This window comes from Euleptes europaea, chromosome 10, assembly GCF_029931775.1.
Source record: "Euleptes europaea isolate rEulEur1 chromosome 10, rEulEur1.hap1, whole genome shotgun sequence".
Classification (NCBI taxonomy): domain Eukaryota; kingdom Metazoa; phylum Chordata; class Lepidosauria; order Squamata; family Sphaerodactylidae; genus Euleptes; species Euleptes europaea.
The window spans coordinates 64,079,067-64,203,647 of NC_079321.1; the positions used below are offsets into that span (position 1 = coordinate 64,079,067).

At 42.2% G+C, this 124,581-nt stretch overlaps 2 protein-coding genes across 2 annotated transcripts; both read right to left on the bottom strand.

Moving 5' to 3' along the window:
* Positions 1 to 8,197: 8,197 nt before the first annotated feature.
* Positions 8,198 to 106,778, bottom strand: SCML4 (Scm polycomb group protein like 4). The gene is made up of 8 exons (XM_056856939.1): positions 106,445 to 106,778; positions 56,104 to 56,315; positions 40,682 to 40,811; positions 36,713 to 36,913; positions 32,318 to 32,509; positions 18,982 to 19,248; positions 12,709 to 12,854; positions 8,198 to 8,356 (listed from the first exon to the last, which is right to left on the bottom strand). The coding sequence occupies exons 2-8, from the start codon at positions 56,302 to 56,304 to the stop codon at positions 8,231 to 8,233; spliced, it is 1,263 nt and encodes a 420-aa protein (XP_056712917.1). The 5' UTR covers positions 56,305 to 56,315; positions 106,445 to 106,778; the 3' UTR covers positions 8,198 to 8,230.
* LOC130483440 (myc proto-oncogene protein-like) lies at positions 98,495 to 98,939 on the bottom strand. The gene is given in 2 exon segments (XM_056856197.1): positions 98,495 to 98,717; positions 98,719 to 98,939. Coding segments are annotated over 2 exon segments (444 nt in total).
* Positions 106,779 to 124,581: the final 17,803 nt, after the last annotated feature.

Here is a 124,581-nt window from a genome sequence, read left to right on the forward strand (position 1 = left end):
GGATTCCATGGCACCATATCTCTGCTGAACCTTCTCTCCCTTCCCCAAACTCTGCCTCCATGCACTGTCCCTAGGCTTACCAGGTCCCTCTTCTTCTTTGGTGGGAGGTTTTTGGAGTGGAGGTTGGGGGGGCATGCACTCCCAGAAGTGCTGCATTGCAAAGGGCCGGTTTCCACTCAAACTCCCAGTTGTAAAACGCACCACAAGGGGCTGTTTTCCACTCAAATGGCTCCTTGTGATGCATTTTACACCCGGAAGTGCCGCAGCACAACAGGCCTTTACCACTCAAACTGGGAGTTTTGAGTGGAAGCCGGCCTTTTGCAATGCAACACTTCCAGATGTGAACCGGAAGTGACCTCTCCCGGCCTGCACAGATTGCCCGCAGACCCTCAGCTGGTCAGCGGGTGGCCAGGTGGATTGGCGGGGGTTTGCCCGCCACCACCTGGCACTTGGCAACCCTAGCTGTCCCCCCAAATCTCCAAGAACTTCCTTAGCCAGAGGTAGGGTTGCCAACACCGCAATCCTACGGTATATAGGGAATATAGACCCAGGACTAAGTTCCTAGAAATCTATGTGTTTAGAATAGGGTTGCCAATCTCCAAGCACAGCCTGGAGACTTCTGGCAATTACAACGTATCTCCAGATTTGGGAGATCAGTTCCCATGAAGACTATAGCTGCTTTGGAGGGTGGGATCTTCGGCATCACATCCCTTCAGAGTTTCCTCACGAAATCCTGCCTTACCCAGGTTCCTTCCCCAAATCTCCAGAAATTTCCCAACCTGGAGTTGGCAACCCTGGTTTAGAAGGTAGTAACTCTGCACAGGACTGCAATGTAAAATATTTAAAGTTTTTAATGGGTTCAAAACTAAATTTTAATATGATTAAAATATAAATGTTAAGTGTCAAAGACCTTACAATCAGTCTGGTGTCTTTTGAAACTAAAAAAAAAAAATGAAAATTGAAATTTCAAGGAAAGACCATGAAGGTTACCTCACTCCCTCTTTTCATGGCTACAGCCAAGCTGATAGAATCTAATATTGGGCAGGCCATATCTACTTAACAGTACACACTTTGTAGTATATGCAGAGCTATATGCCACACTTAGTTGTACCAGCTCATTCACCAACCTGAATCATAGTATTTGTTATCTACCATGGAGGCAAGGACATGCGTAGGTACTCCATTAAGCAACAAGGGCCTGGCCTAATGCTTATTCTGTACCCCAAAGCACCCTCCAGTGAGTAAATGCTTAACTACTGCTTAATCGCATCTTGCTCTGCTGGACAGGGCTACTGCCATTTTACAATGCCCACAACTTCATTTGGGGAGTCATCAAAATATTCAGTCCCATGTGTACTTCCCTGACACCTAGGAAACCAAAACTCTTCCCTTCCCAACATGTCTCATTTATAGTTATTCTGTCAACCTTGAAATATTTGGAGAGAATTCATCAGACAGTCCCAGGAAGGTAAGTAAGAAATCCTCCTCTTCCTGGGCTAACTAAGTGTTCAACATTTAAAATGCTTTGTCCAAATCCCCCTACATTCCCATGAAGGATGGAAACCTCATTTTAGAATAAGCTTCCCCAAGAAACAGTTCAAAAGGGTTCCCTCTTGCCATCTCTAGGATGATAGGGATTGATTTCTGTCTACATCATAATAAGTGGGATATTCTCATTCCACCAACCCTCAAGGTATTTTCCTATTATGGGATTGATCTCTGAAGCCCTGTTGTCTACCTGATGCTTAGCTAAGGCACATATAGATGGGCTGAAGCTGGGAAACCGTAGAAGTCTGCCTGCTTTTGCTGCCTGCTTGACCAAGCTACTTACAAATGGAAAACAGCGAAAATTCATCTCCATCCTACTACAGATAGCACCCTTCTTCCTCAGTGCTGAAGTCTTAAATTCTATAAGAACAGAAATGTTCATAACATTATAAAATTTGCTTCAAGTTACAGCTTTTGATCTACCAGAGCTCTTTCATAAAAGAAAACAGAAACATATAATTGAGTTGGAGGGCACATACCCATTCGGAACAAGTCAAAAACATAACGTGATTGGCTGCAATCTGAAGTGAAAGTGAAGGGATGGCCTAACAAGCAAAGTAATTTGTACAAGCCATGTCTGAAATAACACCTAATTTAGAAATGAATGGCAGGCCTTTTCTGACGCTTCGCCATCCACACAGAAGAAACAGTCTGACACATAGCAGCAATTTAATGCCCCCCTTTGACAAGGCTTGTGAGGGGGGGAATGTATTCTAATTGCAGTATTGTCACGAGAATTTTTGGTTCCTAAATGCCTATCAGTTCAAGACATGTAGCAAGGTTGGTCTTTCTGTACACTAGTCTCACTAGTAAAATCTATTAAAGCTTCTCTGTTTTTCTTATCTTTCCCCCTCCCCCATGACATTCACTACTAAGAAGGCTCCATAGATAAACTCTTGCAAGGTACACATGCTGTATTGTTTTGCCTGCTGAATGTGTAGTTTGGTAATTAAACTGTTGATTTTCCTTCAATTACCGGTGCGCTCATTGCCTCCAAATCTTAAAGAACCCCTGCCTTGGCAGGACACATGTTCTTTAATGAGCAAAGTAGATAGCAAAAGGACAGCAAGAGCAAAACTAAAGAGAAAGGGTATAGGCCACATATTCAAGATAACTTAATATGGATAACTTTTAGGCCAACCTACATCAACTAAGCTTTTATACACAAAGGCCATTTATGCATGGGAAGTTTGTGCTGGGTTTGCTGCTCTGCAGATGCAGTTTTCTGATCCGAATTTTCAAAACTCTATGCATGGCAGCTTTTTGCCTTGAAGAAATTTCAGGAGTACCTTGTGATCAGTTATGCGTCCTCAATGAAAATATGGAGATTCCGAGTCCCTCCCCTTGAAAACACTGCTTTGTAATTAGCTGCAGTGTATTTTTCAGAATACGTCATCAGCCCCTGCCAGCCCCACAGCTGGATTCTTTCATTTTAACTGAACTAAGTGGCCATTTTTAACCCCCCTCCCAACCAGTTTGTTTCTGGCTATCTCACTGCAGGGATCATAAGAAAACTCCCACTATGAAACTGACCGGGGGGGGGGGAGGAATCAGCCCAGCTCTGTTCACTCCATGATGTCTGTAAGCAGGCTGTGAAATTGACCAAGGTCATTTATGCATAGTCGCTTTAACCTCCTTTATTCCCTGTTTCAGTATGCACGCTATCTCATTCCTTGGAAGCTCAACACTGTTTCGATGCAAAATGAACCCGGCTTTTCCCATTCCTCTTCTGGCCTGAGTTAAACTGTTGATCCTGACTCATTCTTTAGTCACAGAGTGTGCATACTGCATTACGGGGAAACATAGAAGATTGGCTTCTCTCACAGCCAATCACGAAGCAGTGTGTAAAGAAGTGGGGATTCAAGTGCTTCCTGCTACCTCAGAGCTCTTTCTGAGCAAAAGAAAGGCTTTTTAAAAATGAGGCTTGGATTTCTCCCCACCCCCTTCTTTCAGATTGCTCCATTTTTTGTTTTTTGTTCTTAAAATGCTTTTTTATGTGGCAGTTGGGTTTGGGGGGAAAGAAATCTTCTCTCACGGCAAGCCAATTACAGAGCAGCATTTAAAGGGGTGGAACTTGATTTGAGCTTGGGAGACTGCTTTTCTGTATTCATGGCTCGATTAGCACACAGTTTCGTCCCTGATCATTCAAGCCAATGCATACAGTTTCCCCCAGCCCGGGTTACTTTAATGAACCCAGGTCCAAGCAGGGAGATCCAGCCCATGCATAAAAGACCCAAGAGGGCGCTTATGAGGGGAAGGTGGGAAATCTTGTCCTGGTCAGCCAGCACCCTCCCCCCCCATTTCTTTTTGTTTTCTACAGCAATTTTAGCTGAAAAAAACACTAAAATTGTAAATATAAATGAAGAGCAGCTGAGGGAAAGAACCTGTATTCCCTCACCCTCCTCCATTCAGGCAACTTGGTGGTAAATTGCCTGAATGGGGGCCATTTTATAGCCAAAGCAGAGAAGGAACACCCCCACCCCTACCACCAATTTGTTTCTGGCTATCTCAAAGCAGGAGTCTTGCACTGGCAAACTAAAAAGAAACTAAAAACTGACCAGAGAGGACACGTATGAGATGGGGGGGACGGGGGACAGCCAGCTCCATTCCCCAAGATCTTACAACACTCTCTGCTGAAGCTCACCAAAATGGCTTCTAGGGGAGGGAAGTGACTTCTAAAGGTTGGGGAAATCACGCATAACAGCAACGAAGCCCCAAAGCGGTCTGGCAGAGAATTCAAGGCAAAGAATCCATGCATAAATGGCCAAAGAATCAGAAGAATGCCAGTTTTCCACCCATTTTCAATGGAACACTGTTTTATACTACTGATGGAATCAAATCAGGAAGTGGCACCCAGTCAGAATTTAAGCAGAAGCATAAAGGTGGGGAGTATTATATGTATATATATGTGTGTGTATAGATATATATATAGCAATAATTACAAATGACTATGCTATGATCCTGTAATATCTGTACAATTAACATATTAGTTTCAAATAAAAGGAGATACTCTATGTGCTACCTTGGAAATTATGAGCTGTAGAATGACCTGAAGTCCCAATGTATTAGTAATGTTTCAGTCATTTTGTATGATGGGAACATTACACATACTTTTTCCAGTTAAATTGACCAGATATTTAAGAATGTAACTAATTAACCATGCACAAAAATAACATTAAATCTGTGTTATGATCCTTACATAATGAAATGTATTCAGCGCACTGAAAGTGGTTTTGGCATGCCAATCCCCCTTTTCCACATACAGAAGGCTGCTATGGGCGCATCAACAGCACCAATGAGGTCTCACTTCATGGATCTATATGCTAATGGGCCTTTGGGAGCCACCTCTGCTGTTGATTCTGCAGCACACACCAGACTTTCCTGTTCTGTTAATCATGGGCTCATCAGGGGAAAGAAGGTAATGAGGGTCTATGGACTGAGGTATAGATGTAAAGCTATCATAATAAAATGGGATCCGAATTAAATATTGAATGTATATGCATTGGAAGGTCATACTACCACCCTACACCAATAATTAATATATTCTTGGAGACATCTGGTATTGTGATAATCTATAAGGAAAGAGCTGAATGGTGTAACCTGACCACTACAATACATGGATTTGTGAGTACATTCTCCAGAGGATGACTGATATACGACATTAAAATGAAATAAACCAAATCAACAGTATTTCATAAAGATAATGACTTGGTTATGTATTTTAAAACAATATACATCTCCCTCTATATATTTCTTAATGACCTGCTCTCTTCCAGCCATGGTTTTATTTTATGTAGAAAACATATTATCGATATGCAGAGTAACAGATATTATGTTTTATTTTTAGTTTTATATGACTCCACTTCTATGGAAAATTAACAAGACTTCCTGCAAGTGCAGCTTCAGTCACAAGGCAAACCTAGTAAAACCTTACATTTCTTCTAGGTTTAATGATGTTGTGAATCTATATATGGCATTTTTTTAAAAAAGTAATCTTCCCTTCCTGGGCCATTTCCACTTTTCCTTTAGTTTTAATTCCATGCATCTACCAAACAGGACCAGTTTAAGAAGGAAAGCAGCTTGTCAAGGAATTGGCTTGCTTTGCATGATCCCTTCCCATCATTCCCAGCAACAGGATTGACCAAACTCTTGCTGTGGCATGAAGCCAGGAATGGTTTCTGGGACTGAAGAGCAGAATGTACCATCTGTGAAGCAAGAAGGCTTGATTTGTGTAGGAGTTGTCATTCTGTATTTGATTGAAGGAGAAATATATCTTGGGGGAAGTTGCTCTTTAGAAAGCAACCACGCTATCACAGACACAGTCTGAAATTTATTAGCACGAGCCTCTCTAGTGGGGGAAAAATAGGGTAGTTGAGCCTGATTCCATTTATTTCCATCAAAGAATTCAAGTTTTCCAAACTCTTTTCCAATTTCTCTGTGAACTTACCAAAAATGTATGGGAAGTGTGTGTGTGTGTGTGGACCTATTTATATCATGCTAAGTTTTGGAACAGGTAGAAACAGCATGAATCTGTGGGTACCACAGAAATTTTTTTCGGGGGGGGGGCTAGTCTGGATCTCTTATATCACCTTGTGTTTGTTCCAAAACTCATCATGCAATTAGATTTCTTCCAAGCACCTTCTAAGTCCTCTGCATGTGACAGGAGTTGTGATGGAACAGAAAGATCAGTGGCAGCCACCAACAGCAGCTGGCAACTGAGCTAAATCAAAATTTGTGGACTTCTGATGATAATAATGTAATACTGGTATTGGTAACACAGCAAGTTCAATGAAGATAGAGGTTCCAGGACAGCCAATACCTTTCCTCTGGATTCAGCTTATGCGATCAAAAGCTGGATTCAGATGCTGGCCAGTTTTGAATTTTTATATGACTTCAAAGGCTTTTGTAGCAGACACTGGAAAGGCTACTTTAACCATGTTTCCTCCCAGAGGAACACTGCAAACCTGTAAAAGCCCACTGAAGCCCACATTCTAGTTCTGGATATATGAGTTTGCCTGTCTAGAAGGCTATGAGTTACCGGAGAACACATGATGATCCTAACTTTGACAGTGATGCTGTGAAGTTTTAAAAAATGGGCTCTTCTGCTTGCAATGCTCATTTTATTATCACTTCATTACCCTTGCCCTAAAATTATTCATCCATTTGTAATTAAAAACTGAGATGTGTTTCAAGTTTATGAGCTGCTTTGCACCTGTGTGGTTGACATTTAGCCAGCGTGGTGTAGTGGTTAAGAATGGGGGTTTGGAGCGGTGGACTCTGATCTGGAGAACCGGGTTTGATTCCCCTCTCCTCCACATGAGTGGTGGAGGATAATCTGGTGAATTGGATTTGTTTCCCCACTCCTACACACGAAGCCAGTTGGGTAACCTTGGGCAAGTCATTCTCAGCCTCACCTACCTCACAGGGTGTCTGTTGTGGGGAGGGGAAGGGAAGGTGATTGTTAGCTGGTTTGATTCTCCCTTAAGTGGCAGAGAAAGTCGGCATATAAAAACCAACTCCAACTCCTCCTCCTCCTCCTCCTCCTCCTCCTTCTTCGTTAAATGGGGATGGAATTTTCCTGACAATACAATATCTGGACTGCTGCCGCCTTTTCCTCCTCTGCCACTAGGGGATCCATGCGGGTAAATATGGACGATATTAAAGCACCAGTCATGAGGAAAGATGTACACAGGAGGAAAAGGAGAATCAAATGACTGCCTAGACAGCCTATTGCCTTTGCCCCACTTGCACTATAGTTCCCAAGCAGTGGTATGAGAACACACAACTCTCCTCCCAAATTAGCTAATTTAGCAGTCTCTTTTAGTGTTCACGGATGCTGCATGTAATTGTTAGCCAATTATGATTTAAGCCATGAGGAATTCGCTCATAATTATTTGACTAGCCAGGAATCATGTGAAGATCAGCACCAGTGCTTGGTGGCTTTCAGGGACATGATGTCAAGCAAACATTCCTTAAATGCATTCTCTGCTCCTTCATGTATAATCCCCATGTGTAAACGGCATTCATATCTTCACATCACCAAGATAGCTTTTAATGATTCCTTACCCCTCCCTCCCTCCTTCCCAGGCTGTTAGGATAAAAGACCTCCTGTGATAGGGAAATGTCAATGATTATGCGACAGAAGTAGTCCATGGTCGGGCCCAAACATGGCCATTTGATCATTCAGCATTAGATGACCCACAGTTATTGGTACATGGAATAGAACTGCATTTGAAACTGTAAGAACATTTGGTCTGTGATGGCTCATTCAGGCTGGAAAATCAGCTCTTCATGCTGCAGTCACCAAGTAATGAACATGCTTGGGCAACGCAGAGAAACTTCCTAAAGCCTCCCAATAAATCCTCCCAGTGTAGCAAATTTCTGCTTGTAACTGATTACAAAAATAGGACTCAACAATAATAATAATATTAACAACAACAACAACAATGATATTAATAATATAAAATAATTATTATCATATACTTTTTGGAAAATTATTTAACACAAACCTGTCAAACAGACTCCCCCTTGGATAAAAAAGGTGAAGATGTACCCTTTTATAAAGACAAAGTTCTCAGTACAAAAAAAGGAGAAAACAGTTTGAAAATGGATCTAGCTCTGTAAGGCAGCTTGTTACCTTTCATCAAATTACATCAGGACTGTTTGGTGGTTTTAGAAAATGTCAGAACTTGGCTTGCTTCAGCTTATCGATGTGATAACAGAGCTTCAGTGCCGGTCCCAGCTTCAGGCCCAGGTATTTCATGATCATGTCACTCTTCAGTAGCAACAAAGCATTGCCATCAATCTCCTGGTTTAAAAAAGAAGGAAGGAAAGAATCAAGCAGAGGGATTGTCCTTTTTGAACTGTGCTTCATAAGAAAGAAGTTGCAGAAAGGACTGCAAAAAAGCACTCCAATAATTTGGACTGGATGAAGGCGGTTGAAGGTTGATTATACAAAGTATCATTGACAAGTTGAGGAAATTAGGCAAATTCAGGGACTTCTACAAATTTATGAACTTTCTGCATATATCTCCAGCTGAACTGATGTAATTTTATGTGGGAATGGGCATTTCTATTCTTCTGATATTATTCCTCCTTTCACCCATTCAAGTCTGAGGAAGATTCACACAGCCTTGAAAGTTTTATAGATGCACAAAGACAATGATACTTGCCTAATTCATATTTTAGAACTTGATCTTCTTTGCCAGTGACACATCCTTACACTTAAGACTCTTTTCTAGCTCCTTCATAGCTGCCCTTCCTAGTCTCAATCTCCTTCTGATTTTTTGGCTGCAGTCTCCCTTTTGGTTGATGGTGGAGCCAAGGAATAGAAAGTCTTCAACAATTTCAATTTCCTCATTGTCAGCTTTAAAGTTGTGTAATTCTCCTGTAGTAATTACTTTTGTTTTCTTGATGTTCAGCTGTAGTCCTGCTTTGGCACTTGATCAGTACATCTAAAATAGTTCCCCCAAATGGAGACCAGGAGAAAAGGTGTCCTGTCCCTTTAATGGAGACTTAATGTGTGGCAGCTGAAGCGCACAGGTAAATAACATCACCTGGTAGATAACTCCACATTAAGTCTCTATAAAAGGGACAGGACAGGTTTTTTTTTTAATCCAGGCTGTTGGCTAAACCCCAATGGCAAGAACTGACCCACCATAGATTCCACTGTCAAAGGCCTGGTTCAATTAAAAATCTCGTCTGTATTAATAATTTCTTTATTGGTGTATAACTGCCAGGGGGATAACCTTTACTAGCATTTCTCATTAGTAAAAAGTATTTAGCAGCTAAAAATATTTCATTTTTTGTTAACACCGAATTCTATGAACACTAATTGCAAAGCCCAATATTTCAAACAACCTTAAACACTATGGCCATTTATGCAGGGTTGATTTTGATGCTTGCTCAAAGCTACTTTTTAAAATCTGCCCTTTAAAATGACTATTCATGGTCCCGATGCAAGAGGAGAAAGTCAAACAAATTCCACCACCACCCCTCGCCTGCTCCTTCGTTCCTTCGTTTGCATAGCTAAACCTCGCCTGTGATTTTTCATGGTTCCTTCAGTAAATGCTTCCATGCGGGGGCAGAGCAAATACAAAAGGTTGCGTTAAAGGGGCTCTTAAGAAATGCAAAGCAGGTATGCCCTGACTTCGCAGTGACGGCTGGAATGACAGTTCAGCATGAAGAAATCAAAAAAATATGTGGGGCACTTTAGCCTGGAACACACTGCTAATCACCAAGCATAAACGGCGTATGAAAAAAACCACTGCATCTACAGTTAATAGGATCAGGTAGTGGTAGGGTTTCCAACTGCCTGGAGAAAATGTGCCCTGTCCATTTAACAGAGGATTAATGGGTTATTATTGACCTGATGATATTATTTACCTCCATGCTATGAAAAATTTCAGCTGCCCATTTCCACATTAAATCTCTATTGAAGAGACATGGCACTTTTGACCCAGGCCTGCTGGCAATCATAGACAGTAGGTGATATGAAAGATCTCTGTCTGAGACCTTGGAGAGTCGCTGCCAGAGGAGAAAACATTAACCTTAACAGACCAATGGCCTGACTTCCTGTGATAATGTGACCAAATCAAAGGTTATCTGGTTTCACTAACTACTTCAGGTATAAAACACTGTACTTGGTAATGAAACAGGAATTAAAAAGATTGCCCTGCCAGCTAGTGTTGTGTTTTTGTGCAGCTCCACCTTTGGAAGAAGATAAAAACACAGGCTTTGCTTGGCAATAAAAGCACTCTGCTCAAGAAATAGTATAGAAGGTGGTAAGCTAATTGGAAGAAGGCTAGAATAATCAATATGGAGATGCTTCAGGTCTAAGACACATGTGCTTTCAGTTATAATATGCATCATTGGGAGAGGCAGGACATAACTCTGAAAGAGCAGATTTAATTATCTTCAACTTAAAAGCTTTATTCTGCCTTCAATATTCATTTTCCAGCTACAGATCAGAATTAAATGAGCAGCATATTGCATCACTTATTTTTATTTTTTTTATTTACAAAATTTATATCCCACCTTTCTGCGTTTATGAGGGCTGCTAAGGCATCTAACAATTTAAAACATACATGAAAAAATTCATTACAAAACCATTAAAATAGCCTCCTCTCAAGCATTCCTCATTCAAACAACTTTTAAAAGATTAAAAAAACACAATCAAAATATATATCAAACAGTTAAAATCTATACAAAACATTAAAAATTGATTGGGATGGAGCAATAATTGAAGGAATGCCAAATGAAACAAAAAACTGTTCACCTACTGGCTGACGATGGCCACAAAAGGGGACAGCGTTCACTTTCACAGCACTCTTTGTGTTCAATTGGCATTCCTTACTGCTTCCCAGCAGAATGTTTAGGTCCAGCTTCCCCTGAAATTGCTGCACCCCTTCCTCAGAAATGTGGACACTGGTTTTATTTTGCAAGAAAAGCATATGTGGGAATTTGGGGAGGTGCAGGTAGGGGTTGCTAACCGACCTGGGGAAAATGTGTCCTGCTGTTTACGTATGTACATAGTGCCATCTAAGTGCAGCTGACACATAGTGACCCCAACAAGGGGCTTTCAAGGCAAGTGATTAAGCAGAGGTGGTTTGTCATTGCCCTCCTCTGCAGATTCTTCCTTGGTGGTCTCCCATCCAAGTACTCACCCCACTTAGCTTCTGAGATTTGATGGGACTGGACTATATTATGCTGCCTTCCCTCTCATCCTGCCCTTTAGTAATGTGTGGAAATGGGCAGCTGAAGCTTTTCATAGCATGGAGATAAATAGCATCACCTGGTAATTAGCATCCCATCAAATCTCTATTAAGGGGACACTACATTTTGTTTCTCCAGACAGTTACCAATCCTAGGTGCGGGTTGTCCTCCTTTGCATCTAGAACACCACTTCCTCCGAAGCACGTCTATGGACAGAAATAGGAGTGTTTGCAGAGAACGCGCTGTTGGTGGCAAGGTGCTTCTTTCTGGTGTGACACATGACATGAGCCCGGTGACATTCAACTAAGAGTCATCACCTGAATTTCCTCCTTGTTCTGTAGTCTTGGCATGTCATGGCCAAATTAGCTGACTGCAAATAGCAACGATTTCAGGTGCTTGTTGGGAATGTCAATGGCATTCAGGGCTGCAAACTAAATTATGCACCTGCTCCTTAGAATGATTTAACTGGAAGGAAGACATGGCTAAGGTTAATGGAGTAATCACTTCTCTCTCACCTCTGGGGTCTTCATGCTAATCTAGTTTAGAGATGAAAGTTGAAAATTGCATGGAAATGAGTAATTCAAAAGCACAGTTGAGCAGAATTAATCAAGCTTCAGATAACTTGCATGTTCCCCTATGAAACTGACAAAATACAAACATTAAATAGGGAATGCTTCCATACTCAAAATGTGAACCATGTAACTCTTAATCCATACCGCCAATATTAATCACTGTGCTAATGTACAGAACATAAAGGTGCTGTGCCTTCCTAGAGACACTACCTGTCAGTTTAACTGCTCTAACACAGGATTAAAATAGGCAGCTCTGCCCCACTTGGTGCAGCAGCCAGGAGAAAAAGATTCTTGATGGAATTCATTTTCCACTTGAGCTAAATTCTGATAGTGACATCTCCTGCAGTGGAAGTCTTGAGAAAGCGTTCCAGATACTTGGATATGCAGAACTTCAGATAAACAGAAGATCTGTTTAGCTAGGTTAATGCTGACACAGGGATGATATAGCTAACAGAAAGAGTGTCGATAGCTCAAATTCTGAAAAATCAGGAAATCCCTTTGGACAGCTGGAATGAGATGGTTGATTTCTAATCACAACTCTTCATATACATGTGAAAAGACGTTCCTTCAGTCAAAGCCTGAAGAATCAATCCTTCTGTGTTCTTAATATTATTAGTAGAAGGGGAACACAAGTGTTGGGGCACCTCGGAGACATAATGGTGGGCATGGGCCTGCACAATTTGTGACCAAGCGAATCAAATACAGGCCATCAGCCAAGGAATGTGGGGGTGCCTAATGTTTCACAGCTGTGCTAGACCTCCATACTGATATTCATGTGCTTCATCAGTTTGATCACATGTTGTGCAGGGCTGGTTTATTAATTTGAGGGTTAGATATGGATAGTTTCAATCCATCATGGACAACTTATACATACATGTTTTCTGAAGAGCTCCACATGGGGTCCTAGAGCATGAGGGTCAGCATCCTTCACAAACCATACCACATCATCAACGGTCCACGTTGAAGGGTTTTTGCTCAAGGGCCGAGCTGCATCTTTTCTTTCTGGTGAAGGACTTGAGGCTAATAGCACAAAAGCATTCAGTAAATTCTGATTAGCTTGCTGTGGTAGCATGTATCTGCCATTGTTTGTCAATCTAATAAAGCTAGGCAAGGTACACAAACAAGCTACATACACATGGTAACATGAAGAAAACAATCAAAGCAGGGGGAAAATAAGGAACAGGGGACTCAATATGAAGAGGAATAATATGTCTTCCCCAAACCTACAGCTACCATTTACCAATAAAAAATGAACTGGAAATCTATTTATCAGTCTCAGAATATGGATCTTTTCCCTAGTTTGGCCCTCAGATGAGTTCTGGGTAGTAAAAAAATGTTACATGTAAGACAGCCCTACCCTAACTCCTTCTGCAGCACAAAGATATTTTCCTCTTCTGTATCCTCCTAATCACTGGCTTTCATGAAGCAGAGCATCCCCAAAGAATGCCTATTTGGAGAGCTGCTAAAATTGCACAAAAATGAACGTTGGGCCTGTGACTTTTTAATGGCATCAAGTCTGAAATGATTTAAGGTCACATCAGCCCCCTTCAGCATTAAATCAAGGCAATAAAGCACACTGGGATGAAAGTGCATTTATGTTTTTATTCTTAGCCTCTGTAGAATTATAAATCTCCGTTGCTATCTCTGTACCTATCCCCTCCTGAACTTTCCCCCATTCATTTGCTTATTTCCACTTTCTAAGTACAATATTAGATTAAATAAAAGCTGCTTGTTTTTTACTTGTCTATCCAGGGCATGTACACATGGGAACATGCAAGCACACAAGAAGGGGAGGTTGGTTAGTTCAGAACACATTTTCAAGTACAACGTCAGTTTTCACTATTTTCATTGCTGTTACATTCTTTTTAAATAGCCGCCACAGCAGCAAAGGCAGTCTGCACAAGAGATTCCCAATTTGGGATTTTGCATACAAGTGGGGATGTAGAAAATGGTATGGGGTGGGGCAGCGTACTAAAGTGGATTTTTTAGTGTGTTTCTGCTGTGCTGACTTCACCATATATGCTAACCCTGCAGTTTCTCCTGCTCCACTCTGTGGACGGTATGGACAGCATAGGACAGTATAGATACATGTGGCTTGGAGGAATCAGGTGCCAATCTCAACTTGAGATCTCCCAAAAAACCTTTAAAGGGAATGTCTTAAATCCACAAGCAGAGGGGGGGGGGGATGCCAGATGTACTACTCACACCATCTTAAGCAGAATTATATCCTTGTAAGCAGAGAATTGTACTACTCTGCCTAAGATACAGCTCCATCATGCATGTAATTGTTGAGATGTTTAAAGTAACAAATGGTTGCATTGCAGCTTTGCATGTATTTCATGTGACTTAGCATGGGATGCACTGTATGGACTTCTTAAATGGGTTTGATCACAATTTGATGTTAAAATGCTACATGGGTAAATTTAAGCATTAGAGATTCTAACAAAGTTTCCCAATTCTACCCAACAAGAATTTTTCAAGAGCTTCTGGATAGAAACACACATGCAATTTGTTCCAGATGTTTATTATAGCACAATAGGGATGTTGGGAGGGAGAAGTTAGAACAATGGGGACTGACAGTCATGTTAACATCTTAAAGTAGAGGGTTTTTTTATGTTTTTCACTGGCAATAATGTAAGTAAGACTCTTATTTTGTCAGCCTTGTGGTGAACTGTTAAACTGGAACTGGGAAGAAAGATAAGATAAATGTAGCTTCCCTATATGGATTCAGACCATTCTAAAACTGAACATTAGTAACCTACATGTGGTCTGTTTGCCCCTGCTTGGCTGCTTTTAGGAAGCACTTCCCTCCCCCCACTTCACCACAACATCATCATGCACCTCCTGGATTTTTCCCATCTTTCCTGTGATCTTTCCTAAACTTGCTTTGTTGCATTGCTTTCAGAATCATAGCAATCATAGCTGGGGTACCATATTCACATGGAAGGAAATGTTTGAATCTTCCTGATCACACAGGCATCAGCATCACAATTTTCTTTCCTCCACTCCCCCCCCCCCGTGGGGGCCATTTCTCTCCCTGCCACCAGTGGGATTTTTGTAAAACCAGCAATCATAGTTTAAGAGCATTTTAACTCTATACCCATGTGTCTACTAGGTTCTTTCAATTCTCTGCTTTCTTTTTGTAAAAAAGGAAATCTCTAGACTCTTTACTTGTAGAGATATATCCTTTCTCATACCTCCACAAGGAAAACGGCTACCTAATAGACACATTGTTGTAACATTAGAACACTGTAACAATATTCAGTGGCCAATCGTAAAGAACCTGAGAAATTCTTTAGGGGTGCAGTGGGGTGTAGGGGTGCCTGCCGCCAAGAGAATGGGAAAGGGAAGATGGGGGAAACCTGTTATGCAGAAACCACAGAAGCCTATCCCCATGAGGAAAACAAGACGGTCTATGGCCTTTTATGCATGGGTTGGATCCCCCCGGTTGGATCTGGGTTCATTGCACATTAATGTAACCCGATTTGGGGGAAACTTGCATTGGCTTGAATGATTAAGGACTAAACAGTTGCTAATCGAGCCATGAATACAGAAAAGCAGTCTCCCAAGCTCAAATCAAGTCCCACCCCTTTAAATGCTGCTCTATAATTGGCTTACTTCACAGTGCTCACTGTGAGAGAAGATTTCCTTCCCCCCAAACCTAACTGCCACATAAAAAAGCATTTTAAGAACAGAAAACAGAGCAATCTGAAAGAAGGAGGGAAGAAATCCAAGCCTCGTTTTTAAAAAGCCTTTCTTTTGCTCAGAAAGAGCTCCGAGGTAGCAGGAAGCACTTGAATTCCCGCCTCTTTACACACTGCTTCATGATTGGCTGTGAGAGAAGCCAATCTTCTGTGTTTCCCCCGTTTAGTCATCTGCATGCTGCTTTGAGCCGGGCTGAGCTCAGGGGAGAGGGAAAAGTCAGATTAACAGAGGAACGGAAAGACTCGGGTTGGTTTTGCGTAGAAAGAGCGTCGAGCTACCAAAGAATGGGATATCGTGCATACTGAAAAGTTAGATCCTGGCTGAAACAGGGAATAAAGGAGGTTACAGCGATCATGCTTAAATGACCTATTTTCACTTTCAGAGCTCAGTTATTTTTCTTAGGGCTAAGCTGTACAATCCAATTTTAATGAGTCAGATCTGGGTTTCACAGCACAGAGGGGGGTTCCCTGACCTGACTCATTTTCTCCACAGCCAGATAGTGGCTGAGGTAAACAGCTCTTTTAATTGGGTGGGGCCAGATATGGCTTGGGCCAATGGCACAGGAGGAGGGGCTTCTCCTTCCACATGTACCATATTCCCAAGACAAAATGACCATGGAGGGAGTTAGTTGCCCCACTTTGGAGTTCAATGTGTATGGATAACCTGAATGCGTTAAAAATCATATTGTGTAGTTTGGCAATTTCACGGCGGTGTCGTTCGCATTGAGGTTGGGTGAATTCGATTGTTCTGGCTCCCAATCGATGGAGGGGCTGTGTCCTTTCAGCCAGTTCGCCCCTAACACTACGGCGTAGCGTATGCCCGGTACTATGGTAAAATGGATTTGTTCCCAGTGATGGCCTATTCCCATGGCCACCCTGTTGGTGCGCCGATCCACTGCCCCCCCCCCCGAATGTCACTGCCATCCACTTGGGCAAATTGGATGGGATGGGGTAGCCGCACTGCTTTTACATTCAGAGCTTTAAAGGTGTCCTCACTGATTAAAGTGCGTGCACACCCAGAGTCTACTAAAGCCTTAACTGGTAGTTGAGGACCTCCTTTATAATGCTGTAAAATTACTTCAATGCCATTACTTCAATGCCATAGAGTCCAATTGCCAAAGCGGCCATTTTCTCCAGGTGAACTGATCTCTATCGGCTGGAGATCAGGTGTAATAGCAAGAGATCTCCAGCTAGTACATGGAGGTTTGCAACCCCTAGTCATGGATGCAACCTCAAGTGTCATGGATGCTATTAGATTATATATCATGCAAAACAGACCTCTAGGCTGCCCCTTCACAGCCAAAGTCGAGCTCATGGGGAGGTGCACTCTGTCAGACACATACCAAAAATATAACTTAAAACTATCATATTGAATGAAGTTCAGAACCTAATCAGTAGTCAGTGAAGCCACTACAAAATTTTCTATTTCCTCAGTTCTTCTGAGATTGTATAAGGAAGAGTCCTATTTGTGTATTAATTCTGCATTTATGAATCTGAAATGATTCACACCAGGGATTAAATACATTAATAATGATCTCATCTCTCACTTGTCTAAGGCATTGTATAATCACAATTAATCAAGTTGATAAAGAATGCTCAACTACAAAGAGAGAGGAGTGTTTGGTACCAATAATTATAGTTAAAGATCATAATTTAGGTAAAATTCAATTTCCTGGCTTTGGCAAGCAGCAAAAAAAGAAAAAGAAACAAAAGAAAATGGGGTGTTAAGAGGCTAAAGAAGCATTTCAGACCAGTGAAACTATTTCTATATTATTTAACAATGAATGTGAATGGTGTAATAGCATCAGGTACTTTTTTTGGATTAGGGCAAAATTCCATCTGTCTACTATTTAAATCAAAGTGCATCTTAAACAGAGCTATACCTTTCTAAGCTGTAGAAACCCTTAACTGGTGCCTGGAGGCAGTTTCGGAGTAGATGCAGGCTAATAAATTGAAGCTTAATCCCAAGACGGAAATGCTACTGGTGGGCAGAAGGTCTGACCTGAGCTTTAAGGTGCTACCCATTCTGGATGGGGTTGTACTCTCCTTGAAGGAACAAGTCCCTAGTCTGGGGATGCTCTTGGGCCCAGGTCTACTTCTGGATAAGCAAGTGGCAGCTGTGGCCAGGAATGCCCTTTACCAGCTTTGACTGGTTAGCCAACTGTCGTCTTTCCTGGGCAGAAAAGATCTGGTCACTGTGATGCATGCCCTGGTTACATCTAGATTAGATTACTGCAGTGCCCTCTACATACAGCTGCCCTTGAGAAGTGTTTAGAAACTTTACCACCATATCCCTCCTCCAGATGGAGGGCTGCAGAGCTATTTGAAAATAAATGAAGCACCTCTCCAGCTGCACCATGCCCAGGTTGACAAGGCAAGGCACTACCATGTTTGAGGTCCTCACTGGGTGAAGCTGGACATCTCTCTGCCAGCGCTTGCCCTTGTTAGTCATACTACCCCAGGTTTAGCAGGGTGAACCAAAGTGCTGTTGTGCCCCTTCCTGCCAGCCCAACCAGTATGCTAAATTATTTTAGATAGTGTATTTGTAATGAATCTCTACAGCAACCATAAACAGTCACTTCTTTCTGTAACTTTCATTACATTGATGCTGAAGGGAAGCCTGAAATCAAGTTTTGATTTACAATCACAACCCTGTGATTACAAAATATTGACACCTTGATGAGACTTTCCAGCAGAGATCTCCCAGATCAGATCAACAGAAAATATGAAAATTAGTCATAGCTGGAATAATACAAGCATGATGGATCTTAGATTCCATCAGGGTTGGCTATTAAGTTAAGACTTTGTCTATTTACCTACAAATGCTTGTGCTTTTAGCACAATTTCAGTTTTCTTTCCTTCCTTGGGATAAGAAATGAGTTTCAAATGTTACCTTCAACATTTATGCCAGGCCTAAATAACTTGTGACCAACCAAACCTAACATGCAGTCCATTAGCCATGGACTATTCCAAAAGATACTTGACAGCTCTTCTATTTTTGCCAACTCATGGCTGATTTTGGCCTGGATTATATAATAGTATCATGACAAAATCAGGCGTTTAAGGAAGAACATCTATGTAAATCTTGGACAGTACAACACCAACTACATCACGTTTGTTGGCTAGGATCCAATGACTTCTTTCCACTAAGTAAAGAGCCTTGTTCAAGAAGAGGAAGACAGAAGTCAAATAGAATTGTGTGTTCATCAAGTGCCATCAAGTCGCTTCCAACTCATGGCGACCCTATGAATGAAAGTCCTCCAAAATGTCCTAACTTTGACAGCTTTGCTCAGATATTAGAATACCAAATCATTTTTTAAAAAGCAGTTCTAAAACCTGATTAAACTTTTACTGCATAAGAAGTATGAGGCTGTATTAGTTGGTAGATATGGATCAACACAATCTTAGCATTATCAAGATAAAAAATGAATATATTATGTTACCACTTCTGTTTCCTTCCAGATAGGTTCCATTTCGGGTTGGGCTTGATGTCTGATGCCTTAAACCAGTAGCTGATGGTCCTCCAGAAGGAATCTGACCAGAACGATGAATACAAGATGACGAGGAACCTCCTCCATGACGCCCGTCTCCAGAGTTCTGTCGCATGGAGTATATGGAGCCCATACAATTGAAGGCAGAATCAGTGGGATCTACACTGTAGTGCTTTGTGGTCACTGGATCAACCAGGTAATCTTCAGGTATGACTGTTTCTGCTCAAAATAAGATAATCAGGATTAAAACTAGTGCAGAGTTGGCATTAAAATTATCTTGCTGTTATCAGTTATTCTTAAATATCAGACAACAAATCATTAATAAACTGCAATATTAACAAAAAGGTAATTGTAAAATGACCTTAATTAATTTCTGGGACAGTATCGCTTTGCTTATGAAATGAATTAATAATACATGTAAGTCAAATTACTTGAGAGTTTACATGACTATAACAGTTTTGCTTTCTGATTTGCTTCAGAAAGATTTTCTATATAATTTGGGAAAGTAACGTATTTTCCCGTGTATAAGACGCCCCCATGTATAAGATGACCCCTGTTTTTTTAACCCAAAATTAAGAAATCAGGGGTCGTCTTATACACGAGGGCATGTATGGAAAAATATGGTGGGGAAGACAGTGGGGACCATGGGAAGGCCGGTTGCCGGCCAGCCAGGGTGACCAGGCTCTTCCCCGCCCGCTATCTTCCTCGCCTGTCAGCTGACGGGCGGGGAAGAGAGCAAGACCTTCTGTGTATAACACGACCCCCAATTTTTTTCTAAATATTTTTAGAAAAAAAGATCATCTTATACACGGAAAAATACGGTATATGGTTAGCCTTGACTCTCAGTAGGCTGACTCATGACACTGATTCTGGTTCCTCCCAGATGGCTCCTTTGCCACCATAACTATTCCTTATGCTCACACTTTGGTTCAAGTAACGCATGGACCTTTCTTACTATTTGTCTCTGCCTTTCCCTTGTGCCCCCAACTGTTCTTGCTTTGGCCCCGTGTCCCTAGCTCTCTTGCTTATTAGTCTCTGCTCATTTAGAGCCCTACTCAAGTGATTCTCCCTCTTCTGCTAGCATCCTACACCCCTCCCTTTCTCCTTTTGCTCCTGGGCTTCATGCCACTTCTTCTGCCCCCAGCCTTATTCAGGAAAGTCTCAAAAACCCATGTGATGCCTTTTTATCTTTACTCTTTCACTAGATTGTTAGTTGGCATTTTGTTATAACAATACTAATAGCTTTTGCATCTGAGAATTGGAAGTATATGTAAATATGTGTACTCTGTATAAACGAACATTTAATTTTATAGCATATAGGCCATGGTGGTTGGTGAGGAAATGTGACCTCCAGTGCGTGGACGTCAGAAGCAGGCACATGGGGTGAAGGGAACAGGGCAGGCTGGCTTGCTTCCAATCTCTACCTCGTTTTTTATCCACATATGCACAGGGCTGTGGCTAATCAAACTGATTACACAATCCGTAGGAATTTTCCACCACCTACATAGTAAAAAAGTCTGTATCTTGTGTTTCCGTTCCACTTAATCTTTATCCCACCATATGCAATATTTCACTATATTGTCTGCCCTAACTTTTTCCATATCAATCTAAATTTCCCCTCCCTCCCTCCCTCCCTCCTTCCTTCCTTCCCCCACTGCTCAAATTATTTGATTCTGAAATTACCCCATGACCCTATCCTTGTACCTTTTTTAATGCTATAATATTTTTCTTTATAATGGGATGACCACTAGTGACCCATTCTCAGCACCATGATCTCATGTCTCACCCGTCATGTCCTCTGTTTTATCTGTGTCATGGTTCACTAATTGTCTGCCGTGTTTCTGAAGCATTGATGATAGGATCCAGCCAAACTTAAAGCCTTATTCCAAAGACTACCTAAATAATTAATATCTGTTTTTATTTTATATGTAATTCTGAGACTGATTTAATGTCTATCTGGTCTGATCTCATCAGAAGATGACCAGGGAGAAACAACTTGTTTCACTCATCCACACCTGTAAACTTCAATCACAACTCATCATTGCTGTTAACAGGACTGGTGCTTTTAAAAAAGAAAAAAGAATCTTCAGTAGTTTTCCGGGAAGCCATTTCCTTTTCCCTAGAACCCCACTGCTGGGGTGGAAAGGCTGGCTCTAGCTATCCTGAGCCTCTTTGCACTATCCACAGTAGCATCAAGATAGGAAGCCACTGTTTTACCTCTGTGCACACAACTTCTGGGTTTCATGAAAATGGGAAGAGCATCCCTTCCCCCGCCTCCCGAAGGAAGACAGGTGAGGAATTCAAACGATTCAGTCAAGTGCAATGTGGATTATTTCAGCATGTGTACCCTCAGATAGAGATTAACCATCCCTCTGATCTTTCATATATTAAAGGTAAAGGTCCCCTGTGCAAGCACCGGGTCATTCCTGACCCATGGGGTGACGTCACATCCTGATGTTTACTAGGCAGACTTTGTTTACGGGGTGGTTTGCCAGTGCCTTCCCCAGTCATCTTTCCTATATATTAGGGTTACAAAATTAAAATGTTTCATCTTCATTTGGAAAATAAAAAAAGAGTAAGAATTCTATTATCGTGTCATTTTATGTTTCTGGCAAACAAAATGCTGCTCTTATTTGGATTGCAAAGTATGTCAAATATCTGTCAGATCTTAAAGAATAGGCAATCAAAAATCAACACCTCTGCACCATTACCGAAGGTTAGAAAATTAGTATAGAAACAGGCTGATAACAATGTGTAATGACAATAGTATATTGAATGTAACAATGTGCTACCAAGCCAATTGCATATATACAACAAAGTATTTCTCAGTCCTGGGTATAAACAACGTGCTAACAAACCAATTGCATATATATAACAAAGTATTTCACAGTCCTGGTACAGTAACAATCAATCCGAGGTTGATGTCTTCAAGTGAGGAAGGGTAGAAAGAGATATGATCGTTTATATATTGATGTCAAAATGTACTCATTTCAATGTAAGTTCTGTAGCTTCCAAAAAAAATTCTTTAGACTTTTAAGCACCACCCCTTTAGGGATAAAGTTGCAACCATGTGTATTTTTTAGCTTATCTATTCCAACATCAGGATATCCATTGAAACAAGGTTGCACAGACAAATTTCAAATGGGAACGTGGAAACTGTAAATTTGTCTGTGCAACTGTTTGCCAGCTGTTATTCAAGCTTTTCTGGTGAAGGCAGCTTTGACCTTTTTATATGGAGTTCCACTGTCCATAGCCAAGGTTAACGAAAAGTTTGATTCATGTTTAAACTCTTTCCTACATTCACTGTCAAATATCCCTATGTGTGTCTCTGGCCCAGCTATCTGACTAGAATTTGCAGAACCATCTCTGGAGGCTAAGGCCTGAATAGAAACCTTCTCCCTTAGATTGAAAATCTGCGGCTCAACGCAAGGTTCCTATCTGTACTATTTCGCCAATGACGGTTTCCAAAGCTCATGGTCGAAAACGGTGGATGACAGACTACTAAAATTTGGCATTCCTCTGGAAACCCTTAATCAAATGGATTTTTGATCTGCACGCAGGCAAATTGAATATAAGGTATTACAGTTCGATAATTGGAACATGTCCTGCAGAGCACGAAGAGTATGTAGACTTCAAGGAAACCCCTTTTCAAGTCGACTCTGCGATTGTAACTTAGGGGACTTAGACACCATTTAGCACTTTTTCATTGACTGCAAGAAATATAACGTGGCCCATGAGAAATTGATCTATAGATATTAGGACTGTCGATTCGGTTCCATCCGAACTGAAAAACAGCCGGATTTCCCCCGATTTGGTGGTTTCTAGTTCGGACAGAACCGAAGTCAAAAAAGTCAAAAATGACGAGCCAAACTTGGTGAGTTCAGGTGGACACTGAATAAATTCATACAAATTCAGCAACCCCGAATCTGCATTCTCCTGTGGCCAATAGGTGGCCAAGCTGGGTCTTCTTCTGGCCAATCAGTCGCGGATGAGTGGGTGAGCCCGGCCCGCTGCGCGGCCCAGGGAGGGAAAGAGAGAGTGTCTCTCTGTGTGTGAGAGAGATCCCCGTGTGGATTTAATATCGATTTGGAAATATGGGAAAACTTATGGAAGAGAGAATTTAAATTTACAGTAACTAATGAAATCAGAGAAAACTTATATAAAATGTTTTATAGATGGTATATAACACCAGTGATGATATCTAAAATGAAAAAAAGGAGATATGGATTTATGTTGGAAATGTGGAAAGGAAAGAGGTACTTTTATGCATGTATGGTGGATATGTAAAAAAATTAAAAGCTTTCGGAAAAAAGTTATTAGGGAAACTAACAATTTGATTAATGGTGGAGTAAAAAGAAAGCCTCCATTTTGTTTATTGGGAATTCCACAAAAAATATGAGTAATAATGACAGAGTTATTTGTCAATATAGTTTTGCTGCTGCAAGAATTGTAATAGCTAAAGTTTGGAAGCAAGTGAGTAAACCTTCAATTTGTGACTGGAGAGAGAAAATATGGATGTATATGAGGATGGCCAAATTAACAGAATTCCTATAGGGAAAAGATACGGAAGAATTTAAAAAAACTTGGGCAAAGGCCATCACATATTGGGATAAACTGGCAAAAATGGATTTTACTACTTTAATTAGTGAATTATAGAAACTAGTTTAAATACTCTTATATTTTACTGTTAATAGATATCTTTAAAACTGTTTAGACACTTCTTCGGAAGTCGGGTGATGGGTCACTTTTTTAAGGAGGGTGGAGGGTCGAAGAGGTATCTGTTTGAAGTTTATAATTTTGTAACCATGAATGTATTAATAAGTATATATAGCTACTCTTTTGTATTTTCTTTTTTAATTTTAATTTTTTAAAATTTACTTTATACTATTATTATTGTATTTGTTTTGTTTTATGTTATAAAATTTAATAAAAATTTATTTAAAAAAAAAGAAAGATCCCCGTGGGGGGGTGTGCGTGTGCATGGTCCCGAGCTGCGCAGCAACCCGGGGGGGAGTGAGAAAGGCCATTTATGCATGGGAGGTTTTGCTTTGGATTTGCCGCTCTTTAGATGCACATTTTCCCCATCCAAATTCTCAAAACTCAACAATAAGCCCCCATGGAGAGTTGCTTCTGCTGGAAGAGAAGACATCCACAGTTTGACCCATTTTGGGGCTTTTCTCTATAACCTTTTTCCTGTGTGTGTGTGGGGGGGGGGAGAAGATTCTGTGTGTGTGTGTGAGGGGGGAAGCCAAAGGGGGGTGGGTTTACCTGTTCTGCTGAGGGGTGGGCTTCATTGCCTCTGTGTGGGACTGTGCTTTCTGCTGTTTTCACTGGTTGCCAACTTCGTGTGGAGTTAACTGTGGGTCAGTGAGTCTCTCTCTGGCTGGCTCCTATTGTTTCCAATGGGCTGTGCAGCCGCTCCTGTTGTTTCTAATGGGCTAGCCTGTCATTCATTTTAGTACATCCCATGTCAGTGAGTCTCTCTCTGGCTGGCCCGTTCTTCTCCTTCGTTTGGAATTTGCGTCTTCTGGTTGGGGGGGAGGGCTGTTCTGCTTGGGGGGCTTGATCTCCTCTTTGAGAGTGTGATTGTTGCTGTGGAAGATTTGAATCCAGCAGCATGAAATCTATCAATCCTGAAGATACGCAATTTGCGCAGGTCGCACTTATGCTAGTAGCCTTATAAGATACACTTTGGCTGTGTTGAAATGAAAAGATACGTTACCCATGCAAGTTACTCTGTTTACTTACACTTTGAGCGGGATGAACTTTCAGCGTAGTTACATCGGCTCTTAGAAGCCATGGACTGGCTTCTACTTTGTGTGTGGGGGGGGGGAGCCAAAGGAAGGGAGGGACCTGTCCTGATGTGGGGGGGCTGATCTTCTCTTTGCGAGTGTGATTGTTGCTGGGGAAGATTTGAATACAGCAGCATGAAATCTATCAATACTGAAGATACACAATTTGCGCAGGTCGCACTTACGCTAGTAGCCTTATAAGATGCACTTTGGCTGTGTTAAATGAAAAGATACGTTACCCATGCTAGTTACACTGTTTACTTACACTTTGAGCGGGATGCACTTTCGGCGTAGTTACATCGGCTCTTAGAAGCCACAGATTGGCTTCTACTATGTGTGTGTGTGTGTGGGGAAGCCAAAGGGGGGGGGGTGATCTGTCCTGGTGGGGGGATGGCTTGATCTCCTCTTTGCGAGTGTGATTGTTGCTGTTTTCACTGGTTGCCACCTTCGCCTAGAGGTCAGTGTGGGTTGATGAGTCTCTCTCTGGCTGCCCCAGAAACAATGGGAGGTTTTGCCTTAGATTTGCCACTCTCTAGATGCACATTGCCCCCATCCAAATTTCCAAATCTCAACAATAAGCCCCCCTGCAGAGTTTTGAGAATTCAGATGGGGGAAATGTGCATCTAGAGAGCGGCAAATCCAAGGCAAAACCTCCCATGAATAAATAGCCAACAAAAAACAATGTGAGGTTTTGCCTTGGATTTGCCGCTCTCTAGATGCACATTAAGGATTGCCGGCTCCTATTCATTCCAATAGGCGGATGGGGGACCCTATCCAGACCCCATAACTTGGGACCCCCTGGCCCAATCTGCACCAAACTTGGGGGTTCTTGCAAGTAGGGTCCCTCAAAGCCACCCTGAATGTTTGGGACCTCTACCTCCAAAAATGCTCCCCCTGGAGCCACGGAAAGCCACAAATGTGCTTTAAATGGCATTATTCGGCCGAATTTATTCAGGGTTACCGAATTTCAAGCTGAATTCCATGAATCCGAATAGGGGGAGTTCGGACTTTGGCATTTCTCGAATAAAAACGGGCAGAATTTTGCCGAATCTGAATTTTACCAAAAAAAAAATTTCAACAGCCCTAATAGATAGATTTAAAAATGGAGCTCTGTTACTAAGCAAGAGTTTGTAGTTAAGCTACTAGCAGATATTGATCCAAACGTGTCCTTGGCGGCTGCGAAAAAAAAATTATATGGTATTTAACGGTATTATCTTTTACAATTTTAATCTGTATCTTTTTTAAAATGAAAAAAACTGAAATGAAAGTTATATATGATGTTAGATATTTTGTTTGCTTTATATGTATTTTATTTTCCTTTTGCTTGTGACCTGTTGCTCTTTGAGCAGTAAATAAATGGAATGGAATATGTCATACAAATTGCTTTCTGGACAAATTTTGACACACAAATCTATCTAATTCTGAAGTGTGCCTCCCGCCGGCGGATAGCTAAATCTGCAGATAGGGGGCACACTCACCCCAAACTGATGTTTCTGCAGACTTGGGGGATACCCCAGCTTTGCAGGAAAATCTGCAAAGTTAAAAAATGGGGGGTTAAAGTCCCCCCGAATAAAAAAGCGTTCTTTGCCTAAGCACAGGAAACACACCTCAGGCTAGTGGCAGCACAACCTGAGAGCCATGCTGGGCCTGGCAGTGGCTCTTACCAAGAGAGAGAGAAAGAGAGAAAGGCAGCTCCCAGCAGTGGCCTCAGCATGCTTGCCCGGAGCAATCTGGGCAAACAGCTGAGGGAGGGAGAGAGAAAAAGGCGGCTCCTGGCAGGGGCCTCAGTGTGCCTGCCTGGAGCAGTCTAGGTGAGCCACTGAGAGAGAGAGACAGAGAGAGGAGAAGGAGGCTCCGCTGAGGCTGCAGCCGGGCTGAAAGGAGAGCGGAGGGGGGGAGATGGGAACCCCATGAGTTTCGCAAGGCGCCACTTGTCTATATACTAATAGTGAAGTTGGCCAAATCTGAGGATACTTAAATTCGGTGACTGGAGCTGTGAAGGGGCAAGCCGGATCTTTCTGTAAACCTGAAAAATGCCTCAGGTTTGCAGAAAAATGGGAAATCTAAAAAAATATATTTGGGAGGGTTTAAAAAACCCAACATGATAGAAGGAACAGCTGTAGCTTTAAGAAATAGATTCCCTCAGTGGCTGTTGCAAGACAACCACAGTTTTTCAAGCTGGGTTTGAGTGAATAAAAAGGCAGAGGGCGAGGGCAGGGTCCTTTGCAGAGCTGTTTTGGCCTTTGAGGGAGGACTTATCAGGGCCAGGCCTTAGGGTTGTCAGCTCCAGATTGCTGGAGATTTGGGGGTGGAGTCTAGGGAGGGACCTTGGTCTGATATAATACCATAGAGTCCATCCTCCAAAGCAGTTATTTTCCCCAGGGGGACAGATCTCTGTCTTCTGGAAATCAGTTGTAATCCCAGGAGATCTCTAGGTTCCATCTGGAGGTTGGCACCCTAGGCCTGGCAGCAACCACTGGGTGATTCAATACAACTTGATTTGCATGACTCAACTAGGCCTACCTGCTTGCTACTGATCAACAGCAGCCACCCTATGAAAGCCAGTGTGGTGTAGCAGTTAAAGCTTTAGAGTAGGGTCTAGGAGACCCAGGTTTGGATTCCTATCTTGCTGTGGAAGCTCACTAGGTGATTTTGGGCCAGTTGCATACTTTCAGCCTGACCTACCTCACAGGGTTGTTGTAGGGATGAAAAGGAGTAGAGGACAATAATGTAAGCTGCTTGGGTCCCCACTATGGAGAAAGGCAAGTTATAAATGAAGTAAATAATAAATATAGCTGAAAATGGGAGGTAGATAAAAGACAGGTTGGTGAATGGCTGAGAAGAAGAGAATGAGGCAGAGAAAGGGTAGAGGATATAGGGGTTGCCAGAAGGAGGGAAGGGGAAAATAACGTGGGGAGGGGGATATAGTAGGGGAAAGTGTTGTGCCCCTCCCACAAATCCTTGAGGGCACCCTATTATGCAAATAGGCTTGGCCCAGTGGCTGGCACCACACAACTGGGCCATAGTTTTCCTTGGCAGAGGCTGCCGGGGGGGGGGGGTGAAAGCTGAAAATGGGGGGGGGAGATAAAGGTAGTTAGGCTGTTGAGTGGGAAGGAATAGGGTTACCAACTTAGGTTAGGATATACCTGGAGATTTGAGCGTGGAGCCTTTGGAGGTGAGGTTTGGGGAGGGAAGTGACTTCAGCAGGGTAATATGCCATAGAGTCCACCCTACAAAGCAGCCATGTTCTTCGGGGGATTTGATCTATGTCATCTGGAGATCAGTTGTAATTCTGGGTTATCTCCAGACCCCACCTGGAGGTTGGCAACCCTAAGGAGAGAAGGAAGCAGGAAAAGAGGAGAGTCTATAGGAGTTTTCAGGAAAGGGAAAGAGGAAATAGTGGGGGAGGGGATGAGATGCCTCCCTCAAGCCCTTGCGGGTTCCTGCTTGTCCTTTAATGTTGTGGAATGTGAGCTGTTTCTGAGCGGTCAATTTCAATATCACCCCAATAACTTTTGTAAAGAGGAACCACTTTAAATTATATAATTTTTTTTCACATGTATGTGAAAAATATGCAAGAGAGGTATGCCAGTATGCAGGATGTGATAACTCTGGGTTGCAAACTTTGTTTATACATTTCCCCATTTAGACATTTTCTTTGCAGTTGCTGCCTCCTTCATATTGTTCCCACACTACTCCCATTGCCATCAAGATCTGCTGTCCTTGGCAACTAAGATGGACCACATGATTTATTTATATATTTATATCCTGACACCCACCCAACTGTGGACACAAAGCAATGTATAACATTCTCCCCTTCTCTATTTTATCATCCCAACAGTCTTGTGATGTAGGTTAGGCTAAGAGAAAGTGAGCAGCCCAAGTTTACCCACTCAGCCTTACAGCAGAGAGGGGATTTAAACCTGGGTCTCCCAGATCGTAGTCCAATACTCTAACCACTATACCACGCTTGACTCCATATGCTACATGTTGACAACACATCTCTTTAAAGGGTTGCATGGAACTAATAAGGTACATTTTCCTCATATATTCACATCCATTCATGTAAAAAAATGAACTGCCCTTTAAATTATATAATTTTTTTTCACATGTATGTGAAAAATATGCAAGAGAGGTATGCCAGTATGCAGGATGTGATAACCCTGGGTTGCAAACTTTGTTTATACATTTCCCCATTTAGACATTTTCTTTGCAGTTGCTGCCTCCTTCATATTGTTCCCACACTACTCCCATTGCCATCAAGATCTGCTGTCCTTGGCAACTAAGATGGACCACATGATTTATTTATATATTTATATCCTGACACCCACCCAACTGTGGACACAAAGCAATGTATAACATTCTCCCCTTCTCTATTTTATCATCCCAACAGTCTTGTGATGTAGGTTAGGCTAAGAGAAAGTGAGCAGCCCAAGTTTACCCACTCAGCCTTACAGCAGAGAGGGGATTTAAACCTGGGTCTCCCAGATCGTAGTCCAATACTCTAACCACTATACCACGCTTGACTCCATATGCTACATGTTGACAACACATCTCTTTAAAGGGTTGCATGGAACTAATAAGGTACATTTTCCTCATATATTCACATCCATTCATGTAAAAAAATGAACTGCCCTTTCAATTATACCATTGAGGAGAGCTGCTTGTACTGCTGAGGTGAGGAGGCCAGCCCTGCATGCAAGCCCAGCAATCTGCACCTTGGACAGACGCAGGATGATAGGCTGCAGCCCCCACGTGCTTCTTAACCCAATATTCTGCATAACTGCATACATTCCATATGAAAACACTTGAAACCAGGAAACAAACCAACACATAACCAGGTGTTAGCCAAGGGCGAAAACGCATGGTTGCTTTAGCCTCCTTTATTCCCTGATTCAGCCAGGATCGAACGCACGTTCAGTAAAACGCATGCGTTCGATCCTGGCTGAATCCTGGCTGAAACAGGGAATAAAGGAGGCTAAAGCAACCGTGCGTTTTCGCCCCAAAAGGCCAGTCCAATTTAAAACCCACTGAGCAATATCCTAGCATAACTCCTTCACAGCGGCATTAGACAGCTGTCAGGAATGGAAAGCAGTACAGTAAATAAATGTCAGTTTCTGCTTTGTGCAAAAGAGATGTTTACAAATGGCATATTATGCTAATATAATGTCCCCTTCCCTGAATCACTGTCAGCAAGTGTCTGAATAGGGGTGTATGGGTGGCAGTGCCATAACCCCACTTCTGACTACAGCTTAGCTGTCAAAAAGAATGAAAAAAAACATGTATACAATCATCACATTCCATCTCATTTCAAACGCTGCAGACAACATAATGACCTCCTCTCCACAAACCTTTTTAGATCAAGCAAATAGTTTTCTATTAAATTTTGTTGTGGTTGAGTAGATTGCACGGATCTCCCATTCCCCTTTTAAATCTGACCTTAATATTTTATTTATTGTTTAAGGGATAATGTTCATGGGAGAGGAATATATGAGGCAATAAATGACTTGTGCAGGTAATTAAATGCTGAACCAAAGCTGAGACTACTGATAACCATAAAAGCCATTTATTTTGACTATACTCCAAAGCCGTGTACTGCTCTTATTTTATGAGAGAAGACAAGAGCAAGCCTGCCTCGGGACTAAATAAGAGAGAAAATGGAATGCCGGATGTTTATTGCATTTGAGTGATTGAACTTGTGTTGCTTTTGTCCATTCAGAAAATTACTTTGAAGCCAGACTACAGACATGCATGACTATTTTGTTGAGCCATTCTACAGGGTTTACAATAAAGTCCTTGAAGGGATGGAGGCAAAGTTGCATCAAAGTAAAAAAATGTACAGAATGTTTCAGAGTTAGGCTGACAAATGATATTGTATTGTATTTTCAACAACTAAATAAAGAATGAGTGAGGGGCAAGCAAATCACAGTGTCCTATTAACCACCTGCCCTTAGCATTCCCAAACCCCCGCTTTGGGCCCCTTTCCCTGGTACCATTCAGCTGACTGGCAGGGATCTTACCAGCGGCGAACTGAGGCCCAGCCCCACGTCATTGGCGACACATCACTATCACTTCCGGCACTGAATGGAAGTGATGTCATCACATTCGCTGACAACATGGGAATGATCTGGTATTTGGGCAAAAACTGTATGGTAAAAATGGCTCCCACCATAGAGTTTTTACCCAAATACCAGAGTGTCCCCGTGTCACCAGTGATGTGATGACATCACTTCCGGCGAATGCGGGAAGTGACATTGACACATCGCTGACAATGTGGGGGCTAGACCTAAGTTCAATGCCCCTCCCCCACCAGTTGCCAGGGGTACCTAGCAACCCTACCTGCCCTAAATAGAGGGAGGAAATACCTCTTTTAGAGCTGGTTCTAAACCTAGCCCTGATAAGAAATTGTAAATATTTAGAAAATCTAAAAATCAGAAACCATAAATAACTTGGAGAAAGTGATTTTGAAGAGAGGAAGAATGGCCTGTATGGGAAAGGAATAGTGCTCCCACCCATCCACCTCACACAAATGTCTGTCCCCAAATAAAAAAATTAATAGAATTGCTGCTACCTGTAGCTTTGAAATTTAAAAAAATCTCAGGAAAACATTCGTGTCACTAAGTATCATGTGCAATTTGACCCTTAGGTCATTCTGGGACTGGCAAAGCAGTCGAAAAGGATACAGCTGATGAGGAGCACACAGATACTGACAGGACAACATATTGCTCCCAAGAATTGTTATACACAAGGTACTGATAAATTTGTGGCCTATATGTAGTACATTGGTTTGTGATATATTTATTAGACGTTTTGAAATCCGGCACCACCCAAGCTGGGTTTAGGACCAGAATTACAGTGAGCCAGTGTGAAGTTGAACCAATGCAATATTTGTGCCCGAGGCCTATTGAAAGCCAGCAAGCTATTTGGTTTTTCACTATCCATTTTATGATAGAAGACAAATAGTATGACAGCTTATTTATTTGGATATTTATAACCATTTTTTTTCTCCCCAGTGTACTGGGGATCCAAATCACCTTAAAATATCATTCTCACTCTCCTCAATTTTATCTTCACAACAAAGCTTTGAAACATGTTAGGCTGAGAGTGTGTTTTTGGCCCAAGGTCATCCAGCCAGCTTTTGTGCAGAATAGGGATTTGAACCTGGATCTCCTAGATCCTAGACTGGCACTCTGTCTGCCTACTTCACAACACTGGCTCTCACCCTCTTAACCACATTGTTTTCTTCAGTCATGCACTTTCCAAGGGTGGTGGTTTACGCATTTTCTACTATGAAATCCTCACTACTGTATACACAGAAAAACAAAAATCCAGTGGTGCCTTAGAAATTTGCAGATTTTATTCCAGCACAAGCTTTTGTAAACTCACTTCATCAGATGCAATTACATGTCACTGTGTTTCATATTGCAAATTTTCATATGAAAAGGAGGTTGATTTTTAGAGATTTCTTCACATGTGTATTCATTGTTAAATCCTACCTGACTCCATTTGTCCATTTTCATATGCTTCTAGGCTTTCGGAAGTGTTGTATTGTGGAAAAGGCTGATTGCTGAAAAGATTGTCACACAATAAGCTACGGCAAAGCTTTTTGAGGAACCGCAAAACGTAGCCAATGCTGTTCACTACTGGCAGGCTCAGGAGGTGTTGTTTCCCATCAAATGAAGCAGAAACTGAGGAAGGAATAGGGAAGAATTAGTCATCCAATATAAGTAAAAGAATGCCATGTATAAAACAGACTAACCCTAACCCAGTGGCGTTGACTCCTAAGGAGGTTTCAGCACCACCGAAACCTCTGCCCGGTGCCAAAAACCCGTGCAACCCTCATAGGGTTGCACGGGAAATATGCCAACAAAAAGCTGGCGTATCTTGAGAAAAACAAAAAGGGGCGTTCCCAAGCCGAAACGGCTTAGGAGGCTGACTAGTGTTGGCCCTGCCCCCCCCCCCCCGGCCAGCGCCGGAACGCCCCAGGAACGCCTCCCGGCTCGCCATCACAGCCTGTGCCGGTGGCCAGAGGCCAGTGGGAGGCTGCGGTGGCGGCCAGGGCCAGTGCTGCTGCTGCTGCGGCGGCCAGGGACCGGCAACCAGGCCTGCACGCCGGTGCTGGGGCAACTCACACCGGCGTGCACCATCTGGGCACTGGCGGTGTGGGCCCCTGCACCAGTGGAGCCCTTTGTCGGCTTCCTAAGGCCTTTCGCTGCGGCCACCAGCGCATTTCAGGAATGCGCTGTAAGACAACTTTTAACAGACCTTTGCCCTTTTGCTGGCCTTGATTTATTCACAACATTTGAGCAAATGATAAGACTCTTGGCCATTCACTAAAATAAGAAATAAAGGATGAAAATGGTACAGAGTACGATTGGTTTTTACTGCTCTAAATATTTCTCTGATAGAGGTGAATCTGAATTTCTCTTCCAGAGCTATAGAGTATCAATAACTTCCACATTCATATAAAAACTTTGCTACTGATTTATCTGTCTGTATCGAGCTAACTCAATCCAATCGAATGAGACATCATCCAGTTAAAACTGATCTCTAGTTTGTCAGACGTGGAATATACTGTAGAACTTTGGGGAGCCTTGGGGGCTTTTTTTCTTTATGGGTGGTGATTTTTTTAAAATTCAGGGTAACCAGATAGCACATGCAAAACGTGATACACTAAATCAGATCTGAGACTCAGCTATAACACCACCAACAAATTCAGCACCACTATTTGCTGTCTGAAGGAGCAAAAAATGGGTTAGAAAAGATGGGTTAGGAAAAGGCCTCAAAAGTGACAATCAGTGCAATACTAAGGAAAGTTACTCCAGTCTAAGTCCATTCAGACAAGAGTAACTCTGCATAGGATTGTGCTGTATGTCAATTGATTTATAGTACACATCACATAAGTTGGACCCAGGTCTGAATGGTAACTAACCTGCACTTTTTCTTCAGTGTAGATGTGGTCTATGTTATCTGCTGTTGTAGATTTCCATCATGTTAGTTTACTATGATGTAAATTAATCATCATGTTAGTTTAGACCTGCTAAGAAGCCCCTTTCCCCCACCTTTCTTGTTAGGTGTGCCAACATCTTCTAGACCAGGATTTCTGCTGGTGGTAAGGTCGCCAACCTCCAGGTACTAGCTGGAGATCTCCTGCTATTACAACTGATCTCCAGCCAATAGAGATCAGTTCACCTGGAGAAAATGCCTGCTTTGGCAATTTGACTCTATGGCACTGAAGTCCCTCCCCTCCCCAAACCCTGCCTTCCTCAGGCTCCACCCCAAAAACCTCCCGCCAATGGCAAAGAGGGACCTGGCAACTCTAGCTGGTGGGTCCTGTGATACGTCTGCTGGTATAGCAAAACAACAACAACAACCCAATAATAAACTCATTTAACTTTCCACTTTGGTGCTTCAGTTTGTGGATCAAATCCATTTGAAGCCTGGATGCACAGGGCAATTATCCAGTTAATGTTAATAGGAATTAAACAGTACTCATGCAAGAACGAAGGAATGAAACTCATAGGCCCCTATTGATCTTCAGGAAAAAGCCAAACTAATTCCATGCATATGTGCAACTGAGATCAGAATGCCTCAGGAGGAAATGAAAGTGGAAATGGGGCATTTAAAAAATGTTGCTCAGCAGGAGAAAGCTCAGGACTGCATAGTTTACAGGGCTCCACTGACACAGATAGAATGTGACAATGGATGCAATCATAGTTGGTCTAGGCCCACCTTCACTGAGTAAAACAGTTCTTGGTCTATATTTATTCTTCCCTTTCTTCTTAGTAAAACGATCCCCCCAATAGGGTTACAAGCTGGCAACCAATGGGAGGTGGGGGGTGATATTGACAAAACTGGCACCACAGCATGGCACATGCTGGGTCACATGATGCTGTAGGAATTTTTTCGATCTCTATTGTAAAGACCATAGATATTGAGTGCATTCCTAAAGCATCATTTTCCATGTCGACATCACTTCCAGGTACACACCACTACCTGTTGAGTGGCACCAATGCCCCCCTCATCCCCCCCTCATTCCAGTGAACACTAGTTGGCAACAGGGGAGCCCTGAGGGGGTTTGTTCACTAATAGTAAGCAGCTGGCGAAACGTCAGGAAAGAAAATACCAAGACCACGGTCACACAGCCCGGATAACCTACAAGAACCGATGAACTCTGGCCGTGAAAGCCTTCGACAAGCAAAATATTAATCAGAATTTTATAAAACCCATCAATTTCTAGGTGTCAAAAGCACTGTAGGAAACTAGGGGAGGGGAGAGAATATCTACTATATAATTCTGCAGTCTCTGGGTCTGTAGGCAGAATATGATCTAAGACACAGAGGTTTAAAGATTCAGTTAATCTTGCATCTTTTCCTTAGAGAGCCATTCAGTGCTCATTAGCAGATTACCAGGACAGACCAGAATATGAGTTTTCTTGTCAATGGACCTTAAATCCAGAAATAGCAATCCCTCTTTTTGATCTCTCAAAGAATCAGGAAGTGCCTTTTTTCCTACCCAAAGCACAAAACATGAAAAATCCGTACATCCATTTCAACTCTTGCCTGAGGCCAAGCAGAGGAAAGCCAAAGGAGCAAGAACTAGGTACATTTTAAGGTCCAATGAGGGAGGTTTTCAAAGCTGTATAAAAAGTCAACACAAAACATTTGGTTACCAAGTCCATGCATTAAGCCACTTCACAGTGGATCCTAAGCAAAGTTACACCCTTCTAAGACCACATAAGTCAATGAGTTTAGAAGGGTATAACTGTTTAGGATTACACTGTCGATCACTTTTGTGGTTTTGGACTACAAGCGGAATAGACATTTTAAAAGCCCACACTGTGCAGACTGAAAAGGAATACACTTCCTTGTCAAATCAAAGAAGTGCAGTGGACGTGAGTGAGTGATAAAGTTTATTGTCTGTGTCCAAAGGCCATCGCAATCCACCATACAAAACATTAAAATAACATAAAAATATAAGCGCATTGGACTTAAGAAAAGCCCAGAAGGAAGACTGTGTTCACCTCACATTTCGAGAACATGCCTCATACTTGGATTTTGCCCCAATTGTCCTAGTCATGTGAATTCAATGCCAGCATCCATTTTCAAAGACAAAAGGAAAATACAAAAAAAGCAACACAATGCCCTTAAAAACTGAGATAGCAGAATAAACATTGATGATATACATGTTCAGGACAGAATTCTGTATTTCAAGGGTGAAGGCCAACTTCCTCCTTAGGGTTGCCACGTTGCCAACTCTGGCTTGGGAAATTCCTGGAGAAGTAGGGGTGGAGTCTGAGGAGGGTGGGTTTGGGGAGGGACCTCAGCAGGCTATAATGCCATAAACTTCACACTACAAAGCTGCCATTTTCTCCAGGGGAACTCATCTCTGTGGTCTGAATTCTGCAATTCTGAGAGACCGCCAGACCCCACCTGGAGGTTAGCAACCCTAGTTCCTGTATCAGTTTTCAAGAAAGATGGGAAACCTGTAAATCACATCATAATGTAATATTTACCCCGAATTGTATTTCAATTCAAGGATGAACCCCAGGATGACCCTGCAGTGTTCTCAAGGGGAAGGCATCAAAATACAGTGCCATGGGATATTTCCTGTGAAGACTGTACCATTGGGAATAAACTTGGTATGCATGCTTAGAAAAAGCACTCTGTGTTTCACATCTGAAGAACATCTTCATCCCTTCACTTGTTTACAAAAGAGAGGAAAATGCAAAAAAGATTATATTACAACAACCGAAGAAAGGCCTCTATAATCCTGCAGCACATTTTAACTGATTTACTAGCTGAAAGGTTAGCTTAAGATCTGGAGGCCTGTGTTAACAGTTGTAAGAGCAGACTGTATTTTAATCACTACATATTTTTTCACTGTCTTACCTGACACCATTTCGCCTCCATAGCCTTGCTTGACGAGTGAGAAGACAGTCTTTTGCTGGTGTGCGCAGTCAATGCATGCTTGTACTGCCTGTTGTAGAACCGTGGAGGGTCGTTCAGGCCCAAAGTGGTCTGGAAGTTGTTGTACTTTTTTCCTCTCAAGATAAGGCCCCACATTAGCTTGCTTGTTGACATAAATGCAAACTGAAGACAAAAAATCCCAGTGTTAGTATCATAAGGTACTTCATCCCTGTTTTCTGTTAATGTGTATTGGAGTGCATCTAGATCAGTGGTTTTTCATGCAACTACTCTTCTTATGCATATAGAATGCTCCATTTCAAAGTTTGTTCTTTATTACATTGAAAAGTTCTCTTACAATCATATAAGCCTTTCCAGGACCTATCTCAAGAGAAGTCACTATAAAACGATGGGACATTTGTACATTATACTTCAAATGCAGCAGAGTCGATGGCAAACATTCATCTGGGAGAAAATAATCAGGGACACTAAAAAGCTGCTCTCTTGCTCTGCTGGTCACCACTGAGAATCAAGTCTGCTTGTATCTACCTAGCATTTCCTAGGTGCTGTTCCTTTATGTATAAAATCTGTAACCAAATGTTAACGATCGTCTTTCACAGAGAGAGGGAGGGAGGAATAATATGTAGGGATACACTGTATCCTGTGGTCATATTGGAACTCCCATTTTTCCATTGGGAAGGACTGCCTTTTAAGGAAATAATGTACATATAAAATCCACAGGAAACTAAATTTTACACGTATGGTCTATTCTAACAAACTGTGAAATCCATATTTCAGACTTTGACCCTGAACCATAATTGCAATTTGAGTTTATAATAAATTTGGGGGGGGGGGGTTGATAGCAACTGCACAATCTGAACAATTGGTTTGCATTCAGAGAGAAGAGTAAAAATAAAATGAATGTCATTTTTAGAGGTCAGATAGAAATGGGTAAGATTTGATTTCACAGCAAATGACTAAATGACCTCAAACTACCTAATGGCAGATCCTAAGGCTGAAGCAAAATTTGTTTTCAGTGTTTATTTTAAAATTAACATCCTTAGAAAAGGAGAACTTTTTATGCGTATAATAGTGGTGGCAGATTCCTCTGAAATCCATAAATGCACTGGGGTGGGGGAGGGAACTTACCTGTGGAAAAAGGAATTGACCTCAGCTATTTCTTGAGGAAAAATAGCAAACCATAAAGAAATCCTTTAAATTCTGAAGGCTGAGTATATCCTATATTTCATCACTAGGCTTCCCATTTTCCTGGTTATGGCGGGAAGTTGCCCACCAATTAACTGGGCTGCCCACCTCCCCTCAGCTGGTTGGTGGGTGGAAGCAGGCCAGCTGAAGGGGGGGAGGCGATCCCCATGCAAACATGATGACATAACTTTTGGGTTTACCCTGGAAGCACCGACGTCGCAACGGGGACTCTCTAGCATCCCCCCAAACTCTGTGGTTTCCATAGAGTTTTTGGAGGACAGTGCTAGAGTGTCCCATGTGATGCTGGCACTTCCAGGATAAACCCGGAAGTGACGTCATTATGCCATGCACCCACTCCGTGTGCAGATCACCACCCCCAGCCCCGCCTCCACAAAGCTCCCATCGGTGGTGTGTGGTCCTGGCCACCCTATTCATCACTGGTATATCCTTTTTCCTGAATATACGATTAGGACGAACACTTGAACTGGTTAAAATTTAATACAAAGGACCTTACATAACACTCTTAACGAGAGGACACTCAGTTTTGCAAAACAGCTTTCTGACAAAACAGAAATCACACCTGCCTTGCTGTTCAACACTGAGACCTCCATCTTCGCTTGTGTTCTCACCTGTTTGAAATATCTACTGTATTCTTCTATCACTCAAACCTCCTCATTTGAATAACTGCAGATGAAGAAATTTGAAATTGCTTTAAATTGTTTAGGGCTAGAGTTATTTTCTTTGCTGCTTCTTGCAGAAATCCTCTAATTAGAAAGCGCAAATGCGCTTTCTTTCTTTCTTTCTTTCTTTCTTTCTTTCTTTCTTTCTTTCTTTCTTTCTTTCTTTCTTTCTTTCTTTCTTTCTTTCGTTTTATGCATTATTACTTAAAACTGAATAAAAATATTATTATTATTTTTTTAAAAAGCGCAAATGTTTCTCTCAAAAAGGGCTCTCTTAACTGGTAGGCTTTGGGTAAACGTATTAGCATATTTCCACGTAAAAAGAACCAAGGATCAAACTGTAGTTTTCAGGTTGAACAGAGAGGGCAGGAGGGTTCCAGAGGTACCCAGAAATGTATTTATGTTTGTGGACTGCAAAGCTGTATTTACAATTTTGTTTAGAAAGTGGACACAATGAAGAGTCTTAACTCTTAAGAGGCCATTAAAATACAGTGCTCAGTTAAGGGAAAATCTATTGGGGGACCTCTGGGTCTTGGCATTAATCCAGTTTTTGGATTACATATACATATTCAGAAACTAAGGAAAATAATTTGTAGGGTTGCCAAACTCCAGGTGGTGGTTGGAGATCTCCTGCTATTACAACTGATCTCTAGCCGATAGAGATAAATTCCCCTGGAGAAAATGGCCGCTTTGGTAACTGGACTCTATGGCATTGAAGTCCCTCCTCTCTCCAAACCCCGCCCTCCTCAGGCTCCACCCCCAGAATCTCCAGGTATTTCCCAACCCAGATCTGGGAACCCTATTTGTCTCCATATATCAAAATGTCTTATATTGGTCATCTACATTGTGCTTAAACCTTCGGCAGAGGATGCTGCTGGGGCTAAAATGACGGCCACAGCCTGAGACAGGCGTAATGAGCTTTTACATATCGTTACATGTATCAATAAAATGGTTTGTAGCGTAATTCGGCCTCAGCTGTAATGGGAAGGTGCCATGTAGACATTTTGCTTACCAACACCTTGTCCTTTAAATGAGATAACAGAGATTCCAGGCTTTCTGGCAAGTGTGTGTGTGTGTGTGTGTGTGTGTGTGTGTGTGTGTGTGTGCTTATTACAGATATAGCATAAGTCTGTCTAAAGTAAGATGCATTATTATTGCTGGCTGCAAACCTGCTAGAGTTGTCATCTTTCAGAACATATAGAATTACACTGCAACAGAAATCAGATAGGTTACAAAAGGAATTATAACAGAGCAAAGGACGTGGATGATGGCTGTGCAATGCTGGAGATAATATACAGTTAGTATCGCCATAATGAAAATCTAGTGCTTGAAGTGTTAACAGCCACTCAGGCTGAACAATAAAAAGAACCAAAGCAATCTATTCTGGGTAAATAGGGCTATAATAGCAATAATACTTAGCATTACATAGCACTTTAGGCCATTAAAAGGCCATACAAACAAAGAGGGGAAACCATTACAAGCACAAACAAGGGACATGAACTATACTACAGCAATCTGAAGACAGATTTATTCATACAAAGGAGAACTGAGGTAACTCTCTCTGTCCATTGTGCTGGGCTTCTCCATTCAACTGGTGTGTCCTTCATGTGTGTACAATTGATTTTCTACTATGTACAGCCTTGATTGCTAAATGAAACTGAGAAAATAAAAAAAAAACCTGCTGAAGAAAAATAATGTCTCCAATTGATAGGGCTACCAGAAAAATCTGATTTTCTCGATCTGATGTCAGTAGTAAAAGTTTAAAAATTAGTTTTATTGACACAAATATCTCTGAACGTGTCACTCAAAGCATACAGATGCTGGATTATTTTTTAAAAAATGATGTGTTTTCTTGTACCCATGAAGTGTATTTTTCCCTTGTTAGTGCAACATTGATTAATGGACAGGTGGGGGCTCCTGTGGTTGCTCTGTAAAAATACAGAGCAGTTGCCAGGATCTATGAAAACTGGCCCCAGGACAGCCATGTAAGAAGCCTCATTTTATATACAGTAAAAAAAAGTGCTGTATCAGCCCACTCTTTTTCAAAAGACTATTTGAGTCCACATACCTGTGAGGGCTTGCGGGGCGGCTGAATTGGGGATTGTGGCTGCATCCTGTGGGATTGAACTAATATCCGGTTCTGGTGTGCTTCTTGGTGGGGAGATTGCTAAAGGAGTCATTAGAACACGAGATTTCAGCTGCAAGACAGAACCAGTTTGGGTAATGAAAACATATACACAGGACTGGTTCCAGTTTACTGCATCTTTGAACTCTTAAAACTCCCATATTTTAGCAAATTACAATAGTATCACATTCTTTCCAGAAACATTAATGCTTCCGAGGAAAATGAAATATGGAAAATGGAAATCGCTTGCAATATGCATTAACGTTTTATGCTGTGAAATCCAAAACATTATGCAATTCACTGTGGAGTTGTTTATCCCTTTGCATAGTCTATCAAACTACAGTGCTGTTTATTAAGAACTGTGTTTGGATGTTTAAAAAAAGGCAATGTGAAATATAATTCTTTAAACTGTATAAAGCTGTCAAACTGTGACCTCTACCAAAGACTGCTTTACTCTGGCTAAGCCTCAACAAAATTATTCTATATTTACATTACTTTCACCACAAGTGGAGTGGACTTCTTGACTAATCCTGTCATTTCACAATAAATAGAAATTTCGATCCAGTCCAACCAAAGTTACCAGCTGCGTCTAAATCCCATTAAACCCTGTGGAACGCATAGTTTCTATGAAGTCTATCTTATCACTTTTAGTGGTCTTAGAATTCTCTTTTACATGGAGTAGCAACATGAATACTAGTTACTAGAATAATACCATTCCAACACTATGGCAGTAAAAGAGAACACTTTTGTAACAGATGTTATTTTATTCCACAATTTGCATGACATATTTTACTTCCTTTCTTCATCACAATAACGTTGATGTTCAAAGCTACATCACAGCATCAATGGAGCCTCCTTTAGCATTCTGAGAACAATTGCATTCTACAAAATCAATACAAAATGTCCAGCTAGTCATTGATTTTTAATTGATTGCTAATGAAATAACTCTCTCACATGCCAACGTGCACACACACACATTTTTGCTTCAAAATAAATTTTACAGTCCACTGTATGGAAACAAGGGAAACCTTTGAACACTATTCAAATGGAGAACAACAAATATCATCATAATCTCAGAAGGTCTGGGGGTTGGTGGGTGCAAATTAGGGGGGCAGGTCACCAGCTGTAGTGGATGACCTCAGAACTTGAACTCCTGTTCCTCACCACCATGCAACAGGATAGTGGGGAAAACTGGGGGAGGGGTTGACACAAAATGCTGAACAGCTTGTTCCTGCTCTGCAAATTCTCCCACCACAAACCTAGTGCAAATACCTTCAGTGGGTTCACAGTGAAACATGGGTGGAAGCACCCAGAGCTAAAGTTTTTAAAATATGAATGCTGAACTCCTCAACTAATGGGGTCTTGCTGCAACTCAGACATTTTGAATATTAATCAAATCCTTAAAATGCACCAAGAAGGATGCAGAAGGACCTTGCCAGAAACAACTAGCTGCTTATTACATCTCATGAGCCATGGAGGTGAATAAATTTCGTAAGAACCAGACTTCACCACATTCCATGCCATTCCTACCTCAACAATGAGTCTTTGATTGAAAATTTGTGCCATTTAAACATATACACAGTGTGATCCCTTTCCCTGTAGGCACCTATACAATAGTTGTACTTCTCTACTCCAAAATATGGTTGCCAGGTTGTAACATGGGGATCTTCAAATTCATTAGTCAGATACCACATCCTACTTCTCCTTCAACTGCGTAATGAGCAGGACTCTGTATGGGCCGCATAGTTCCAAGCGGCCTATTCTTAATGAATCGTTAAACCTTATCTTGGTACTGAATTGTTAGCAGTGCTTTTCTTCTTCGCTCTACCTCATAATCTCCCACAACTAGGGTTGCCAATTTCCAGGTTAGGTTGCCAACCTCCAAGTGGTAGCTGGAGATCTCCAGGGATTACAACTAATCTCCAGGGGACATAAATCAGTTCCCCTGGAGAAAATGGCCACTTTGGAAGGTGGACTCTATAGCATTATACCTAGGGTTGCCAACCTCTAGCTTGTCAATTCCGCAGTCTTTTCCACGTAAGAATATTTCTGATAGAATATTTCTGATAGCAGCCCGACTGGGAGCTCCAAATTTATCCTAGGAACTGTACAATTAAGCCCTTGTGGCTGATGAAGCTACTTCGTGTAGCGAAAGCGCTGGAATACTTCCGGAGCCGCGTTACCACCTATCTCTCCATTGCCTGAAGAACTTGAAATTGACCAGAATGCAACTACATGCTTCACATGAACTTTTGTATATTTATTAGTATTTGCCTATTGTTTTTGCTATCTTCTCTTTGTAACCTTGGTTGCTTAGCCTTGTCTGTTTATTTTGTTGCACCTTTGTAATACAGTGATAGCCTTGTTGTTTACGTTCTTTGCTATCCTTGTCCACTGCTTGTTCATTTTTTTGCCTACTACTGTTTTATTTGACCAACCTCTAGATACTAGCTGGAGATCTCCTGCTATTACAACTGATCTCCACCTGATAGAGATCAGTTCACCTGGAGAAAATGGCAGCATTGGCAATTGGACTCTATGGCATTGAAGTCCCTCCCCTCTCCAAACCCCGCCCTCCTCAGGCTCCACCCCAAAAATCTCCAGGTATTTCCCAAACCAGAGCTGGCAACCCTACTAACCCCCCCCTCCATTTTAGGTGATAGTTATCTTGTAATAGTATTATAAAGATAAAAAATAAAAATATATAAGCCATGATCTCATTTATAAGCCATGGTCTTGGACTTTATGGCATTGCAGTCCCTCCACTCCCCAAACCCTGCCCTCCTAAGGCTTCACCCCAAAAACCTCCCACCAGTGGCAAAGAGGGGCCTAGCAACCCTAATTATACCCCACTGAAGTCCTTCTTCTCTCCAAATCCCACCCTCCCCAGACTTCACCCCCCAAATCTCCCCGAATTTCCCTAATTGGAGTTGACAACCCTATTCCAGTTGGGGCCCAGAAATATCTCAGAATTACAACTCATCTCCATGATACATAGATCAGTTCCCCTGGAGAAAATGGCTGCTTTGGAGGGTAGACTCTATGGTATTTACACTGCTGAGGTCCCCCAAACCCTACCAATCCCAGGCTGCATCCTCAAAATCTCCAGGAATTTCCCAACCCAGAGATGGCAGCTGTATCCACAACTGTCCTTGGTGCCTTTTAGGAATTTTTCAAACTTGCCAATTCATTTCAAATATCTCCATTCTGATTCCACATCGTGAAAAATTGGCATACAATGCCATAAAACAAATAAACAAAACCATCAACAGCAACAAAAAGAGAAAGACCAAAATCAATGACAATGAAAATGTAAGAAATTAAAAGGAAATTGAAATAGTCATATAACTCATCCCTATTCCTAATCTAACAAGGAATCATTCCATTACAAAACTAACTACACTTCCCTTAACACAGACACAGAGTTACTGTTAAATGCCTGCAAAGAAAACTAAATGTTTCATGTTACTTTTTCCTGTCACTGCCTGACAACAAAATTTATGCCATTATTTATTACCTATTAAAAAGTAATATGACAGGTGCAATGAAAACATACATTTTAAAAGTCAATTGTCTGAAATCTACATGCTCAAAGTTGCATTTTTCCTTTTCAAATGTCATTCCTGGCATAGCATGTGAAGACACAATCAGTATATTGTAACATAAGTATTCTATTTAGCTGAAGCTAATGTATTTAAAGTGGGTATAGAAAAGCCATATATCCTTCTGAAATGAAAGTTCCTGTAAATATATTTCCCAAACCTACTTTGCTTTGAAGCTTTGAGAAGATTGCAGCAAAGTCTGCATAGCTACTATGTGGGTGGGAAAGTTTGGATTTTCCCACCCATAGGGCATCCATTTTCCATGCTCCTCTCCCTGCAGGAGACATTTCTTCCCTCCATAATCAGGGGGCGTTTTTTTCTTGCTAAGCATCAACTGAACGCCATTACATCATTATAATGAAATAACAATTTGTGTTTCATTCTAAAAGAGAAGGAAGACTCTAACTAACCCCTTTCCTTGTGAAGATATAAAAGGAAAGGCATACCTCCACAACATAAAGTTCCCTCACCTGTTTTTGGCAGGTATGCTCCTGCTTTCACTATGGCCCTCTTGTTGCTTTCCTCCAAGCGGTGGGAGGGAAATGGGGAGGAATAGCATTGCACGAATGGTGAGGCCATTTTCTGAAGGAAAAAAAACTAGAAGTGATGTCACTGTCACACCACAATGCTCTAGCTCTATAGTCTTTATCATAGAAATTTGAGGGATTCCTAGAGCATCCCAGTGTGGCTACATCACTTCTGGGTTTTTGCCAGAAGTTACATCACAATGCATCTGATGCAGTTTTTCAAGAGTTCTGTCTCTGAAAGCCCCCACTAGTTGCTGGAGCTGGGCTGGCAACTCTACCACAACAAAAGGGTCTTGCTAGAGGCTTACTGAGTGAACACTGGGAATTCAGACAACCTGATACACTCATTATCATATTGTTATAGCAATATAATGATAGTCAAGTGCCAGTTTTTAAAAACGAAATGAAAGGACCTGGTGGCGCAGGGGGTGGGGTGGCCAGGGGACTGGGAAAGGGGAACAACAGCAGCAGCAACAGGAAAGCAACACAAGCTTCTCCCAGAGAGGAAAACACCTGTGAGGTAGGACAAGGAACATGGTATATACATAATATGGTATATACATAAGGTTGCCAGGTCCTACCTGGCCTTTGGTGGGTGCCTCATCCATGTGTCCATGAGCAGCAGCTTCTCCCGCGTGCACGGCACGATTCTCTCATTTCTGGGTTTACCCCAGAAGTGCTGCGTGAGTGCGGGATGCTCTAGCAATTCCCCTCCGAAAACTCTATGGAAACCAAAGCATTTTGGGGAAGACTGCTAGAGCATTGCCCAAAGGAGGTATGGTGCATGTGTGTGGCGCCTGCAGATTGCCACCCCCCCATTCCAGCTGGCCTACTTCTGCCCCCTGGCCAGCAGAGGGGCGGCAGGCAGCCCGGTGAGTTGGCGGGCAATTGCCTGCCCTCACCAGGCAATTAGGAATCCTTAGGGTTGCCAGGTGCTAGGAACCCCTATAATATACATGATATAACATTTATTTTGTACCACTGGTACCTCTGGTCAGTCTAAACTTGTCATGCCTGTTACATCAAATGAAAGTATGTTGACACCACATGGCGCAATCTTTCTTCCAAACTGTCTTTAACCCCCACCCCACAAAAAAACCCTGCCTGATTCCAACATGAAAGTAATATTATTTGCAACCTCATGTCTGGATCAGTAGAGTTGCCAGCTCTAGGTTAGAAAATACCTAGAGATTTTGGGGGTGAGGAGGGTGGGGTTTGGGAGAGGAGGCGCTTCCATTGAGTATAATGCCATAGAGTCCACCTTCCAAAGCAGCCATTTTCTCTAGGTGAACTGATCTTTGTCGCCTGGAGATCAGCTGTAATAGCGGGAGATCTCCAGCCACCACCTGGGGGTTTGCAACCCGATGGATCAGGCCTTTATGGAGAAGCAGATGCTTTTAAAAGAACATGTGTTTCTTTCCAGAGTCCTTCTGTCCAGGCTGCATCTCCCAAAGCAACTTTATGTGCAAATTTATAAAATACATAAAGGTCCAAAGGCCTATACGAAGTCTACTGTAGACCCACCAAAAAGGATCCTGATATAAGGCTGCCAGTGAAGACTTCAGCATCTCCTGAGTTCCAGAATTTTTTTTAGCAGCCTCCGCATTTCTACTTTCAATGTACTATGATAAAAAGTCTTTCCTGTAATAAAGGCATGAGTATACAAAGCTGGGGAAAACCTGTCTGGTGGTAAAGAGACTTTTCAAGAAGACAATAAAAAGCAATGGAGGAGAAAATTGCATGTTACAAGTCCTAATTTGGATCCGACATAGACTTTACAGAACACAATAAATCAATAAGTGAAACTATCCCTTTGTCTGGAGGCCACCAGATATAAATAACTAAACTTGCAGCATACTTCCCATCCTCAATATTTTAAAAACATCGAGCAAGGATATCTTAAGAGCTACTCCAGCCATATTTTGCTTTTTCCCTCTGTTAACTGACATGCAGGAGTCTGCGTGGTCATCAGTCTGGGTAGATTTGTGTGGAAATTTACAGCATGTCAGCCACTTCAGAACTTGCCTTATGCATTCACTGGCACATTTTCGTGCCTCGGGACTCATCAGTTGTAATTGGGACCAATGTCCTCTAAAAGCTTAGAAAGGTACTAAAGAGCATATATGATTATATGTATTTTATTTGACTGTTTCTTTCATCTATAGCCAGTTTTAGTTCCCAGTGCATATGGAATTTAATATGGATTGTGTTGGGAATGCATGAACCTGTATCTTTTAGTACTCTTAAGATTTGCTTATATTCAAAAATTTCATATTCTTCCTTCATGTTTTTTTTTAAAAAACCTGAATGTACCCATTTTGTCAAATTTTAGTCAGCTGCTTTATGCCTTCCTCACACCTGTTTTATGCTTGTCATGTTTGGCACATTTCCAATTGGTTGTAATGTCTCCTGTTGTGTAAATTGCATAAATTCCTGTCTTAAGGGAGCAAGTATGTTATCACAGAAGCTCCTAACAATGAACACATATTGAAGCACTATCAGTTGACATTCTTATTCATCAGCATAACAAAGGAATGGTAAGTCACATCAGCAGTTTAGAAAAAATATATTTTAAATTATCAGACCCTTAACAATAGACATCAATACCAATATGCTCCTCTACAGTTCAAAGAATTCTGAAAAGATAATGAGATAAAATTCCTCATAAACCTAATGGGCTTCTCCTCTGTGGAATAAAAGGTTAAACCCTTTTATAGTTAGAGTACTGGTTAAAAAATAAGAAAGAAGACATAAGGAATTAATGAGAGATGTAGTTTAATAGAGAAAAGTAAATAGGGGGGTTCACATCTTTCTACCTGGAGCAATGCTATTTCATATTTTTGTAAAATCAGGTGAAAAAGTCAGGTGAAACAATGAGGTAACAAAGTTTTCAGATTGCAGCAAATTATATAGGATAATAAAAAAAACCACAAGCTGATTTCTTTTAAATGAATCATTTCTAAATTGTTGAATTTCTTCCCTTCTTGAAACTTCAAGCATTTTCCAATATGACTGTAAAACCTTGAGTGAACACTCAGGGGGTTATCTCTCCTGACAAGTAACACCCATTGAAAAACAGGAGTCATCAACAGAATGCATAGTCAGCAGAACTACAAGTTAGGACAACAATCCCCAACATGGTATCATTTTGTCATGGCACCCATTGACATCTTTCCTGATGCCTGCTAAGTGTCTTTAGAAAGTAGGTGGAGTAAGGTGGAGCTTTTGCCCAGCAAGGTTTCTGATTGGCCATTGGAGGTCTGATTGGTTGTGCAGATTTTTTAAAAGTTGCTTTGGCAGCAGCTGCCACCACCACATAAAGATCTTCAATGCATGCCTGAAGTGTATGCTGTGTCTATGAAAGAAAATAATATATTCATTTTTAAGTGTCCCATTAAAAGAGCTTCTGTCTGAAATGCTGGAGAGTTACTATTAGACTTATGTATGACCTCACTCCCTGACATTTTGTAGTTTCTTACACCTCTTGTGGCAGTAGGGTTGCCAAGTACCAGGTGACAAGACACATCGCAAGGGGCCGTTTACCACTCAGACTCCCAGTTTGAGTGGTAAAGGCCTTGTTGCGATGCAGCACTTCCGGGTGTAAACTGGAAGTGCCGCGATTGCATTGGCGCGGCTGAGCGCGAGCGTGATCTCACCTCCACCCAAAAAACCTCCCACTTGAGCAGAGGACCAACCTGGTAAGCCTATGTGGCAGCCCTTTCGTGACTAGCTCCACTTGCTGTGGCAGCCATTCTGTAGTTGCACCCACCACCACCCAGTGTCAGAATTCCAAAGGAGCCTGCAAGGCTTAAAATGCTTGGGGGCCCTGGGTTAAGAAAAAAGAACTATTTTTAATCCCAAGAATACAAACAGCAGTTATCAATATTGACATCTGTTTTTCTGCTAACCTCTGAGATCCAGGTTATGCCGCTACCATAAAACTGCTCTGTTGTTCCATTTGGCTGCGGAGCAGTGCAAGGGGAAAGCAGGGGCTTCTTCCGGCTGGCTTTCTGTGCCAGTTTTGCCAGCAGAAATGGCCGCATGACTGCTTGCCTTCCTGCCTCCTTGCAGCACTCTGCAGCCCAAGGATAAGCAGCATAGTTCTCCAGTGTCCTGAAGACATGTCACATTTAACATCTAGTTTGGACCTGCGCTGTTTTGTGGCTGGATTTCAGCCGACAACCTCAAAGACCCTTAAAAATCATAGAATCATAGAGTTGGAAGGGACCACCAGAGCCATCAAGTCCAACCCCCTGCACAATGCAGGAATTTCACAACTACCTCCCCCCTCCACACCCCTAGTGACCAGAAGATGGCCAAGATGCCCTCCCTCTCATCATCTGCCTAAGGTCACAGAATCAGCATTGCTGACAGATGGCCATCTAACCTCTTCTTAAAAACCTCCAGGGAAGGAGAGCTTACCACCTCCCGAGGAAGCCTGTTCCACTGAGGAACCGCTCTGTTAGAAAATTCTTCCTAATGTCTAGGCGGAAACTCTTTTGATTTAATTTCAACCCGTTGGTTCTGGTCCGACCTTCTTGAGCAATAGAAAACAACTTGGCACCCTCCTCTATATGACAGCCCTTCAAGTACTTGAACATGGTTATCATATCTCCTCTCAGTCTTCTCCTCTTCAGGCTAAACATACCAAGCTCCTTCAATCTTTCCTCATAGGACTTGGTCTCCAGACCCCTCACCATCTTTGTTGCCCTTCTCTGGACACCTTCCAGCTTGTCTACATCTTTCTTAAATTGTGGTGCCCAAAACTGAACATAGTACTCTAGTTGAGGTCTAACCAGAGCAGAGTAAAGCGATACCATCACTTCGCGTGATCTGGACACTATACTTCTGTTGATGCAGCCCAAGACTGTGTTTGCCTTTTTAGTTACAGCATCACACTGCTGACTCATGTTCAGTGTTTGGTCTACTTAAGACCCCAAGATCCTTTTCACACACACTACTGCTCAAACAAGTCTTCCCCATCCTATAATTATGCATTTGATTTTTCCTACCTAAATGCAGAACTTTACATTTGTCTTTGTTGAAGTGCATTTTATTAGTTCTAGCCCATTTCTCCAGCCTGTCAAGATCATCCTGCATCTTGGCTCTGTCTTCTACCGTATTTGCTACCACTCCCAATTTAGTATCATCTACAAATTTAATAAGCATCCCCTCTATTCCTTCATCCAAATCATTTATAAAGATGTTGAACAACACAGGGCCCAGCACAGATCATCAAAGTCAAAGTCAAACCTATGAAATTCTTCCTTATGTCTAGATTGTGTTGCCCCCATTATGATCCACTAGACCATATAACTGGATGCTGGGTTCTGCTCTTGGTTCCACCCCCACTTGCATAGCAGTGCCCCTATTTTCACCTATAGATACTGGAACGTATGCCTTGCTTAGGCTTCATAGCTGAGTAGACCTTGGAACATTAAATAAATAAGATATTTTGACTTGGCCATTTATAAAATGATGGAAAGATGATGCAAATATATATTCCTTTTATTGCAGATATATTTATTTTGGTAACAGTTCCTATATTCATATGGAATCTTACTTAAACCAAATAGAACTCAACACGGGAAAACATTCTGCTGACACCAATAAAGTCCAATATGGCTACCCTATAATAGAAATGTGGGAACACCATTTGGAGAGTAGTGCTCTAAAAAAACAGTTTTATAAAGATGGCACATCCCTTATAAGAAAATAATCCACAGATGTTATAAATATTAAAGGTATGGTGTTCAGTGTGGTGGTGGAACTGTACCACACTTCCGGTTTGATCAGTCTGTGGAAGGCAGTAAAAGTTGCAGATCTTTCCCACTTTCCTTTCCTTCTCAGCAGTGCCTTCCTACCATGAGAAAGTTGATTCCTGGGGCTGCAGCCCTTGTGTGGAGTAATAGCCATGTGGGTAGGTAAGCTGCACTAAGGAGAAGGAAAAGAGCAACATTTCCCTTTCTGCCTCTTCACTCAACAAAGCTGCACTGGTGGAAGAGAGAGGATATCACCCCCTTTCCATCCTGACTGCAGCCCACTGACCCACACTGCTATCAAATTTCCCAAGGCCAAAGGGACTTGGTGGGGGGAGCAGGGAAGATCTATGATCTTTACACAAGCAGATCACTAGAGCCAACCCCCTAGTTAGCATAACCCAATAATTAATAACCTCAGCAACTACAACAATTAACCCATCATTTGTAACTGTTTTGTGTTTCATCTTTAATACTAATCTGATTTAACTTTTTATATGTTTGCACCATGCAGAGAATGACAGCACAAAAGATAACATATAATCCCAAAGGCATTTGTTCCAGTCAAGTGGAAAAAAACAATGTGGTGGAGGCAAGAAAGTGACACGTAACAAAGCCTATGAATTTCTTCAGCCTAGGTGTTTATAAAAAAAAAAAAAAGATTTAGGCAACTTGGGAAAAGGGAAACCCCTGAAGCTAAACAAAGGCAGATATTTACAGCCATTATCAATTAAGGTATGCAGAGGCAAACATTTCTAGTTATTGGCTTGATGGACTCTCGATAAAAAATCCTCTAAAAAGACCAGTGCCAAAATGAGTAAGTACTGGTGCCTAATATACTGTGGTTGCTAAATAAATTTTATTCTGTAGTAAGCAGCAACAATAACATTAGTGATTTCTGTCTTGCAAAGCAAAATAACTGCTTGATCTTTTTTGTGTGGTGGGTCCTGCTAACCAATGGCATCTTCCCCTGATGCTGCCTTCTAGCATGGTTATTCAAAGGTTTGCTGCTTCTGTATATAGAGATTCCCTTTACTTAAAATAGCTAGCCATCATTGAGGAACTTCTCTTCCATGAATCTGGCTAACCTCATTTTAAAGCCATCCATGCTCGTGGCCATCACTACATTCACTGGCAGTGAATTCCATTGCTATTTCAACATTACTTGTTGAATAAAGAAGTACTTCTTTTTGTCTGTCTGGAACATATTTGTGAATAACTTCATTAGATGCTCGTGAATTCTAACATAATGGGAGAGGGAGAAAAGCTCCATCCACTTTCTCTCTCTGTGTGTGTGAAGTGCTGTCAAGTCGCTTCCGACTCATGGCGACCCTATGAATCAATGTCCTCCAAAACATCCTATCCTTAACAGCCTTGCTCAGGTCTTGCAAATTGAGGACCGTGGCTTCCTTTATAGAGTCAATCCATCTTTTGTTGGGTCTTCCTCTTTTCCTGCTGCCTTCAACTTTTCTGAGCATGATTGTCTTGTCCAGTGACTTTTGTCTTCTCATAATGTGACCAAAGTACAACAGCCTCAGTTTAGTCGTTTTAGCTTCTAGGGTCAGTTTAGGCTTGATTTGATCTATAACCCACAGTATCTGTAACTGTGGTCCCCCGCCCAGGGGGGGATCTCCCACCGGCAGTCCACAGTATCTGTAACACTTTCCTCCAACACCACATTTCAAAGGAATCTGCTTTCTTCCTATCAGCTTTTTTCATTGTCCAGCTTTCACACCTATACATAGTAATAGGGAATATGATGGCATGAATTAACTTGATCTTCTTTGCCAGTGAAACATCCTTACACTTAAGACTCTTTTTTAGCTCCTTCATGGCTGCCCTTTCCAGCCCCAAACTCCTTCTGATTTCTTGGCTGCAGTCTCCCTTTGGGTTGATGATGGAGCCAAGGAATAGAAAGTCTTCAACAATTTTGATTTCCTCGTTGTCAACCTTAAAGTTGAGTAATTCTCCTGTAGTCATTACTTTTGTCTTCTTGATGTTCAGCTGTAGTCCTGCTTTGGCACTTTCTCTGTTAACTTTCAGCAGTAGTCGTTTCAAGTCTTCGCTTTCTCTACCCCATGCATAATTTTATAAACATCTGTCATGTTTCCCCTTAGCAGTCTTTTTTCTAAACTGAAAAGTCCCAGAGTCTCCATCCTTTCCTCATAGGTGAGGCTGGCTCTAAGAAATCAGACAAATTTGATTGCAAACAATTTAAATTGGGTGTCAGTGGGAAAGCTAGACTGATGAAACTTTTTGGTATTAATGCTTTTGTGCTTATTATGCATCCCATAATGCATGTCCAGCTTGTATGTTTTGTAAAGAAGTTACAAAGTCACTGCACATCTCCAATTTTTTTTAATCCAAAGGAAATTGATTCTTTAGTGGCTAATTTATCTTCACAGGCTTCCTTCAAGATCAATTTCCTTATCGATCAGTCTCCATGGAGACTAGTTACTTGACCAACTGGAGAAGGGAAAGCATGAATAAATATCATTCTGTAAGCAGTTATTTCAGAGTACTCCAGTAACGCATATGAAGTTGATTGCAACCTGATACATTGTTAAGACAACGATTCCATTCCTGTAATGGGTTAATAATGGATATACATGGACACCATAAGCCTGAAGTAAGTCTAGATCAATTCAATTATGTCAAACTCTGGTCTGGTGGAACATCATGTTGATTCATACTTTAGGAAGCATCAGTTTCCAGGGTTGCATCCACAGATCATCAGATATAGTGTTATCACTGAGATATAGCAATCACTCATAATGAGATATCCCCACATGGACAAGACAATCCAGACTGTTTCTGCATGATGGTGGGATAAGCTACCCCTGCTGTGGAAGAGTGGTGAACGGGGCTGAGAAAGGTGGGGATGAGTCTGCACACCCTATCCCTGTGGGGCACGCTGCTCTAGGTTAAAGGGAAAGTCCTGTGAACCCCAAGTGGTGTGCTTGGAAAGAGCATGATGTTGCGTGGAATCTTCCCTAAAAAGCAAGGGCATGCTGTTTTCCACCTGGTAAAAAATCCCCATGTGGAAGCAGCTCCAGCTGAAAATGATTGCTGTAGCACAATGATAGCATGATACCCAATGTATTGATGCAGCCAGGCTGTGATCTAAGTGTCCAGATACAGGTGTCCAGAGTGGCTTGTGGACACCAGTAGTCTGAGGAAGCATGGTGAAAAATACAGGAACAATTAGCATTTTACAGCTACATAAAGGCAAACATGAAGGTTTAATGTCAGCTGGGAAAAAGTCAGATGATATACTGCAGGCAATAAAGATGTCTTTGTTCAAATTTCCATCAAAGTAAAATTTAACCTAGATTGTAAATTCATATTTTTGTTACATTCAGACACAATTTTGTCCATCTGTTCTATAATAATCCAGCATCGACTTGCTATAAAGAAGTTGGTTTCCTGCCATTTGAATGTTCAGGAGCTTTAACAATGCACATAAAAGTCTTGCTGTAGCAGGAACCCAGGCCATTTGTAAGCTAATTAAATCATGAGATCTACCTGTCACAAAATGTATTCTCCAACTTCAGCTGCAAGTGGATTTTGATTGAGAGCTGTATGTTTTAACATTAGGAGCCATACATAGTAGAAAGTCTCCCTTGTAGAAATGTTGCTTCAATGTACAAATCTCTCAATGCTAATGAAAAACAGAAAGCCAGATGTGTTGAGTGTTATAGATTGCCAACATCAACCTCAAAACCTGAAGCCATCAGTTACTATAGGATGTCTTATTTTTGGTCTCCATTCATCAAGAAACAGCATCACTCCTGAACATGCTATTCGTACATACTTGATGACAAAAATGATTGCATTCAACCAGACTCCATAAATAATAAATGATGTTCAATTCAATGTCTATCTTTCCCCCTTTATTTTCCCCCTAGTTGCCAGCAAATGTAGTGCCTTGCACATGCCAAAAAGGAAATGAATCTTATTCAAGTTGTACTGAAACAATTATGTAAAATATTTCAAACATTTAATGTTGTTGCAAGAGTTGAAATATGACCTCATAAAGATGTGCCCCAACAACTATTATAACATTCATTATTACTTAGCAAGTCTTTAACAACTAGGGGTTCCAGGTTCCCAGTGGATGCAAGGGATCTCCCTCCTCCAGAATCCATTTCCCACTGCTACACTGGTGGCTGGTGGGGAATAGTTTTCTTTGATTTGCTGTTGGCACAATGGTGTTATGTCATGTCAACGTTTCCCCTAGAAGTGATATAACACCATCGCACCAACAATACCCCCAATTTCCCCTCCTCCCAGACTCCCACTGGTTGCCAGCCAGTTGCCAAACAAAGTACCATAAATGCTAAAAATATGTCAGTATTTTCAAAGCACTATGTACTCTACACTAAAAATCAAACTCTGCAGAAAAGTAATCAAAATTCTTCACTGATGGATTGGAAGGATTCAGATTCAGACAAATCCATTTTTTAGCATTTGATAAGTTTCACAACCTGTTTTTATGAGCGCCATTTGTTATAATTTTTAAATTTTCATTATGGTCATGGCCCTCAACTAGGGTTGCCAGGTCCCTCTTTGCCACTGGAGGGAGGGTTTTGGGGTGGAGCCTGAGGAGGGCAGGGTTTGGGGAGGGGCTTCAATGCCATAGAGTCCAATTGCCAAAGCAGCCATTTTCTCCAGGTGAACTGATCGGCTGAAGATCATTTGTAATAGCAGGAGATCTCCAGCTACTTTCTGGAGGTTGGCAACCCTAGCCTCAACATCTAGAAGTTTCCCAGTCCTCTCTGGACCTCTGAGAGGGTCTGCCCGCATATAGTTTGAAAATGTACCATATGGGATTGTATCATTTTTATTCACTTATAACTTCTATCTTTCAACCCTGTTGAAAGTTCAAGGTAGCTCACAACATTTTTGGGAAAAAATGAGTAATTAAAAGATATTAAAATAGCAATCTAACACCAAGCAATAAAACAGCAGTAGAGAACATTTCACTAAAAATCAACACCAGATGAAACAGAAGAAAATATATCCAGCTTGATGGGCCGTGTTAGGCACACTGAATGAGCAGCCACTGAATGAGCAGCCTGCAGGAGGATCACTCAAGGCAGTAGCAGTTAGCAAGAAACAAGTAGGCAAGATTCCCTACCATGTTCAGTAGCGCTCTTAATTAGGATCGCCATCCTCCAGGTACCAGCTGGAGATCTCCTGCTATTACAACTGATCTCCAGCCGGTAGAGATCAGTGCACCTGGAGAAAATGACTGCTTTGGCAATTGTACTCTATGGCACTGAAGTCCCTCCCCTCCCCAAACCTTGCGTTCCTCAGGCTCCACCCCAAAAACCTCCCGCCAGTGGCAAAGAGGGACCTGGCAATCCTACTCTTAATACTCCATAGAAATTACTATGTTGAAGTACAGTCTAAGCAAAGAGATTCTAAGCAAAGAGACCAAAAGGTATATTAAAGGACTGGGAAAGAATACGTACCTTATACCCAGGTTTTCTCCCTCGCTTCTTAGGGATCTTCACTATAGGCAAGGAACCGGCTGGTGCTGAATACAGATTATGAACAGCCATTTTCATCGGAGCAGGATGGAGCGGGGGCCTTCCTCTTTTTCTTCCTGGTATTCTGGGAGACTGCATGTCAACAGTATCCAGTCTTGGTGGCAGGGATGGCAAATGATTCATAAGCACGGTATCTGTAATTTTTATTTTTAAAAAGTGTAATTATAAATGGGAAAATACACACCCAGTTTTCTTTTGCTTACAATCAATTGGAAATGTATAAATGTTGTAGCAGTATAGATATTACAGATCCCTGTAGACCAGAAATTCTATTCAATCTACAAAGAGTTTTTGTCAATTAATGTGGAATCTCATGATTATTCAAATAGCATTGCTCTAGAAAAACATACAAAAGGTGGCTTAAATATTTAGGAAACCAAAGAAACAATTTAAAAAGTTTCAAAGGGACCAATCCTGCTGCTTGAATAGATAGGATGGTCAATTCAAATCATGCCACTATCAGTATTCACACACACACACACACACACCCTGCTATCAGTTTATGTAAGCATGGGAAGGGGGGGGACTCTGTTTCACTCATCATCAGTGGTGGTGTCAGAATTGTCTAATAGATGGGCGTGACACATGGTCATGCAATTTTTAATGCAATAGGCCCACTAGCTGCGGAAAGGATTGCATTTTCTCAGTAACAATATGTTGAAGTCTGAGTACTGGTGAACCTCAATTTCCAGAGTAATTCCTTGTGGAAAGAAGGCTGATATGTGTAAACCCTGTATCAGGAGTGAAGGTGGCATGGTATAGATTGATCTTGTCAAATCTCAGAAATCTAAGCAGGTCTCGTAGTAGCAATGATCTCATTCGCAATGTAGGGCATTTGCACACCTGCTAGAGTTAAGTAATCTTTTGTTTTACAGTTTTTGGCCTGAGAAACTGATGGCCTTCCACTTTGCTATCTTTATATGTTTAGAAACATCTGTTGACACAAGCAGATGCAAGTATTACTTTTTACAATAGAAGCATTCAGATACTCAGAAGTAGTCACATGATTGAAATTAGCAATTTCTAAGCTTGATCAAGATAGATGGATTTGCTCTATAAAGTTACATGGAAAACTATAGCAGATTGGATTTCCCTGGATTCAAGCTTTGCATGCAGAGATTGGAGAAACCAGTTTGCCTGGTAAAACAACTGGGTTCTTTTTGGCTTATTTGATAATCCTTAAGAACAGTGTATGAGAGACAGAAATGTAACTTGTTTTAACTGTAATAATTGACTTTAATATGTATTTAGAATGTTAGGATTTTTTTATTTTAATGGCTTGCCTGACCTCAATTGTTGTGGGTCTATTCATCACACTATTGTATTGCACACTGTCTTGCCTAATTAAAGGAATCTATTCTTTTTTCAACAAAAGATAAAAAAGATCCATACTGGTGTCTGTTCAGTTGTTGGTTGCTTAAGTAAGAGAGAACAAAAGGACTCGCTGTCCTGAATATTACATTGTATTGTCAAAGCTGGAAAGGTCTTCAAACTTTTCTGGCAAGGTAAAACAAGGAATGATATGAAGCTGTGCATTAAATTCAAAACAGAGCTTTGAAGGAGTTTTCAGTTCAATATTCATTCTAAATGTTGCGACTGGAATAACCAAATTCTACACAGGGTCAGTACTCGGAAAGGAGACCACCAAGGAAGACTCTGCAGAGGAAGGCACTGCCAAACCACCTCTTTTTCTTACTTGCCTTCAAAGCCCCTTGCTGGGGTCACCATAAGTCAGCTGTAACTTGACGACACTTTACACACATATCAGTGATTTCTCCAATTTTCTGGATGTGTTACTGAAAGATTATAATTTCTGTGACTAATTTTTAAAAAGCCCACAAGCAGAACTAATTGCTCAATAGTGTTCTTTGATTTGAATAGGTAAAGGTAAAGGTCCCCTGTGCAAGCACCGGGTCATTACTTACACATCCCACAATGGGGTGACGTCACATCCTTACATTTCCTAGGCAGACTTTGTTTATGGGGTGGTTTGCCAGTGACTTCCCCAGTCATCTTCCCTTTACCCCCAGCAAGCTGGGTACTCATTTTACCAACCTCGGAAGGCTGGAAGGCTGAGTCAACCTTGAGCCAGCTACCTGAAACCAACTTCTGTTGGGATTGAACTAAGTAGCCTTTCAAATAGAGCTTCTAGTTACTGGCTAATAATAATAATAATAATAATAATAATAATAATAATAATAATAATAATAATAATAATAATAGCAGCAGCATACGAGAGTCATATAGAAGCAACCTTCTCAATAAAATATCACAGGACCACATTACTCTTCAGATTCAGTTTTACAGAATAACAGTTTCTTCTATCATTAGATCAACAAAGTTAAAGGGTCTGTCCTGTGGAGAACAAGAAATTTTATATGCAGGAGATAATACTTGAAAGCAGGAAAATTTCTTTCATGTTTTTGAGCCTCATGAACATGAGAGTGCTGTTTAAATTAACCTGTAGCATTAATGGCTTTATAGATTTTTTTATATCATTTGCAAAGGTCAAGATTGTGGTGCTGTAAATGAGTCATATTAACCTTCTGCTGCAGCTTGTATTAATCTTTCACCCTTCTTTCAACTGTAATTCAGAGTACTGATTCTTAAAGATGGAGGTCAGAATCAAGGCATGAGCTACAGGAGTCCTTCTAAAGCGGCTACCATGCAACACAGTACAAACATCTCTGCGTCAAAACACAGATCATTGATAGGTACTATTAGTAGCAAGAATCCCATATTGATTTCTCCATGCCTGTATATGTAGACTTCCACCCCTGAGAAAACTGAAAAATGGCTGCAAAATGAAAACCACGTTCAACTGCTCCCTCTGGCAGATGCATGCGCCAAGCGTTTTATGTGGCTTGTCACATGGAATGGAAAACAATTTCTTTTTCTGGCTGGTTTATGGTTGCATCAGAAAGTTCCCCTATATACATAGGAGCTTGCTTCTCATAAATGACTTGCTGAATGGAAACAATCAATTTAATATATTCTACACTTGGCAGCCATTTTGCATCCACCAGCCATGCCTTGAATTTTGCTAATTTTATTTCCAATTTAACTTTTCCCCCTTTTATTTATTTTTAACTAATAAAAAGTAAACATAGCAAGACATGAACAAATACAAGTATATGCAAACATCCATGAATGATTGCGCAAGAACACACTACAAATAATTTCTGCCCTTCAGAAAACTGCAAAATGGAAACGACATTAAACTGCTCCTTCTGACAGATGACTCCAGTACTGGAGTCAGTATTGGAAATCAGACTTCTATGATTCCCCGCCCCCCACCCCCAGTTTCACACGAATCCCCAACACAAGCAGTCAGTTCTGTAATTGTTAACAGGTCCCAAATCTTGTTATATCATTTTTGTTTGGTAAGCACTTTTGTACTTTCCACTATTTTGCCTGCAACCGTTACATATAAGATCAAATGGTTGCTTCTATGTTATCTCCAATCACCTTCTGGGTACTATGCATTTCCCATGGGTAAATTCAAGCATCTGAGGGAATGGCAGCCTCGGTTGCTCATTGTTTCAGCATGACCTAGTAGTCTGAACGTTTTGACATGTGACAGATTTACAGGAAGAACATGACTCATCATTTCCTGGCACATGCCAGATGAGGATTCCGAGGAGATGATGACTTCAATCTCAGCACCCATCTCTGATAGGTCTGAGCATTCAAATCCTAGTCTCAGTGTCAGCAAATGTATCCAGGGATGCCATCAGGACACCATCCGCCACGTTAGCTGTTCGTCCAAATCTAAACACAGCACAAATATTCATAATACAAGTACGGCATGTGAGGGTATGATGTCAGTAAAAATAGAGGAAATTTACTTACAGTGGGCCTTGTGTCCTTTATCATTAGGGTTGCCAGGTCCCTCTTCTCCACCTGTGGGAGGTTTTTGGGGTGGAGCCTGAGGAGGGTGGGCTTTGGGGAAGGGAGGGACTTCAATGCCATAGAGTCCAATTGCCAAAGCAGCCATTTTCTCCAGGTGAACTCCTCTATAAGCTGGAGATCAGTTGTAACAGCAGAAGATCTCCAGCTAGTACCTGGAGATTGGTGACCCTATTTTTCACTATTGTTTTTACTTCTTTCCAGGTAACATGGGACTTGTACAAAGGAAAATGGACAGAGCTGCCAACCTAGCAAATGCTAAATAAGTTACATGTTATGATAATATGATTAACTGCCAATGTATGTGTATACATTGTTGAAGCCAGACAGAGAGCGTCAGAACATTTGTGCATCTGCGTGGCTTCCTGCAAGGGGAGAATGGTGAAGCATAGCACATGTAGACAAGGCAGTTATGAATAATTCACTGAGAGAAATGGTCTCCTACTGGGATGAGCTATTTCAATTCATGCTTTTTTATTTTGGGAAGAATAAAAAATAAAAGCAGTAGCACATAGTCACAGCGGGCAACTGGCAGATATGAGCAACATTTCAACGACGTGTATCTCTGTAAACCAAAGTGAGCTGGTTCTTGTTATGAATTGTCGACTGGATGGCAATGACAAAGAGCATGAAGATTAATTCACAAATTGACTTCATGCGGCTTTCCCACTCAGTCTGTGCACACCTGGTTCATGCTCAGTTACTTGCCTTTCATGGTCATCATTTTATGGGTCATTAATTATCCCGGCGGTATTTCCAGTGAAGCAAACCTCTGAGTTTCATGGTATGTTTTTCTTACAGTCATTGATTGCACCTCAAAGGAGCCATAGTTATCTGGGAAGAAATTCTCCCCAAATCCATCAGGACCTCAAAATTAGTACTGACTGTATTTGCTCATTTCCTCACTTCAGGGAGAAAGAAGAATGGAAGCAAATTGGCCCTTGGTGTCATTTCACAGTACATTTTTTTAAAGCCAAATTCACCAGCAGTGACACTTTGCTGTCCTTCAGGAGATGTTTCTTTAAAGTATGACACTCCAGTGACAGTTGGAAGAGCAGCAGCTGAAGATGCCTCTAACTCAGGTTTGGTTAATGAGCCAGAAGAGTCTTTGAGAGAAATGGGACCCAGAGGAGTAGAAGGGACCAACTTCTTCTCCTGTGGTTTTACCTTTCTTCATTTGGTCTGACATTTTCGTTGAGGAGTAGCAGCCTATGGCAATGAACTGATGATATAAGACTCTACAGACAAGAAAGATGCTGATGGGTTTTTTAAAAAGTAAATATATGAAAAATGTAGCCGACAAGGTTGTGCGAGTGTCAGGATTTGCCAAGCAGAATTACTGCACAGAAGGTACATGTGTGTGTGTGTGTGGAGAGAATTCAGAGATGAAAAAGTAAAGACTGAGCAGGTGATTAGTATTGCTATCCTAAACAGAGTTACACCCTTCTAGACCCATTAACTTCAGTGGTAAATCTTTAATACATATTAAATCATTGACCCTTGAACAGTTGTTCTGGGAACCACTGACAAACGCAAATCCAAAATATTTGAATAATATTGTATATATCAAATTCTTGACAGGCTCTTGCAGCCTGATCCGAACCCCTACCTCAAAAGGATTTAGGATGGTGACTAAGCCCTGCACTGCGGTATCTATAGGATACATAGCCCAGAGACATGCCCATGTATCTGAAGCTATCACTGCAGCAAACCCCACCAGCGCCACCCTGGCATAACCCCTATGCCACTGTAGAATTGGGTGGTGTCACAGACATGCTATGGGGCACAGCAGGACTTAGTCAGCTTCCTAAGCCGTTCCAGTTTTGGGCATACCCCTGATTCCAGCACAATGTTATGCCACCAAAGATCTTGGCAATCTCAAAAACATCCCATAGACCAATGCAAAGGGGGGGGGAGTGCACCCCACCTCCAAGCACAGGCATAGCATAAGATAGTAACTAAATCTGCAGCCAGCCACATCCTTAGGAGGGCGTTTAGGACAGTGCCAAGAGATTTCTGGGGTGTCACAACATGGTAAATAGTTTATATTTCTGCCAGTCATTACCATTTTGCAATTGCTTTCATTTACTGCAGTCCATTTGACTACAATCCAAAGGATATCTAGTCATAGCCAGTATGTGGTTAAACCTTCTTCTCCTGCATGTTGCTGTTCCTTCATGTCCTGTTTCCATTCTACCAGTGTACCTGTTTGGCTATTGCTGCCTTTTTTAGTGGCACTGCAGCAACAACTACTTCAATTCAATCTAGTTCCGCCATTTTGCTAGTTGCTAAGCAATTGGATGTACTCTCCCAACTACTTCCAGGTTGGGTTGCTAGCCTCCAGGTGGGGCCCAGAGATCTCCTGGAATTACAACTGATCTCCAGATGGCAGAGATCAGTTCCCCTAGGGAAAATGGTGGCTTTAGAGGGGGGACACTATGGCTTTATATCCTGCTGAGCTCCCATTCCTGCCCAAGCCCTGCCCCCTCCTCATGCTTTGCCCCCAAAATCTCCAAGAATTTTCCAACCCAGAGTTGGCAACCCTATTCCAGGTGTATGTCTTATATTCCCAGTTCCTGGTGAAATGCCTGCATGATGTTGAAGAGCTGTTCTTATAGATAGCAGTGCTCATGAGTAAGGCAACAGCTTACTACAAGATTCAGGTTGATACCTGGGATAAATGTTACATCAGTTTTAGGGCTGATCCAGTCTGAAGATCAGACTACACAGCCCTCCCTTTTCCAAAAGGAATAAACAAAAACGATTTACTTCTGTTGCCTGGACGCCCAAGATACCTGCTGTAACAAGGTGAGACTGAAGTAAATGTGTTGCTCTAGACAAGGCAAAATGTGGGTCTTGTCTTTATGAGTAATGTTTAATTGATTTTGTGTAATGAGGAATCTCACTGAAACCGAGATTTGATATTAATTTACTCTTCAAATCAATGTAGTAACTCTGCAAAGACCTACACTGTAAATGGTATTCTTATTTCTTGGAAATGCATAGGACTTTTAAGTACACACTAAAAGTTAGATTCCCATCAAAGATGTATCACTGTGGTTCCATTTACCTAAAATAATGGGGGAAAGATATTTTGTTTAAGATATATGAAACCAAAGGGAGTTTCTGTTTCCAGATAAGATAGATATCAGGAGAGTATATTATATAATATATGTAATATATTATACAATATTATAATACAAGCAAGATTTTAAAATTAAGGTCATGGCTTTTCTTAATCTGGAAATAATTTATTTAGCAAAGATTTAACAACAGTTTTCTTTTGTTAACCATATTGCGCAAAGGGAAAGAGTTACGGGCTGAGCTGTCCTGATTACAGTGAATTGATTTATCACAAGGCAACTGAGTGGTCAGGGAAAGAAAAGAACTGTAAAGTTCTTTGGTAGGCAGGCATATCTCTCCAGACTTTGGAATGTAATATCTATCAGTGTTTGGGGAAGTTGGGGAAGGGAAATCCTCCAGCTAGTTTTGTAGTTTGAATTTATTCTCAGGAAGATGCAGATACCAAGTTCAACTTTGGATGGAATCGTTGTTTTGTATGAGAATCTGAAGCAGAATCAGCATTTTCCTGTGTTTTTTTTTTAATGCCTGCTTGCATCCCACAGGCTCTGCTTGTGCATTTGAAAACAAAGCAAATAGTACAAAGGACCCATAAGGCTCCATTGTTCTCTCATCCATAGGAAATGAAACTCTGTAGCACCTCACTGCTCCTAGATTTTGTACCACCTGGGGAAGTAGGGAATGGTAGTAATACCAATATTGCCACAAATGGAGAGAAACATTTGCAGCAACTGTGTACAAGCATAAACATTATTAAATGACTGTATAAGAAGATTTGCTGTTTAGCAAGAAAAAAAATCTTTGAGTTATATTTTTAAATCAAATACTGCACAAGCATATTGTCACAGTGTCACAAGCACATCTCTGTAGTTGTATTTGTCAGATCCATTTTCCTTGCTGAAAAGACTTGCCGTGATTTCCAGCCCAATCCTAAGACCCAAAGGCAGACACCAGTACAGCTCCAGCACTGCTAATTGGTAGGTATCCTATGCTCACTCACCAGAGGACAGGAATGTAAACAAAAAAAACCTCAAGCTGTGAAGCAGAAAGCACAGCAATTGCACTGGATTCCATAGCAACCCTGCTGCAGCCTACCAATCACTGGGGCTGGGAAGTTTAGGATGGCAACTGAGTTGCATGCCATTCGAGACACATCCTTGAGGCTGCCCCGTTCGATGACCGTACTGGAGTTACACCAGTGTGGCACCAGCAGGGCTTGGCATTGGTGTAACTCCATATATGCCAGCATACCTCCCATGACATTGAAGAAAGCCGATAGGAAGAAAGTAGATTCCTTTGAAATGGGGTGTTGGAGGTAGGGCTGTTGATTCGGTTCGGCCCGAACTGAAAATCAGCCGAATTTCCCTTGATTCGGTGGTTTTTAGTTCAGGACGAACCGAACTCAAAAATGGAGGGCAACTGGGGGGGTCGAATTCAGCGAGTTCGGGAGTTCGCGAATAAATCCGGCCAATTCGGGGCCGTCAGTAAGCAGCATAACCTTCAGTAAGCAGCATTCTCCTCCCCCGGCCAATCGGTGGCCAAGCTGGGTCTTCTTCTAGCCAATCAGTCAGGATTGAGTACTGGAGGAATCAGCTGATGTGCGGCCCCGCCGGGGAAAGAGAGAGAGAGGGAAATCCGTGTGTGTGTGTGCGGGGGTGCTTCTGCACATTCGCTCCTTTCTGTGGCTGCAGGGGCCGCATTTTTTGGGGTACAGACCCCAAACTTTGAGGGGATATTCAGACAAGCCTTCTTAAGAGACCACCCAAGTTTTGTAAACATTGGGTCAGGGGATCCCGAGATATGGGCTCCCCCCTTTTTCTTTCCATGGCTGCAGGGGGCGCATTTTTGGGTGTGCCGACCACAAACTTTCAGTGGAGCATCAGACAAGGCTTCTTAAGAGACCCCCCAAGTTTTGTAAACATTGGGTCAGGGGGTCCCAAGATATGGGCTCCACCCCTTTTTCCTCTCCCCCCTTTTCCATTTCCGTGGCTGCAGGGGGTGCTTTTTTGGGGGTGCAGCCCCCAAACTTTTATCATAGCTTAAGACAATCCTTCTTAAGAGACCACCCAAGTTTTGTAAAGATGGGTTCAGTGGGGGCAGAAATATCAGCTCCCCCCCTTTTCTCTTTCTGTGGCTGCAGGGGGCGCAATTTTGGGTGTGCCGACCCCAAACTTTGAGCGGAGTTTCAGACAAGTGTTCTTAAGAGACCACCCAAGTTTTGTGAACATTGGGTCAGGGGGTCCCAAGATATGGGCTTTCCCCTTTCCCCTTTCCCCTATTGGGATGAATGGATTAGCCGATCCTGTGGGCATCTTCTCCAGAGCAAAACGTCCCGTGCCTAATTGGAATCATCTTGGATTACAAATCCTCCCCAGCCCCTCCTGATGGAACAGAAGACAGCCACAGTAAGACCCCTTTGGGGGCTTTAATCTATAATTTTTCTCCTGTGTATGCGTGTGTGTGTGGGGGAAAGCAGAGTCTGTGTGTGTGGGGGGAGGGAGCAGTTTCTGTGGGTGGGGGGAAGCCAAAGGGGGCTTTCGTCGGTTCTGCCTGGGGTGTGTGTTCCCCCTCGAGTCTCTCGCTCCCTGGTTTGAGGGGGGAGGTTTCAGTTGTGTGTCTTCTGGTTTTCCCTGTTGCAAAGGTGTTGTTTTACAAGGTTGTGTTGTTTTGCAGTTGCTTTGCAAATTTCTCAGCTGTTGTCGGGGCTGGGAGCTTTGTGCGTGGGCGGCAAGCTCTGCTGAGAGATGCACATTAAGGGTGGGGGGACCCCTTTCAGGGCCCATATCTCAGCCCCCCCTGACCCAATCTTTACAAAACTTGGGGAGTCTTTCAATAAACGTCCTTTGAAGCTCTGCTGAAAGTTTGGGACCTCTAACCCCAAAAATGCCCCCCCAGAGCCGCGGAAAGGCGCGATTGTGTTTTTAATGGCTTTATTCGGCCGAATTTTTTCCCCGAACTTTGAATTCCCGCCGAATTGAACGGATCCGAAGTGGGGGAGTTCGGACTTCGGCATATCCTGAATCTAAACGGACCGAATTCGGCCGAATCCGAACTATACCGAATTTTTTTTAATTCAACAGCCCTAGTTGGAGGAGAGTGTTACGGATACTGTGGATGGCCAAAAAAACAAATCAGTGGATTATAAGTCAAATCAGGCCTGAACTGACCCTAGAAGCTAAAATTACTAAACTGAGGCTATCGTATTTTGGTCACATTATGAGAAGACAAGAGTCACTGGAAAAGACCGTCATGCTAGGAAAAGTAAAGGGCAGCAGGAAAAGAGGAAGACCCAACAAGAGATGGATGGGCTCAATAAAGGAAGCCACAGCCCTCAATTTGCAAGATCTGAGCAAGGCTGTCAAAGATAGCACATTTTAGAGGACTTTGATTCATAGGGTCACCATGAGTTGGAAGCGACTTGACAGCACTTAACACAGATACACATTTTCAGGCTATGTTGATGTTGGGGTTACTAGCCACCTTAAGCCTTCACAGATGAGGATTAGGATGACACTGTCAGCAGGGTTGCCAGCCTACAGGTGGGGCCTGGAGTTCTTCCAGAATTACAACTGATCTCCAGACTAAAGAAACAGTTCCCGTGGACTAAATGGCTGCTTTGGAGGGTGGACTCTGTGACATTATATCCTGCTGAAGTCCTGCCCTCCCCAAACACTGCCCCCCAGGCACCACCCCCAAATCTCCGGGAATTTCCCAAGCAGGAGTTGGCAACCCTATTAGTCTAGTCCAAAACCGATGTAGATAACAAAAGAAATTCACAAAGATTGTCTCCTGAATGTCAACTCACATGGAAAAATCAATGGGCATTGTGCAGTGGGGGCACTATGTTAGAATGCTACTGTAGACTTTCACTTCCACTTCATCCCAATAAGGTTTGCTAAATTTCATCACAATTCACAACCCAACAAGGTAGTTTAGGACCGGCATGATTTAAAAGCAATATAGGCATCCAAAGTATAGCAGCAGAGGGAAAGTGTCATCGAAGAGAGAAAACAGACCTTGCACTTCTTTGTTTTAGTCTTGTTCTAATTTAAAATTGAGTCAGTTCTGTCATGCTCCAAAAGATGAATAACTTGCATAGCTCTGACGTAGGCGTCTGGGCAGAAGGAGAGCATGGACCTTTGGTTCTCTGAAGTGCCATCTAGTCTTGCTTGCATACGTACCTCTGTGCTTGCATTGGTGGGGTGGGAGGGGAAAAGCTGAGTCCTGCGACATGCATCGGTTATATATGCAAAGGCTTTATCCCTATTGCAAGGAGCCCCATGGCACAGAGTGTTAAACTGCAGTACTGCAGTCAAAAGCTCTGCTCATGACCTGAGTTTGATCCCGACGGAAGTCGGTTTCAGGTAGCCGGCTCAAGGTTGACTCAGCCTTCCATCCTTACAAGGTCGGTGAAATAAGGACCCAGCTTGCTGGGGGTAAAGGGAAGATGACTGGGGAAGGCATTGGTAAACCACCCTGCAAACAAAGTCTGCCTTGGAAACGTCGGGATGTGACGTCACCCCATGGGTCATGAATGACCCGGTGCTTGCACAGGGGACCTTTACCTTTACCTTTTTTCCCCCTATTATCAGGATCCCTCTTCTAGGTTTCCTGATGATACAAATAAGGCTAATACATGTACAATGTGTATACATGGAGGCTCTGTGCCACAGCTGCAGTGAATGTATCTAGACAAGGCGTGGGGCTGCTCCCACCTGTATTCATAGATACGTAGGCCATATATGCAGGCATAGTGTTCTTCAGACTGAGGACAAATGAGAGAATCCTCCAAGGAATTCAGGCTGGATAATCCTCCAAGGAGTTCATTTCCCCTCCTCATTTTATCCTCACAACAACTCTGTATGGTAGGTTAGGCTGAAGGAGAGTGATTGGCTCAAACTTACTCCAGTTGTTGGGAGACACACACACACACCCGTGATATATCACAAAGTAGCATTGGAGGGTGCTACTTGAGAATTCAAGTCCACAGTCCCCTTTCCGTGCATAACTGCATGGTTCTTTGGTCCCTGGGCAAAGTTAAACAGTATAAATGAAGGAGAAATTAAATCAAAGTCGCATTATTATTATTTTTTATGTTTTCTCTGCAAGTAACTTATAAAAACACATTTTAATTTTAAACATTGTCAGGTGCAAAATTATAGCCTTAGCACCAATATTAAAAGTACCATTGACTTAATTCAGACCACCCCATTCAGTGAGAAAGGATAGAGCCAATGCTTTCGTGAACTAGGAGGGATGGAACAGGATTGGGCTTTAGTCTCATAAAGCTGAATCACAACATTTAGTCAAACCCTGTTTGACCTTGAAAACAAGATTAGGTGTTTAATCTAACCTGGACACACAATGCTTTGAAGGAACATCGCTGGAATTGAGATGCTTAAATCAGCCTTTGATAAAATGGTAACCCACAGGGCAGCTTCCTTTTCATTCCTTGTCTGACCTGCAGAAGCCTTGTCTTTGCTTGTAAGAAGCCTTGCCACATGTGAGCGTGTTTGATAGGAAGAAATGGAAGGAACCTCGGCCATTTTATTTCACACCAATCTGTGTTCCTTTGCTCACAAACCCAGGAATGAAGCAAGGCTGTAAATAGCGGGGGGGTGCATAAAATTCATCTCCCCAAATATCAAGATTCTGATCTGGCTCTGGGGGGGGGGGCTAGTAGAGGTCATCTGGGTGGAGTGGACCTGAATGGGGGAAGGGAGATTTGGGCATCAGCCCAACTCCAGTTTCACATTTAGCAATGCCTAGGACAGTGATGGCGAACCTTTTAGAGACCAAGTGCCCAAACTGCAACCCAAAACCCACTTATTTATCGCAAAGTGCCAACACAGCAATTTAACCTGAACACTGAGGTTTCTTCCCAGCTGGGCGGCGGGGAGCCCAGGGAAGGGGGGCGGTGGGTTACTCCCAGCTGGGCGGTGGGGAGTCCAGGGAAGGGGGGGCTTTGTACTGCTCCGCGCTGCCTGCAGGGCAGCGCGGAGCCATTCAAAGCGGGGCGGCGGGGAGTCCAGGGAAGGCAGACGCCATGGCTGCTCAACTTACCCACGTGTGCCCACAGAGAGGGCTCGGCATGCCAAGTCCGGCACGCATGCCATAGGTTCGCCAACACAGGCCTAGGAGAAGACTGGGCTAATATCTGGCAAGTGACTGCTAGAGCAGGTGGCTTTGAATACTGCGTTTGAATACTGAACCATGATGCATACTGGGTGATCTTCAGCCAATCACAAATTCTCAGCCCAGTGTTTTTCACAAGGTTGTTGCTGAAATAAAATGGTCAAGGCAGAGGCCCCCTTGCATTCCTTGGAGGAAAGGTGCATAGAAAGCGTAATTTTGCCTGGCCATTCTGTTTTTTCACTCAAGCACACTTCTTTGGAAGCCTAACTTTACAAGAGATCTGTCTTCTTTCACTGGAGCCACTGCAGATAAATAGGAGAGGAGCATTACAAAATAAGTAATCTATTCTGCTGCCCCTACCATTTCTCTAAAGATTTATGGTTTGCGGGGGGGGGGGATTGTTTGTTTGCATTTTGCCAATCTCTCTTTCTTTATTAACAAGCATTAATGAAAGTTGTTATTGTGTTGGTGTGGACTACATATAGGTAATAGTATTGATAATGCTCAAGCTGATGAGGCAGCAGACCTGTAAGAGTTAAAGATTGAAAATTATTATTAAAAAGCTCCAAAATCAGAGGGCCTCTGGAGAGATATATTTAGAAGTTAAAGACAGACAGAAAAGAATTCAAGAAGAGATAGCTATACAATACTGTTTGTTCATCTCATTGCTGGCCAACAGACAAAGGCGCCTGGGTGGCTGGGATGTTAAGGGAGGAAAAGATTAATTGTAACTAGATAGAAATACCAGGTGCACTAACAATAACTCTAAACAAGTATTATCTAGACCACTGGTTCCCAACTGGGGGTCCGCGGACCCCCAGGGATCCGCGAGAACTAAATTAAGGTCCGCAAAACAAAGTTATAAACCCATAATAAATTAATATTTTCAATTAAAAGTTCTCTATTATAAAAATATATATTCAAATATTATTCTAAGTTTAATGTTTAACTAACAGTTATGATTAAAGTTTATTTTCAAATTCTCGGAATTTTTATTTTGAACCTTGGGGTCCCTGCACCAAACAAAAAAGTCCTAGTGGTCCCTGGTCAAAAAAAGGTTGGGAACCACTGATCTAGACCAATGAAAATATTGCTGTATTTTTGTAAACCTATGATTTTTCCTTATGTTGTAACCCAATAAGATTATTCTGATTTGTATTATAAACCAATGAAATCATCCCCTAAAACTCTAAGCCAATGACAAGTTATTATGTAATATGCGTAGTTAAAATATTATAATGAGATAATTAAAAGGTTATAAAAGTCTAAACACACTTTTGTCCGTGGCCTCCAAACTCCATTTTGAAAAGCCTCAAAGGGCAGAATTTGGAGACTCAAACAGCTGTTTGAAATAAAAGAAATGTTCTTCCAGAAACTGGCTTTGAGTCTTTGTGTTTGAAATCCAACTCCTAAAATCTTGCTACATCATCGAGAAGCCTTATTGAAGATTGTTACGGCATGTTGGGCTTGTAGGTATTGTTGTTTTTGCCCTAGGTGCAGGCTGATGAGTTGAGATTGTAAAAGCTAAGCATTCTGGTCTTGCCACACGTGGGACAGAAAATGGATTATGCTCCATGTACCTGGCTGCCAAGAATTCTAATTTTCAACTAAGCATCATGTGTTGTTTCTTGAAAGGCTGGGCTTTGTCCAGAAAAATGCATTTAATTCCTGTCACAAGAAGACCATGGTGCCTGGTAAAATGACCATAGATGAAACACATTAGACCAAAAGAAACATTTTGAGGATTAACAAAGTTACAGTGCAGTCCTATTTAGAATTACTCCCATCTAACCCCATTTATGCATTGATCCTGGATAGGACTATGGTGCTTACTTTATTGTGAACACTGCTGTAAATCAGATGCAGCAATACTCAGAAGGATGGCCTGTTGTGGCTGATACAGCTGGGATTTTAACACCAAAGAGCTTTGCAAGGGTAAAGTTGGAGAAGAAGAGCAGTAAAAGTCTACATATTTATTTATTTATTTTGCCATCAAGTCACAGCTGACTTATGGTAACCCCTGGTGGAGTTTTCAAGGCCAGAGACGTTCAGAGGTGGTTTGCCATTGCCTGCCTCCATGTCAGGACCCTGGTATTCCTTGGAGGTCTCCCACCCAAATACTTGCCAGGGTCAAGAGTGCGTGACTGGCGCAAGGTCACCCAGCAAGTTACCATGGCAGAGTGGGGATTCGAACCTGGGTTTTCCAGCAGGAGGGTTGAGGTGGGGATATGATGGGGATGCTGGCATCACAGATGTGATAATGTCACTTTCAGGGAAAACCTGGAAGCAACAGCAAAAACTCTAGGAATCACTGGAAAGTGTGTGTTTGTGTGTGTGCCATCAAGTCAGAGCTGACTTGTGGCAGCCTCGTAAGGTTTTCAAGACAAGAGACATTTGGAGGTGGTGGTTTGCCATTGCCTGCCTCTACGTGGGCTGAGAGAGTTTTGAGAGAACTGTGACTGGTCCAAGGTCACCCAGCAGGCTTCATGTGGAGGAGAGGGGAATTGAACCCGACTTTCCCAATAAGAGTCTATGGATCATCACACTTGTGATGCTGGTGAGTTCCCCACCACCACCATCACTTGGATCAACAGCTGGCAATGGGGGCTCAGGGGTAGGGCTGTCGATTTGGTTTGGCCCGAACTGAAAAACAGCCGAATTTCCCCTGATTCGGCGGTTTTTAGTTTGGGAAGAACCGAACTCAAAAATGGCGGGGAAACGGGGGAGCCGAATTCAGCGAGTTCTGGAGTTCACGAATAAATTCAGCAAATTCGGGGCCATCATAACTGTCAGTAAACAGCATTCTCCCCCGGCCAATCAGTGGCCAAGCTGGGTCTTCTTCTGGCCAATCAGTCAGGATTGAGTACAGGAGGAATCAGCTGCTGCGCGGCCCGGCCTGGGAGAGAAAGAGAGAGAAATCCTCATGGGGGGTGCTTGTGCACATTCGCTCCTTTCTGTGGCTGCAGGGGGCGCATTTTTGTGGGTAGAGACCCCAAACTTTCAGCAGAGCTTCAGACGAGCCTTCTTAAGACACCCCCCAAGTTTAGTAAAGTTGGGTTCATTGGGGGCAGAAATATGGGCTCCCCCTTTTTCTCTTTCCATGGCTGCAGGGGACGCATTTTTTGGGGTGCAGACCCCAAACTTTCAGCGGAGCTTCAGACGAGCCTTCTTAAGAGACCCCCCAAGTTTTGTAAACATTGGGTCAGGGGGTCCCAAGATATGGGCTCCACCCCTTTTTCCTCCCCCCTTTTCCATTTCCGTGGCTGCAGGGGGCACTTTTTTGGGGGTGCAGCCCCCAACCTTTCCACATAGCTTCAGACGAGCCTTCTTAAGAGACCCCCCAAGTTTAGTAAAGTTGGGTTCAGTGGGGGCAGAAATATGGGCTCCCCCCTTTTCTCTTTCCGTGGCTGCAGGGGGCGCATTTTTGGGGGTGCAGCCCCCAAACATTCAGCATAGCTTCAGACTAGCCTTCTTAAGAGACCCCCCAAGTTTTGTAAACATTGGGTCAGGGGGTCCCGAGATATGTATGGGCTTTCCCCTTTTCCCTATTGGGATGAATGGATCACCCGTGTATGCATCTCCAGAGCAGCAAATCCAAGGCAAAACCTCCCGTGCTTAAATAGAATCGTATTGGATTACCCAGTCCTTCTCCCAGCCCCTCCTGACGGAACAGAAGACAGCCACAGTAAGACCCCTTTGGGGGCTTTAATCTATAATTTTTCTCCTGTGTGTGTGTGGGGGGGAAAGCAGAGTCTGTGTGTGTGTGGGGGGAGGGAGCAGTTTCTGTGGGGGGGGGGAAGCCAAAGGGGGCTTTCGCCCGTTCTGCCTGGGGTGTGTGTGCCCCCTCGAGTCTCTCTCTCCCTGGTTTGAGGGGGGGCTTCAGTAAGATCGGTTAGGTCTATTTTGATGCTTGCTCAAAACTGTTTTTCAAATGGTGACTTAAAGAATGCATTTTCCTGGTCCCGAGTCCAATGCAAAAGGGGAAATTCCACCCCCTCCTGCTCATTATGCATAGCTAGCTGTCCCTTTCCATGGTTTGCAAACTCCCAGGTGTCAGGTGTTGCTTTGCATGGTTGCAAACGTGTTGCTTTGCAGTTGTGTTGCTTTGCAAACTTCTTCGCACCTGCCCGGCCCTTGCTCCCCGCAGCTCAGCTGTTTGTCGGGGCTGGGAGCTTTGTGCATGGGCAGCAAGCTCTGCTCAGAGATGCACATTAAGGGTGGGGGACCCCTTTCAGGGCCCATATCTCAGCCCCCTCTGACCCAATCTTTACAAAACTTGGGGGGTCTTGCAAGAAGGGTCCTTTGAAACTCCACTGAAAGTTTGGGACCTCTACCCCCAAAAATGCCCCCCCCCGAGCCGCAGAAAGGCGCTGTTGTGTTTTTAATGGCTTTATACGGCCGAATTTTTTTCCCCAAACTTTGAATTCGTGCCGAATTGCACGGACCCGAAGCGGGGGAGTTCGGACTTCGGTATATCCTGAATCCAGACGGGGCGAATTCGGCTGAATCCGAACTATACCAATTTTTTTTTTCAACAGCCCTACTCAGGGGGATTCCCCAACCCAACTAGGGGCATGGCAGGCCTGTGTAAGAGGTTAGCTAAGGAAGCCATCCCATCATTTTTCAGATGCCTCACTGTGAGTCCCCAACTGTTCCCCTAAAGGCTGAATTGTTTTCTCTCCTGGGCTGTTTCCACAAGTTTCTTTTCTGTTTTAGCAACTCTGGCCATTCTTCTTCTCCTTCTGAGATTTTTGTATTGGGGAAAGGGCAATGTGATAGAGATGTCACTGCATTACAATACAAAAGCACACTTTTCTAGATACAATGCAACTCTGTCTGCAGGTATCTGTGGGTATGCCTCTCACCAATTCTCTATTCGTTCTAAGTCAGAGCACTGTAATCACCACACCTTACTGGGTATATACTGGGTATATACTGGGTATATAGCATATATATATATATATATATATATATATAATGTTATAAATTTTGACAGATATTAAACAACACTGCAGTTACACAGTAACATGGCATGCCATCAATGTATTCCTTTAATATTGAGGATTTTTCCACTTGAAGCTGCAGGGCAAGGAGAAATATCTCTCTCTCTCTTTTTTTTTTTTTCCTGGAGAGAGAGAGAGAGAGAGAGAGAGAGAGAGAGAGAGAGAGAGAGAGAGAGAGAGAGAGAGAGAATATATATATATATATATATATATATAGAGAGAGAGAGAGAGAGAGAGAGAGAGAGAGAGAGAGAGAGAGAGAGACAGAGACAGAGACAGAGACAGAGAGAGACAGAGAGAGACAGAGAGAGACAGAGAGACAGAGAGACAGAGACAGAGACAGAGACAGAGACAGAGAGTTTTGCCATCAAGTCACAGCTGACTTATAGCAACCCCTGGTGGAATTTTCCAGGCCAGAGACATTCAGAGTTGGTTTGCCTTTGCCTGACTCTGCATAGCCACCCTGGACTTCCTTGGAGGTCTCTCATCCAAATAATAGCCAGGGTCAGGGATGAGAGTGTGTGACTGGCCAAAGGTCACCCAGCAAGCTTCCATGGCATGAGTGGGGATTTGACCTGAGTTTCCCAGGTCCTAGACTGACACCTTAACCACTAGCATGGTGTAATTGTTAAGAGTGGTGGTTTGGAGAGATGGACTCTAATCTGGAGAACCGGGTGACCTTGGGCAAGTCACTTTCTCTCAGCCCCACCAACCTCACAGGGTGTCTGTTGTGGGGAGGGAAGGTGATTGTAAGCCGGTTTGATTCTTCCTTAAGTGATAGAGAAAGTCAGCATATAAAAATCAACTCTTCTTCTTCTTCTACACCACACTGGCTCTCTAGAAAGCTATATTAGGAGAACAAATTCATTAACCAGGGAAATTGGGGGGTGGGGGTGGGGAGAGAACTGGAGGGAGTCAGCATCAGTTTCTTGCCCAGCGCTGAAATGGAACCAAAACATATGTTTCGTTAAATTGAGGTCTCATGAGACTACATTCTGAGATGTTGGTGGCTATTTTGGTGTTTGCTGAGCAACAAAAAATTATTGCCAAGCTGCTTTCTTTCCAACAACAGTGTGTGTGTGTGTGGGGGGGCTGAACAATAAAAGGCATGGAAGGGGGAGAGAAGGGGAGAAGAAAAAGGAAGTACAGGAAAAGGGATGGAGGTGGGTGGGAAGGAAGAAAAGAAGAAAGGCTGCCAGGGAGAGGGAAGGAGGGGAAATTGAAGACTGCTGGGACAGATAAAAGCAGGTAGATTGGTCAGTCGGCCAGAGGGAGAGAAGAAAGAAAAAGGGAAGAGGTTGGTGCTGTCAGAAAAAATAAAGAGGAAATAGTCTGAGAAGGTGGCAACATGGGGAAATGAGATGCTCCCTGTGAGCTGTCATGGGTCCCCTGCTTGTATTGCTTTATTAAACTTCACTTCTCGCAACAGGTCAGCGGGTGTTACCGCACTAGGTATTCCCAGCGATGTATCGAGTTTGGAAATGTTATAAAAAACATCGCTTTAAAAGGGTTTTTGGATACTACGGCTAAAAGATGGTTGGAAGACGTCTTCACAGCTAAAGGGACCAAACAAAGTGTGAACAGTATTTTTTGTAACAGTTTCAAACTCTTAATACACCGCTGGCAAACCACCTCTGTTAGTCTCTTGCCATGAAAACCCCATAAGGGGTCGCCATAAGTCGGCTGCGACTCAATGGCACTTTACACACACAATACATCGCTGGGAATACCTAGTGCGGTAACAGCCAAAGTTTATCTGTTCTTCCTGGGAGTAGAATTGTCTTTGTCTTAATTCTGAAAAGCTCCCCAAAATGGCTTTTGCTCTTTCTAATTTTGCTTCTGGGAAGGAAGGCAGCATGGCATAGCCCAGCCTCATCAGAACAAGCAGGGTGGTTGGTTGGATAGGAGACCACCAAGGAAGACTCTGCAGTAGGATTGCAAACCTCCAGGTGGTGGCTGGAGATCTCCCTCTGTTGCAACTGATCTCCAGGCAACAGAGATAATTTCACCTGGACAAATGGCTGTTTTGGAGGGTGAACTCTATGACATTATACCCCACTGAAGTCCCTCCCCTCCTCATACCCTGTCCTCCTCAGGCTTCACCCCCCAAATCTCCAGGTATTTCCCAACCCGGAGCCGGCAACCCTACGCTGCAGAGGAAGACAATTTCCAACCACCTCTGCTTCTCACTTGCCTTGAAAGCCCCTTGCTGGGGTCTCCATAAGTAGATTGCTACTCGATGGCACTTAGGTATCAAATTTTGCCCATGGTGGGTGAGAGGGAGGATGACAGAATCAGTTACAAGTTAGTTAATTGTTTCTCAAACAAAGGGCAATGTGGTGTGGGATGATCCACAGTTACTGCTGGCCATGTGAGTGATAAAGATCAGGAACCTACAGCTGCGTTAACAACTGCAAAGGGGTGTGATGTAAATAAAAATGTAGAGACCTGAAATATGAAACATATTGTGTAACTGCACTGGGAATTTTTTTTTTTTTTGCCATGGGAACAAATGCAAATATTTCAACTCAGAAGAAGAGTTGGTTTTTATACCCTGCTTTTCTCTACCATAAGGAGTCTCAAAGTGGCTTACAATCACAATCCCTTCCTTTCCCCACAACAGGCACCTTGTGAGGTAGGTGGGGCTGAGTGAGTTCTGGGAGAACTGTGACTGGCCCAAGGTCATCCAGTAGGCTTGACATGGAGGAGAGGAGGAATCAAACCAGGTTCTCCAGATTAGAGTCCACCACTCTTAACCACTACACCACACTGACTCTCAGACTGGCTTCTCTTTATACATGCCACGTATTTCATGGTCTATGTCAGATGTGAATACAGTTTGAATTCTTTCTTCTGGGTTACTGGACAAAAGAAATACTTCTTAGGTGACAATTAGTTGTGTGTAAAAAAATGCCAGCTTTCTGACTTGAATATGAACTTTTAATATAAGTAAAAGTCCTTTGATTCCCCCCCCCCCCAAGAGCTTTAATGAATGTTAGAATGCCATTTGTCAGGTTTTAGGAGGCTGTACCCTTTTTGAAACATGACTCATTAGATTTTATCTATCCGACTATTTACCCAAAACCAGTGCTTTTTTGTGATGGTACTCACTGCTATTGAATGCCAGCACCCTTTTCCAGGGCTCTCTCAGGTGCTGTGGCAGTAATTGGTGGAAATTGGCATGACCTTATATATGAGTACTGGTGCTTACTCATGTACTATTCCTATTCTTTCCCACCCCATTTATGGTTTATTCCCCATGTAGCATTCTCACCTTCATTTGAATAAAAGATTTCAGAAAAATTGTAAGTTCCTTGGGGCAGGAATCTGTCTTCTGGTTCCCTGTGAAGAACCATGCATATTGATGGCATAAACAACATACATAGGAAGGATTGCATTATTTGTATATGCAAACTTCCCACAGTAATTTCTATAATTCAGCAGGATCATTTCATGGAAGTAGGGAATTTCTTTGAAACACACACTGTGAACTCTTCACTCCTATTCAATGTACCATTATTCAGGTGAATGGCTCCATTAGCATCACTCAGATAGGTAGTTTCTGTCAGAAGTCAGTCATCATGATGAATTAAGATGTGTCCAATTGTGTAAATGCTCATTTCATAATTGACTTGTACAGTAGAATCAGAAACCTTGCTCACTGCACATACATTGCAAAATGACCCTTACATTTTGGTGTCATTCAGGAAGGGGAAAAACCTGTATGCTGCAACGCTAACTGTAAGGGTGAATTAAGGGTAAGCAAGAGCTCATTTGAACAGTCATAACGTCAAAGTCAAGCCTGCAAAATGCAACTGTGATTTTTTTGTAAAATCATCAATTTTGTACACCGCCACAGTGCCTTGCCAGATAATGTGTGTGCAGGGGGGTGTCCAAGAAATGTACTGTGAAAATCCAACAGTTTTATTTGATCCAGCAAGCTACTGAATCTAATGTGAGGATACTGAGAGCAAATTGCTAACATGATAGGATTTTTCTCCAGCTAATACAGTCAATGCACTCAGATCCAGCCAGCATTTTCAGTTAATCTCATCTAATTATCTTCCTTACTACAGCCCCTGTCCCACATGGCTTTTGTCCTCGTATGTCCCGTACTTACTAGCTTTTTGGTGGTCCAAAGGGACCACCTCCTCCTCCCATTTTCAGCAGTAGAAAAACTGGTTGGATCCAACCCTTTGTTTTTGTGAGATGAAGGTATGGAATGCTGCCGTGAAAACAATTGGCAAATTGTATAGCTCTGAGAAAAGGAGCCGAGTTATTCCTGGAAAAGTGTATCTGGGTATGACAATATGCAAAAGAGGATATCTCAGTGCTCATAAACATAGGGCCACCACTGAAAACAGGAATACCACATGAAGGCGCAGGGGGGAAACAGACACATTTCCAGGGACATTTATTTTCGTTTTTCCAGTAGGAAAATTGGAAAATTTGCAGGAGCACTGAAAAGAAACCCTACTATGAAATATTTTCTTATGTAGAATGAGTGCAGTGCTTGTTAAAAGCAAGGTATTTCACACTCAAAATGCATAACATGAAAAAGTCCTGAGACTTTTCAGTTTTTCCAACAGGAAAATTGGGAAATTGAGGGAACCACTGAAAAAGTGCTGATAGCACTTATTGCAACTCCCTTACTTTAACTTCTGCTTTTCAAGAAGTGAAGCTAACTCTTCGGATTTTAAAAGTGAAGTTAAATGCTGGTAGTCTTGCTGCAAGGGAATTGGCTAATGAAAATAATGGCTGCTGAAACAGCAAATCTTAATTTGCAGAGTTGTCCACCAACAGATGTCATGAGGACATATCCAGTAAATGCTACCTACTGAGAACTAGATGAAACATCTGTGCGATGTGACATTTATTACCCTGCTTACATGTTTATTGTAAGGACAAACTGGCGCATACCCTTTGTAAGGGCACAGTGCCTGCCTGGGATATCGGACAGGCAGAAGCACTTTGCTCAGCAGGTCAGCGTATCTACTACAAATGTACTACAAAAGAGTACAAATCTCTCTGGGAAGCTTGCCTCCCTAGATCCCAAAATCTTGCAAGTGAGAATCTCACATTTTTCATGTTACACTCATAATTTTGTAAAATTGTTTCATTTTCTTAGGCTTTTAAAAGTAATCTGCGTGCATGTGTGTGTGTGTGTAATTTAAATCTAAGATTGTGTCTATACAAAGGTTTTTCAAACTGCAGCATTGGGGGGGGGGCTTTCACACAGTTGTATGCTGTGATCATCCTGTTTCCAGGGCTTCCCTATATGTTGTTTGTCAAACCTGCTTCATATGAATCATTTTGGAAAGAACACAGTCCAGACATTAGCATGCTATATATGAGGAATGATGAGCATATTCTTGCTAGGCAGGGGTCCTGCCCACCTTCGCACCATTTCCCCCACATTCTCTGTATTTAATGTACAGAATCATTGCTGTGTGGAAGCAGCCTAATTTTTAGGATTGCCAACCTCCAGGTACTAACTGGAGATCTACTGCTATTACAACTGATCTCCAGCCGATAGAGATAAGTTCCCCTGGACAAAATAGCCGCTTTAGCCATTGGACTCTATGGCATTGAAGCCCCTCCCCTCCCCAAACCCCACCCTCCTCAGGCTCCACCCCAAAAACCTCCTGCCAGTGGTGAAGAGGGACCTGGCAACCCTACTAATTTTATAATCACTCCTGATTTCTGCATTTCCTAGTTATATTATGCAAGTATAGCCAAACCTAAAAGACAATCAACTGCATTCTGCTCTAGACATTGTTGTGATATTTGGGGAGTAGCTGATGGATATGATACATGGGGAATGGCTGATGACGCATGAGTAAAAATGAAGTTGCCATATCCAATAGTCAGATGAGAATCCATACTGTAGGGTGAACACAGAGTGGGAAAATGTAGGCAAACCTCAGATGATGTTGTGTTTGCTTTGAAAGCCAAGAATAAGAGCCTCTCTCTTCTTTACAAAAATAATACAGGGGAGGGGGGGAACAAATAGGAACTCTTTTCTGGATGTGCTTGCAGAGTAGATCGTTTCAAAAATATTACAAGGTTTAAAGGCCTGACATACTGATGTTAATTGAAGCGCTGCTGAATGGATGTGCTTTTTAGCAGTGATAAATTACTCCTTGCTGGCTCCGTGTCATAAACAGAGACAGCTTCTGCTAACTATTTAAAAATTACTGGCTAAGGCTACAGAGCTTTATATTTTCATTTTAGAATATTCTCAGCATATTGAATAACCTTGGTTAATTAGGAATCATACATGTTGTCCACACAGGGTAAACTGAATATAGGTCCTCTGAATACCTGGTTTTGCAGAATGTTACTGTCTATATTATTTCTATTAATAAAAAATGCCAATTAAAACACCTGTTAAAAACCTTGTTCACACTAATTCAGTGTCCAGCTGCTTTCTTGCTGCAGGGGCAACTTTATCTGAAATTCTGTGTGAATCTGTTCAGCCCCTCCCCCCCAAAGGGGGGAAGGAACAGCTAACTAGGGGCCATATCAGATGTTAGGAATGGACCAGCTTGACTGAAGACAGTTAAATTAAAGCAATTTATAATTAAATACCAGCTGTTACATTGAAGATTTGTTTAATGCAAAGATTCAGGTAGATCTGGAAATTTTGTGGTACAACCACCACAGAGTTTGTGATGATTCCTAGAGAGTTCCACTCAGACGTGATGTCATGCCATTGACCCATCCCATGCCCACAGTGGGCATTGGCAACCCTACACAGTAATAAAATTTACTCCCAATAACACTACAGCACTTTTTATGTCCTTGCAACTTATCTTAAAAAAATAAATATAACAATAGACTGCCTATAAACACAAAAATATTCTCATAAAAATGGGCTTTTTGTTTCTAACATGGTGAAACCCATACTCTTTGATAGAGTGATTGATGGGACATAAGATACAAAAGGTTGAGAACCACTGCATTATATTAAATACAACCACAAGGGAGCCATGTAGTAACACAAGAAGACCACTGCTCACTGATGAAAGAGAAATTTTCTGGAAAACTATTTTTACGAATATAGGACACCTATTATGAAAAGCAAAGCAAACACATTCCCAGTAATCTGTGTTAGTTTAACAATTCACTTTATTAGCGATATCCTCTTGGGAATATATGTGAGACACACTGATCTTCCTGTCAGCAGTTCTAGGAAGTGTTTGATATGAAAACTTTATTAAAGCAAGATCAATGGGAAAAATGGTAGACTGGGTATAAATTTATGATAAGCGCCAATGTTGACTAAACGCAGACTAAAAACACCTCTGTGTCTGCCATTATGAATTCATTCCCTTCCAGACAATACACACTCTTAATACAGACAAAAATATTAACAGTTAATTAAGGCTTTGGGGGTGCATGTACTTCCAACATTGCCAGTCTCAAAACCAGAATTGAATAACCACAGCAAAAACTCAGCCAAACAACAGCTCTCTCTTGGCCACCTAGCTGTCATCCATATTGATTTACTCCTGTGTAATCAGGTTTATGATTGTACTGCAAGTCCCTCAGATCTCACTATGAGTGCTTCCCAAATGGGCTTAGGACTGCAACTTACAGAAGGAGAACAAAAGGTGCCTCAGGACAATTCAATGATTTATGAGTTGGGGAGCGCACCGCAAAATGCTCATTGTGCCCAGTGAGCTATTTAATGGCTATTTAACCTTACTTGGTCAAATCCAGCTCACCGCCTTGCTCTGTTTACATTATGCAGATATCCTAATATTGACATGCTTAGTCAAACAAGTGCTCCACATTTCAGACTGGTAATGACAGCTACAAAATGAATTACACAGATTAGGAATCAATGTTTTGAGGTATACATAAAATACTATATTTATAATGAGACGCATCCATATAAGACAGTCTTGTCTCCTGCAACATAAAAGGCTGCTATTTCAGAGTACGTAATGGAATTTTGCAAGTGGAGTGTTGAAGAACGCACCACCTGTGGATTTTCAGTCTACGCGGTGCCCTACATCTTGAGATAACAACAGAATCAGTTTGTGGCTACGTTGGTTTTTTGTATGCTGTGATAGCTTTGGGATTAAAAGGCTTTGCATAAATTGGTTGGGAGGAAGCCTTTCACTATACCTTACTGCAGTTGCATTCCTAACAGTAAAGTTAGTAGAGTTTTTAACAAGGACCACAATCTATTTGAAACTTCATTTTTATTTATGTATGTTTTGTTTAGTCTACTATATGTAGTATATATATGACTGGAGTATATATATATATTCAGAATATATATATATTCAGAGTCCAATCTCTGCTCAAGACCTGAGTTCGATCCTGACGGGAGTCAGTTTCAGGTAACTGGCTCAAGGTTGACTCAGCCTTCCATCCTTCCGAGGTCGGTAAAATGAGTACCCAGCTTGCTGGGGGTAAAGGGAAGATGACTGGGGAAGGCACTGGCAAACCACCCCGTAAACAAAGTCTGCCTAGTAAACGTCGGGATGTGATGTCACCCCATGGGTCAGGAATGACCCGGTGCTTGCACAGGGGACCTTTACCTTTTTAAAAATGTTTTGTTTAGTCTATTTTATATATATATATACCAACATTACACTAGCAAAATAGATTGGAACATCTTCAGAGGCCACGAACAGACATCTTATGCCTACCTTGCTTGAGCAATATACGGAGGAGAGTGTTATGGTTTGTATTTGTGTAGACTATCAAACCAGAGAGAAGGGACTGGAATGTAATGTGGCTCTGCTTTTTAATATAGCTCATAGGGAATGTAAATCCAGGCTATTTGAAAAGCTATTATCAAATAGAATGAAAATAATAATGTGCCCAGTTGGAGATATCCTGGAATTGAGAGGTACACTTGCAGTGGAGACCACAAAACATAAAATCAAAATGGTCTTAAAAACATACAATAGAATCCTTTGACCATATTTGGGAAGGAAGATATTTATGTGCTGCATATTAAACATGCTATGAAACTGATTTATTATTGAATATTAACTCTGAATTTTTCAATCCCTTCAAAATTCTGTAGTTGCTACCCACAATTTCATTCACCCTGTGACCAGTGGTGGACCTACATTTTTGGGGCCCTGAAGCTTGAACTATTATAGGGCCCCCTTCGCAACCAGCAACAATAGGGCAACATCCAACAAGGTTCAAAGGGCCTTGCTGCCCTTGCAAGGATCTCAAGGCCCAAATGGCAGAGAACAGGGTGGTGGGGTGGAGTCCTTGAAAATGGGCCATACAGACCAAATGAACATTTTACCAAGGTTACTTTTTTTATTTCAGAACTTACCAATAGTGGAACACTCTAGATACTTTGATGTTTGGAGAAAGGACTTGCTTAATTTTATATGGCAAGGGGAAAAGTCTAGAATTGCCTATAAATACTTGGTTGACTCTAAAGAAAGAGGAGGATTTGCTTTACCAAATTTTAGACTATATGCGGAAGCATCAGCTTTAGTATGGCTAAAAGATTGGATACAATTAAAAAATAATTGATTGTTGGACTTGGAAGGCTATGACAATAGGTATGGGTGGCATGGTTATTTATGGTATGACAAACTTAAAATTCATAAGACTTTTCAGCATCACATTGTTAAATCTTCGTTCATTTAAATTTGGCTAAAATATAAACATCTTCTGGAACCTAGAACACCATTATGGATCTCTACGCAAGAGATGTTGACATTGAGACCACTGAGACCAGTACAATTTTTTACCTATCAAGATTTACTGATATGGAAGGACTATAAATGTGCCCTACAAGAATATGAAGAACTGAAGGAATACATCACTTGGTTTCCATATCATCAAATACAGTCTGTATTTATACAAGATATGAAGTTAGGTTTTATTAACGATAAATCATCTTTTCAACGAATGTTGTTAGATAATAATGAACGCTTAATATAAAAAATGTATAAGATGTTATTGATTTTGTATACAGAACAAGACCAAGTTAAACCAATGATGATAACATGGGCACAGACCTTGGGACATGATATCCATATGTATAAATGGGAAAGACTCTGGTCAAAGGACATGACACAATCACAATCACTGAGAGAGAATATATATAAAATGATTTATAGATGGTATCTAACACCAAAACAATTAGCAAAAATGTATGGAAATATGTCACCAAATTGCTGGAAATGTCAAGAAGAAGTGGGTTCCTTTCATCATATTTGGTGGCTATGTGAGAAGGCAAAGAACTTTTGGGATATGATTTATAATGAATTAAGGTTGATATTACAACAAAACATCCCTAAAACACCGGAGATGATGCTGTTAAGTATAATACCGGATACCATAGTGACTCAGAGATCGTTTTTGATGTATGCCACTACAGCAGCTAGATTGGTTTACGCTAAGAAATGGAAAATGACCGAGATACCAAATAAGACTGCGTGGATAGATAAAATGATGGAACTAGCTGAAATGGCAAAACTTACAGCGTTAATAAACCAAAAAGAAGACATTGAATTTGTGGCAGAATGGGAGGCATGGACAAAATATTGTATGAATGAATTTAATTGTGATATCAAGGGATATATTTTGATCTAATTCAGATATGCTGAAATAATTAAGAAAAGATATGAATTAATTATATTTACAAGTAAATGATATGGGTGATTTATTATAAAGAATTAGACAATAGATACAAAGAGAGCAACAATGATAATAAAGAGACAGAGGAGAGGAGAGGGGAAGTCAAAGATATACATGTTAGTTATGATAAGAAAAAGTTTTGTATACTATATAATTTGTTAATGGATATTTGTAATTGAATATGAACAAATTTGGAAAAAAATAAAAATTTTATTAAATAGAAAATGGGCCATACAGTGATGAAATAAAACTATAGAACTAGTAAGCCGTGCACCAGCGAAGGATTTGAGGATCCAGCTGCCCAAATGTAGGCTGTGAATAGATTCTGGTTTGCTCAGAGAGCCCTTACAGCTGGGGGTTCGAGCACAGCAAGCCCCTGAGAAAACTGTGAAATTTGACCAATGACAGGGACATTTTGAGGCCATATGAAATGGGTATTAGAGCATATTCTAAAGTCAATATTAAGGACTTCAACCCATTGGCTTATGATTTTATCACTAAAAAACCCTCCATCTATTTTGTTGAGAAATTCACTCATTAAAAAAAAAAAGTTGCTTCAGGGGGCCTCTCCAGAATTAGGGGCCCTGAAGCTTAAGCTTCATTAGTTTCACAGAAGATCCACCTCTGCCCGTGACTCAGATTCCGATCCATTCTGTGAACACATAGCTGGTTCTCTAGCAAATACAGCATTGTTTCATTCATTGGGGGTTACCGCATTATGTATTCCCAGCGATGTATTAAGAGTTTGAAAATGTTATAAAAAACATCGCTTTAAAAGGGGTTTTGGATGCCACGGCTAAAAAATGGTTGGAAGACGTCTTCACAGCTAAAGGGGCCAAAGTGCGAACAGTATTTTTTATAACAGTTTCTTAATACATCGGTGGGAATACATAGAAAGTGCGAACAGTATTTTTTATAACATTTTCAAACTCTTAATACATCGCTGGGAATACATAATGCAGTATCACACTCTCCAACACACAGAGGTTAACTCTTTCATCTATTCAGCTCAGACAGCTAACTCTCACTCAGACCTCAACTAGGCAAACACATATATAATGAAACCTTGACTTCTACTTCTCAGGAAAACCAGTTATGGGGGGACAATTTGGTGCAGAAATGTAGCAGGAGAGAGCGGGCACTTAACTTTTTTTGCCCATTTTCCATTTCAAGCTTGTCTCCTAAAGCTGCTTCCCCCACAGCTTGATTCCAGATGCATACAGTTAGAGTCCCCTCCCATCAAAAGTACCAGCCCATCTTTCAGACAAACTCCAAATAAAGAGACACACTAAATACTACTAACTTCTTCCAAACAGAGATTTTGCTCTGCTTTGGCTTCCAAACTGGAGTACCTTTTTTAAAGATAAAAGGTAAAGGTCCCCTGTGCAAGCACCAGGTCATTCCTGGCCCATGAGGTGACATCACATCCCAACGTTTTCTAGGCAGACTTTTGTTTTACAGGGTGATTTGCCAGTGCCTTCCCCAGTCATCTTCCCTTTCCCCCCAGCAAGCTGGGTACTAATTTTACCAACCTTGGAAGGATGGAAGGCTGAGTCAACCTTGAGCCGGCTACCTTCCATCGGGATCGAACTCAGGTCATGAGCAGAGCTTGGACTGCAGTACTGCAGCTTACCACTCTGCGCCATGGGGCCCTTTTGAAGTACCTTTCTTGGGACCAATCATATGATAATGTTTACTCTAATCATCCCAAGATTTCCCCATCCTCAGAATGCTGTTTCCCAAACCTGCTTTATTCCCATCTCTTTGGGAAGAACACAGTCTGAACACATTAGTATCTCATGTAGAATGAATGGTGCTGCAAATTCCTGTCTACATCAGCATCATTTTCCAGTCATCAGCAGTTTACAGGTGCCATTTTCCCAACACATTTTCCTGCTGTGCAATTGCAGCAGGTCTTTTTGCAAGCTTTTTAAAATAATAAAATAATTGCTAATTATATATCATCACTTATCTAGTTCCACTTGAAATATTAGTTCTTTTGAATTGTTAGTTTTTATTTTTTTAAAAAAATAGTTATTACTTCAGCCCTTTACATTGAAGAGATAGAAATGAAAATGTGTGGGCAGTTTTTGTCCCAGTGGCCTGGAAAAGAATGGGATAGGGGAACTGTAAGATGGTTGGACTGGAGGGATACTGTTTGTATCTTGATATTGCGCTATAGCACTATAATGATCGATTGCTACTCATCTATTTCAAGAACAAAAAAATGGTCTGCAAGTTTTCATAACGGCCATAACAACCACAACCTTAAGAACCAATGCAGAATTGTTGCAAAGTATAGGTGGAAGGGATACACTGCGGGGGGCAGGGGGAGAAAAAGAAGGTGTGCAAAAGAGTGCCATGTATGAAAGCCCCATTGACAATATGCATAACTTTACATTTGCAGTGGCAAAGAAAGCAGTGAGGAGAATCCTCTTATGTGGAAGCAGCCTTTGGCCCCAAGCACCCCCAATGAAGACACGAGACAGCAGTATTGGTTTTAACTAGTTTATTTAAATAATTAATTGTGCAGATCTATGTCAGATCATTAATTATGCTAAAATATTTAAATGGGCAGGCTGTGCTAGGTAGCCGGGCAATGGCTGCCTTTGTTGGGCAGACTCACCCTGATTCCACATTCAGCCTGCATCTTCTGCTGGCCTTGATTGTCATCACCTACACACAACATGCCACGAGATGCCCATCCTCATCCCCTTCCCCTGATGTGCTGCACGGCCACTACCAGGTTCAGAAAGATGTTGTTCAGCACTGAGGGTGCTACTTCCCAGCCACAGCACATCGCACAGCCAGTGACACACTGTTCTGGAGTCTGGACATGGCCTCCATCACTGCTGATGCCGCATGATGTTTGCTGACCATCCTCACCTATTTTGACCAGCCCTCCCTATCCCTGCCACACAAGGGGGCTAGCCTAGCTTAACAGCCCTTGCCTCACCTACTGACTATAATGTCCTGGAGGCCCTAACATAGATCTGCCAAACAGATGTTGCACCCTTCTGGGTGCATCTGAAAGATGCACGCTATCCTCCCTATACAGGTGTGGCATATCATATCTAACGGAGTCGTGTGGTATGCACGCACCTCCACTATCCAAAATTACCCTACACACCACACTATTAATTGTGGCCCTTGTGCACTCAGTCCAAGTGGGCTTCCGAGCTCCCCTCCAAATCCTCCTCTATAGAAAATTGGACCAAATGATAGTGACCCAACCCCCTGTTGGTTAATAGACAGAAAGTCTCAGATTCTTTTAACGTTTCCTATTTATTGAACAATCGTTCACCCCATGTATTGGAGACAGGGGCACAGTTTTTAAAGTTTGCTTTAAAAGCCCGCCAAATGGTTAATTAGATGGCAGTATCAACAAACAGTGCCATTTGATGTAACTGTCTTTTAACTGTTCCATAAAGGGCACTTTTTAAGATCTACATTCCTTTTGTACCCTTTTTGTATTATGTTTTTATGCCAATAAAGGAATGACGGAGGAGAATTTCCGGATAATGACCCTGGGTAACAAACTTTTTACCTGTTTTAGGTCCCTAAGTATTTTCCACATTAGCGCCATTCCTTTCGTCTGCACCAGGTCGTTTTCACCCAGATGCAGGACGAGAATATCGGGACGCCTGCCCTCCCTCAAGACCTGTTGGAGGGAGGGCAGAAGCTGGCTCCATAACATACCCCGAAGGCCCCGCCACTGGACGCTGGCCATGGGATAGAGGCCCAACTGCGATCCCATCTCACAAGCAGCTGCTCTCTTGCTCGCCCAGAAGACGATGGAATGGCCCACCACCAGCACCCTGATCGGGCTTCTTGATATGCTCACACCTGCAAAAAATAAAAATTGTCAGCTTATCTAATGTAAGCCTTAAAAAACTGTGACTGCCACCTACCAAGCCACTGAATCACCTGCCCCGGCATTCTCAACCTAGCAGCAGTGGATGCAGCTCCTATTCTAAGTGAATGGGTCCCAAACTCCCATGCAGGCAGCTCTTCAGCCACCAATATTTGCCAGGTTACTGCCCAAACTGGTGTAGCATTAAAGGCAACCCACCTATGTGTTGAAATAGGCAACTCAGGCCATAGCCCCGCATACTCATGAACTCACTCAGGATTTCTTTGAGTCAGCAATGGCAGCCCTGAGGGAACCGAAGAGGCAATTCAGCTGCTAGAAGTAGTTACGGCAACATTTCCCATACTTCTGATAGCTGGATCACACTCCCCCCCCCAACTTAAAATTGGGGTGAAAACACGTATACTTTCCTCCAGGATCAAGGCAGGTTTTCCTGCTGTAGGGATTGATCATGCAGAGATCGTGCAATCTCCTCTGGAAGCAAGTATTTTGGAAATGCAGGAGCATTTCCTTATTTTATTTCTCACCACACATTGGCAGCCTTCTTGTGGCTCATTAGTGTTACAGAGCTGTGAGACCCCTGTAAAAAAAAAACAACACTCCTACATAAATTGGACAGTAGCATGTTTCATACTGAGATGTATGGATTCCTTTGAAGATTCATGACCACTTGATTTTAGAACAACCAAAGCAGAATAGTGTTACTAGCCAAATCAACATTATTGTTAATTTACAATAAAAAAACACTTCCAGCATGGTGTTAAAAATCACCTTATCACAGACACTCCATGCATACAATTGAAGCAAAATCTAATTCAGGGATGGCAGCCTAGTACCAGTTCATATTCAAAAAAACACAATATACCAGCTGTAACTTAAACATGACCAAGACCTTCAGTGCAAAATGGGCCCTTGTGATGGTCATACTACATCTAAAGAAAGGTGGGATATCTCTGTTCTGTAGAACCTTTTACGATAAAAACAGCAAATGGTGGGAGAAAATGGTACGCAGCGGGGGTTACCGCATTATGTATTCCCAGCGATGTATTAAGAGTTTGAAAATGTTATAAAAAATACTATTCGCACTTGTTTGGCCCCTTTAGCTGTGAAGACGTCTTCCAACCATTTTTTAGTCGTGGCATCCAAAAACCCTTTTAAACCGATGTTTTTATAGCATTTTCAAACTCTTAATACATCGCTGGGAATACATAATGCGGTAACCCTCAAAATTTAAAGGACATTTTAAGGGTCACAGAATGACTCAGAAGTAATGTTAAGAATTTGGTTCCAGCCTAAAGTCTTATCTATTAAGACAACACTGTTGATCAGGTGATAATGCTGGAGGGTTTTTCCCCCACCTCAAAAGGATAACATTAACGGCAATTAATATATTCCTGTCACTTTCAAAAGACATGGGATTAATTCAGATGCAATCAAGCTAACTGCCAGAAGGAAAAACAAATAAGCTAAACACAAAAGCCACTTGTTACAATTACATGACAAATCCTATCAAGCATGAGAATTCTCCTGAAACCACTACTGTAATTGCCGCGGTAGGAGGAGAGGAGAGGGATCCTCTCTAAACTCAGCAAGGGAGCAAGACTGTGGCAGCTTGGAAATACAGACCAACTTTTTGCACATCTGTGAATGAGCTGATTAATGAAGCAGCTCCAACATAAAGCGACCACAAAAGGGTTTCTATGATCTTGCCGAAAGTTGCAGGAAATGAAATTTAATTTGCATTATAATGCAACATTTTTATTGCAATGCAAAGTGGTTATTGTGCGATCACAATTTTCAGGGAAAGGATACAGTGTCGGACGTGCATAGCTTTGGAAAGTCACATGCATTGGGATTTTTATCCAAAAATGAAGCCAGGGCACATAAAACAAGAACAAAACAGCCCTTAATCTTAAGCAAACATTACAAAGCCATTTTCAGCTCCATATATCTTACAAAACTGCTGAAGTGCAGGAGTATTTAAAAAGTGTATGGGTGTAATCAAACTATAAGCTACAGAAAGTCTAACATTGTGTGTAACATTTTTAGAGTGGAGGGGTTGCTCTGGCAGGGCCCTCAGTGCATTCAGTCCAAATGTACCTTTCCTCTCCAGAGACAATTTCTGGGAGGAAACAGCTCTACAAGTTTGAGGCAGAAGCTTTGCAAGGTGTGACTGACCAAGAAACTTCTATCCCCCAGAACAGATATTCAAATGTAAAAAGAAATCTACAACAGCCATTTTGTTATCCACATCATTCATTGTTTATCAGTTCAGAAGAAGAAGAAGAGTTGGTTTTTATATGCCCACTTTCTCTACCACTTAAGGCAGAATCAAACCGGCTTACTATCTCCTTCCCTTCCCCTCCCCACAACAGACACCCTGTGAGGTGGGTGAGGCTGAGAGAGCATGACTCACCCAAGGTCACCCAGCTGGCTTCATGTGGAGGAGCGGGGGAACAAATCTAGTTCAACAGATTAGCTGCTCATGTGGAGGAGTGGGGGAATCAAACCCGGTTCTCCAGATCAGACTCCACCGCTCCAAACCACCGCTCTTAACCACTACACCAAGCTGCCTCTCAGTGAAACAACATATGTGACAGGCTCCAATAAATAATCTGAGGGGATGCACACAAACTCTTAAAATGTTGGGGAACCAGGGGTGGGGTCTGGTGGGGGCACTTGCCCCCGCGCGCTGCCCGCCTGGCCGCTTGCTCTCCCTCTTTTTTTGTTTCTGTGAGGGCGGCCACCGCACGCCTCACCTGGCGCATTTATCTCTGCCCCAGTGCCTGGCTCCAGTGCGCACTTGGGTGCGGGTGGCACCCCCCCTCCCTCCAGTCCCCCTGCTCTGGGTGCTCCTTCTTCCATCACCGTGCCTGTGGGGAACCCGGCTCTTTAAAAGAAAATTCCCTTCAGTGGTTCCCCTCAGTTATAAGGTATAGCTGAGGTAGTGGGATAAAGGCTTTGGGTTCCCTGCCATGAAATAGGTTTGGTATTGAGCAAGAAGAACGCAGAGATCACTGGGAGAGGAGTTGTAAAAAAATAACAAATGTGAATTATTTATTTATAGGTTGTTTTCAAAGAATGGTTTAGCAGCACAGGTCTCCAGACAGTAACAGGAGAAGCCTGAACTTGAACTTAAGCTAGAAATGGCTTCAGGTTGTGATTTAAATTTCCTTTGACGCTTGCAGTTACAAACATGCTATCACTGCCTAGCCATCAGGCTGGATCCTTATACCCATGCAGGACTCCACCCACCCACACCTGCCCTTTCCCAAAAATAAGACTAAATGGTACTTCTCACCAGCCTCCAGATACTAGCTGGAGATCGCCTGCTATTACAACTGATCTCCAGCTGATAGAGATCAGTTCCCCTGGAGAAAATGGCCGCTTTGGCAATTGGACTCTATGGCATTGAAGTCCCTCCCTTCCCCAAACCCTGCCCTCCTCAGGCTCCGCCCCAAAACCTCCCGCCGGTGGTGAAGAGGGACCGGGCAACCCTATCTCACCACCAAAGGCAGGCCTCATAACTGGATTCTCTGACCTCTCCTAGAGGTAGAGTTACACCACTCTGCCAGGCTACCAGGCAGAGTTACAGTTCCCCTTAATAGTCCATCCCCTGTCCGAAAGGTGATTGACTGCTGGAGTAGCGCTCCCAGAGGTTCAGGAGCAAAATAGCTGATCAGCTGTTTTACCTTTCAGGGGCAGCACAGTATCCTGTTCATCACAACATCACAAAATCAATTGTGTTTTTATTGTATTGCAGATAGTTGAGAATAAAGCATATTTTTGTTGTGTACATTCTTATATTCACAATAGTGCAATATTTGCAAGAATAAATAGGGGTCTCTTCCTTTTGTTGTGTTTTATTGAAAGAGAGCAGGCATCAGGCCTTCAGAGATGCTTAGAAAATAGAACAAGGTCCACTGAAATAAAGGACACCTGGCTTTTCCTGGATTTTATTCTTAACCATTCAAGGAAGGGATTTCTTTTCAAACCCAAAACTCAGAGTTGTTCATGTGGCTCCTGTGAATTGCAAAAACCATTCCAGACAGATGGCAGTCCTGTCTCTTGTATGGAAGATATGTGATGAAAGACTTAAGACTGCAATCTTAATAACATTTTCCTGGGAATAAGCTCCGTTGAATAGACCTAAGTAGCATTCTGAGTAGACGTACTTCAGGTTGCTTTCTAAAAGTGAGAGGGAAAGCAGGCTCCTGGCTTCAGACATGCCAGACCCTCCTGCTATGGGTTCCTCTCCTGTCAAAGATGGACTACAGAACTGGTTCGTTGGTGGTGACTCACAGATCCATTTGGGGATTCTGGATTTGGATAGGAACTCATTTCTTACAATATAAAAAGAATATATAAAGAAAAAATATTTTATATTAAGAAAAGTTCTTGTTTAAAGCCTGGTAGGGATAAATTGTAAATTTTTAAATTTAACAGTTAGTTGGCTAAAAGAACCACATTTGGTTTAAGAAGCCCTTGAGTCAATAACTCTCAGGGTAGTCCTCAGGATAGTTACATCTTTCTAAATCCATTTAAGAGTGTGGATTTAGAAGTGTGTAATTCTCAATAAAGGAAGCCACGGCCTTCAATTTGCAGGATCTGAGCAAGGCTGTCAAAGATGGGACATTTTGGAGGACTTTCATTCATAGGGTCGCCATGAGTTGGAAGCGACTTGACGGCACTTAACACACACAATTCTGTTTAGGATTGCACTGTCAGTAAACTAAGTATTTATGCATACAATGGCCCTTGATTCGTATAGTTATCATCTGTTAATGTCCGAGGACCCAGAACACATAAATCTTACACATATCAGCAATGAACTAGACCCATTATGAAATATTCTATAGTGCTTACACATAGCAGTGCTGCTCACTTAATATGCTAACAAATTCAACTATTTACTGAGCCATGAGAGAGAAAACTACTAGGCACATCTCTGAGCAATCATTGATAAGAAAATAGATGGAAGCCACCAAATGGAATTAGGAGATAAGATGTATGCAAAATATTTCTCTGTGGCATCGGCAAAGTGCACAGCCGCTGTACATTAATGATAAATGGATTCTTCATGATAGTCTTTTATGCACATATAGGCTGGGTTTGTATGTACATATGCGAATGTGTATAAGCTATAACATTTTCTGATACTGTGGGTCTCATACTGCAGATTTCTCCTCAATGAACTGAGCGGAATGCCATCCATTCCTCAAAGGTTTCAGAACATCACTCTGTAGTTTCACATCAGTTATTTAATCATGATCCAGTTAGCAATATACTAGTCAGCTACCCCACTTGCATGAATGAAACTTGCATCTACAAGCAAGATAAAACACCTTTCATCCTTTAGAGTGCCAGCTCCAGAATTCAAAATTGTGTGATGAAAAACTAAAATAGGAAACGCACCTAACCTTTTTTTCTACTAGATGTTGTCACAAAGTGTTTTGACCAACCTAGAGGCAAATGTCAAAATTAAGTTGTTGTTCTTTCTTATTCCCCCCCCCCACACACACACAAAATATTCCACTCATGCTCTGAGGGTTTTTTGCATCTCCCACCACCCCACTGAGTAATTTCTGCTGGCAGAGCGTGTCTGGTCCAAGGTCAACTGATGAGCCTCAGCCCTGAGCAGGGATTCAAATTCAAGTCTTCTTGGGCCATGCCCAACACTTTACCCCCAGCACCACACTGGCCCTCTAGTACTGAGACAATACAGTCTAACAAAAGTTCACTTGGCTTCTGTTCTGAAAACTCCTCCTCCTCTCCCATCTTAAGTAGTGTCCTTAAGTGCATCAAGTCACCTTTTTTATGCAAATATTTCTTTCCCCTCCTCCTGACAGACTGCAGTTCATGGAAGTTTCCTCATTTACCTCACAGCACTGCATGGTTGGAGCCTGGTAATATCTAGCAGGTTTATAGGATTAGAAAGCTTCTCCCCCACTGTTCAGTAACTATCACAGCTCAGTAGGCATCAGCTGTCAATTTGCAGCCGATGTAGGTGGCACGACCAGTTAACACGTAAAGGCCCCTTCATAAGTGGGGATGGGGATAAGGTTATAGAACACAGGCCTGAGGAGCCTCAGGCAATAACCACACAATCATAGTGTGTCATATATCATTTTGTCCTTCACTGTCTTGGTATGGATTTTCATATATCAGGCCCTGCGCTGTGTGCATTTACTATGCTGAGTCAGAACATCAGGGGCCAAGAAGAGAGCCTTTATGGCAGGTGGGGAAATGAGCTCCCTGGGGAGATGAGAGGATCTTCCTCTCTTACAGCCTTTGGTGAGGGCTGTGAGACCCATTTATTTTAAATAGCATTTGGTTTATTACTCACAAGCAATTCTTAGTGGCTGATGAGGTATGCTAGTTTAATAGGGTTTAAACATTGCTTTTTAGTTTTATCATGGTTTATTATTTTTTAGGAGTAGCTTTGGCTGCAGAAAAAGCGGTGTATAAATGGTAGGGTGGCCAGGTCCAGGTTGGGAAATACCTGGAGATTTTGGGGGTGGAACCTCAGGAGGGCGAGGATTGGAGAGGGGAGAGACTTCAGTGCCATAGAGTCCAATTGCCAAAGCGGCCATTTTCTCCAGGTGAACTGATCTCAGTTGGCTGGAGATCACTTGTAATAGTGAGAGATCACCAGCTAATACCTGGAGGTAGTAGCTGGAGATCTCCTGTTATTACAACTGATCTCTAGCTGATAAAGATCAGTTCACCTGGCGAAAATGTCCGCTTTGGCCATTGGACTCTATGGCACTGAAGCCCTTCCCATCCCCAAACCCCGCCCTCCTCAGGCTCCACCCCCAAAATTCTCCCGCCAGTAGCAACGAGGGACCTGGCAACCCTATGTGAAGGTTATAGAACCATTAACCAAGGGAGTTCCTCCTTGCCTTTACACTGCTGGTGTTTCAATGCAAGTGATACTTTTTGCAGAGTGCATTTGGCTTAGGAATTACTGGTGCTATCAGTTTCTGCTTTATCTGACAGAAATTGTACTTTCTATTTGTAGGGTGTATTTTTTATTTATTTTTTTGCTTAGGGTTTATTTGTTTTTTCATTGCTATTTTTGTAGCAAGCTACCCCATGTATCATTTTTGGATGAAAGGGCAAGATAAGTTTTTTAAAAAATAAATAAATAAATACATTTCCTATACCTACATGCTTCTTCCTGGAACTGGAGCCTTGTGCTTGTATTGTTGGACTATTCTCATACACACCACATATACTTGATACAATTTTCTGGAGAAAAGGGAATCCCAGAGATAGGAGCCATTCTCTGGGATCATTAAATTAAATGGGGGTGTGTGATTGTGTGGTCTACTTTAAAAAGAAAAGACCGACATAAGAGGGGAAAACTTGGTTAGAAAGGGAGGAATTGTTTTGGGTTTTTTATACATGCGGTATAAATAGTGTTGCCAACTTCCAGGCACTAACTGGAGATCTCCTGCTATTACAACTGATCTCCAGCCGATAGAGATTAGTTCCCCTGGAGAAAATGGCCACTTTGGCAATTGGACTCTATGGCATTGAAGTCCCTCCCCACCCTAAACCCTGCCCTCCTCAGGCTCCGCCCCAAAAACCTCCCACTGGTGGCAAAGAGGGACCTGGCAACCCTAGGTATAAAAGATGCAATGACCAGAATGTCATTTCTGCATCACTGTCACCTGCCACATCAGATGATAACATCTCAAAAGCTGCCCAAAGGTGATTTAAATATCAGGTGTGAAAAGTCTTTTTTTTAAAAAAAATTTTAATGCTTTTATTATAATTATATAGGATACAAAAGGGAAAAAAGGGAGGAGGGGAAAAATTCACTTCCGTCTGCAATAGGCGGTGTTTTCTTTGATCAACATTATACAGTCAAAAAACAAGATTTTATACTTATTACAGTTAGTTCGATATACTAGTTTTCATCATAGTCTTATTCAATTAAAAGATTATTAAAAAATCAAATAAACGAATTGAGTGTATTCTTAAACATGAAAGACAGCCGCTAACGTAACACAGAGTAACACAACAAATATACCGTGACTACCATTTCTCAAAAAATTACTCATTGTATAAGTAAGTCAAGTATAATCTTAGATAAGGAAAACAACTACTCATCTACTCATCTAAAGAGAAATAAGACTAAGTCTAATATTATGTCTCTAAATATTTAGAGACATATAAGTATGCCATGGTAGCCATTTCTCATAGAATTGTTCTACAGATTAAGTGGATTCATCAGATAGGTCATTTTGGCCATATTTACATATTCTGACATGTGATAAACGTGTGAAAAGTCTTAAAGGAGGGAGCCAGCCTCAGAGTAATCACAGGAACGTTTTACTTCATTATTGAGGTAAAATGTGATGTTTTGTGAACTCCATCACATTCGTCACATGAATATCAGTAATAGCTTATTCAAAAAGCTGCCACTTTTTGAGGGAAATGTCTCTGCTGTTTTTTGAAGGGGGTAGTAGGAGTTGCTACATGCACCCAGGCCATTGCTGTCTGTTCCCTACATTTGGCCTCTTAATAGAGAAGGGGGCACACACCCCTGAAATGATAATATATTGTGAAGTCGGGAGGGGGAAATAGCAGAAAATTCTGATTTTGCCCTACAAGTAGGGTCGCCAACCTCCAGGTTGTGGCTGGAGATCTCCCACGGCTACAACTGATCTCCAGGTGACAAGTCATCAGTTCACCTGGAGAAAATGGCCGCTTTGCAAGGTGAACCCTATGGCATTATACCCCTCTGAAGTCCCTCCCTTCCCCGGGCTCCACCCCCAAAATCTTCAGGTAATTCCCAACCTGGAGCTGGCAACCCAACCTACAAGGGTCATGGAAATAGCTCATAGGAAACTTTCCTGGTTTGATATGCGTGATACAAAGGGGCACAGTGAAAAATGCAAAATTCATTATAATCCTCAAAAATAACGGGGTAACCCGCTGTCTGTTAGTAATGCTGTATAGTCACAGAATCTGGCTGCATACTCTGTATGCTTTTGTGTGCAATAAAGCTATGTCCATCATCTTTCGTGAAACAATGAATATAGCAGTAGCTTATCTTTTTAAAGTTCCTTCACAGTCTCTGGTTACCTAGGCGATACCTGTGATTAGAAGAATCCTCACAATATTAGCATTTTCTAGTATTGTAAGTGTACTAGGAGCACACTGGTGTAGACGTGACTATTTTTCTCTCACGGCATTTCTCCTCAGGGAAATTCCTTCAGAATGGTATTGAAAAATTGCAACACGGTATATATTTTATTAGAATTCTATGGACTTTTACAGAAATATTTCCTAAGCATATAACACACTCAGTTGTGTCTGTATACTGGGAACATTAATACTCTGTTTCCAGTTATGTATAAAACACTTTACTGTCCTTTTAAATTTTAAATTATCTTTCAAAATAAAGGATTACTTTCTCAGCTTCAGCAGCTTTTGGACGCACTCAGGTGGTACAGGAGGCCACCGGCAATATCACTCACTTACCTAGCAGAAGAAAATAATTTCAGGGTGGGCGGCTGGACAAATTGCTTATCACTAGAGCCGCCTCTGAAACTCACAAACAGCAGAATTTTATTTTAAAAAATAAACATCCTAATCTCCCCCATGCCATCTATGTGTATACCCCCGCCAACGTATAAGGGGGATTATCCTTTATTATTTTTGTCTCTTTTTAAACACAAGAAGAGTTCCTAAGCTGCTGCAGCTTGCTTTTCAACTGTTCCCGCCGCCGCCGCTGCTGCTCCTTTTCGGCTATCAGTCTGTGCTCGTCCGACTGGATGGACAGGACGTATTCCGTGGCTTTCTTGAGGATGACCACCTTCGGGGCCTTCTCGTTGTTGGCCACCTCCGGGATCTGGTCACGCAAGGCGAAGAAGCTCAGCTTGAGCTCGTTCCAAGACGTTGTGCGTCCGCCGCTTGTCGTTCTCTTCCGAGTCTGACGTGCGGGGGCTGGCGCATTTGCGGTTGTTGCTGATCTGTTTTAGGACCCGGCCACTGTCCAGCTTTAACCTTTTGGCCGAGGGGTACGCGACCCTGGAGGAGGGGGAGGCGGCGTAGTTGTGCTGGTGGGTGGGGACGTGACACCTCTTGAGCCATCTACAAATTTCAGTCTTCATTTACTAAATTATGTGGTGCTTTCAATGGGCCCGCTGTTCACATTAATCCTAAGCATCCCAATGGGGTCTTTACACAGACTATTAAAAAACTGTACACTAAGCCACCTCATCCTGGATTATCAAGGTGCTCATATTCTCAGAGTATTTCTTATGCAGAAAAAAAGATGCACACAAAAGTTCTGTCACTGGACAGCACATTTCAAGGGTGGGGAGGTTAAGGTAGGACAACAGGACAAAGGATTGCTTCTCTAATTTTTCATTACCATTTTTTGGAGCAGACAAGAGAAATAGAGGAAGACGGTGAGATGCAGCTAACAATAGCATTACAGTCTCTTTCTTTAAAATCTTCCATTTATATAAGTAGAAAGGAATGTTCTGTGGTAAAAAGGGATGTATCCCTAAATATTCCTTTCTGTCAGTATTGTGCTGCTGTGAAACACACAGGCAGGGCAACAATTATGCCTGTATCTGTAAGCCAAGGGCTGGCAACTACATGATGCCTAAAGGCCACTTTAAAGAAAGGAGTGGTGGGGTGGCAGGCACAGACCCCACCCCAAAGGGGCTGTCCCATTGACAAGCCCTAATGCCATAGATGTTGTTTTCCCTGTGTCTTTCCTTTTTTGCTTCTGGCTTGAAAAGGCATCCATTCTAGATAGGCAGCATGGGTATAGGGAGCAAATCTGGACCAAGGGTTCCCCGTTGCCAAAAACCTACTGAACATGGATTATGCTACATCACTATTCAGATTCACTGTGCATCTTTCCAATAGCTCAACTTTCAAGATGATAAAATTAATACCCCAAGAATGGAGGTTGACAGGAGCTGAGAATTCTGGCAGGTGCTGTTACTTTCCTGTGACAGTTCGTGCTTTCTTTACCTTGCAAGTTAACCTGCATTTAATATTTTACTCCTCAATGCACAGATTGGCCATTTATATCTACTGCTCTGTTTAGTGGAAGCAGAAAATATTGATATGAACATGCCATAATAATTTTCAGGAGTGGTAGCTTTCTAGCATCTGTGGGACTGTATAAATTGGATGTTGTTGAGATAAGGAACTTGCAGTGATTTAGGATCTTACAGAATTCTCTGTGTAACAGTTAGGTATGGATTGTTACATTCAGATTTCTACTATGTGTATATTTGGTTTAAGAAAATAGTTTTGCTGGAACTAAATGAAAAAATAATCTTTAAAAAATCAAAGCATACAAGTGTGGTAAAGCAGTAGTCCTTTTGAAAGTTTAAATGGTTTCCTTTCTTTCCACTAATGAAGACTTGGAATGCTTCCTACTATAATTTTTTAAAATTTGCAGGAAGTAGAAAAGGAGAGAATTTTGAGTATCAAATGAAAAGCATGGTATAAGGGAGACTCTGAAAAAACTAGTTTGGAAGCATTATTAAAGTATCCAGACTTTTGCTGTACACATTAAATATTTTACAAAATGGAGGCCAATCATGTTGCTAATCACTTTAACTTCTTGGTAAAGGTGGATATGCCTGTTTTATAAGCCATCATGTCCATTTGCCACTCTTCCATTCAGGAAGCTTCCCCCCCCCCCCAATAATTATGATAGCCATATACCTTAATTGTTCATTTCTCATGTGGTTTTTCATGTGATCTTTCACCCATTAAAGAAAGTATGAAACGTTCTTTCTCTCGCAATGCTCAGCATAGAAATATTCATACTAATCACGCTATGTTTATGGAGGTCATAGAAAGTAGCCTTTTCCCCAGTTGTAAAAAACAATCTTTACAGGTAAAAACAGATTTTTCAGTAGCAAGGTATGTTGGAAAAAATACATGGGAAGCAGTAAGCTGCACTTAACAACATCACTAGATTTGAGTCGTGCATATAAACCAAGCCACCTTTTTAAAAAAATCATTCATTCTTTAGTTATATTTAAGGATCAGGCTAGCTGTAGTTTTTAGGTACCATATATGATCTGTGCTATATTTGTCCAGAATTACATGGACATTGTGCCAAGTGGAGAAGTGGGACACTAGTCTTCCCTGTCCTCATATATTTTCATTTCATTTGATATTACTTCATTTATACCCCAGTTTTCTCCCCAATGGGGACCCAAACTGGCTTACAGTGTTCCCCCCTCCTCCATTTGATCTTTACAACAACCCGGTGTGAGGTAGATTAGGCTGAACGTGTATGACCGGCCAGCGTCACCCAGCAAGCTCCCATGGCCAAGTGGGGATGCAAACCCAGCTCTCCCATATCCTAGTCCAAATGTTGCAAGATGCTGGTTTTGACACCAAGGCCGATAGAGGACTCTGAATGTCCCATGTTGTGCCCCTTTCCTTTGTGCACAGAGGAATGTTCTGCGATTTTTGAAGTGCAGCTTCTGATCTTGACTTCTCTTTCTGTGTTTGCTGCTGCTGAGATTGGTGCTTGCCAAAAGATGAGCTTTTGCTCGACTCCTACCCCTCGTGGGGTTTCCCACAAAAGTTATTTTCTCCATAGAGCTATGGGTGAGGTGACCAGGATGTCTTCTGTGAATGTCCCATTCAATGGTGGACTGGGGGGCAAAAACAGCCCTGGAAAGGGCTTCACTCCTTAGCCTGCTTCTGGCCATGCCTCCCCCAAACAGATGCCTGATAGAGGGGGTAAGTAAGGAGCTTTTGCCCAGCTCACACCCACCCACAGGGTGCAGAGTGAAGGCTGCCAACTTGTGACGGCAGGAGCTCCCATCCTCCTTACAGAGGTTGCCAGCTGGTGGTGGCTGGGCTGCTGCCCACTTTGCACAAGGATGCCCTGAGGTCAGAATGGCCCTGGCAGGGGTGCCCCCCCCACAAGCTATAGGCCCTCCAGGACTTTCCTCACTGGCCTTAATGGCCAATCTGCCCCTGGTACCAGTGTCTTCTCTTGTTGCTTGTCTTAGTACCTGTTTCCCTTGCTTTGCAAAAAGCTCCACCTTCTATTATGGCAATTATTCCCCATAGTAGGGCTGAAACCTTCATCTGGGAGAAGCCCTGCAGGTTTCCACCTGAGTGAGCTACAGAAGAGGCAAAGTGACATACTTGCACTGGCCAATGTTGTAGAGTTTTAAAGTCTGTGCTGTGCTGAATTGGTCTTTTGACCGCAATAAATGATGGAGCCAGTAATAAAAGTGACTTGCACTGGCCATGATTCCTTCCCTAGGTGACCTCCTTTCAGAAGGATGTGTGCTTGTAGAAAGGGATTTGAATCTCCATCTGTTGAAGATCCCAAGAGTGTGGTGGGCAAAGAGCTCCTTCTGAGCATACCGCAGTGTTTCAAACAGAGCGGGGTGCTCTATTGTTTTTGTTCTTCCTCTTGTTCTGTGAGTGTGTGACAGCTTGTCAATGCCATGAAGGCAGGATGGCATTGCCAAACACTGGTTGGCTGTTTCCATACATGGCTAACATGGGGGCATTGTCAGCATGTGATTGGTAGACATCAGGCAATGTTGCTATGAGCACTTGTGTGGTTGCTCTGCACTCAGCTCCTCAGGGTTGGTTCTTTTCTGGCATTTATTATCACTGCTTAGAGAGCATAGGATACTGACCACCTACATCAGCATCAGGAACACACCAGCACGGCAGAGTTTAAGACTGGGCTGTTGCTCTCCCACATTCAACAAAATGTAGGAAAAACTTCATTTCACAAGAGAAAGAAAAAAGAGACATAAAAACATGAAGAGCGCCCTGCTAAATTAAACTAAAGGCCATCTACTCAGCATCCTCTTTCCAAGAGTGGCCTGACAGATCTTTCATAAGCAAGTAAAGCATAAAGCAACAGCCCTTTGTGTGTGTGTGTGTGTGTGTGTAAAGTGCCGTCAGCCCTTTAGTGTTCTTTATTTACCAAACATCAAATTCAGAGTTATTCATCAGTCACTCTGAACATGGAGGCTCCATTTAGCCATCATGAATATCATGATGGACTTTGTCCTACTAATCCACCTCCTATTGCATTGGAGAAAGACTTCTTGAACTGGAGGAAGGGACTGCCGTGAGTGGAGCAGAGTGGTGAGAGTATAGCCCGGTGAGTACAGAACTGCTGCATAAATACAATTACACTCATGAAGTTGTCTTACATTGAATCAGACTATTGGTCCATCAAGGTCAATATTGTCTATGCAGACTGGTGGCAGCAGCTCTCTGGGGTCTCAGGAAGAGGTCTTTCACATCACCTTCTGCTTTGTCCTTTTAACTGGGGATTGAACATGGGACCTTCTGCATACCACTAAAACACAGCCCCTCCCCAAAAGCAAATGCTGATAAGAAGGAAGGGAAGAACAGAGCAGAAGATTTAATATCCGAAGGCTAAAAATATAGTATCTTTCTAGTCCAATACCTCAAACTTTGTGAAAATAGAAGTTTAAACTGTAGTTGAACCAAACATGCTGAACTCCCACCCCACCCCATCAAAGTATCTCTGTATTTTCCTTGTCTGTTCAAATCAGTATTCAGCAACCACAGCATTTGCGATGGCTTGGGAATGGATGTTGACTGAAAGGATATTATCATAGAATCATAGAGTTGGAAGTGACCACCAGGGTCATCTAGTCCAACCCCCGGCACAATGCAGGAAATTCACAACTACCTCCCCCCCCCACACACACACACAGTGACCCTTACTCCATGCCCAGAAGATGGCCAAGATGCCCTCCCTTTCATGATCTGCCTAAGGTCATAGAATCAGCATTGCTGACAGATGGCCATCTAGCCTCTGCTTAAAAACCTCCAGGGAAGGAGAGCTTGCCACCTCCCAAGGAAGCCTGTTCCACTGAGGAACCACTCTATTAGAAAATTCTTCCTGATGTCTAGATAGAAACTCTATTGAGTTAATTTCAACCCATTGGTTCTGGTCCAACCTTCTGGGGCAACAGAAAACAACTTCAAATATGCCACCTTCCTTTTGAAGAACTATTTTCTCTGAGGCTGTTCCACCTTGGCTTCCATACAGCAACACTGTTTCCGGAAGCATTCACATGATTTCATCCTTTATTCATCCTGTTTCTGTGATTTCCCCTTAGCACAAACCTGATTTGGTATGATCTTTTTGGAAAGATCACAGTCAAAGCACCTCTGGATCACATGTGGATGGGAAGGTAGGTGGTTTTTTTTTTCAGGTTCTGTCAAAATCAGCCCCACTTGCCATTTCTCCCACACACTCACATTGGAGAGCTTTAAAAAAAAAAACTGGGAAATTGTAGATCATTAGATTATAATGTACCTTTCCCCTTATCACTCTGCAATAAAAAGGCTACAGAGTTACCTTCTTTTAAAACTAAAAGCTGAAAACTAGTACAGTGTTGCAGTAGGTTATTATTATAATGCTACAGCAATCTACCAATTCCTGGCTTATTTGTTGTTGTTTTTTAAACTTTCAGTGGAGTGGGGAGGAAATGGTAGCCAGAGAAGGCTGATATAAGGAAAGTGTGGGGGAAAGTGCCATGTGGATGATCTGTTGCCAAAGCCAAAACCTCTGCATTCACAGCAGCATCAAGAGCTGTGAATGCAGAGGTAAGAAGCCTAAAAGGACACTTTAAAAATGGTGTCAAAATTAATTGGGAACAGTTGTAAAAGTGATAGCTGCATCGTTTTGGTAAGTGACTAAGAAAAATATAATAAATTAGATGGGCTGTTGCTGAAGGTTGTTCAAACTCACATATCAGCTAGTTGTCTTAATTCTATTCCCTGTGGCATTCACCTGTGTATTACATCAACCACTTTGGTTACAAATGCTTCAAACAGTTCTCTGAAGACTATATATCCAGCTGCTGCCACATTTATACAAGTCTACATGTCAGAATTGATTCTGACAACAGATTTGTCTCAGATTTTTGATTTAGCCCAGGAAGTAGTCCCTTTTTTTTTCCTGCAGAAGTGGAAATTAAACCTCTCTTACTATTCCCTCCAGGGCAACATTACTCTGAAGTGCTTAAAATTTTTTTATTGTATAGAAGGGGGAAATCATTGTGAGAATCCCCTGTTTAAAAGCCCTAGTGAGCGAATGAGAAAGCAATCTACTGAACTTAATATTGCTGAAGGATGTCTAAAAGCTGATATTCTAAAGGTCAGCCGATCCTTAAAGTTGGCATATGCTATTGAAGCTTCTCAGCCTGATCCCCCAATAGGTTAAACTGAAATATTGGGATATAAGCCTAAACAGGTTCATTGAAATGTATTAGAAATAAAACCAACCTGAATCCAATTTCCATGTAATGGTTTGGGAATCACAGCCAACATGAGCTTTGGATTTGTCTCGAAAGGATATCTTAAATTGGAGATAGTTGTGGTGACCACGTATCTCAGAAAGGTAGGAGCATTTCAGTTCAGTTATCCCTCTGCTTTTTTGGTTGCTGTCCTGGAAAGTCAGGCAGCAGCCACAAACCATGTTCTACCAATTTACTCCTTTTTAAAAAAAAAACAACAACAACTGTTGAACCATTCTTAAAAGACAATTAAAAATAAGTACCCACTATTGAAAGAACACTCAAACCATAAATCCACAATGGTATTGTGGGGGGGGGGGGGGAAGGAATCTCAGGAAAATGTTTCACATGAATGAAAACCCCACACTAATGAGAAGAACCTATTCACACCTGAAGCCCTTTCAAAGGCTCTAATTTATTAACTATGAGGGGCAGCAGGGAGCAACTTCCAAATGATGCTTATTGTTCAATTACCTGGTAATAACCCCATGGGTCTAGAGTGATAGTGACATTGGACAGTTTTTTAAATCAAATGAAAATGTATTCCACCTGACTTGTAAGAAAAGTGTTGAAAGATCTCCCTTTTTTCCTGGACATATGTGTTTTAAAAGCTACAAAAGGATAAAGAGGAGGCAAACAAATCTTAACTTAATTTATGTTCTAAGATACATGTTTCAGATTCTCCTACATTAAAAAAAAATCATGCTTAAAATGAAGATACAGTTTGCTTCTTCAGAATTTAAGGAATGAGCCAGATAGATTAGCATACGTTTTCAGGTATAAAAAGATAATTTTCAGATGAATTTGTAATTACGTACAAAATCTGTGATATGGACACAATGTTTAAATTCTACAAAAGCTGCTTTTGAAAGACACTCGTACACGCTCTTCTACCCATCAGACATGGAGAAAGTCTACTTTGACTGACGTTTAAAGAATCTTCACAGCACTCAAATTCATCATTAAAAACACAGAATCGGCGCCACTCTTGACTCTCAGACACACGCACGCATTAAAAACAAAACAGGCAGAATGCGTCCATCAGCTGCATCGTGCTGCACTGAACTGTTCCGAAGAAGGTACTATTAATTAGCATTAACAGGGTTAAACTTAAGATGTGGTTTTCTAAATGTTCTCTGAAATTGTACTCTAGGGATATAGGCATGCATATCCGATCCACATAAAAAGACGATACTCTTTAGAAACATTGAGATCTATAGCAGGACATACTAGCAGCGTGACAGCTGATTTTTAATAACAACATTACTCAACAGCAGCGACCATGCATAGGAAAAAGAACAGCTCCTTACTCTTACCTATTGCGTATGTTGAATGATGGATCAGCTTTTTTTTTTACAGACACCAGGTATTTTGGCCCATGGAGTAGAAGACTTGGAGCACGTGCACGCAGACCATTCTATGAGCCATCTTCTCCCTGTCCGTTAGCACACCGTACATCTCCAGCAGCCCCACTCGCCAGCTGCAAATATCTCATTAGACTAATGCATTCAGCACAGGCAGAAAACTCGATTTACCATAGCTACAGCAATGAATTTCCATTACGATGACAGCTTCAACCACATCATGTCCGGAAAACCAGCCAACCACTGCCTTTTAAAGAACACACACACATACACACACACTTTACATGCAGAAAATGAGGCCTGTGTGTGTGTGCTGTGTTTTCTTCCTCTCTGAGCAGCAAGGCTAAGAAAAAAGGTGTCGTTTTGTGAAGTCTGCATCAATAGGTAAAAATAATTTGCACTTTCCTGCTTGAAAATAAGTAATGTCCTTTACAGCAACAAGAATTTTGTGACGACGATAAGAGTGGGTGTTTGGAACCTCTCTTTTTTAACTATCCCTCCTCTGTTGCCATAGTAACCAGACTGTATCATCATTTCTTTGTCCCAGTCATGCAGCAATGTGGCCCAGTATTGCGCTTTACACAACACCAGTTACATCGAAGGGTCTGTCGCTTGGACTTGCAAGGAGGCAAACGGGTTTTGACATGGAAAAATACAGCAAGTGCCTTTTATTAACCATTTTGTAAGGTTATATCTCAAATATTTATATTTATACATGCTACTGTATGTATAGTGATTTTATGCCAATAAAGAACGATACGATGATGACATGAAAAATACTTGCACCACCATTTTTGTGGTCTAGCAGTTTTGCATACTTTTATTCATATGCAGAACTAGGCCATACCAGGTGTATATAATAAAACAGCTATGTGGGGAAACATATCTACAATGAAGGTAAACCTGGACAGAATGATGTTGTGGGCCAAAGGGTGAGAGGTTGCTACATCACAGCATCCCTCAAAGAGGAAGAGGTCTTATCTTCATTCACCTTGCCCGACAGGGAACCATTGCCATTACTGACTGAGAAAACCCTGCCACAAATAAAATAAAGCAGTGACGATCCTCACACAAGTCGGTGGCACATCAGGTTTTACTGTGGCTCTTATTAAAAGTGTTATCTTTCTCACCACATAGACTTCTACCAGCTGCAGTTGTGGTGTACATAGTATTAACCCACAATGTGTTTTCTGTAACATATGGCCCTCGAATGAAAATATAAAAACACACGGAAGAACTGGATCAGGCCAAACTCCATGTAGTTCTACATTCTGTTTTCAACATTTGTGAGCCAGATGCCTCTGACAAACTCAGGCATAGCATGATGGCCAGAGCCATCCATCGTTGTTCCCCCCTTCCATCATTTGATAAATCAGAGATATACTGCCTCTGAACACAGAGGCTCAATCCAGCTACCAAGGCTGTTAGGCTTTGGTAGACCTTTCTCTGTGAGTTTGTCCAAACCTTTCTTAAAACTAGTAAGGGGAGGGGCCGTGGCTCAGTGGTAGAGCCTTTGCTTGGCATGCAGAAGGTCCCAGGTCCAATCCCCGGCATCTCCAGTTAAAGGAACTAGGCAAGGAGGTGATGGGAAAGACCTCAGCCTGAGACCCTGGAGAGCCACTGCCTGTCTGAGTAGACAATACTGACTTTGATGGGCCAAGGGTCTGATTCAGTTTAAGGCAGCTTCATGTGTTCATGTGTTAGTATGCCTTGAGGCTTTGAATTCCATACATTAATATGGAATAGTATTTATTTATTTAAAACAGTTAAAAAATTCATTACAATAACAATAGTTACTATCAATAACTCAAAAGGCAAGACAAAGAATGGGAGCAGTTGTGAATACTTGTAACCTTGAATATCCTCCTAAATAATCTGGCTTTGCAAAGCCCTGTAATAGAGCTATCCTACGCATATTTACACCCTTCTATGATCTCAATAGGCTTAGAAGAGTGTAACTCTGCTTAGGACAGCGCTGTAAAAGTTTACTTCCCTGTCATTTTCAGGAAAGCCATTTCACAATATAGGGACCATCACTGTAAAAACCTGAGGCCAACCAGTGGCAGATCTTACATGAGATGGAAAGGAGGCATCGATGGGACAATCTGCGATGTGAAATGCTTCCATCTGTCCCAAACTTAACAGAGATCAGCTTCACTGGGTTCTAGTGCTATAAAAGAGAGGGAGAAAAATACTCTTATCGCCCACATTGTTAATCCTTTTATAACCTTTTTTCTTGTTCCTCGTTAGGCGGTCCTCTTTTTTCCCAAACAACAGAAACCCGAAATGATTTATCCCTTCTATTTTCTTGTCAAAAGGTCTACCAACGTTCCATCGGAGTTCTTTGAGAAATTTCAAGAGAACACTATTGAGTGCCAATGATTTGATATTTCCCCCCTTGTCGATCAGTTCTAAAACTTCAGCCTTTGTCTGACATGTCTCTTCAGATGTGCTCCTCAGAAAAATATTTGTGTGGGAATTTCTGAAAGGTCTTCTGTTGTGAAGTCTGATGCACAGGATATATATTTTTTTTGCTTCCGTGCTGTTTTTGTCCGTTAGCAGCACCCTTTTTACATCTTCATTGTGAGGTGAACCAACTGCTTACCGGAGCTCTTTCCTGCTTCTGGAGTATTTAAAGTTTTTTATTATTATTATTGTTTCTATATTTTTAGTAATTTTCTCATCAAACTTTCTTTGTTTGACTTATTGAAAATATTCTAGAGGTTGAGTTTGCCTAGAGGCTGTGCTTTTAAAAATATTTCTTAATGTGGACAATGCTTCAATTTTTTAAAAGGAAGCTTTCCTATCCATTATAGCCTCTATGGCTCTATATCACCATACTGGTATTACATTTTAATCCTATGATTTTTCTAAGATTTCTCTGCTTCATGGCAGAGTAAGACCTGAACCCCATTTCTGGTCTAACCCCATCTCTGACTCTTGTGCTACTCTGACCTTATTCTGCAGTATTTTCATTTATTTTACTATATTGGTTTTAAAGAACAACCTGAGCAGGCTTTATCCTTTCACCTTACTTTTTAACTAATCTAATTTGGGAGCCGCCTGTCCTGAAATTACCGTAAGACAATCCTCCCTCGCCAGATTATTATTATTTTTAGATATAATGGTGGAACAGTTGGCGTTCGTAACAGTAAATTGTTTAGTTCAAGAAATAAAAATCCATTGCATACAATATAGTGCTTGTCCCCCTGCTACCACAAAACTTGCTGATTGTCTTTGGGCCAATCACAGTATCTCAGTTTAAACTACCACCCAGAGGGAGAACCAAGTATGCTGTTTTGAGCTCCTTAGATGAAGGGGCAGAATAAAAAAATGTACTAGATAATCAGGCATATGCAGATTGTTTTGTAATGCCCATTTCTCATTCATTGTTCTTTGCCTTAACTCCTAGACTGCTCCAACCTGCCTTTGTTCAGGCTTCTGTCTCCAGCATCTACTATTCCCTGAATGTGCTGGTTTTCACGACCAGAGCCTGGATTAGAGTAGCCATAGGGATGCCATTGAAAAACAGCCTCCCCATGATGAGAAATTCCAAACAAAAATGTATATAGCAATTTAGCTCACTCCTAATCATTGTTATAGAAGTTACCATGATAGCAGAGACCCACAAAGAAAGCAATCTGAATGTGACAGAAGGAGTGAAATTTCTCTGTCTACCGCCCAGTGCCAGTGCTCTTCCTTCAACCACTATGCATCGTTGCTCCTTACCATTTACATTCCCTACTTCGTGGACTTTCTTTACACTCAGGTCTCCAGATTGCAGCTCCTCTTCCCAACTTCCTTAGACTTACATGAAGTCTTTGTTTCCTCACAAAAAGTACCAAGCTTCCTGTAGTGAGCTTCGTGCCCTGAAGAGTCAGAATGTTCATGAATTTTCTATAACTTGCTATGAAAGTCACAGGCCACAATCTTGTGATGTAAATGTAGGAGTATTTTCATGGTGCCTTAAACACAGGTAGGTGAACTGAGTTACCCATACTCAAATTTGGACTATGAAATAAAGTCCACAATGTTCATTCAAATCTCACGGCTTTACTTCAGTTTTCACGGAGGGTGCTGTTTTGTTGTGTTTGTTTTTTGCTGTCAAGTCACATAAGGTTTTCAAGGCAAGAGACATTTGGAGGTGGTTTGCCATTGCCTGCCTCTGCTTAGCGACCCTGGTCTTCCTTGGTGATCTCCCATCCAAATACTGACCAGGGCTGACCCTGCATAGTTTCCGAGATCTGACAAGATCGGGCTAGCTTGGACTACCCAGATCAGGATGATGCCACATTACAAACAAACAAAAATGTCACATATTCAAAGACCTAAGTTTGCTCAACCAACTAGTACTACTATAACAACATAATATGCCTGGAACAGTATTAAGAGCCCCGTGGCACAGAGTGGTAAGCTGCAGTACTGCAGTCCAAAGCTCTGCTCACGACCTGAGTTCGCTCCCGACGGGAGTCGGTTTCAGGTAGCCGGCTCAAGGTTGACTCAGCCTTCCATCCTTCCGAGGTCGGTGAAATGAGTACCCAGCTTGCTGGGGGTAAAGGGAAGATGACTGGGGAAGGCACTGGCAAACCACCCCGCAAACAAAGTCTGCCTAGGAAACTTCGGGATGTGATGTCACCCCATGGGTCAGGAATGACCCAGTGCTTGCACAGGGGACCTTTACAGTATTTCTCTTCCTATTCTTTGAGACTAACACAGCCTCAAATATGCAAAACCATCCCTCAGCAAAATCTTACAGAAAGGTCGTTTTTCTCTTCCATTCCATGAAAATTTTTGACTATGAATCCCAACCATCCCTGTCTTTTTGCATTTCCTCAGCAGATGTGTCATCGTTGTGGCTTGTCATGTCCAGTTATGTCAGTCACATCACATGATATTATCAGTGTCATGTAATGCGAGCTGGCTGACACAGCAGCATAATAGTATAGCTTCAACGTCAGCCTGGCATTTACAAAACAAAGCAGGGGTGGGTGGGGTACAAGTGACTGTTTTGAACACTGTTTTACATTTTTTAAAAGCCGATTATTTCAATGGATGGCTTGCTCACTTAAGAAATGCACATTTAGCTCACCTGCAGTTTAATTTTGAACTTGGCCTGAACCATTTACAGAATTTCTGTTTTTAAAAAAAATAATATTTTTGTTTTATTTATTAAATACAAAAACACAACAAACTCCACATACATACAACAAACATGCAGCAGTTTCCCCTCTTCTAAAATGTGCCTATCATTTACAGGATTTCTTGTGTGGCTGCTGTAGGAACTATGTGGGCAATTTATGTGGATTCCAGCCTGTGTGGGACCAATCATAAGGGCAACAGCAACCATATAAGTTAGGATCTGTGAAGTAAAGCAAGCCTTGGCTAAAGTAGATGCTTCTTACAAAAACTCACAAATGTGGTTTTTAAATCCTGAGCCACTATTTTTAACAGAAAAATGGCTTTGGGAAGGGGTGATTGTAAAGCAGAGAAAGGGCAGGAAAGCCAGTGATTGACCCTTTCCACACAGAGTTCTAGACACAAATATACGTTTGGCACCCATTAGAGAAAACAGGGGAAGGAGATTTGAAGCAGAAAGCAATGGATGTGGGAAGAGTTAAAGCCTGCACCATTTCCCCATCCAACCCCACTGCTCCATTCTGTGTTGCCGCCTGCTGAATCCACTTTTCCATCAGCAATAGGGTTGCCAACTGCCAGGTAGTAGCAAGAGATCTCCTGCTAATTCAACTGATCTCCAGCTGATAGAGATCAGATCACCTGGATAAAAATGTCTGGCAATTCAACTCTATAGCATTGAAGTCCCTCCCCTCCCCAAACCCTGCCCTCCTCAGGCTCCGTCCCAAAAATCTCCCGCCGGTGGCAAAGAGAGACCTGGCAACCCTAATCAGCAAAGTGGTCTTCTGGGCTTAAACGCGTGCACATTTGCAACACCATATAGTTTGGTAAGTAATATCAATGCAAATAGGCCATTGTGTTAAAACCAGGTTGTGCTTAAACCCCCAAAGCCGGAATCAAATTCGTATTAAAACCTAGAAGGAACAGAGAGAGTTTTTCATGGCATATTTATATTCCAGACAAACAACAGTCATTTCCACCTAGGGTTGCCAGATCCCTCTGTGCCACCAGTGGAAGGCTTTTGGGGCAGAACTTGAGGAGGGCGGGGTTTGGGGAAGGGAGGGACTCCAATGCCATAGATTGACTTTCAGCAATCCATTTACAAAAGTATGGGTTGAGCAAGTATTGCTGGGTTACAGAAGCCAATCAGACAAGGTCATATTTGCAGCAACAGCAGTAACACCCTCCTTACCAAAATCCAAAGCCCCAGCTGCCGCTTTCTGACTCTTCTGTTAAGAATATGGGCAAACTGACTTCATCTTCCATCATGACAGGATGGTGTAATTTGTATTCTACAGAGCTGGATGGTCAACTGCCCACTTAGGGATGCCGGCCTTCAGGTGGGGCCTGGGGACCTCCCAGAATTACAGCTCATCTCCAGACGACAGAGATCAGTTTCCCTGGAAAAATTTTTGATGCTTTGGAGGGTGAACTCTATAGCATTGTACTCCACTGAGGTCCCTGTCCTACCCAGGATCTACCCCTTAATCTCCAGAAATTTCCCAACCTGGAGTAGGCAACCCCACCCCCACCGGTGAAGGGGGGGCTGGTAACCCTAAGTGCCCTTTTTTGCCCAGTGACCAAACCATTCGGAAAGATTACTGTGTCTCCAGTTTGCATAGCAGAATCCTCCCAGCTCACAGAGTGAGCTTACAAAACATAACAGACCAGATTGCGAGGGAAACCTGTCTGTTTTCAATTCACACATTTACACGGGTGTTGCAGGAGCACTGCGACGTCTACACCTGCTGCATTGAGAAAAAAGCGAAAGATGACTGTTGTGACCCAGGAGATAGACTGCACCGGTTTAAGATCTGAAAGAATTGTTACATCTTGAGAACACATGTTTCAAAGGGGGGGGGGCTACTTAGGTTGGACAATAAAGAAGGGAAATGGTAAACAGGGAATCATATGACCCCTCTCCCCATTCCCTCTCTATCAATTGTTTCCTCCAGAACCTGTACCTAAAACAAAACAAAGGATATCAGGTAACTATGTTTGCATGAGATATGTAGTTGGGCTCTTAGCTGTGAAATTACCCTTTAGCTGTGAAATTACCCACATATCTAAAATAAGAATAATGGTGAGCTACCTCACAGTACTCTTGACTACACAGTTAAAGTCTTCATGATAAAACAACTTAATCTTATAAATAATTAGCAATTCCTCTCAATAGTTTTTATTAGCTTAAGGTCTGGTGAAGATCCCCTAACAGTACACTTTTTGTAGAGGAAAATGTAAACATGTAACCACAATACATTGTCCTTATCGTCTTTGTTTTAAGTCTGTGTCTTTCTGGACTTCTGTTTCTGACCTCAACAACAAGCCATAATAACTAATGAATCTAACCACATAGCACTCAGTGAAACATTTAGAGGTGGTGGTTGAGTTGCCAATCTCCAGGTGAGGCCTGGAGATTTCCTAGGATTACAACTGATCTTCAAACCACAGAAATCAGTTCCCCTGGAGGAAATGGCTGCTTTGGTTAATGGGCTATATGACATTATACCCTGCTGAGGTCCCTCATCTCCCCAAACCCTGCCTTCCTCAGGATCCACCCCCAAATTCCCGGGAATTTTTCAGTGATCAAACAGTGTGTTGAGGGAGGGCTGCCAGTAATATTGCTCATTATAAAAGATGAACTTTGTGATTACAAAGTCTATCAAATGGCTCTAGTCACAACAGCTAAATAGAACCACCATGTTCAGAGACATTATCACTGTGGAGAGTAGATGAAGACCAGCAACGTCACAACTATGCACTGCTTGCAAGCTTCCCAGAGACCTCTTGCTGCCTGCTGTTGGAAACAGCAAATAGAAAAGGAGGATAATACCAAAATAACCAAGAAGGTCCAAGAAGAGTGAACTTCAAACCAGTGCTTGTTAAGATCAATTTACAGTCAGTCTGGTATATTTTTATCCCATCCTTTCCCCCAACAAGTTCAGAGTGGCATACATGGCTCTGCTGTACTCATTTTACCAAAGGAGTTTATGTGTGAGTGTCTGGCCCAGAGTCACCCAGTGAGAGTCTTGGGTGTCTGGGAATGGACTCCGACCCTGTGGTGGAGGCCGCCACCTCAGAGCCCATCTCGGCCTTCAAAGTCGCTACCACCACCCCTGGTGCAGGAGCGGAGGTCACCGCAGCAGGAACTGGTCTGGCCGATGACTTCGCCACAGCAGCTGCTGCAGCGCTGGCCCTGACACCAGCCCCCCAGCCCTCGTCCAGCACCTGGGCAAGGCAGCAAGATGAGACCCCAGGGAGGACAATGGAGACAGAGCAAGGAAGAGGAGCCGCACCATGGTGCCCGCCCGCAGCAGAGGCCTTCCTGGCGTCTTCCCCCAGCCCCTACCAGAAATCTCCCAACTCTACTTACCGGCTGGGGCCAAGGGATGTTGTTGACAGCCCCTCCAGTCCAGGCTGGCCCTGCCCCTTCCCCCTCGCTACCTCCATGGACGGGACGGTGGCAAAACCAGCCTCCACAAAGCCAGCAGCCCTACAGGAGCACGGGCTGCCAAGCAGGGAGGGTATTCTGCCAACCGCCTGTACCTGGGAGGTAAGGTCCCAGGTGAAGGGAACGAGGGAGGGCTGACAGAATGGGGAAAGATGGCTCTCGAGGAGCCTTGGGCATGGAGAGCCAGACCCATTATCAGGGGGCCATGGGTTGACCAGTGCACAAGGAAAAAGGGAATCACCTGGGTGGAAGGGTTGGGGGCTGAGATTGAAGGTGGAGATAGGAGCACGCAGGGGATAAAAGGCAGGGAAATGAGCCATGCCAGGGAGGAGAGTAGACAGAAGCCTGACCCAGAGAGAGAATGGTAGGCAGACATCCTGAGCAATCTGAGACAGGAGAAAGGTGTCTCCAGGGTCTCTGCCCTTTCTGAGGCTGGCTCAGCCAGGGGAACACAGCGTTGGCAGGACCAAAGAAGAGGAAAAGAGCTTGGTGGGCAGTGCCCAAACTTACAATGGAAGAGTAGGGATTTGAGCACAGGTCTCTCCAATATTAGTTTGATGCTCTGGCCACACCACCAGGTTGGCTCTTTTATTAATGCATGTGTCAGCCTGCTGAGGCTTCCTTGGATGAAGAGGACCTTGAAGCAAAAGGCAGTGAAAGAGAGAAGCAGCAGCAGGCTGAGCAACCACAGGCAGAAGGGGCCTCCCCGTGTCTAAAGCCGCCCAGCGCAGGGAACTTACCTGTGCCAGAAGCTCAGCCTCTGGCAGTGCCACCAGAAAGCCCCCCCCCCCGAGCTGCTGGAGCAAAGGTGTAAAAGACTCAGGGCGCAGCAACATGATCGAAGATGGAGTGCTAGATTACAAGCTCAGTGAAGAACATTCCCTAACGACAGTAATGAGGCTGATGAGCTTTACCAGGCAGGGAATGCTGAGACAGAGTAACAAGCAACTGCTGGTCCACTTCAGGTCTATTTATGCAGGCCACTATGTCTGGCTGTGTGGGAACAACTTGTTGCAACCACTTTGTGTTGACTGTAGACTCTGACTACTCCTGAGACTCGTGTGACTCTGACCCTGGAATGGACCCTGACCCCTCGTTTGGATTATGCTTCTTGTACTGCTGCTTTGAACCTAGACCAAAAGACAACCAGATATTTGACTTGGAACACTCCCTGACCATGCTACGCACCCCAGGCCCTCAGGCCTACCACTGTTAAGACAGCGTGTACATAGCTCAACATGTTTATTTACTTCCTTACTTTATTTATCATCTACCTTTCTCATTGAGACTCAAAGTAGATTACAGAATTGTAAAATAATGCAAAAAAGGCAGGAAAATATATATACAATAGAACTGGACTACATGGTTAAAGAAGAATGAAATAAAAACAATATAATATATTCCATAAACTGGATTTCATAATTGGAGAACACTGAAATAAAGACAGTATGTATATTCAATAAGCAATGCAGCATTAAAAGGGAGGGAAAGAAAACTGTCTAAAATTTTCATGCCTTTCCTGAGAATTCCATTTTCCCACATTACAATTCCCTTTATAAAAATATCACCCTGGAAGTTCTGGTTCATACCATTTACTTTTGAAACAGAAGGTGTAGCTATTGCTCTGGATGTAGGCACCTGTGGGAAACAGCACATTGGGCTACATTGAAGTTGGTCTGATTTGGCCAAGCCAAATCATGCATCCCTTCCATATGTAGGAAATCAGCTCTCTGCAGCTATGAAAACCTACCTGCCTTCTGTATGGCTGTAACTTGACAAACCTTCATATGCTTTGCACATAGGGTTGCCAACCTCCAGGCTGGAGATCTTCCGCTATTACAACTGATCTCCAGCTAATAGAGATCACCTGGAGAGGATGGCCACTTTGGCAATTGGACTTTATGGTGTTGAAGTCCCTCCCCTCCCCAAACCCTGCCCTCCTCAGGCTCCTGGTATTTCCCAACCCTGGACCTGGTAACCCTAGTTGCACAGGACTCCATTGTAGCACTGTGAAAGCAAGACACATTGTGCTGTGGCCTCTGGGCTACCCATACCCTTTAGCACTGCTTTAAAAAGGTAAAGGTCCCCTGTGCAAGCACCGCGTCATTACTGACCCATGGGGTGATGTCACATCCTGACATTTTCTAGGCAGACTTTGTTTGCGGGGTGGTTTGCCAGTGCCTTCCCCAGTCATCTTCCCTTTACCCCCAGCAAGCTGGATACTACTTTACCCATTAATTTTCTAGAGAACCAACCCCCTGGGCTTTGGGATTACAACCTTCTGTTCTGTTTGCTTTCAAATCTTGCGTTGCACCTTCATGTGGAAGATACAGGTGCAAACAAACCCTGCTACAATGCAAGAACCGTTTGTCTCAGCAGCCTCCAGTTGATGTATTGTCAGATGGACGATCCAGTGTGACCTTTTTTCTTTTCTTTTTTGAACTGCTGTTTTTCCAACGTTTGAATCTATCAGAGGCTAATGAACATTGCACACACTTGCCTCAGTCCAGAGAAAAGTTGTGTAATGTTTAACCAACACAACTCCCTTGAAAACAAAAGAACAAGCCCCTTTTCCTAGGCATTGCTGGAAGCTGGGATCAGGCAAGCTAGAAAGCAGTGACAGGTGCAAGCAATGCTTGTCATCTCCTCGCACTCGCCATCCCCTGTGGATTTGGCACCCAAAGCAACTACTAGCAACATTTGGAGGGGGAATCAGCTCTGTTGCTTAATCACATTCAGCCTCCCATTACTCTGTGTGATGTCTGTGATGAATCTCTGTGGGAAAGAAATTCCGTCACCCTGTGGCAGCAACCAAGAGTCCTTTTCAGGATGTATTCGCTACCCAAAACTGCATACAGATGGAGTATTTGAGCTTGGGTGAGCTAAGAGATCTGAAAAGGGACCTGGAGAAGGAGGTATCTCGGGCAGAGCTGCTCAGACTTTGTGAAATTGTGCCATAGTCTCCACACGTACAAGTACTAGTTCTTTCATACATAAAACCCCAATTTGGAAATTTTGGGGGTATATTCACCTGAAGAGCCCCGTGGCGCAGAATGGTAAGCTGTAGTACTGCAGTTCAAGCTCTGCTCACGACCTGAGTTTGATCCCGACGGAAGTTGGTTTCAGGTAGCCGGCTCAAGGTTGACTCAGCCTTCCATCATTCCAAGATCGGTAAAATGAGCACCCAGCTTGCTGGGGGTAAAGGGAAGATGACTGGGGAAGGCACTGGCAAACCACCCCGTAAAACAAAAAGTCTGCCTAGTAAACGTCGGGATGTGACATCACCCCATGGGTCAGTAATGACCCGGTGCTTGCACAGGGGACCTTTACCTTACCTTATTCACCTGTTTATCAACCCTGCATCTACCTGGGGCACCCCTCCCACGTCTTCTATACCCCACTCCTTTTCCCTTACCAATTAATCACCAACACAACTAACCTGTAACAGCCAACCTCATTCCTCTCTCAATCAGTGATCCTGAATATAAGGCTGAATGTATGCAGGTTGGCTTTGCATTTTATGCACAAGACTTGCCATGCATGGAATTCTGTTCAGTAAGTGTGCGAAGGAAACTAGGAATAAGATCAATATACAGGATTGCATAGATACAGGCCTATACAGTATACTCTGATAAACAGGAGGGAGCACATGTCTTCTGGAACATTGTGAACAATTAAACACACGTGGTCTAGCGCCTGTCCTAGCATTTTATTAGCCATTAAATACCTTTTCCACAGAATGTTTGATTTGTGTGTTCACGGCCAATGCTGTGAAAGTATTTACAAGTGCTGGATTTACCCTCCTGGGAAAAATGAATTAGCTCTTGTCAAAGGCATTAATATCTTTCAAATTGTTTTCTATTATCACAACTGTTTTATTACACAGTAGGCTGCAACCAATTAACGCAGGGGTAAGTTTTCATTTTTGTATTGTCATGTTTTAAAGGTATAAAATTAAGGAATAAGCTTATGGTTGCCAAAAAACGCCGGTCTATTTCAAGGGTAATAGTCAGACTGGAGACCTGTTTCTCAGAAACGCTTAAGTGGCATGATGGAGCCCTCGTTGCCCCAAGTGCCTTTCTTCATTCCTCTGGCTCCTTTACCATCTTTCACAAAACATTTGTGCAGTTCTTCAAAAGTTTTTAAACTCTTTCTGACCATCAATTTTAATGTAACAACAAAGAGTGCACAGATTCCATGGGAAATTAAGACAGTTTTCAACTTTTTATTGTATTTCAGACAAATCTATTGTCAGTCTCCAGATTAACATGTAACTTTACTTCTGAGGACCCACAACCTTTCTAAATTAATAAATAGTTAAATAAATAAATATACAATAGCAGCAAAACAGGGCTATTTTCACCAGATGCTCAAAAAGTACTTAGACATAGCACGCATACGCCAACGAAAAGTTAGTTGCTGCTGAATTTTCCAAAAGGATATTTTTAAGAAGGAGGAGGAGGAGGAGTTCATTTTTATATCCCGATTTTCTCTACCTTTTTCAAACTGGCCTACAATTATCTTCCCTTCATCTCCCCACAACAGACACTTTGTGAGATAGGTGGGGTTGAGAGAGTTCTAAGATAACTGTGACTAGCCCAATGTCACCCAGCAGGCTGCATGTGTAGGAGTGGGGAAACCAACCTGGTTCACCAGATTAGAGTCCACTGCTCTTAACTACTATACCACGCTGGATGAGTGGGTTCCACCTCCATGCCATCTGATTCTGTCTCTGTTGAACCCCCAAATTCTTATGCATGCAATTAGGCTGATAGACTACCAGCAACATTCCAGCAAAGCAGGGTTGGGAAAGATCACAGAAAAATTGAAGGAAACACGGGTGATGCCTGGAAGCACCATGATGCTATAGACACGCAGGGGAAAAATCCACTTCCCAATAGCATTGATCTTGGGGGAAATCACATGTGTGGAAATAGCCTAAGCGTAATTAATTACCAGTGGACTTTAGACTGGCATAAGTAGGTACCATTTCACACAATGGCTATTAAATTTGATAATTCATTATAAAATGGCTTCAAAAGAGGATTAGACAAACTCATTGAGATAGCCTCTGAATGACCAATTATCCATGACAACTAAATGGAACCCTCATATTGATGGCCGTGTGCTTCAGATTCCCCAGTTGCAGCTGCTGCGCAACAGGACAGTCTCTGCTCTTGCTCTGCACATGAGCGTCTCAAAGCACCCGGGTGAGTTCTGCTGGAGGCAGAGAACTGCGCTAGAGTACTGCTGGAACATTCTTGTTGCATAATATTGGTGCATGATACTTCTGTGTTACAGAATACAAAGTTAGAAAACAATGCAATAAAAACAGTCATGTGTATAAGAGAGGCTACAGTTTATCAGGGTGAATTGATTCACATATAACATGCAAATTGTATGTTTCAAAAGACATTATTCATACCAGAGTACCATTCTTTTATAATAAAGTGATTATGTACTTTTATACTGCTTGGCCCTTTTTTAAAAAAAAGAGATTGCAGACAAAAGAATAGCTGAAGAACATATAAAACATTTAAATGAGCCTTTATGTTAAAAGGTTAATTACAATCATTGAAAAAAAATCAACATTAGTGGCCAAACATAGGGCAGCCACTGTAGAATTTGCAAAACACCAAAACAAGATAAGAGTATAGATACATTGACAAATATTGTTAATTCAGAGGAGAAAACAGATCATACATGAACTCGTTGCCTTTTTACCCTACCCTCCCTTGAGTCCAAAGACCTCAGGGGGGTGTACAGGATTCTCCGCTTTGCACTTATTTACTCTGTCTGCAAGGAGAAAGACAGGCAGCCAATGTGGCATCGAAGTTTCAGTACAGAATTAGAATGTGGGAGATCTGCTCTCAAATCCTCGCCACAAAGCTTGTTGGGTGACCTTAGGCCAGTCACCCTCTTTTTCTTGCCAGAATTGTTATAAGGACAAAAGGGAGGAGGGGAGAACTGTTTGGGTGGCCTGGAACTCCATGGAGTAAGGGCAAGATAAAATATAACATTGCTAGCAGCATTCTGAGATTTCCCTAGTTTAGGGCATGTGCTTTTCACCAGTTTGAGGGCCCCCAGGGCCATTCAGATAAATGAGCTACACATGCAACAAAATAAGGCTCTTTATAGGCAGCATCCCCACATGTCCAACTGCATACATTATCCATTGTTTCAGATATCTATCTTGTGAATCTTTTCTGTTCCAATGAGATTCTGCTATACCGGCAGAACTTCAGCCGTTAATACATTCATCTAAATAACCTTTCTTGTATGACCAACAACTGGCCTGTCACGAGTAATGTACTTTTGCAGCCATTACAACCTAATCTCTCCAAACTTGATTTACATTGAGTAATTACTGAAGCCTAGAAAGCTAATAAATCAGTCATTCCCCACGAATACACATCATTGCAATGAATAAAATTAAGGAAGTGCATATTTCAGAAACACTGGCTGACAGTAGAAAATGAGAGAAAACAAAAATAAGAGACCAGTAATGAATGTACTGTAACAAAATGGTGATCTGTGGATCTAGTTACATAAGACCGCAGTATGTCTTAACAACCTAATGGAGAGTGGCAGAAGGTTAGGTTTTGAAGGTGAGTCTCTGAATGCTCAACATCACATGTACCATGGGAACTGGTGTAAACATTGAGAATTTTGCTGTTCCCAGGACATGGGGATGGGCTCTAGATCAGTGGTTGAGCATCTGCATGGCATGCCGAAAATCCCAGGTTCTGTCCCCAGCATCTCCAGTTAAAAAAGCCTCAGGTGGTAGGTGATATGAAAAACCTCAGCCCGAGACTCTGGAATGTTGAGTAGATAATACTGACGATAGATCTATGGATTGATTCTGCAGAAGGCAGCGTGTGTTCGTTATCTAGTAAAAAGGTAAAGGACCCCTGTGCAAGCACCGGGTCATTCCTGACCCATGGGATGATGTCACATCCCAACGTTTCCCAGGCAGACTTTGTTTGCGGGGTGGTTTTCCAGTGCTTTCCCCAGTCATCTTCCCTTTCCCCCCAGCAAGTTGGATACTCATTTTACCGACCTTGGAAGGATGGAAGGCTGAGTCATCCTTGAGCCAGCCACCTGAAACCCACTTCCGGTGGGATCAAACTCAGGTCGTGAGCAGAGTTTGGACTGCAGTACTGCAGCTTACCATTCTGCGCCACAGGGCTCTTCTCATTATCTAGTACAGTGGTGTTAGAACAGTCTGCCTGCAGGGAACTTTTTCCCTATTGGTTTGTCTACCAAGAAACTCCCGAAAAATGTTCTAGCACACTCAGTTCAAGCAGGTTGTCTTACCATCACCCCATGTGCTTTTCCAGAACATTAGTTAGATAAGATTCCCCAGCAATTATTTGTAGGTAGACATCAGCCATGGGAGGGTATGGGGAGGGCTTTCCTGGAATTGTCTGCAACTAGTCTTCTCATTCAAGAACCCTGATAACTTTGCAAGCAATCATAAATTCTCTCAAATTAACATTTGAAAACTGTCTTATAGAACTGACTGTGAGAACTAGGGCCATTGTGTAGTTTTGAAGATCCTTGATGAGTTCCTCCACTGAATATGGATATGATTGGGGAACGGGGAAGACTCCCTATGTGAATTGAACTATGAATTTTCATACACGATAGGGTTGGGAGGTGGAAATGGAAAACCAGAGTTGGAGCACGTTTATAGAGCTGAGAGTCATCAACTGATGACAAATGAGATTATGAACTTTTGCAAGTAAACCAGGCCTAAGAATGCAATTCCAATTGGGGGTAACCCATATATTACTACTACTAAATCAGAATCTCATTTGAAGGAAAGCTGAAAGTTCTAGGGTTGCAGGAAGGCTTTATCAAGTCAAGGTTGCATACCCCACTACCACATACTCCCTTCACTTCAGATGTATGGAAATACAGAATTTCCCTGAGAGGTATGTAAGCTTAAATTGACAAGAGTTCATATTCCTGGGTGTCTGATCCATTTGGCGGGGGGAGGGGGGTGAAGCCAGTTTAGCTTTGATTAAAATCAGTGTCCATATCCAAACTGGGAAGTACATAGAAGTGGTTTCAGTTTCTAAAATGCCTTATTTGTTGAGTTACTACACATGTTCATTTTGTTACCATTTTTAATGGAACCTTGGACAAAAGATCTTCAGCAAATTGTTAAATGAGCCTTAACAGTCCATGACCTCCCAGTATCTTTAAACATTCTGCTCCAAGTAATTTTTAAAGTTGATAGGTGATGTATGGAAATAGGAAAGTTCTCCTTGCAATATTTTATCTAAGATGGCTCAGGCGTGGTTGCATCAAGTAATGAATACACAAACAAAAGAAACAAAGCAGAATCTAAAGATCTGTACCTGAATTTTATTGCATACATTCTGTGTCATGATTGTTCCCAAAGATGTAGGAAGGAAAGTGTTAATGCTTAAGAATGTCTTCACGTTTTACAAAAAGCCCCGTGCCATTTCTATCAAAGCTGGAGAAAACAGATAGTTTTCCTAAATGCTGAAATGTTGTGTCGAAAATTCTTTGTTTCATACACACTTCGAAGGATAAACAATTATTCTCTTTCAGTGTGTTAGTAGGTATGGCATTGAAATTCAGAATCACCATGAATATACACTAGGTGTAAGCAAAGATTCTGCACCTTGTGCAAGAGACAAAGCATTTTTCACATATTTTAAAAGAATAAATGATAGCCAAAGCTGGTGCATACAGTTTGACAGAGAGGCTTCCTAATACCAGCTTTGAACCCACTGATGCTAATTACATAAAATTATTTCATATTAAATCTCATTGTTGCAAACAGCTCAACCACCAAGTAAGAATAATTAAATTAAATCCAGTCGCTTAAGCATTTAACTGAATAGCAGAAACCTGGTTAATAAGGCAGCAGATTAATTCACATTAAAAGGAGTTTGTATTTGAGGTGTTGGATTTTACTTTGAAGCAGCACAGCAGGGGAGAAGTTGGCTTTAAAGTGGCCATTGCCTACAGAGACCTGTCAACAAGCAAAGCAACTCTGTCCCAGACCAAATCCACTATGCTACAGTAAAGCGAGTCTTACAACTGAGCATCACAGCACTCCGTTTTGAACAGGAAAACAACAGTGGAGAATCATGACTTTATTCTGCCCAGCCCTATTTTCACTGCCTTGATTCAAGGCAGTCATGATTCAAGTTCATTTATCATGTGATCTTGCAGATGTAGTCTGTGGAGGTCAGCTATCCTTGGAAAACTTGGTTCCTTCTACATCTCAGGCACAACATTAAATTGAAACCCAGTGTATGGGTCTCATTTTAGGATAGTTCCTTAGGTGTCAAAAGATATCAAGTGTCAAAAGTCTTGCAGGAAAAGAGTGGGTTTGCCAATTTATCAGAAGTCAGAGGAAAAGACAAACCCTGAGGGGTAAGCAGCATTCAATTTTTCACACCACTATGGCCATTAGCTGAGCTGCTGCAGAAGGGAAGTTCTGATCTGGCATTTGGCCTGAGGC

Coding starts and splice junctions, on each gene's coding strand:
- SCML4 (XM_056856939.1), bottom strand. CDS start 56,304: ATGAATCATTTGCCATCCCTGCCACCAAGACTGGATACTGTTGACATG. Junction 32,510..36,712: donor TGGAGGCGAAATGGTGTCAG/GTAAGACAGTGA, acceptor TTCCTTCCTCAG/TTTCTGCTTCATTTGATGGG. Junction 8,357..12,708: donor TGGAGCTCTTCAGAAAACAT/GTATGTATAAGT, acceptor TTTTTAAACCAG/GAGATTGATGGCAATGCTTT.